This window comes from Oncorhynchus tshawytscha, linkage group LG06 (assembly GCF_018296145.1).
Source record: "Oncorhynchus tshawytscha isolate Ot180627B linkage group LG06, Otsh_v2.0, whole genome shotgun sequence".
In the NCBI taxonomy this organism is placed as follows: domain Eukaryota; kingdom Metazoa; phylum Chordata; class Actinopteri; order Salmoniformes; family Salmonidae; genus Oncorhynchus; species Oncorhynchus tshawytscha.
The window spans coordinates 21457326-21579221 of NC_056434.1; the positions used below are offsets into that span (position 1 = coordinate 21457326).

The 121896-nt window shown below is 42.7% G+C and overlaps 1 protein-coding gene across 2 annotated transcripts; it reads left to right on the plus strand.

Moving 5' to 3' along the window:
* Window positions 1-15070: 15070 nt before the first annotated feature.
* Window positions 15071-116106, plus strand: LOC112252235 (protein kinase C-binding protein NELL2). 2 transcript variants are annotated; one of them, XM_024423297.2, is made up of 20 exons: window positions 15072-15437; window positions 15743-15871; window positions 26002-26152; window positions 27934-28107; window positions 29787-29883; window positions 31916-31988; window positions 32202-32284; window positions 36285-36413; window positions 49007-49109; window positions 51903-51994; window positions 57769-57874; window positions 58270-58398; window positions 66082-66207; window positions 80305-80427; window positions 80733-80828; window positions 108310-108450; window positions 109413-109606; window positions 110376-110552; window positions 115176-115400; window positions 115609-116106. In XM_024423297.2, the coding sequence occupies exons 1-20, from the start codon at window positions 15389-15391 to the stop codon at window positions 115648-115650; spliced, it is 2439 nt and encodes an 812-aa protein (XP_024279065.2). In that variant the 5' UTR covers window positions 15072-15388; the 3' UTR covers window positions 115651-116106. The 2 variants fall into 2 exon arrangements, with proteins under 2 accessions (XP_024279066.2, XP_024279065.2); XM_024423298.2 differs by lacking the exon at window positions 108310-108450 and having other exon boundaries at window positions 15071-15437.
* Window positions 116107-121896: the final 5790 nt, after the last annotated feature.

The following is a 121896-nucleotide window of genomic DNA, read 5'->3' on the forward strand; positions in this document are numbered from 1 at the left end:
TGAACACACCAGATGACAGACAGGCCTTGGATGGATATATAAGGAGGTCATGCATAATTTCTCATTTCTAAGTCTCTAAAATACCAGATCATTCTAGGATATTTCCACATGGCATAGAAATACAAAAGTGAGCAGCACCTACTTTCTTGGCCCAGACTCTTATCATGATGTTGTAGAAACCTATGTGGCGCAGCTTGCGCCGGCTGATGCGGTGGTGGCCGAACAGGAAGCAATGGGCTCGGTCGATGTTCTCACACCACACACAGACCTCTAGGTAGCAGCGCACACTACGCTGGACATCCCCATACACACTGGCCTTGCTGTTGTCCTGTACATGCTCAGAGTTGGCCAACACAGCCCACTGGTTGAGCTTTGTCTCTAGCTCCTCCGCCTCAGCAAGCTCCCGGGCCTTGGCCTCGACCTTCCTCTCCCACTCATTCAGCTCAGCCAGCTCCCGGGCCTTGGCCTCGACCTTCCTCTCCCACTCATTCAGCTCAGCCAGCTCCCGGGCCTCGGCCTTCCTCTCCCACTCATTCAGCTCAGCCAGCTCCCGGGCCTCGGCCTTCCTCTCCCACTCCTTCTGCTCAGCCAGCTCCTGGCCTCGGCCTCTTACAACTCAGGAGCCGGCTCCTTCGAGGCGTTCCCCTTCCCTTTGGCGTTTTTTTTATAGGCACAGGAGCAGCATCCGGTGCAGCTGGGATAGTGTGCTTTTTGTTTGCAGCTGCCAAAGTTGGTGCTTGGTTTTTCAGAGTTTTGTTCTTTTTAGCCATTGATCCTTTATTTCTTCCTGCTTTTGTCAATATGGTTTTATGTGAGGTACCTGGTAGCTTCAGTTTGCTGGTTTTCTGCTACAGTGTATTTTTTTAAGTTTTCTTCTCCTGACTCAGCGTCTCCATCCAGCGGGATTTGGAAGCTGAAGCATCTTTGCCCCTTCCCTTACCAGTCTGTCCTGCCCCCTTACTAATAGTCTGTCCCACCTTGGGCACCTCAGCCCTCTCTTCTTTTAGTGGTCTTAAAGATAGCAGGCCTAACAGTGTCATGAGGAGGCCGCAGCGAGCATGCCCGTCAGTCGTTGAAACGCTCGTACTTTCACCAACACGTTCAACTGGAATTGTTGCAGAAGATGAAGAACGCTGTCCATGCGCCGAGGGGTTATATACACCCTCATGGTGCAGGAGTTTCAGAGTCATGTCAATAAAGGTGACCTTTTGGCATGATGTAAAGTTGCTCTTTTCGTTTGTTAAGGTATGAAAGTGATGTGGGTCAGTGTCAGTGCTGTGCTCTCGGCCACACTCTCGCGAGAGGGGGCCCAGATGAACCAGTCATTGAGGTAAGGAAGGATCTTGATCCCCTGTAGGTGGAGGATGCTCAGGGCTGCACTCACGCATCTTGTGAAGACACGAGGAGCCAGGGAGAGGCCGAAGGGTAATACCACCAACTGGTATGCCTGGCCTTGGAAGGGGAACTGTAGAAAACGCCTGTGTTCCGGTAAGACAGGAACGTGAAGGACAATAACCACCCAAGTCACTACCTGTTCACCCCGCTACCATCAAGGTCCGTACAGGTGCATCAGAGCTGGGAAAGAGAGATAGAAGCTGTTTTTCAATCTCAAGGCCATCAGATTGTTAAACAGCCACGACTAGCACAGAGAGGCAGCTGCCTACCTACAGCCTTGATATCACTGGCCACTTTAATAAATGGAACACTAGTCACTTTAATAGTGCCACTTTAAAAATATTTACATATCTCGCATTACTCATCTCATATGTATATACTGTATACTATATCCTTCACTATCTATTCTTTACTATCAGTTGATGAAAATAATGTAATTTATAAATCTAGACATTATTTAACTCTTGTAACTACCCATCCCGGATCCGGAAGAATTGTCATCAACTGACACTAATTAGCATAACGCAACGGAGAAAAAATATTACTAGAAAATATTCATATTCATGAAATCACAAGTGAAATATATTGAAACACAGCTTAGCCTTTTGTTAATCACCCTGTCATCTCAGATTTTGAAATTATGCTTTAGATGAGACGAAGTGAATGGAAGGCACATCACTGTAAGTGCACAGCTCAGCTTCTGAAATGCAAACTCAGTTAGGGAACAGATATTCATATACAGAAGAGATTGCTAAAATTGTTATGTTCTGTTACAGATTGCTGTGCGCCCACTATGTCTTCCCCCAGCTCCCAACACCTTGTGCATACGGCGGTATGCTGCACCTTACACACTAGTGCTCAATAAACAATTAAATAGTACCTTGTAATTCGTGATCATTTCTAATAAATGGTGACATCAATGAGAACCGTCACACTGCTTAGTTCTCCTTAATTTTAGAAGAAATGAATTTGTTCAAAACTGTTGTCTTTTTCTTTGAGTCAACTGATCACCACATTTTATGCACTGCAGTGCTAGCTAGCTGTAGCTTTTGCTTTCAGTACTAGATTCATTCTCTGATCCTTTGATTGGATGGACAACATGTCAGTTCATGCTGCAAGAGCTCTGATAAGTTGGAGGAAGTCCTCCGGAAGTCGTCATAATTACTGTGTAAGTCCTTGGAAGGGGGTGAGAATCTTGAACATCCTAGATTTTGTGTTGAAGTAAATGTACCCAGAGGTGCTAACTATGTATACTATGGTGCTAACCTACAGAGTGCTGTTAAGGCTGTTTTAATCCGTTTTTTGGTCACATGAATATATTTAGATTTATCTAAACTTTAATAATGTTTCACTAACCTGCTTGTGACTCCGTAGGAGAATTAGCTAAAGTTATTTTTGACATTCAATTTGTTCCTCTGTATCTGTGTCAATTCCAAGCTGTGCTGTTCATCAAACTATTCATATACACTTAATATATCAAATATTATGAACACCTTCCGAATATTGAGTTGCACCCCCCCTCTACGAGGTGTCGAAAGTGTTCCATGGAGATGCTGGCCCATGTTGACTCCAATGCTTCCCACAGTTATGTCAAGTTGGCTGTATGTCCTTTGGGTGGTGGATAATTATGTTGAGCGTGAAAAACCCAAAAGCGTTGCAGTTCTTAACACAAACTGTTGCACCTGGCACCTACTACCATACCCTGTTCAAAGGCACTTAAATCTTTTGTCTTGCCCATTCACCCTCTGAATGGCACACATACACAATCCATGCCTTAATTGTCTCAAAGCTTAAAAATCATTCTTTAACCTGTCTCCTCCCCTTCATCTACGTTGATTGAAGTGAATTTAACAAGTGACATCAATAAGGGATCATAGCTTTCACCCAGTGGTGGAAAATTGACCCAATTCAATTATCATACTTAAGTAAAATTAAAGATACCTTAATTTTAAATCACTCAAATAAAAACGAAAGGCCCCAGTAAAATAGTTATTGAGTAAAAGTCAAAGTATTTTGTTTTAAATATACTTACATTTCAAAAGTAAATGTAATTGCTAAAATATACTTAAGTATCAAAAGTAAAAGTATGAATCATTTCAAATTTCTTATTTTAAGAGTAGGCAGGGGGACACTCCAACACTCAGACATAATTTACAAACGAAGCATTTGTGTTTAGTCAGTCCGCCAGATCAGAGGCAGTAGGGATGACCAGGGATGTTCTCTTGATAAGTGTTTGAATTGAACCATTTTCTGTCCTGCTAAGCATTCAAAATGTAACGAGTATTTTTGGTGTCAGGGAAAATGTATGGGGTGAAAAGTAAATCATTTTCTTTAGGAATGTAGTAAAGTTAAAGTAGAAGTTTAAATAGCAAAGTACAGATACAGAAAAAAACTACTTAAGTAGTTATTTAAAGTATTTTTAGTTAAGTACTTTACACCACTGCTTTCACCTGGATTCACCTGGTCAGTCAGGTGTTCTTAATGTTTTGTATACGTAGTGTACAATTTAACAATTAATCATATTTTCACCCATCAGACTATTGTCAATTTAATCTGGATGTTAGACTAACTCTATTATTATATGTGTGAAATGATCCTGAACAAAACTACAAACCTAACATGCACAACAATTTCAACATATTTACTGAGTTACAGTTCATAGAAGGAAGTCAGTCAATTGAAATAAATTAATTAGGCCCTAATCTGTGGATTTCACATGACTGGGCAGGGCCACAGGCCCACCCACATGGGAGCCAGGTCCACCCACTGGGGAGCCAGGCCCAGCCACCCCCCCTGTCCCCTCCTCAGACAATCCCACAGTTGAAGAAGCCAGATGTGAAGGTCCTAGGCTGGCGTGATTACTCATGGTCTGAGGTTATAAGCCCAGTTAGATGTACTGCCACATTCTCTAAAACGACGTTGGAGGCGGATTATGGTTGAGAAATTAACATTCAATTCTCTGGCATCAGCTCTGTTGGACATCCCTGGAATCAGCATGCCAATTGCACGCTCCCTCAAAGGCATCTGTGGCATTGTGTTGTGTGGCAAAACTGCACATTTTAGTGGCCTTTTATTGTCCCCAGCACAATGTGCACATGTGTAATGATCATGCTGTTTAATCAGCTTCTTGATAAGCCATACTTGTCAGGTGGATGGTTTATCAAGGCAAAGGAGAAATGCTCACTAACAGGGATGTAAACAAATATGTACACAAAATTTGAGAGAAGTAAGCTTTTTGTTTGTACTGAAATATTTTTCTGGGATAATTTATTTCAGCTCATGAACACTTTACATGTTGCGTTTATAATTTTGTTCAGTATAGTTTCGATATAGTTTGGGTGAGGTTTAGATGGGCCATCATCAGCAGCGCAAGCGGCGGCATGGGGACAAAATGACTACATTTAGAAATGGCAGAGTAATTTAAAAAGTAAATTCATTTTGAGTCAATATGACTCTCTCGGCTCACCTAGTGTTATGGTTACATTTGTGGCCGCCTAGCCTACTATCTCCTGGTCGTTGAGCCAGTGATCTGAGAGGTTGACAAGCCTATTGTTTCAAATGTCAAGTTTTAATGTCACGTGCACATGTACAGTGAAATGCCTTTCTTGCAGCTCCAAACCCAACAATGCAGTAGTTAATATCAATGTAGCACTAAAAATAACATAAGATGGAACAAAAACACATGAAATAAAAATAAGAAATAAGAAGAACACGAGAAAGTAAGAGGCTATTGTATATACAGGGTCATTTACAATGTGCAGGGATGCTGGAGTGATAGAGGTAGATGTGTATAGGGGTAAGGTAAACAGGTGTCAGGACATGTGAGAAATAGAGTATCAACAGCATAAATTATGACTGTATGTGAGTGTGTGTGCATGTGTGTAGAGTCAGTATAAATGTGTGTGCATGTTATCTGCTGATCTGCGTATACTCTGAGAACACACCCTGGAATACCGTCTGGCCCCGCGGTCTTGTGAGTGTTGATCTGAATAAAGATCTTTTACACATCTTATGACTTCGAGTATGTGGACAACTACAAATACCTAGGTGTCTGGTTAGACTGTAAACTCTCCTTCCAGACTCACATTAAGCATCTCCAATCCAAAATGAAATCTAGAATCAGCTTCCTACTTATCATCAAAGCATCCTTCCCTCGTGCTGCCAAACATACCCTCGTAAAACTGACTATCCTACTGATCCTTGACTTCGGTGATGCCTTTCCTTCTACTGCCTTTCCTTCTACTTCTCTGCTGCCAATGACTGGAATGAATTACAAAAATCACTGAAGCTGGAGTCTTATCTCCCTCTCTAACTTTAAGCATCAGCTGTCAGAGCAGCTTACCGATCATTATACCTGTACACAGCCCATCTGTAAATAGCCCACCCAACTACCTCATCCCAATATTGTTTTGTTTTTTTGCTCCTTTGCACCCCAGTATCTCTGCTTGCACATTCATCTTCTGCACATCTACCACCCCAGAGTTAGACAATAACAATAACAAATTATGGCTGTAGAACAGTTTTAGCTTAAAAGTTGGACAGAGTTCCAACACTTCAGAGATGAAGGTTTCCTTCCATCTCGCCATGAAGATTACACTGATCTATTGCTAAATTGTAATTATTTCGCCACTATGGCCTATTTACTGCCTTATCTAAAATCTTACTACATTTGCACACACTGTATATAGATTTTTCTATTGTGTTATTGACTGTACGTTTGTTTATCCCATATGTAACTCTGTGCTGTTTGAGTTGCACTGCTTTGCTTTATCTTGGCCAGGTCACAGTTGTAAATGGTAACTTGTTCTCAACTGGCCTACCTAGTTAAACAAAGGTTAAATAAAACAAATGTTAAAAACGTCGGCCTCAGAGAGCCAGATCACCCAGTGCTCTGGGTCTGTGAGGGCCCTCACACATGGTACGGTGTTGTTATTGTCAAAGCGTTGAGTTTGTCTGGAGAGAGGCATCGTTGGGTCGATAACGGCTGGATCTTCCTTTGTATTCAGTAATGGACAGTAGCCCCTGCCATATGCAGCAGGCAGTTGAGCCTGTGTAAGCTGATTGCATCTTATTCCGATGTTGTCCTTTTGCTCATTTGATGACTGTGGAGGTCGTACTCAGCTGTAGCCTGAGGGTTGTCTGCGACAGCCCTGTGTGCGGTAGTCCTTTAGCTGAGTGCCGCCGTCAACATTGTTAATCCAGGGCCTTTGATTGGAGAAGTTACGAACCTTCACTATTGGGACAACGTTCCGATGCATTTCCTTGTGAAGCCAGTGACAGAGGTGGTTAACTCGTTGATGTTATCGGCGGAGTCAGCGCTAGCAAAGCAGTCCGGTATTGTGATTAATACTTTCGTATCAGGGCATTATGTTCTAGTCTCATAGTCTATTAATTAAGATACACTAAGTGTACAAAACATTAGGAACACCTGCTCTTTCCATGACATAGAATGACCAGGTCAATCCAGGTGAAAGCTATGATCCCTTATTGATGTCACCTGTTAAATCCACTTCAATCAGTAAAGATGAAAGGGAAGAGACAGGTTAAATAAGGATTTTTAAGCCTTGAGACAATTGAGACATAGCTTGTTGATGTGTGCCATTAGGGTGAATGGGCAAGACAAAATATTTAAATGCCTTTGAGGTGCCAGGCACACCGGTTTGAAAGTGTCAAGAACTGCAACGCTGCTGGGTTTTTCACACTCAACAGTTTCCCCTCTCTACCAAATGGTCCAACACTCAAAAGACATCCAGCCACAACCATGAGAAACATGGGAGTCAACATGGGCCGTGTTTTGTACACGGTGTATATCGGCCTATGGTTTATGTATAGGTCTATATGAGTCACATGTTAAATGCAATAGTAATGGATTAATTAACGTAGGCTTACGACTATTTTGGTCTTTAATGCGAAATCACATGAGATGGTTTGTTGTGTTCAATCGATAACAGTATGGTTTAGGGTAGGTTATGTTCTTTTGATAATTTAATGATAATTTAAGTGTCTAAATTTTGTCCCACATAAATCTTTGCTGGCCATGCCATCAATGGATTTCTGCCTACGCCACTTCTACATACCCTAAATTAGCCAAACTAGCAGAAGAAGGCCACCTTTGGTCTGGCTGTGTTCTCCGTCTTCAGCTCCTCAATCTCTCTCACAGGCTGTGACTCTGGCTTTCAGGGCTGCATTCTCTCTCTCCAGCTCATCCACTTTGTTATTTTGGAACTGCAGTTCAATCACTTTGGCCCCCATGCCTGTTAATTCAGCTCCTTTGGCTGTATTCTCGGTCTTCAGCTCCTCCTTCTCCTTCTTGGTCAACCTAAGCTCAAACCGTTGCTCGTCTGCCTGGTCAAAAAGTTGCTTGTCACTGTCTTTCAGTCTGGCCTCCATGTTGGTCAGCTCTATTTTCTATTCCACCACCATGTCTCTAAGTTCCTGACGCTGCAAAAAGCTGTGGGAGAACTCAACTTTTTATTTATTTGATGTTCTCTTTTTATATCTCTATAAAGCTTCTACATGTTAGCCCTGGGCTTAGTGCAGTGTGAAAACAGCTTTTGTGGATCAGACAAATCAACATTTTCAAAATACTGTCTTGAGTGAGGTTTATGAATCGAACACTTTTATTCTTAGGTTTATAATCTCTCTAAACTGAAAAACTAGCTGTCATGAAAAAATATATTGCTGAATGTAGAAATATACTTATACTGATAGTAGTGTCAACTGTCTCCCCAGCCTCCATACAGTGGAACCACAGCTACACCACTTGTTCTGATTTAGTACTGCTACTAATATATTGGTCAAATCATTGTAATTCCCAACCGTGCTCACTAGATGGCACCAAGAAAAATAAATCTAATCAATATCAAGTGCTTGCCATTTCAAAAGCAGGATGTGTTACCATTAAGCTGTGGGTAAAAAGTCCATAAACTTATCAATAATTCACCATACTATTAATTACCAGTAGGTACATTGTCTGTGAAATTTGGATCATGACAGACCGGGAATGCTTCATTCTTGAAATCACAAGTCATATCCCAATGATTAAAATACAGTCAATTGTCATGGCTCCTGCAAAGGAAAAATGAAGATTGTATAATGACAACAAGTCTGTTATTTCAAGTGACTTATTTGACACTCAAGGAGAACTGTCACTATGAGGCTCGTACAGCATTATGTCACAGTATTTTATACGGGTGGGTCTAATCCTGAATACTGATTGGTTAAAAAGGCATTCCAGCCAGTGTCTATTCCATAAGTTACCACCAGCTAAATCTATGACATTAAAATTCCTATTTACTCTGTTCCATCTGACTGTGCAATCCACTGTCTCATCAGCCCAGCCAGGCAATTTATGAACTTGATCTCCACTATAAAAAGCATCTAGACATTATCTCATTTCTTTTAGACTAAAATTTAGTTTTCAACAGTGGAGATTTGTATAAATCTTGCGCTCTGTCTCTCATTTGCTACATTGTTTCAATATTCAAATTTGATCTCCAGCTGTCCCGTAATAATGAATGTGTCGGGAATTAGGACGAGACAGACAGACAGCTTTTCTCAGCTAGTTGAAATCATGAATCAGCATAACTTTGAAGGATGTATACAAAACTATCGAGAGAAAACAAGTCAAACGAAACGAAGTGCAGCTAGTTTGCTGTCTTTCCAGCTTCAGTTTGAAGTGATTGTGTTTGTTGTGTTGTTGGCTAGCTCCTCTGAACAAGTGTCCTGACAAGAGAGAACATTTTCTGTGCCAGGCAAAATTGTGCATCAAATCAAATTTGATTTGTCGAATACAACCGGTGTAGACCTTACAGTGAAATGCTTACAAGCCCTTAACCAACAGTGCAGTTTTAAGAAAAAACGTGTTAAGAAAGTATTTACTAAAAGAAACCTAAGTTAAAAAAAATATTAAATTAAAAATTAATAAGAAAAATAGAAAATAAGAAATAATTAATGAGCAACAATAAAATAACAGCAGCAAGGCAGCAAGGTAATTGTGGTAATATGTACATGTCATTAACTCATTGTTATTTGGATGTATCCAAATAAATGTCACTAGAAAACAGAGTAAACAAAAGCAAATGCAGCTACTTTGCTATTATTCTGGCTGCACTTTTGACGTAAGTTAGCCGTAGTAGGCTAGCTAGCAAGCAAGAGATAAAAACATTGCCATATAGATTGTCGTGGAAATTTCCTCTATTTACCAAATCATGAGAGCAAACCACACACAAGTCAGAGTTAGTTATCACAAAGTCCATCTTTAATTATATGAGCTCTATCACAACCCTGTGACTCTCAGATCAATTCAGTGTCTATCAATGAATTCTCTGAGAGTCCCTTACACATTGCAACAGAGATCCTTTAAAGCAGAGACACACATATCCAGACAGCATAGGCATAATTTATCGTTCAGCTTTGTCTCCTAAACTATGTTATTTTCTCAAACTCAGAACCATAAACAAATCCTCCATATCAACAGCCATATATCAAAACCATCCTATCTTGACAAGATCACAAAGACACACTGACTGGCACACAGACATTGTGGAGCCAAGAGATACACGCTTGACCTCTCCCCTCTCTCCGGCCCAAGCAACTTAGTCTTGACATAGAACAGATACTGCAACCCCGCCACAGTATTAAACAACAACAACATTCTGATGAGAAGTAACTTACAAACATATGATGAATATAAAACATCTTACCTATGTTACCAACTAATTCTGATTATTCCCCAACAAGATACAGAAGAAAAAGACTGAACGACTCGGTCGCGTCTCTGGCAACCAAACCGATAGAACGAATGACCAGCCAGCTTGGGTAGCAACCGTAGAAATGTGTCGGGGCTATATTTTGTGGAAGGATTATATTGTATGAATAAATTAATCAAAATAATGTTTTTAATGAAAATACGTCAATCATTATTTGAGTATGTTGGTAACCCATTATATAAAAGGGATAATGCCATCAAAGCCGGTGTTTGGAGGAGATATTAGCACAGTTTGCCGGCCCTCGACTTTCTTCTCGGGCCTAACAACACCCGTGCCAATATATCCTCCAAACACCGGCTTCTCTGGCGTTATCACTTAAATATCCCAGAGAAACTGAGAGGAGCTTTGGGGACAGAGAATAGCCATTTTCTTCAGCTAGTTTCCAATTTGACACAAATACTGCGAGGTAGCTACCAACACTGACTATGACTGCTTAATGCTGTAGCCTCTTTGATATTAGTATTGTTAGTTTCCAACATTATAGCGAGGGGTGAATTCCAAAGAGCATGGTTAGGCTATATATGCATCCTCCATCTGTCTACTTGGGAGAATATCATGTTTGAATGACTTTATTTTCCTAATGGCACTTTAGGAAATTATGACTTGTGGGCAATACAAAGTAATTACATTTCTTGTGCCTCGGCCCAGATAAGATTCAGCATTAATAATGAATTGAGAGTTGGAGGCTCTCTCAGCAGATGTGCTTCCTTGGAACAGTAGCAACAGATGTGCTTCCTTGGAACAGTAGTCGTACAGGAAACAACAACTTGGTTTTATTGACAATGGCTGCCCAGGGCTAGATTGAAGAGTAGATATATCCGTTGAAGATACACAACAAGAAGTTGGGGTATGTAGAATATTTGTCATAGCTTCACAACAGAGCTTAGAATCTAATAATTGAGTGATATTTTTTACAACCAGGAAATTATTAAACTAAGATATAACCTAAAATGCATTTATTGCAATTGCACTAAACTAAATTGTTTGTTTTTAAATAATAATTTTCCCGCAACTCAATTCAACCAAATAAGGATGCCACTATGTTGGGAAGAGCTGGATCAAGTTTTAATTTTCAATGTTTATTTGTTGTCACATTCTGACCCTAGTTCCTTTATTTTGTCTTTGTGTTATTATGGTCAGGGCGTGAGTTGGGGTGGGCAGTCTATGTTCCTTTTTCTAGGTTGTGTTTATGTGTTTGGCCTGGTATGGTTCTCAATCAGAGGCAGGTGTCATTCGTTGTCTCTGATTGAGAATCATACTTAGGTAGCCTTTTCCCACCTGTGTTTTGTGGGTGAATGTTTCCTGTTTTGTTGTTTGTGTCACCATTCAGGACTGGTTCGGTTTTCATTTCCATTCTCTTTGTCATTTTTGTCTTCTGTTACCACCGTTACCTTGTCACAACACAACTGTCACAACACAACTGATTGGCTCAAACACATGTTGAAGGAAATAAATTCCACATATTAATATTTAACAAGGCACACCTGTTAATTGAAATGCAATCCAGGTGACTACCTTATGAAGCTGGTTGAGAGAATGCCAAGAGTGTGCAAAGCTGTCATCAAGGCAAAGAGTTGCTACTTTGAATAATCTCAAATAAAAAATATATTTTGATTTGTTTAACACTTTTTTGGTAAAGCTGTAACGTAACAAAATGTGTAAAAATTCAAGGGGTCTGAATACTTTCTCTCTGTACTTTGCTCCATTCATTTTTGCCTCGATCCTGACTAGTCTCCCAGTCCCTACCGCTGAACAACATCCACACAGCATGATGCTGCCACCACCCTGCTTCACCGTAGGGGTGGTGCCAGGTTTCCTCCAGACGTGACACTTGGCATTCTGGCCAAACAGTTCAATCTTGATTTCATCAGACCAGAGAATCTTGTTTCTCATGGTCTGAGTTTCCTTCAGGTACCTTTTGGCAAACTCCAAGCGGGCTGTCGTGTGCCTCTTACTGAGGCACACGAAGGCCTGATTGATGGAGTGCTGCAGAGATGGTTCTCTTTCTGGAACATTCTCCCATCTTCACAGAGGAACTCTGGAGCTCTGTCACCTCCCTGACTAAATCAAATCAAATCAAATCAAATTTATTTATATAGCCCTTCGTACATCAGCTGATATCTCAAAGTGCTGTACAGAAACCCAGCCTAAAACCCCAAACAGCAAGCAATGCAGGTGTAGAAGCACGGTGGCTAGGAAAAACTCATTAGAAACATTAGAAAAGGCTATTCCATGTGAGAAATTGCAAAGAAACTGAAGATCTGGTACAACACTGTGCACTACTCACTTCACAGAACAGCGCAACCTGGCTCTAACCAGAATATAAAGAGGAGGGGGAGGCCCCGGTGGCCAACTGAGCAAGAGGACAAGTACATTAGAGTGTCTAGTTTGAGAAACAGATGCCTCACAAGTCCTCAACTGGCAGCTTCATTAAATAGTACCCGCAAAACACCAGTCTCACCGTTAACAGTGAAGAGGCGACTCCGGGATGCTGGCCTTCTAGACAGAGTTGCAAAGAAAAAGCCATATCTCAGACTGGTCAATAAAAAGAAAAGATGAAGATGGGCAAAAGAACACAAACACTGGACAGAGGAACTACCTAGAAGGCCAGCATCCCGGAGTCACCTCTTCCTTGTTGACAGAAGAGAAAGTTGGACCTGTAGCTAACTCTAGGGCTGGGTATGTTCCTAGCGTTTTGAACATTCTGCAAACACTAGGTGGATGATGGTGGACAAGAAAAAAAGAAGGAAAGTGGAAGAGAGTATGAGTAAATATGGAGTGTGGGATTGCACAAGCCTTTTGGAAGATCTAATGAAGGAGAAGATGGTGGACAAGGTAAAAAAAGAAGTGAGTTTTGAATGAATATGGAATGGAGGATCACACAGAATGTTTGGAAGAGCTAGAGAAAGAACTTAAACATGACGAGTATGAGGATGAATTAAATGCAGTGGCAGGTGCAGTGATGACCACCTGGAAGGGGCTAAGTGTATAGGGAAGTGGTGTGGTGAGGAAGGTTCGTGTCAAGTACAAAAAGAGGGATACGTGCTCCAGTAGCTCAGAGATTGAACCTGACGAGAGTAAGGAAGAAGTACCTGCGTTGAGGATCGCCGAGTTCAAGCCTCATCCCAATGATAAGAAGGATTTTGGCACAGTGCAGGTGAGCTTTGGGGAGAGAATGGATCCTTGTATTCTGGCTGATTCATATGTGATGTCAGGTTGAGTGGAGAAGAGTTTGGGAACTTTTGAGTTGTTTAAAGTAATGCGAAGTGGACTTTTGGTGATTTATTCTGTGTCTTCCATCCAGAGTGCTCCGAAACCACGGGACTAGGGACAAGAATTTACTTGCTTTGCTCACCAGAGAAGGGCACCTTTGACAGGAGTGATAACGGGAGTAGCATTAAATGTTGAGGAGGATCAGCTGAAATGGAAGATTCCTGGTGTCTGTGATGCCCGCAGTTTGGTGGTGAAACGGAGAAGACATTGTCTGTCTTGCTTTGTTTTGATGCAAGTTGTGAGTCTTTGCCCGACAAGGTCAAGTTAGGCTTTGCCAGTTATGCCGTGGGAGCTTTTGTTCCAATAATACTACAGTATTTTAGATGCCAAGCTTATGGTCATGTTGCAGCAGTGTGTAGGAGGTGGATTCGTAGATGTGAAAAGTGTACAGTAGGGAATGAAACAAAGGAATGTGTAGTATTGGTGGAGAAAGTTGTGTGTTAGCTGTGGGAGTGCCCATGGGGCTGGAGATCGGAGGTGTCCTATGAGAGAAAGGCAGGTTGTGGCTACCAGGGTCAGAGTCGTACAGAAAGGGTTGAATGCTGAAGGAGTGAAGAGAGGGGTAGAGAAAGATGGGGTGAGGGATCCTGAGAGGAGAGAGACCAATATAGAGGGATGGGAATAATATGTGCTTCAGCAAGGTGGGTGTCTTAGCATTCATAGTCATGTTTGTCAATTGAATGCAGAAATGGAACGTAAGTCACAGAAAACAGAGGTTGCAGTAGTAGCTGCAGAGAGTACTTGGGATTGCAAGGTTTTACTGCAGAACAGTTGCAGGGGGTGTTGAGGGGCAGTGTTCTGTCCTCCCAGACCATTGGCCTAGAGTAGGATTATACAGAGTTAAATAGTGGAGTGGGTGGTGGGTTTTTTAGTGAGGGCTATTAGTTGGAAGGTTCATTTTCCTTTACCATTTTTTCTATTTTCTATTACTGAAATTGAATGTAGGTAGGCCATGACTGGCCTCACACTCCAGCACAGTAGGTGAGGGTGAATGCACCTAAAATTAGGATGCGATCCCCAAACCAGATCATAAAGAATGAGAAATAGATAATGTATGTGTCATTTTTTACATTTTACTAGTCAAGTCAGTTAAGAACAAATTCTTATTTTCAATGACGGCCTAGGAACAGTGAGTTAACTGCCTGTTCAGGGGCAGAACGACAGATTTTTACCTCGTCAGCTCGGGGATTCAATCGTGCAACCTTTCGGTTGCTAGTCCAACATTATAACGACTAGGCTATTTGCCACCCCATGTGTGACATTCAGAGGGTAACTGGGCAATACTACAATACTGCCTTTGAATGGGGTATGGTAGTACTGTAGGTGCCATGCACACTGGTTTGAGTGTGGGAACTGTGGGAAGCATTGACGTCAACATGGGCCAGCATCCCTGTGGAAAGCTTTCATCACCTAATAGAGTCCATGCCCAACGAATTGAGGCTGTTCTGATGGCAAAATGGAATGCAACTCAATATTAGGAAGGTGCTCCTAATGTTTTGTATACCTTAATGCGCGTTTTGGATTAAGGCCAGTTCAAGGCATTTTCAGCAGAAGACCACAAGGGGGCTTATTGGTCCTATTTCATTGGCTATATTCGCCTTTCCTTCCCACCTTGAAAGCGGGTACCCTCGCTCTCCTCCGACGCGCTCGTGCATACTGCTGAACAGAGCGTCTCGGGGACTGGTAAAACTTGTTTTGTTACAACCTCTAGTCTATTGCCTACCCACATGTGTTACCGACGGACCGATGCCTGTGTAACAGACCTGTAACGGAGTTTGTACTGAATGGAATAATATCTCTGGCGTCCAAGTTCTGAATCTGATGCGGTTTTCACAAGTGTGGGATTTGTAACACTGCGCTGGTGTGACATCGTTCGCATGTAAACCGATTGAGCAGGATTGACTCTTGGAAGTGATCAAAAGATGGACTACTGTTAATTTTTATTCACAATGGGATTAAAGCTATTTATTTTCCTCGGTTTATTCTGCGTCACCTCAGGTAGGACACACATTTGCCATTGACCATAATGTATTGTAGATAAAAATGTAAATGACTTGAGACACCCATTTTACAACAAAGTATGGTATAGGCTTTCATAAAACGGTATTGTTATTGTCCTGTAGATTAGTGTTTATCCTATCAATATTCACTTATTATTCCAAATTGCCGGTTTAAATATCAGCTGGAATTCTGTACACTTTGATGCGCATCTACATAGCACCTTATAGCCGTTCGGAAACAGGTCACCGAATTGATGCTATGAATTGTGTCCATGCGTACTGTGTTTGTTTCTGTCACTTAAGTTTTAGGTTTCGGGGTTGATCCTGCTCTATGCATCAATGTTTTCGATGAATTGACACTTGGAGAGGGTTTTGATGGAGTTACTCAAGTCCAGGGCTTCCACAGCGAGTCTCGGGCGTTCCACTTTCAAGGTAAGACGCTCCCATAAAGAAACCTAATAGGCTATGCTATGTGTTATGTTGAAGGCGAGAGGGCAAGAATGGTTAGTTGCAGTTTTTTCCTCATCAGAATGAGACAACAAAACAGCAGGCATTATGAGTTCAAAAACTCATGGCAAGGGAAAAAACGTGTTTCTTTCCATGTAATATTAGATTGACTGTCATGCATGGTGAATGGGTGTTGATGCTTTTGGAAGCTCTCACATAAAAGGAAAACATTCCATTTATACATATTGTCCACAATATAACCTGTTTGTTTGCACAACCATTTATTTTGACATACTTATCCTAGTGTTGTCATTTTCTCTCTGCCCTGGGATGCCACCTGCCCAAAGCGAAGAACAGTGTTCCCATAAGAGAGGGGGACACAGACATGCACAGAATTATGGATTATTATTATTATGAATTATTAAAGATTGGGCATAATGAGAAGTCAGCAAACAAAACCCCAGGCTCATGGCGATGTATGGAGTGTGGTTGATGTTGAATGAGCCACTCTACAGGCCCCAGCCAGACTGGACCTTTAATGACCCCCCTAGGTCTGAGGTCTATGGGTTGTCTAGCCTGAACCTGTTGTTGGCGATTCCAACAGAGGACCTGTATGAAAATGTATGCACTCACTACTGTAAATTGCTCTGGATGAGAGAGTCTAGTAAAATGTAATTCTATGCTCTAGTTGTACATCCTACTGCTCTGCCCTTGGACAAGCACCTCTCAGAATATCACTACATGATACATAGTGTTTCCATGGATGAATTCTCTGGAGAATAATTTCAACCTGGACAAATTGGCACCTGAAGCAGTAAGCCTCCAGATCAATGTATACAAAATAATGAGTTATGGCTTCAAAAGGAACATTTGCCATCTTAAAGCACATCATCCTATATACAAGTAAATAACATTGTTATAGGAATAATTCATTTCCAAATTCTTCTACGTGTACCTGGTATCTTCTCCTGCCTATCCTCACACATACTCCTCTGTAGCGACACCAGCACAGTTACTGTATGTATAGTGCAGCTGGAGTCCCTCTTCCTCTTTGAAGATAGGGGGACATGATGTCCCGTCCTCTACTCCAAAGCTTATGCATTCCACCTAGGCAGGGTTCCACCCGCCCTCTCTCCTTCAGTTTGCCATTAATGTCACACAATGGAAACATGACTCAGACATCCCCATACATTCTTCAGCGTTACCCCTTATTTCATTTAGGATGTCTCTGTTAAAACCTCTTGGGGAGGCTGCGAATTTTCGCAGCTTTTTGTTAAAAATCGCGCAACATTTCAGCGCCCTGCTACTCATTCCAGGAATATAGTATATGCATATGATTAGTATGTGTGGATAGAAAACACTCAGACGTTTCTAAAACTGTTTAAATCACGGCTGTGACTATAACAGAACGTCTGTTTCATCGAAAAGCGCAGGAAAATCTGATCACTGGAGATGGAAAAAAATATCCATGCGCCACTTCCATGAATTGTTAAAGGTGAACCGTAATATATGAGGCCGAGCTTGCAGTACCTACAGCTTCCACAGGATGTATAGAGTCTCCTCATTTGATTCTGATTTGATTCTTGGTAGATCCGACCAAAGGGAACCGATTCCCTCCGACCACCGACCTGAGGCATTGTCTCTGTGTTTTTCCGGACATTTTTTCCACACGCCAACTATCGAATTTACATCGCCTCCTGATGATTTTTATAGCTTATTAACGTGTAGTAATACCTAAAGTTGCATTAGAAAGGTATTTCGAAGTGTTTTGTGAAAGTTTATCGTCGACTTTTTAACTTTTAAAAAATGACGTTATGTTATGAAACGCTATTTTTTTCCGTTTATCACACAGTCTTCATAGATCGATATCTAGGCTATATATGGACCGATTTAATCCAAAAAAAGACCCAGTATTGATTATGGGACATCAAGGAGTGCCAAGAAAGAAGATGGTCAAAGGTAATGAATGTTTTATATTTTATTGTGCGGTTTGTGTAGCGCCGACTACGCTAATTATTTTTGTTTACATCCTCTACGGGTCTTTTGGGGTGTTACATGCTATCAGATAATAGCTTCTCATGCTTTCGCCGAAAAGCATTTTACAAATCTGACTCGGTGGCTAGATTCACAACGAGTGTAGCTTTAATTCAATACCTTGCATGTGTGTTTTAATGAAAGTTTGAATTTTAACGAAAAACGATCAGTGACGCTCTAAAATATCCGCTGACTACCCGCTGATTTGATCCCCCCGAGGGAACATCCTCCCTAAGAAGTTTTAAGTAAGTCATGCTGGGTGGAGGCGAGGAGCGGAGCGGCAGTCAAACCTGCTGGCCTCTGTGTAGTGTAGTCACTGAGCAGGCTGTCTAGAGCGAGGGGAGCTGTCTGAGTCAGGAGAACATTCCCTAAATGTCAAACAGAAATGACCCAGAACGTGGTTGCCATGTTCTCAGAATATAAGATATTAATGTTCTAGACACGTTTCATGGGAACATTGCAAGAACATTCCTGTGTTCAGTTTTCTGAGGGTTAGGAGAATATTCCATCAACATCCCACCAAACATACACAGACCACAGTTGCCATGTTCTCAAAACATAAGATATGAATGGTCTAGACACATTTCAAGAGAATGTTGCAAGAACATTTCTGTGTATCAGTTGTCAGAACATCACCTGATGGTTCCAAAGAAACATTCTCCCCAAAGTTTTGTTTCATTACACATTGTTACTGTTGCCAAGCACATCAACGACCTGATTAATTTACCTCTGATCTATTCACAGCTCTTTGTCAGTTGGCAATGTTAGAGACACACATGGTGCTTTTAACAGTGCATTCTGTTGACATACATAATTACATTGCTCATGTTCATTTAAAGTCATTATTTTTCAGCATGTCCTCAATTGGGATTTGAACTCAGAACCTCTTGGTTCAGAGCATTCTAAGCTTTCTGCTACGCCACCATGTCTGTCAGTTATCAGTTAATCTGACTATTTTCTCATTGATTTGATTTTCTTATTTCAGCTATTTTAGTGTTGGTGGGGCATTTTACCCTGTTTTAATCTTACTCCTGATTCCCTATGAACAATGAAATAGTTGTTATTGTGTATACTTTTAAACAGAGCTGAGATTTACTTCAAAGTGTGTTTCAAGAAGATGACAGAGAGATGCTCAGCTATATATAATTAATAAATACTCATAAATTATGAGAGGTAGTGGAAATGTAATTTGTGCTCAAGGGGTAATCTTACAGATTCACTTATTTTAAAGATAAACTGATTTTAATTATATCAGTTATGGGTGTTGTATATGTTACCAAATAATGACATTAACATACATTGCTTAGAAAGTGAGAGTAGTGTGACTCCCCATGTGGGTCTCAAACCCAGGCCACCAGCACCAATGAAGAACACCTTAGCCACTCTCCCAATAAGGGATGTCCCTAGAGTGTACAGTATGTGCTTATTGGGCCAAAATAGTTAGGTCCTGTCCTGAAGCCAACCCTAACTCCTTCTCCCTAGACACTTGTGTAGATATGAAACTGGGTAGATATAAGCAATAGGGCAAATTAACTTTGAAGTAAATCTCAGCTCTGTTAAAAGTACACAAGAAAACCGATTTTATTGATCATAGTGATTCAGGAGTAATATTTAAACAGGGTTATGCCCCACTAACATTATACAACTCTACAAAAAGCCCTAAAATTGCTGAAATAAGTCAGTCAAATCAATGATGAGAAACTGTTCATTAACTGATACAGACATGGTGGGTTAGCCGGATGATCAAACTGCGGTGAACCTAAAGGTTGAGAGTTCAAATCCCAGGGCTGGATATTTTTAATAATAATTGTACTAATGAAGATGCACAATATAATAATTGATGTCAAATGTAAGTTGAAAACACTGTTAAAAGCATTGTTTGAGTGTATCTAAACTTGCCAACAAATAAAGAGCGGTTGTTCACCAATCAGCCTTGATGGGCTTGGCAACAGTAACAAGGGATGATCAGGCAACATACTGATACACAGGAATGTTGATGCAACATTCCCATGAAACGTGTCTAGAACATTAATATTGAATATTCTGAGAACATGATAACCAATTCCGGGTAAGTTATGTTTGACATTAAGGGAATGGTCTCTTGGAAACAGTCCTTGCATGTCACTGGAACATTCCTATGAAAACATTAAGTAATGACCTAATGAGACTCTTAAGAGAACGTTCTCTAAAGTTGTTTAATTCTTAAAGTTGTGTGAACGTTTGTTGCTAGCTGGGTGCCTGATTGCCCATGGGGATTGCTGGTATCTCTAGGAGGGGGAGAAGAAGGATACGTTTCTGTACACTGGCTTGTATGAACTATGTGTGTGTGTGTTTGTGAGAGAGCTGGGAAGGTGGGGATTACATTTTAGAACTTCTCACCTGCTGCAGATTGCCTTTGAAATTACCTGTCAGCCGTACAGTGAGTGGCAGTACTGTAGATATACAGAGGTAGGCCTCGGACTGATATGATAAAGCTGGAGGAAGGAATGTCCCTGTGCTACATATGAAACAGACGGCCACAACCAGAGCACTGAACTAGGACCAGACTCTGTCCTAACTGATCCTGGAAGAGGAGCCTACCATGGTCACGACAGCAAGCAGCCAATGAGCAGTATCCTATCTACACAGCTGCATGCATGTGAGCCCAGAGACCCACGTGCTGATTTTATGTCATCACCACTGTCAGAAAGGCATTCGTTCTTGTTGAGTGTTTGAGCACTGAGCAGCACTGCCGGTGAAGTGTTTCTGTGTATCTGGTGGTGGTTATGCTCCTAACTGCAACTGCCCTGGAGGGTAGAGGGATGGAAGAGACTCATTTGTTATACAGCAGCGCTCCCTGTGTGTGTGTCAACCAAATAGGAGGCAACTAATGGACTAACCTCTGGGGCTACAGCCACCAATGCCAGCTACCAAAGCTATTCTGGCAAAAACACTGCATTCCTTTCTGAGGTCCTTTTTTTTTACTAGGCAAGTCAGTTAAGAAGAAATTCTCATTTTCTTATTCTTATTTTCTTATTAACAGTGGGTTAACTGCCTGTCAGCTCAGGGATTTGACCTTGCAACCTTTCGGTTACTAGTCCAATGCTCTAACCACTAGGCTACCCTGCCGACTTATAACAGTGACTTGGAATCCAGGTGTTAGCCCTCTTAGTCCAACCAGATCCTTTATTCCAGAATTGCTTATGGTGGTTGAGTGATATTTGTGTCATCTCCGGGCCACCATAAATAGTGTCTACGCTTAACCTTTTATTTAACTAGGAAATTCAGTTAAGTGCAAATTCTTATTTACAATGATTGCCTAGGAACAGTGGGTTAACTGCCTTGTTCAGAGGCAGAACAACAGATTTTTACCATGTCAGCTCAGTGATTCAATCTAGCAACCTTTCGGTTACTAGCCCAACGCTCTAACCACCAGGCTACCTGCCGCCACCATAGATTTAGGACTAGTGGCTGACACCAGCTCAAAGACTCTGAATGTCAGACAGCCAGTGGCTGAGTCGATCAGAGAATTTGGGAGAGAGTGCTGCCCCAGCAGTCCTGGAGGTGCCCTTGGCTCGGTTTAGTATTTGTTCCAGTAGAGCGGACACACAGTGGAGGGAGAGACCATCCTCCGAATGCAGATTTCCTGAGCCAGCCGGAGCAGGAGCTGGAGCTGGTATTGGAATATTCAGGGTGTAGGCTAGCCAAAAGGGGGCTACGTGAGGGTTTCGAGTTGCTGTTGAGTTTATTATTAATGTAATCCCCCTAGAGAGAGGTTCTCAAGCCCAACCCTCCCACGCAGATGCCTCAGCCTCAGCACCAATGTTTAAAGCAGAGTGTTTTGAAAAAATGCTATGTCATTTTCTAACTGCCAGTGTTACGCAATGTTGAGTAAGTCATGAATATTTTTATCGTCTACCTGTGGTAGAGCTCTGCTACCCGAGCCGAGCCTGATAGGCCCCAACATTATACATTGGGTAGGGCCTGTTTTCTTCCACCAAAGGCAATGCTACCAAATACTAATTGAGTGTATGTAAACTTCTGAACCACTGGGAATGTGATGAAAGTAATAAAAACTGAAATAAAAAATTCTCTCTACTTTTATTCTGACATTTCAAATTCTTAAAATAAAGTGGTGATCCTAACTGACCTAAGACAGGGAATTTTTACTAGGATTAAATATTTGGCTAAGGTGTATGTAAACTTCCTACTTCAACTGTATATATGTATTCTATTCTACTGTATTTTAGTCAATGCTACTCCGACATTGTTCAACCTAATATTTATATATTTCTTAATTCCATTATTTTACTTTTAGATTTGTGTATATTGTTGCGAATTGTTAGATACTGCTGCTGGAGCTTGGGACGCAAGCATTTCGCTACACCCGCAATAACATCTGCTAAAAATGTGTATGTGAGCAATGAAATTAGATTTGATTTACTCTTCGAGTTCCTTCCCTGACTGCGATCAGAGACTGATCTACCTTACAGCTACTCGTATGCATTAAAGATGTTTTCTATTATCCAATTAAATAGTCTCTGCCTTAATCTTTGGATCTAGTTTTCCACAATAATAACAAAGAAATAAATGTACAAATAGAATAAACTGCTATTAAAATGTAGCTTTGGCCCGCTAACGTGGCGCTAAATCAATAGCTTCATTAATGAAAATAAAACTCATCAAGTAAATGGTCCACAAATGCATTCAACCACTTCAAGATGTTGCAATGAATAGAGCATCAATTATCAGCATCATTATTTTTGCTTTAGAGCATAGGAGAGAATGTGCTATAAATGACGCTTCCTCTACATGGCTTGCTCGACATTGCAACGATTGAACTGTCAAAGGTGGGACCTAAAGGATTTGCGCACTTCTGATTGGGTGATAATCTAATTGGGTTGTTTGTTCACATATACATAAATATTTCATCCATTGTTTTGACCTGGGTTACACACAGTTGCATTTTGAGAGAGATGACATGAAATGTTGGAGAGGAGTGCTATAAACCTGACCAGTGTTATTTCTATCAGAACACCGCTGTGATCTTTTACTTGCTGTTGTTGCTTTGTTATGGGTAAAGTCAGGCATCTTCATAATTGGAAACCAGGGCCAAAATGAATTCAAATGTTTCCCAGTGAATTCATATCGTCCTTGAAAGGATGTTTACATCTCAATAAACTAAGTTCTTCCCTGTACAGTATACAGTAAAGAAGTCACTCTGAAAAGAGAGGACGATATGGGAGCAGAAAAGATTGTGATAGTTAGGTTAACGTACTGTAGGGCAGCTTTTCAAAGGGAGCTTTTAAAGGCACCTGATCTAAATACTAAACATATGAACCATTGATTAGATTGGCAGTATTTATTTTGCAATGGTAGGGAAGCATTCACCGTTGTGCACGGACTTAGAGTTCAGACCGACAAAATAAGGTATTATTACTCAGTGACAGATTAGAGTCAATCCCTATGATGGAGACTATCGCCTGGTATGAAACCATTTAAAGCTGTTTATACTGGATCCTGCAGATAAGATTAGCGTGCCGGCAAGGCTAACACAAGGCTGTGCTTCCCAGGAACACTCTCTGAGACTTTGGACTTCTCACTCTGTCAATGCATTTCTTGATTCCTGAAAATGTAAATGTTTTCTTATTTTTTTCAGTAATTATCTGTGTGCATTAGTTTTAATGAAACATTGAAAGCGCTGCCGATGTAAGATAAGGTATGCAGATGTGAATTGATTGGTATTGATTTGGTGGGGGGGGGCTCTTATCAGAGCAGAGTCTCATCCACTCCTTTTTCATGTGGAGGGTTTTTGGGAGGTTTACTGGTAGGGTACTACTGTCTGGTGGTAATCTTATGCCATGAGTGAGCAGCACTGATGCAGGGGTCCTATCTCTGTGCTTTAAATGCAGGCTTCTCCAAGGACAGCCGTGCTTATCAGTAAGTCCTAGAAAGGGGTCCGGTGAGCCCCACCCTGCCCCTCCTCCCACTTGGGCGTCTCCCCATCCACTGTGGGGAGGCAGGCTGTGTCCTGGAGAAGAGAAGCTACTAACAGATCAAAGGCTGATGACTTTCTGTGGAGCCCTGTGGTGGGGCTTAGTCCCAAGTTCCCTCGGCCCAAACTGCCCCCTAACCATTGTGTCTGGGATTGAGGTATCACTGTGGTCCTCCGCTTTCCTTGCCCAGTCACACTCGCCATGCTTAGGTCTGGCACATGACTGACCAGCACTGCACTCTACCATCTTCGGGATGAAGTCTTTTGCTTGAGTTTAGTTTTGTTTCAAGTCTGACAAATGGCTTATTGTATTTCTGTTGTAGAAAATTCCACGGGATCTGACTGCAATTGTATAATTTTTCCAAAGGGAAAAAATGCACCAAACCCTTTATGGGTCAGTCTATTTGATCTGTAATTGTGATTTAATGAGGCGGTCTACTAAGACACTTCAAAACATTAATCATTTCCACCAATGTCCTACATTTATTATGAAAAGTGGTCACTTATATTTAATTATTCATTCAGAGGCTTTCTGTTGCTACCATCATAACTGCAAAAAGTGAATCTAGACAAGCCTAAATATATTTTGAGTGATAATTCACTTTTTAAAATAAATCCTCACCAAACTAAAATGATCTAATCTCATTGGCAAAAATGGGGGTAAAATAAGCACAAGTATCTACCAATGACGTTAGGTAATTTAGTATGGTAATAGACACTAAGTGAATTATCACAATATAAGATATTTAGGCTTGCTTATGTTTCCCTTTTTGCAGTGCAGGTTATTGCTTTAGCAGACTACTCTGGTACATGTCATCACACCATCTGACCTACCTCAGCCAATAACACTTTAATGATAGTAGCTCTGTTGAGGATGTACTCAAGCACTGTATCTGTCTAGTTGACCTAAATAACAGACAACCTTTTTGTTCTGACAGAAATGACTCAAAACATGGCCTCCCCATGGAGTAGCCTAGCCAGGATCAGACAGATGCTAATGCTAGCAGCACACGCTACACTCCTTCTCTGAAGACTGTATAACGTGCTTCTCTCCAGTCACATGCATTGCACATGTCTCTACTCTGTGTGCTCACCCTGCACAGTGCCAGGCTTCATCATAGCCTTTTTAGCATTTTCATATTACATTGTGTTAATTGGCTACTCCCACCAGCTGGAAGTCAAATGTTTATGCGCTGATGAAAAGAGAGGCAGCGATGCTAGCTCAGCTTCCTGTAGCTCTAAAGTGTGCCATGGCATCATGCATGCATCCCCTGGCTGGGAGTGAACCCTTTGATGTGATTTGCTACTGAGAAACATCATCATTTATTGATGCTTCCATTAAAGTAGCATAGATGTCTGGGTGGAGTTAGGGGGAGAAGGTGGCACACTAGTGGGACTGGAGAACAAAAGACTAGCTACAGAAGACTAGCTGCAGAACAGTAGCTACAGACTAGCCAGGCTACACAGAGATCTAAATTTCCACTGCACTTATTCCTTGTTTTTTTTCTTCTTCTTCAATCTTTCTTATTATTATTATTTCTTCCTTCCATTTTCTTTCTTCTTCTTCAAGTTGAGCTCAAAAGGTGCAGCTCTGAAGCTGCTTGTCGGAGATTGTTCAGCTTCATAGGAGCTGACGTCTTTTGTTTGTATTCTCTATAACAGCCAGATGTGTTCTGCTGTAATTTGGATAGTTTCAAGCTGTGTTGAAATACTTATTTTAACTGTCTGTACCAACAACTGAGGCATTTGTGAATCACGCTAACGGGGGTTTGTTTCTCTGTTCTGGCTCTGTTTGGCTTCAGTTGAGACACATTTACATTTTAGTAATTTACTAGACACTCTTATCCAGAGCCACGGTGTAACACTGATCTCCCTGTTATTAATCTAAACACATTATACCGGTTGAAATCATCCTTAATTTCTAATATGGCACCATGGTTGAACAATCATGAATATCCTTTGTATTTTGCAACAATGATAACCTGTAATGAATAAAAACACATGGAAATGAAATGCCTACGTAAATAATGCTAATGTATTTGAATGCTCAAGTGCTACTACAATATTGCCTTTTTAATGACCAAACTGCCAACCATCCTTTCCCCAGGTTCATCCAGGGAGGTGAAGGCTCCTGAGGATGTGTCTGAGCGGATGCTCCAGAAGCTGAGGGGCCGGAGGGAGTTCACCATTGTGGTAACCCTGAAACAGGAGCACTTCAACTCTGGGGTCATCCTATCCATCCACCACTCTGAACAGAGGTATGGCCAGAGCCATTACAAATACGTACTGAATACAACGCTTTAGTCCTCACAATACCCACTGACCACAATGCCAGAGTCCACATAAAACACACTGGTCAGAGAATGAATGGCTCACCTTTGCAGTGAAGTCCATAAAAAAAATATGGGATTGTCATCTGTGCGTAAAATGTGTTGAGGGTACATACAGTATTTTTGTAAATCTGTTAGTGCTGCAGGAATCAGATGACAAAACAGACTAAACAATGCTGTACAGAAAAAGCAAATTACACCAACAGTTAGTTAGCTAGTATGCTGATCTGTTTTCCAGTCAGGATGCCACATAATGTGTTGATTGAACTGTGTATATTAAAGTCAGCGCAGAGTAAAGACTTCATAGCGACGTTAATGACTTTCTCCAGCTCTGATTAGCTGAGCCAGACTGTGTGCAGGATGTGTGTTCACGCTACAGAACCATTGTTTCATTTGGTTTAGAAATGGGTTGTTGGGGGATCTCGGCAGGCAGTGTTACTGGATTTGTGCATCTGGTATATTGTGCATGGCTGGAGGACAATAACTCATTAGATTCGGTTTGTAGATAAATCCACTCCACCGCTACAGTTCTTCTAAATGGCTGTTTTTCTTTTGAATAATGCTTTGAAGTGAGTAGAAGTCTTTAAAGCCAGAGCTGATGAATCTGTATTGGCAACTCTGTCAGCTCTTTCCATTAGTGTCGCTACTTCACATGGGGAATCTCAACGGACTAGACAGAAGGAAGGCAGGGGTTTCCTGGAATACCAATGTACCAATGAGTTTACTCCTCTCACTCACATTACACATATGCATTAGTGTTGTCTCGCTGAAGCTGTCCTTGACAGCCGTTGTGTGGCATTAAGCTTGCACTTCAAGTGATTGGATCTTGAAAGGGTTTGCAGATCTACAGAGGAATGTGTCATGATTCTTTTAAACAGGGTGAAGCACTTATAATTTACCATGGGGTGAGTGTCGTGCACAATCCACTTTACTGGAAGGATTCTGATTCAGGGAATGAACAGGAAATGTTCAGCTATCTGTAGAGTTATGGGTGTGGTCTGTCCTCAGTTTTACTGCCTTTTTACCTCTGTTAGTGATGTTGTGGTTGAATTGGGTAGTGTGCACGTGCACTACATGGCCGAAAGTATGTGGACACCCCTTCAAATTGGTGGATTCGGCTACTTCAGCCACAGCCGTTACTGACAGTGACAGGTGTATAATATCGAGCACACAGCCATGCAATCGGCATAAACCAACATTGGCAGTAGAATGGCCTGTACTGAAGACCTCAGTGACTTTCAACGTGGCACCGTCATAGGATGCCACCTTTCCAACAAGTCAGTTCGTCAAATTTCTGTCCTGCTAGAGCTGCCCCGGTCAACTGTAAGTGCCTTTATTGTGAAGTGGAAATGTCTAGGAACAACAACGGCTCAGACGCGAATAGGTAGGCCACACAAGCTCACAGAAGGGGTCTGGCGAGTGCTGAAGCACGTAATACGTAAAAATGTTCTATCTAATGGAAAATCTTCCCAGAAGAGTGGAGGCTGTTATATCAGCAAAGGGGGGACCAACTCCATATTAAAGCCCATGATTTTGGAATGAGATGTTCGACGAACAGTTGTCCACATACTTTTAGCCATGTAGTGTATGTGTGTAGCATTTTCTCTCTCCATATTCCATCTGCTCATTATTTCAGGATCCACTTTAGACAAACTTGTGTCCATATCAATTCCTCTCTCCATCCATATTCTGTCTGCTCGTCCCTTCAGGTTCCTGGAGTTGGAGAGCAGTGGGCAGCGCAATGAGGTGCGTCTCCACTACCGCACCAAGGGTCAGAAGGCCCACACCGAGGTGTTTCCCTACAGCCTGGCAGACGGACAGTGGCACAAGGTTTCTGTGGCTGTCAGTGCCTCCCACATCATACTGCACGTTGACTGCAACAGGTAGGCTAAATGTACTGAGATATAAACATGTTTCATTTAATCCAGTATTATTCCCAGTATAAACAACCTACAATAAGTAGGGAATAGGATGACCGAAGAGGGTGTATTTTAGTGTTAGAGGCATTATTACCAATCAATTTAATCAAATATGTGACTCACCACCTGGATTTGGTCTTGTTTTTTTTACATTGGATAAAAGTAGAGACTCAGAGCTACAAAATGGTATATCATACACTGCATTTCTGAGTAACAATGGGAAAGTAATTATGCTTTGGAAGTTGATGAACTTGTAAACTCACTTTTTAGAATGTTTTCTGAATGTTTTGGTATCTAGTGAAGAGCTCTTCTTTGTCTACACCCATTCAGCATCGTTGACACCCTCTTAAGCTTGAGCCCCACCCATCTCGTTTCGCTCTCGGAGCGTTCAAAGTGCACACTTGACGCTCTGGATGATTTGTTTACCTCTGGATAGCATGAAAACAGCCTAACCAGCTCTGCTGGCAACAATTTCATGACTCTTTTTTTTGCCGGCGTTTACTGACACGGGCCATATTCAATGGGTGTTTTACACTTTAGCTTAAGACATGTAGCTAGCTAGCTAGGTAAACAATGAACCTAGCTAGGTAAAGAACGTATAAGATCACACACGTCACGTAACGTTAGCTAACGAGCCAGCCAGCTAACGTTAGCTAGTTAAACAACAATGAGCATCATGCTAAATCATGTCGCTAGTACCCTGCATGAATCTGCTGGGAGCTAACCAACCAGGTTCAATGTTAACTAGCTAACATTAGGCTCTAACTTGCAAAGCAAACGACTCTGGGATACGAATAATAACATTATACACGTAACGTTAGCTAGGGAGCCAGCCAGCTAACGTTAGCTAGCTAGCTAACAGTACACTTTAGCTTGAAATGAAAACACTCTGACAAAATCAGAAACTTGTAATATCTGAAAATGTAGCTAGCTAGACTATCGTACCCGTATACATCATCATGCATGATGGATGGGTCTCCCTGTCACGGATGCCATGCCACGGTTGCCCTTAGTTTGAAGATGTAATCCGGTGTTTTCTCCATCTCTTTAGCTATCACACTCCAATTCCACTGATTTCAAAACTCGATCCTCCAGAAAGTGGTGAGCAACACTTACGCAGCTCCACTACACAATACATTTTTTTTTAAAGCCTCGTTCAACAGGATTACCAACACAGACTGACCAACTCAAATAGACAGAAGCCCTCTGTATGGCAGACCAATCCGAACTCCTCTTTCGGCATGTCTAGCCCACTCATTATCTCAGCCAATCATGGCTAGTGGAAAGGTTGCTGACTTTTTCTGTGGCTTAACCAACAAGGCTCATAACTGTAAAGTTTTATTCGTATTTACAGATGGCATATATGTTTCTTATTAAGGGACATGAAAGTTCACATGTTCCAGAAGGCATTTCTACCAAAAAAACACATTTTGATAAAACATTTTTTCTAAAGAATGGCTCTCCTGTGAAGTCATGACTTGCGACATATGCGTAGTTTCCTGAAACGGGTCACATATTATTACTGTTACAAGCTTTAGTGGTAGTAGTATTAGAAGGTGTGGTGTGGTTGGCAAATACAGTATGTTGTATGATGAGCAGTAATCATGTTTTGTGGACCCCTTCCTGTCTTTCTGTCTCTGTAGGATCTATGAGAGGGTGGTAGAGATCCCATTCATGGACATCCCTGAGGACACAACCTTCTGGTTAGGGCAGCGGAGCAGCGCCCATGGCTTTTTCAAGGTAAATATTACGTTTTGTAAAGCTGAAGACTCTTCATGGTGGCTTAGGTTTGACGGTGTGGCATAAACGGTGCTGATGCTGCTTAATAAATTATTCAAATAATTGAAGAGGAAATGAAGCGCGTTGGCTCATGGACGTTGTTTTCCCACATGCCACCCTGGTACGTACCCCGCACCCCACTTCCCATCCTCGGTTGTTGAGCCCTGGACTTGTTTTATTTATTATGGCTGGGAATTTAATTGCTCGCATTTTCTCAAGACTGCCAATGTAATTTGTGCATTCTTTCTCGTTTCTCTCCCTCACTGCTAAGAATACATTTACAATTTTGTCCCATAAATTGTTTCCCCACTAGTCTGCTGCTCTATGCATTGCTGCCGTAATTATCCCACTAACACTGATTTGGGAGAAATCATTCAACTCTCTGGACCGTGCTCATTAAACATGGTCCATTGTTTATCAGACATGAAGACATGTATCACCCCTCACAGCGGTTTAATCCACATGGGAACATCCTTCCCATATTGATAACTTAGTGAGTATAATGTCAGCTTTAATGTCGGATTTTACCTATTTTAACCACACTGGTACTACTTTTTGTTTGCTGTTGGGCAGAACGTGTATGTGTGTCTGTGTGTTGAACTGCATGTGTATAATTTTGTGTGACGCTCCTGGCTGTTGCATTTACTCTGCGTTAATTGGCAGATGAAAGAAGACTTGGAGGTCACCCAGTAATCTTGACGTGTGCCCACCACACCTCCCCCTTTTGTGCCTCTGAAGCCCTGATTAGTGCTGGGAAAGGAAAGCCACATCTCATCTAAAGGAAAACCCCTTCATTAACAATCAGACATTCTTTCTCTCGGTTTGGATGGGGGTTTAGAGGAAGCAAAAATGGCATCCCCAGCAGTATAGTGGCAAACACTTTTATCACAGAGATGGGATGATACCCATTCAGCAGTTCGATATTATAGCATCCTACATGTATAATATATCTTGATGTGTGTGAAGTAGAAGTCCATAAGATGATTTATTCACAATTGATTACCAATTTAGTTGCATTTAGATCTTCATCTTTCATTAAAATACACTGTGTGTGGTTTACAGCTGTAGTCTACATCTGGAAAGTAGCTAGTTTGTAATCATACACTCAATAACCTTTCACACTAAATGCACACATTCATCAGTGATACATACATGCATTATCGTCCCTAGTCTAATGGTTTTTCAGCCTTCCACTGAGTTAGTCTAAATTACCAGGAGATGGAAACATGTTTAACAAAACATGACTCATGCCTGCTTCCATCTCGCATGATGTTGCCATGAGAAATCAGCTAATTGGTTTCTTTGGATTTGAATTCATGGCCAGTAAATTAAAGTGGCAAGACAAAAAAATATATAAAAAATATCATAAGTTGCGTGGCTCCACTTCTGTAAGAGAAGTACATGCACTCAAGGAATGAGATGGGCCAGGTTTCCATGGTTACTGAGTGTCTGGATGTGTGCTTCGACCACATGATCATAGGCTATACAATGAGGATACCTATGAATCAAATTTAATGTGTATCTCATAGCTATGCTTATCAAAGGGAATTGAGATTACATTCATTATTGGTTCAATTTACATCCCATTTCAGTCCAATTAACTCAACGGACATCAGGCTGTACCAATCCAGAGAACACATTAACTCAGAGTAAACTTGTCAGACTCCCTCCCTTCTATCGAAACATACATTTCCAGTAACAGTTTTCACTAAATATTTAATACAGTTGTTTACTTATAGCACAGTATTTATTGGGCTTTGTGTGTGTGTGTGTGAAGAATATTAGACCATCTCTCTTTTCTATTTTCTACCTATTGCACATGTAGTTGTCCTAGCTTCTCTTTATATAACACCATCCACGGCACTGTGATGACGGCTATCCTCTCATTTAGGGGTGCTATCTGTGATCAAGTAGGACACATTTAGTCAGACGAGACAGTACGCTCTGTGCTGGCTGTAACTAAGCCAGTGTTTTTTTCTATGTGTGTCTGCAGGGTGTAATGCAGGACGTTCAGATATTAGTCATGCCTCAGGGATTCATCTCCCAATGCCCAGATCTCAACCGGAGTAAGTCCACACCGTAGGAGGATGCTGAGGAGAGAACAGCTCATAATAATTGCCGGAATGGAGCAAATGGAATGGTATCAAACACCTGGAAATCATTTGTTTGATCTATTTGATACCATTCCACTACTTATTGGTGCAGTCATATAAAAATGTTATTCATCTGTAACAAAGTTATGTGTAAACATGTTGTCTCTGTGGTCTGTTCTTTTCTAGCTTGCCCAACCTGCAATGACTTCCACGGACTGGTGCAGAAGATCATGGAACTGCAGGATATCTTAGCCAAAACATCCAGCAAGGTACTGTAATGTATCCTGATCATAAACCTTTGTTGTCAAGGCTGATACCTCAGGCTATTAATTTCTGTTTCAACAAGTTTCATTCACCATCAAAGGGCATCTATGGTCTACCTACAGTCCCTTTGGAAAGTATTCAATATTTGGATACGTTACAGCCTTATTCTAAAATGGATTTAAAAAAAAAATTATCCTCAGCAATGTGTCATGTCTTTACTATCATTAACTGAAGACTGATAGTTTTTATCAAAGATTCTGTAATTAGTTACTATGCGATCAACTGATTAATCACATAACTAATTAACTAGGAAGTCGGAGCACCAAGGAAAAATATTCAGATTACAAAGTTATTTTCTAAAATAACTTTGCAGATATTTTATCTGATCAATTAGTCTTTGAATTAATGAATTATTTACTGTACCACACGTTAGTCTCATTCCAAACGTCTCATTCCAAATTGTTGGTTATCTGCACGAACCCAGTCTTCACTGAGTCATCCATGCATCAATTGTCTTAAATCATGTATTTATTACTAACTAAGTAATTCACAGAAATGCATAAACAAACATGGTAAGTGTGGTTACATGAAATGACAGGAGAATGTGCCCTAGTGGGCTGAACCGGCATGGCGGCTTGTTTGACAAGAGGGGGTCGACTAAGAAGTCACTACAGTTAATGATTATAACAATTGAAATGCTAGTCCTGTACACATGAACGCTCACTCATTCGGGAACAATTGCAATCAATATATATATTTACACTCAGTGTGTCGTCTTGATCGCTGGAGACAAGTTTGTCTTTCGTAGAATTGTCCGTCTCTCTCCCTCTCTCTCTCTGTCTTGGTTAGAGGGGATAGTTCAAAGTGACATTCGTTATAGAATGGATTCTTCGGCGGTTGTCGTTCTTCGCGTTCAATGATACCGAATTCCTAGCTGTAGACTAGTAATTGATATCAAAGACTTGTTCTCATTCTGTCGGTATCGATAGTCTAAGAGTTTAACCACTTGGTATGGTTAAAAGATTCTGCAACCTTTAGCCATCTCGTAATTGATGTAAGCTCGGTCTGGTGATAATTTCTCAAAGTTGGGTTTTATTTGGAATGTTCCAGAATGTCTGACCCTAACTTGGCTCAAGAGCGGTCCTCTGATTTAGTTCAAATCCAATTCCCTTTTTGAGTTTTCCTTCATTAAACAGTCCAAAATCACATTGTAAAATTGTGTAAACAGTATCATACTCACTCATTCATCTTATACAACAATTAGATGTAAACCTTATATCTGGGGCTTTTATATAAACAGCGTTATGGTGATATGGCCACACCGTCTCCCATGAGCTTCCCAAGTTGTGACAAACGGACCAGTTCGTAGCTGGATTCTTCACAGATCTTTTACACTTTCTCTGGAACATGAAATTTGTTCGTACCTCAAGTTCTGTGAGGTGGAAGGATTTCCTTTGTCTCCATGAAAAACTACTCTCTATAACTGTGTGTCCATGAGGTCTTCTCAGGAATTCACGACTGCTGACCACAGAAGCCTAGTTGAAGGAGGCAAGGGGGAGGCAGGGAGAGGGGTTTGTTATACCCAAAGAGGCCAACGTCATGACAAATGTACACACAATACTCCACAATGAAACTTTAGAAACTCCACTTTAGAAACAGAAATACCTTATTTACATAAGTATTCAGACCCTTTGGTATAAGACTCAAAATTGTTTCCATTGATCATCCTTGAAATGTTTCTTCAACTTGATTGGAGTCCTCCTGTGGTAAATTCAATTGATTGGACATGATTTGGAAAGGCATACACCTGTCTATATAAGGTCCCACAGTTGACAGTGCATGTCAGAGCAAAAACCAAGAATTGTCCGTAGAGCTTCGAGACAGGATTGTGTTGAGGCACAGATCTGGGGAAGGGGACCAAAATATTTCTCAAGCATTGAAGGCCCCCAAGAACACAGTGGCCTACATCATTCTTAAATGGAAGAAGTTTGGAACTCCAAGAGTCTTCCTAGAGCTGGCCGCCCAGCCAAACTGAGCAATCGGGGGATAAGGGCCTTGGTCAGGGAGGTAACCAAGAATCCGATGTTCACTCTGAAAGAGCACTAGAGTTTCTCTGTGGAGATGGGAGAACCTTCCAGAAGGACAACCATCTCTGCAGCACTCCAGCAATCAGGCCTTTATGGTAGAGTGACCAGACAGAAGCCACTCCTCAGTAAGAGGCACATGACAGCCCACTTGGAGTTTTCCAAAAGGCACCTAAAGACTCAGCATGGTGGTGGCAGCATCATGCTGTAGGGATGTTTTTCAGCAGCAGGGACTGGGAGATTAGTCAGAATCGAGGCAAAGATGAACAGCGCAAAGTACAGAGATCCTTAATGAAAACCCGTTCTACTCAGGACTTCCGACTGGGGTGAATGTTCACCTTCCAACAGGTCAACAACCCTAAGCACACAGCCAAGACAACACAGGAGTGGCTTCGGGACAAGTCTTTGAATGTCCTTGAGTGGCCCAGCCAGAGCCTGGACTTCAGAGCCTGGACTTGAAACAGAAGAAACATCTCTGGAGAGACCCTGAAAATAGCTGTGCAGCAACTCTCCCATCCAACCTGACAGAGCTTGAGAGAATCTGCAGAGAAAAATGGGAGAAACTCCCAGTACAGGTGTGCCAAGCTTGTAGCGTCATACCCAAGAAGACTCGAGGCTGTAATCGCTGCCAAAGGTGCTTCAACAAATTACTGAGTAAAGGGTCTGAATACTTATGTAAATGTGATATTTCAGTTTGGTATTTTAAATAAATTAGCAAAAATTCCTAATAACCTGTTTTTGCTTTGTCATTATGGGGTATTGTGTGTTGATTGATACACTTTTTTTGGGGGGGGTCAGTTTTAGAACAAGGCTGTAACCTAAAAAAATGTGGAAAAAGTCAAGGGATCTGAATACTTTCCAAGGGCAATGTATATGAATCTACTTTGATGATGTCATACACTGTAGATCTCCTTTAGTGCATGGTTAACTGTAGCAAGTCTTGTAGTAGAATGCGTTTCATGTGTATATAGATCAGTGGTCACCAACCTTTTCTGAGTCAAGATCGCTTTCTGAGCAAGCTGAGATCTACCGCTCAGATTTTTTTTTAATGACTTAAAAAATGTAAGCCTATGCAACATTAACCAATCAAAAACAGTTCTGTAGCAATGACATTTGTGCAGTAGGCTATAGGCCCAATACATTATCATTGCATATTGGCTAATCTTGAATTGCCTTGCCATTGTTGTTCTTCTCAGATCATTTTGAAATTATATTTACAAAATGTAGGTGTATGATCACACTGGTAATAGATAATTTGTTGTATTACTTATGAGGCACAGCTGAGAGAGCATTAATAATAACAACGCAAGCTTATCGGAAATAATTTTCTATACTCATTCATTGCAGGGCTGGTTGTATTGTGAGTGGAAGTAGTGAGAACGTGCATTTTATGCGTAATAAAAGTGATGAACAAAGTGTTGACAGTGCTGAATAACAATTTAAACATGAACATACTTTTAAAACAGCAGCCGTTTGCTGTATGTTGTCTCTCTCTAGTCATGGTTTTAAGTTTTGCTGTGCGTTCAAGATGTATTTTTACAGTCTATGGCCCAAGGAAACTGTGCAGACACAGTGGTCTGAGCTATCTGATTGGCCAGCGGTAAGCCTATAGATTCACTTGATCTTCTCTGGGCCTGCCCGGTAGGCGGAGTTCTACCTTCAGACACATGAAATGGTTAAGAATGGGAACACTTTGCCTTTCCAGGGCTAGGGCTGCTGAATCAAGTGCACCTCCAGCCAACAGCATGAAACAAATGAAAAACATAGGAAAGCAAGGCTTTATCGTTGGGTTTTTACAGAAATGTTTGGAGATCAACAGGTTGGTGACCACTGATATAGATGGATTATATGCACCGATCTGAGACCCTCTCCCTCCCTCCATCCCCATCCCTCCCTTTGTATCTGGGCCTGGCTTGGCCAGCTGTCCAGAGCAGAGGAGATGATGAATAGTCTGGATGGATGCTACTGTGAGAGGACCTGCAGCGTCAAGGGGGTCGTCTACAGAGAGGACGAATCATTGACAGATGGCTGCAGGAACTGCACATGCACGGTGGGCTATATCAGTGTGTGTGTACTGTGTGTGTGTACAGTACGTGTACACTGACTGTACAAAATATTATGAACACCTGCTCTTTCCATGAAATAGACTGACCAGGGGAGTCCAGGTGAAAGCTTGGATTATTGATGTCACTTGTTAAATCCACTTCAATCAATGTAGATGAAGGGAAGCAGACCGGTTAAAGAAGGATTTTTAAGCCTTTAGACAATAGAGACATGGATTGTGTATGTGTGCCATTCAGAGGGTAAATGGGCAAGTCAAAAGTTTTCCGTGTGTATCAAGAATGGTTCACCAACCAAAAGACATCCAGCCAAGTTGACACATCTGTGGGAAGCATTAGAGTCAACATGGATTAGTATCCCTGTGGAATGCTTTTGCCACATTGTAAAGTCCCTGCCCCAATAAATTGAGGCTGTTCGGAGGGCAAAAGGGGCGGGGGTACGCTCAATATTAGGAAGGTGTTCTTAATGTTTTGTACACTCATTGTATATAACTGGTGTGTGTATGTGTGCGCACGCGTGTCTGCGTGCGTGCATTTGGTTTTACTATCCTTGTGGGCTTCAGAAGCCCTCAAGGAATATCTGTACAGGTGCCGACATTTCACCGGTCCCCATAAGGAAAAAGGCTATTTTAGTGATTGTGGTTATGGTTAGGGAAAATAGTATTTTGAATGGGAATCTATTGTTTGGTCCCCACAAAGATAGTAAAACAAACGTGTATGTGTGAGTGATTAAATCCCATTGTTGACCCTGCCTATGTTTTTGTCTTCTGTTAATCAATTGTTGGGGGGGGGGGGCAGTACTCCATTGTTGATGGCTTATGTTCTCATTACTTCATTGGTTTGAGAGGAGAGTTGCCCTAGATATTTAAAGAAAACAGGACATAAACACTGAGGAATAATAGAAAACATACACAGTAGCTAGGATTAAACAGAGCACCAGGACTCAGCTATGCTGGACAGACCCTCTCAAGGGTCTACTTTCCTCTTCAACAAGTATGTCAAAGGAGCGTAAATACTTATGAGAGTGCTGGGGTTATTTACCACAACAAAAGAGATTTCACCTCTGTCACTCTCCCAGCTATAGGTCATGCATTACTTTCTATGCCACTGGACTCCTGAAATGAGCCAATGGGGTGGATCTGTGGTTTAGCACCTGCAGCTGAGATTAACTGAGGAGATCACATATTTCTCAGTACATTACATTGGTATAATGTGAGTAAATCACATCTCTCACTATATTGCACCTAATTACTCTCGACAGATGATAATTATCGTCTGTGATTCGTTCCGCCCCGTTTGTCTAATGAATCATCGGTGCTCATTGACGTGTCACTTCTCTGATGCAGACTGCAATTACGCCATTAGATAGACGTGTTCGTTACCTTATGTGTGGCAATTAGCCGCAACCTTTGAAACTCAAAGGTCACAGCATTAAGATGTTATCAATTATGGTGGATCAGTCACATACAGTGGTTCTTACTTTAAAAGTTGCATCATACTGCAGCACAGCTTGCAGGGTGCTGCATAATGGTATGGCACGTTGGAGTGCATGACGTCATAGTATTTTACTCTCAGCCATTGTCTCCATTAATGCTAGTTCATTTTAGTTTGACCACCAGAGAGCATCTTTGGGAAGTTAAGTTATTGAAATGACATGGAGCTGTAGACCTAAGTGTCCTGTTTACTGTAGCTGTTTTAGCGTAACTTACTTATTGGCATACAGGCCTACTTCAATATAAAGTATATCAATCAATCATTCATTTGTGCGTGTCATCACACAGCATACTGCAATGGTCTGGGTGTAGCTGGTGCAGAGGAGTCAGGCGCAGGACAGCAGAGATGAGTAACACAAATAACCTTACTCAAATATTCCAATAACATGTTGTAAATACCGAGCCCACAATAACGAGAGACACATGGAAGGAGGGGTTAATACGGTAATTGGGGGGAAGCTGTAAACTGTAGCAAACCTCGTTCAGTCTCCTCAGGACTTTGAATGGCCCCACAAACCGCGGGCCCAGCTTCCGGCAGGGCAGGTGGAGGGGCAGGTGGAGGGGCAGGTTTCGGGTCGAGAGCCAGACCCGGTCCCCAGGTGCGAACACCGGGGCCTCACTGCAGTGGCGGTGAGCGGCGTCCCAGGTCGCCTCTGAGCGCTTAAACCATTCGTCCACCGCAGGAGCCTTGATCTGGCTCTGATGCCAAGTGCCAGAACTGGCAGATACCCCAGTACGCACTGGAAGGGGGAGAGGTTAGTGGAGGAGTGGCGGAGAGAGTTTTGGGCCATCTCTGCCCAGGGGATGAACGCCGCCCACTCCCCCGGCCGGTCCTGGCAATAAGACCGCAGAAACATACCTATATCCTGGTTTACTCTCTCCACCTGCCCGTTACCCTCGGGGTGAAAACCCCAGACGTTCCATGAACGCCCTCCAGACCCTTGACGTGAACTGGGGACCTCAATCAGACACTATATCCTCAGACACCCCGTAGTGCCGGAAGACGTGTGTAAACAGGGCCTCCGCAGTCTGTAGGGCCATAGGGAGACCGAGCAAAGGAAGTAGACGGCAGGACAACGTCCAGGATCGTGGTGTTATCCTGTGAGGGAGGAAGATCCGGGAGGAAGTCCACCAATAGGTGCCACCACGGCCGTTGTGGAATGGGTAAGGGCTGTAACTTGCCTCCCTAATTAGCCCTGACCCTAATGGTCAACTATCTAGGGTGTGCAGAGGGAAGGGCATATCTACATGAACAATGGGGATCCCTAAACTATGGGCAAATGCTCTGTCAATAAAATTCCCAGCTGCGCCTGAATCTACGAGCGCCTTATGCTGGAAATGTGGGGAAAACTCAGGAAAATGTATAAACAAAAACATGTGAGCAACGGGGGCCTCTGAGTGAGCCTGTTGCCGACTCACCTGGGGTGGCACGAGAGTGCCGTGCCTGCTGCCTCGACTCCCAGAGGAACATCCCCAGCAGCAACCAGCAGTGTACCCTCTGCGTACACATATGGTACAGGGAACGGAAGTCCAAGGCGAACTCCTGTGTGCTCCTCGTCCCCTGCCTCAGGTGGAACAGACGTTCACCCGCCGCTCTACCGTCAGGCGGGTGGTCGAAAACTGCCCGAAAACGGTGGGTGAACTCCGCGTAATGGTCCAACACCGATTCTCCTTCCCCCCATACGGCGTTGTCCCACTCCAGGGCTTTCCCTGAGAGTCAGGAGAAGAGGGCGGACACGCTCTCACGTCGCGAAGGAGCCGGGTGGACGGTCGCCAGGAAGAGTTCCAGCTGGAGGAGGAATCCCTGGCATCCGGCAGCTGTCCCATCATTCTCCCTAGGGAGTGCTAGCCGAATCCCACTGGGACCGGGTAAAGGAGGGGTGAACAGTGGTGCCTGTTGTAGTGCTGCCGGTGGAGGCGCTGGAAGAACTCCTCCTGTCTCCGATCGATCCATCGTCTGCAGCACGCGATCCATGGCGATGCCGAGACGTTGCAACATGGTCGCATGCTGCTGGACGTGCTCCTCGATCGCCAAAGGGCGGTTGTCTGCTCCTGCTGACTGAGGTGCGTGATTCTGTAATGGTCTGGGTGTAGCTGGTGCAGAGGAGTCAGGCGCAGGACAGCAGAGATGAGTAACACAAGTAACTTTACTCAAATATTCCAATAACATGTCGTAAATACCAAGCCAACAATAACGGACCGAACATACATAAAACAATCACGCACAAAAACCATGGGGAAAACAGAAGGTTAAATAATGAACAATAATGAACAAAAGTGGATCTGCGATGGCTAGAAGGCCGGTGACGTCGACCGCCGAACGCCGCTCGAACAAGGAGAGGGACCGACTTCGGCGGAAGTCGTGACAAATACAAGTCATCCGTGTCTTTAAATACAGCATTTTAGTTCTAAAACGAAATAACAAACTGAGCCTTGAATAATTAAACAATGAATAAACCGCAACACGACGGCTAAAGCAATTGAATACTTTAAAACCTTTTTTGTTAACAGACTATATGGGATTGATTATAATTTGTTTGTAAATTATTCATGTGTATTTCTTATGCTGTTTATACTGTTAGAAATGTTGCTTAATTAAATTGTTTAATATCATGGTGTTTCTATTCCAAGAAAAACGAAAATGCAATTTACGGTAACCTATGTAGGCCTCAGGTTTTCCGTTAGGAAGATAATGTGACCGGTTGGGAGTAGACCTAAGCTACTAAACAACTGTGAGTGAAGAGCAAAATAATCCTAACATTTCCACACCGTAATTGTAGACTAACCAATACCCACACGGAGATTCAGTGAAAATAAAAAACTGATTTATCAAGACCAGTCCCCATACTTGTGTCAAAGCAGCACGAAACGGTGCTGAAATAGTTGACCACATGCTGGTAGGCTATTGCTTCAAATCCTATTATCACAATTGGATGACTTTGGGTGTTTCATTAAGCAACCATTTGTTGCCTTCAATTCTATTAGCCTACTTTATTCCAATATTTTTGTCATTCAGTGATATTTATTCCCATAGTAATTCGTTATGGATCCATCCAGACCTGATTGGATAACAATGCATGTGGTGGGCTATACAAAGAGATGGGTGAAATAACGTACCTCGCAAACATACATTAATAAATTTAAAGTCCCTCAACTCGTAGCCCATCATGGGTGGTAGCCCATCAAGGGTGGTAGCCCATCAAGGGTGGATGGCTTCTTTTGTATCCCAATTTATTGGAAAGGCTGCTGAACCACACTTGGACCACAGCGTTGTTGCATACTTACTGTACAGTGCACTTTCACTCCATTCTCCGCCTGTCCCTCTACCAATGCCACCAGATTATTATTGTTGTTATTGGTAACATTCTACAAGTAAATGTGTAAATGTAATAAATAAAAGACGTAGAATAAATAACTCAGGTCTTGAAAATATGTGAAAACTTTTTTTTGTTTTTTTGCTTAGTAGCGGAGTTTTATGGCTTTGCCATCAACTTGCGTATATTCAGTCAACACATATATTTTAAGAATATAATGGAATATAACAGACCATTTTTGTTTCTCTTACAATGAAAACCTTATAGTGTAACAACAGTTTTAGTAAGTAATAACCTACGGTCCAGTTACAGCTTCTTCTGACAAAGTAGGAACAAAAAAATATATATTTTTGAGTGTGCTCGCGGGACAGATGAAGAGCAATTCTTACACTATTGTTCTAAATTCAATCACTCTCTTCTTCTTCATCCTCCATCATTCAGTTCATTCAAATTCAATTGTAATACATTTTGTCACTCCCGTTGAACAAGTCCAAATCCCCTTTGCATGTGCTCCAAAGGGATAACTTTAAAAAAACATGATATAGGTACATTTAAATCATCTAAAGGAAAAATGTTATTATTTATGCCTACTGTAGTGGATATAAGTATTTTAGGCATATCATGTGAATTAGGCCTCATGTAAAATCATTGTCAAAAGTGCAAGAGATTCTGTTGCATGACAAACAGGTGCCGTTAGATTACAATATAATTTATGTCAGCTTGGAACAAACAATAATAAATAAAGTAAAAGTAATATCAGTCTGTTCTAATGTGACAAAAATGTAAAGCCTTTAATACAGCATAGCAAAGTTTAAAAACTGCCAGATTTGTGAAATTGCTTTATCCGATATTTTGCGGTTGCATGAGGCTTGGTGATCACAGAATCAGTAGGATCTTAAACAAACACTCACATAGGCAACAGAAGCAGGAACAGCGGCAGGTAGCCTAGTGTTTAGAGCGTTGGACTAGTAACTGAAAGATTGCAAGATTGAATCACCGAGCTGACAAGGTAAAAATCTGTTGTTCTGCCACTGAACAAGACAGTTAACCCACTGCTCCTAGGAAATCATTGAAAATAAGAATTTGTTCTTAATGGACTGCCTGATTAAATAAATAGGGCTGAGTGACTCAGTCATTTCTGACTTCCGTTCAAAATAAGTTATATTAATACTGCAAGGTTAAAGACATTCTTTCTGATTGTCTTTAGCATGCAGTCTCTCCTCTCGCTACAGCTAATTTGGTTTTAATTACTATGTGGATTATAATAAATATATATATTTGTAGGGATTGATGCATTTTTTTTGTAAGGTTAAATCTGGTCTGTGATATTGAGTACTTTGGGGTACTTAAGCATCAAATACATTGCAAGTTTGCCCTTTTTTGGCCATTAGGCTACACTTCACAATAGGACTCAACTATAACTGACCACAGTATCTATCGGTAGTCCAAACTGTGGCACAAATTGGGGGCTTTTTCACACCTAGGCGAGCTATTAGACTATCCTTTTGTAAATTGATGGAGGTGTAAATGTTTCAGTCAGTCTTTCTCCTATCACACTAGAGTCCTGCATCAGGCTTAACAAAATCAGCTGGTGGGTGGTCCTGGAGTTGAGAGAACTTTGGTAAATAAAATGGCGCAATTACACTTGACATGTGGAATGACAATTTTAGAAAAATAGGATACTTGTGCTACAGCCCATTACATAAATGAAGAGTGGAAGTTATCCACCACGGAGTAGGGCAGAGCAGCTCAAAAATGCAGATAACATAAGGCCAGCTATTGTGAAAGAGTACTTGTGGATCTTGTTGATTTCCTCTATCGCTTCAAGAGGCATACTGTCCACCTGGTAATTGTGTGGTTCCAGAGGATAAAGGGTCACCTTCAGATGGGCGACATGAATAACATACAGCTGGCGTTATACAGTGCCTTGCGAGAGTATTCACCCTCTTGGCATTGTTCCTATTTTGTTGCCTTACAACTTGGAGTTAAAATTGATTTTTGGGGGGTTTGCATCATTTGATTTACACAACATGTCTACCACTTTGAAGATGCAAAATATTTTTTATTGTGAAATAAACAAGAAATAAGACCAAAAAAACAGAACTTGAGTGTGCATAACTGTTCACCCCCCCCCCAAAAGTCAATACTTTGTATAGACACCTTTTGCAGCAATTACAGCTGCAAGTCTCTTGGGGTATGACTCTATAAGCTTGGCACATCTAGATTTTTGCCCATTCTTCAAGGCAAAACTGCTCCAGCTCCTTCAAGTTGGATGGGTTCTGCTTGTGTACAGCAATCTTTAAGTCATACCACAGATTCTCAATTGGATTGAGGTCTGGGCTTTGACTAGGCCATGCCAAGACATTTAAATGTTTCCCCTTCAACCACTCAAGTGTTGCTATAGCAGAATGCTTTAGGGTCATTCTCCTGCTGGAAGGTGAACCTCCGTCCTAGTCTCAAATCTCTGGAAGACTTAAACGGGTTTCCCTCGAATTTCCCTGTATTTAGCGCCATCCATCATCCCTTCAATTCTGACCAGTTTCCCAGTCCCTGCCGATGAAAAATATCCCCACAGCATGATGCTGCCACCACCATGCTTCACTGTGGGGATGGTGTTCTCGAGGTGATGAGAGGTGTTGGGTTTGCACCAGACATGGCATTTTCCATGATGGCCATAAAGCTCAATTTTAGTCTCATCTGACCAGAGTACCTTCTTCCATATGTTTGGGAAGTCTCCCACATGCCTTTTGGCGAACACCAAACATGTTTGCTTATTTGTTTCTTTAAGCATTGGCTTTTTTATGGTCACTCTTACGTAAAGCCCATCTCTAAGGAGTGTACGTCTTAAAGTGGTCCTATGGACAAATCACCAATCTCCGCTGTGGAGATTTGCAGCTCCTTCAGGGTTATCTTTAGTCTCTTTGTTGCCTCTCTGATTAATGATTGCCTGGTCCGTGAATTTTGGTGGCCGGCCCTCTTTTGGCAGGTTTGTTGTGGTGCCATATTCTTTCAAATTGATATTAATGGATTTAATGGTGCTCTGTGGCATGTTCAAAGTTTCTGATATTTTTTTATAACCCAACAGTGATCTGTACTTCTCCACGACTTTGTCCCTGACCTGTAGAGCTCCTTGACCTGAGAGCTCCTTGTTCTTCATGGTTTCACTTGCTTGGTGGTGCCCCTTGCTTAGTGGTGTTGCAGACTTTCAGAACAGGTGTATATATACTGAGATCATGTGACAGATCATGTGACACTTAGTGCACACAGGTGGACTTTCTTTAATTAATTATGTGACTTCTGAAGGTAATTGGTTGCACCAGATCTTATTTAGGGGCTTCATAGCAAAGGGGATGAATACATATGCAAGCACCATTTTTCAGGTTTTTTTTTTTTTAATTAAAAACTTTTTTTTAAATTTCACTTCACCAATTTGTATGTATGTCCATTACAAGATATCCAAATAAAATCAATTTAAATTGAACGTTGTAACGCAACAAAATAGGAAAAATGCCAAGGAGGGTGAATACCTTTGCAAGGCACTGTACACGGTACACTGTATCGGCAGGATAGAACAGCAGCCTCTGGTAAGACAAGGGATGACGGTCTATGTATATTTGTAAACAGCTGGTGCACGATATCTAAGGAAGTCTCGAGGTTTTGCTTGCCTGAGGTAGAGTGTCTCATGATAAGCTGTAGACCACACTATCTACCTAGAGAGTTTTCATCTCTATTCTTCGTAGCTGTCTGTTTACCACCACAAACCGATGCTTGACTAAGACCGCACTCAAACTGTATACTGCCATAATATGGAAGTGAAACCCTCATCCAGTGGCGGCGCTCCTAGTGGCCAGGCACTTTAATGCAGGGAAACTTAAATCCGTTTAACCTCATTTTTACCAGCATGTTAAATGTGCAACTAGAGGGATAACATCTCTAGACTACCTTTACTCCACACACAGAGACACGTACAAAGCTCTCCCTCACCCTCCATTTGGCAAATCTGACCCTTCTATCCACCTGATTTCTGCTTAGAAGCTAAAATTATAGCAGGAAGCACCAGTGACTCGGTCAGTAAAAAAGTGGTCAGATGAAGCAGATGCTAAGCTACAGGACTGTTTTGCTAGCACAGACTGGAATATGTCCTGGGATTCTTCCGATGGCATTGAGGAGTACACCACATCAGTCAATGGCTTCATGTACGTACAGTGACTGTATGTACATACCCCAACCAGAAGCCATGAATTACAGGCAACATCCGCACCGAACTAAAGGGTAGAGCTGCCGCTTTCAAGGAGTGAGACTCTAAACCGGAAGCTTATAAGAAATCCCACTATGCCCTCCGATGAACCATCAAACAGGCAAAGTGTCAATATAGGACTAAGATTGTACTACACCGGCTCCGACGCTCATTGGATGTGGCAGGGCTTGCAAACTATTACAGACTACAAAGTGAAGCACAGCAGTGAGCTGCCCAGTGACACGAGCCTACCAGACGAGGTAAATTACTTATTTGCTTGCTTCAAGGCAAATAACACTGAAACATGCATGAGAGCATCACCTGTTCCGGACGACTGTGTTATCACGCTCTCCGCAGCCGCTGTGAGTAAGACCTTTTAAACAGGTCAACATTCAAATGGATTACCAGGATGTGCACTCCGAGCATGGACTGACCAACTGGAAAGTGTCTTCACTGACATTTCCAATCTCTCCCTGTCTGAGTCTGTAATGCCAACTTGTTTCAAGTAGACCACCATAGTCCCCGTGCCCAAGAACACCAAGGTAACCTGCCTAAAAGACTACTAACCCGTAGCACTCACATCTGTAGCCATGAAGTGCTTTGAAAGGCTGGTCATGGCTGACATAAATCAAATCAAATTTTATTTGTCACATACACATGGTTAGCAGATGTTAATGCGAGTGTAGCGAAATGCTTGTGCTTCTAGTTCCGACAATGCAGTAATAACCAACAAGTAATCTAGATAACAATTCCAAAACTACTACCTTATAGACACAAGTGTAAGGGGATAAAGAATATGTACATAAAGATATATGAGTGAGTGATGGTACAGAGCGGCATAGGCAAGAGACAGTAGATGGTATTGAGTGCAGTATATACATATGAGATGAGTATGTAAACAAAGTGGCATAGTTAAAGTGGCTAGTGATACATAAACACCATTATCCCAGAAACCCTAGACCCACTCCAATTTGCATACCGTCCTAACAGATCCACAGATGATGCAATCTCTATTGCACTCCACACTGCCCTTTCCCACCTGGACAAAAGGAACACTTATGTGAGAATCTTATTTATTGACTACAGTTCAGCGTCCAACAGTATAGGGCCCTCAAAGCTCATCACTAAGCTAAGGACCCTGGGACTAAACACCTCCCTCTGCACCTGAATCCTGGACTTTATGACGGGCCGCCACCAGCTGGTAAGGGTAGGTAACAACACATCTGCCACGCTGATCCACAACACAGGGGCCCCTCAGGGGTGTGTGCTCAGTCCCCTTCTGTAGTCTCTGTTCACTCATGGCTGCATGGCCAGGCACTACTCCAACACCATCATTAAGTTTGCCGATGACACAACAGTGATAGGCCTGACCACCGACAACAACGAGACAGCCTATAGAGTGGAGGTCAGAGGCCTGACAGTGTGGTGCAAGGACAGCAACCTCTCCCTCAACGTGATCAAGACTAAGGAGATGATTGTGTACTACAGGAAAAAGAGGACCGATCACGCCTCCATTCTCATCGACGGGACTGTAGTGGAGCAGATTGAGAGCTTCATGTTCCTTGGTGTCCACATCACCAACAAACTAACTTGATCCAAGCACACCAAAACAGTCGTGAAGAGGGCACAACAAAACCTATTCCCCCTAAGGAGACAGAAAAGATTTGTCATGGGTCCTCAGATCCTCAAAAGGTTCTACAGCTGCACAGTTGAGAATATCCTGGCGGGTTGCATCACTGCCTGGTATGGCAACTGCTCAGCCTACAACCACAAGGCACTACAGAAAGTAGTGTGTACGGCCCAGTACATCACTGGGGCCAAGCTTCCTGCCATCCAGGACCTCTATACCAATCGGTGACTGTTCTCTCTGCTACCGCACTGCAAGCGATACCGGAGCGCCATGTCTTGGTCCAAGAGGCTTCTAAACAGCTTGTACCCCCAAGCCATAAGACTCTTGAACATGTAATCAAATGGCTACCCAGAATATTTCCATTGCCCCCCTCTTTTAAGCTGCTGCTACTCTCTGCTATTATCTATTGATAGTCACTTTAATAACTCTACCTACATGTACATATTACCTTAATTACCTCGACTAACCAGTGCCCCTGCACATTGACTCCCCCTGTATATAGGCTCGCTATTGTTATTTTACTGCTGCACTTTAATTATTTGTTACTTTTATATTTTCTGTTTCGAAAACCGAAACAGTCCTGAATGGTGACACAATCAACAAAACAGGAAACTAACGACACCTGCCTCTGATTGAGAACCATACCAGGCCAAACACAAAACACAACATAGAAAAACGAACATAGACAACCCACTCAACTCTCGCCCTGACCATACTAAAACAAAGACATAACAAAAGAACTAAGGTCAGAACGTGACAGTACTCCCTCCCCCTCCAAAGGTGGACTCCGGGCCGCAAAACCTGAACCTATAGGGGAGGGTCTGGGTGGGTGTCTGTACGCGATGGCAGCTCTGGCAGCTCTGGCACGGGACGTGGACCCCACTCCATCAGTTTTTACCCGCTTCTTAACCCGCCTCAGTGGTGCCTTTCGAGCGGCGACACTCGCTGCCGACCTCGGACTGGGGACCCTAGCAACAGGCCCCGAATGGACAGGAGAAAAACAAACATAGACAACCCCACCCAACTCACGCCCTGACCATACTTAAACAAAGACATAACAAAAGAACTAAGGTCAGAACGTGACGGCAAGGTCTACACCTGTTGCATTCGGCGCATGTGACAAGTACAATTTGATTTGATGTGTGGTTTCAGAGCGAAGCCAGCTGCGAGCCTGCGACCAGGCACGGTGGATGACATGTTTTTCCTGCACAGCAATTTGAAGAAATCCAGTGATGAATGGACTGTTTTTGTTTTAGTATTATTATTTGTTTTCTAATATTAGAAGATTATTTAAAGCAATTTGAGTTGTCTATGTGCCGTATTGCATTATGAAAAAAAAGAAATATCTGTTCTTAATTTATGAAAAGGTTTCTTATTAGTCAAATGTTGAACAGAAATGCAGACAAATTAATTAATGCAGGAAAATAAGAATAATAACATACTGTCTGCAATACTGTCTGTCATACTGAACTCATTAAGAGATGGCTTCTACCTTCAATATAATCATTCATTCAGAAGGTTAAACCCATAGGTCTTAGGCCTGCATAAATACAATTAGATTGCCAAATTCATTTTTCGTTAGGTTATAATAATCCATGCCTTCGGAGAATGTTATGAAGTCCGAAAGTTAAACGACGAGTTAGAAATGTGGCTGTCAGAAGTATTACAATGAAAATGAACTTTTAATCCGTCTGTCTGCATATTTCAAGACATGGCATGTAAGGGTGCAGTGAGATGGGTTGGACGATACTTTTCTCATCAACCATCTTGAAAAAACGCATATTTAAACTGAAAATCAACCATTGTCAGCCTTAAAATGTTTTATTATCCAAATGTTGAACTCCGGGACCACCCGCAAGCAATTATTTTGGGGTTGCCTGTGACCTCCAGTCTTTTCTCTCTCCTACAGAACGGCACGGTGCAGTGTGAGACTATATCCTGCCCTCCCCCTCAGTGCCCAGCGGACACCACGCCTGCCTACGTGAAGGGTGCCTGCTGCATGGAGTGCCAACGTGAGTGAAGTGTTTTAACATAAACACGCACAGATGGACACACGTATGCACACACATACACACTCCTCTTCTCACACACTCAACACAGAAACACCAGAGACACACATAGAACGCCTCCACAACGGCTGCCTGGCAACTGACCTGCGTTGCTAAGCTGCTCCCCAACACACCTCTTGAGATGCTCCATACTTTTGCATATACATGGACCAATCAATTATTCAACAGCCAGCTTCTCAACAGGGGTGGCCACATTGACACAAATGGGAAATAGAATTCAGGGGTCGCAGGATGTGCGATGAACTAGTTCCTGTTTATAATAGACAGGATGATGCTATGAGCCGGGAACTCGTCCAAGGACTTTCATTGAGTTTTCTTTCTAAGAAAAAATGTAAAATAATGAAATTGAAGTTGGAAGCTGTTGGAGTATCTTTGTGTCTGGCTGAGTGGACTATGAAACATTAAGATACATGTCTGTGTGTTTTGTATTTGATCAATAGCCGTTTGCTATATACGCTAAAACTTGTTGTGTATTTGAGGTTTAAAACTGCTTGTCACGCCCTGACCTTAGAGAGCCGTTTTATTTCTCTATTTGGTTCGGTCAGGGTGTGATTTGGGGTGGCATTCTATGTTGTCTATTTCTTTGTTTTTGGCCGAGTTCCCAATCAGATGCAGCTGTCTATCTTTGTCTCTAATTGGGAGTCATACTTTGGCAGCCCTTTTTCCCACTTTCTTGTTTTTGCACAGTTGCTGTTAGCCCAGCAGAATTTGACATTTGTTTATATTTTGTTGTTTTTTGGTGTCATTTTTAATAAAGTAAAAATGCATGCCTACCACGTTGCACCTTGGTCCATTCATTCAGACGAAAGTAACACTGCTTCTGAAGTTTGTAATTTCCACTTGATTTTCCCTGACAAAATGTATCAACCCCTACAAAAATGTTCATTAATTATAATCCACATAATAATTCACATTTCCTTCTACTGCGGGATTATTTTCCTGCTGTAGCAAACTGGCTCAAATTAGGATCCTATATCTGTACATGCTGTATGTCACATATTCAAAGGTTCTCTCAACTTTGTTTGCTCTCAATAAGACATGGCTCTTGTTTTTGTCTCTTTTGTGGCTACCTATACCTTATATATACAGTACCAGTCAAAAGTGGGTTAGTACCCACAAAATACCAGTCTCAACATCAACAGTGAAGAGGCGACTCCACTCCTTCTAGGCAAGAGTTGCAAAGAAAAAGCCATATCTCAGACTGGCCAATCAAAAGAAAAGATTGAGATGGGCAAAAGAACACAGACACTGGACAGAAGAACTCTGACTAGAAGGCCAGCATCCCGGAGTCGCCTCTTCACTGTTCACTTCACTCTTCACGGACGTTGAGACTGGTGTTTTGCGGGTACTATTTAAGGAAGCTGCCAGTTGAGAACTTGTGAGGCATCTGTTTCTTTCATTTCTCAGAACAAGAATAGACTGACGAGTTTCCGATGAAAGTTCTTTGTTTCTGGCCATTTGAGCCTGTAATCGAACCCACAAATGCTGATGCTCCAGATACTCAACTAGTCTAAAGAAGGCCAGTTTTATTGCTTCTTTAATCAGAACAACAGTTTTCAGCTGTGCTAACATAATTGCAAAAGGGTTTTCTAATAATCAATTAGCCTTTTTAAAATGATAAAATTGGATTAGCTAACACAACGTGCCATTGGAACACAGGAGTGATGGTTGCTGATAATGGGCCTCTGTACGCCTATGTAGATATTCCATAAAAGAAATCAGCCGTTTCCAGCTACAATAGTCATTCACAACATTAACAATGTTTAGACTGTATTTCTGATCAATTTGATATTATTTTAATGGACAAAAAAATAGCTTTTCTTTAAAAAACAAGGACATTTCTAAGTGACCACAAACTTTTGAATGGTAGTGTATATGAGGCCTGGGTGGGTTAAACAGTACATACATACTCTCACATGTAAATTGAATTCACTTCAAACTCACACTCTACAAAACCTCCATTAGCTTAGCTAGCTAATCAGGCTGTGTTGATGTAAACACTCTCACTCCATACCCACTTCATACCCAACTGCACTGCGTTGGGGGAGTGGGTCATAAGGCCTGTAAACATCCTAATCTGACATCAACACACTGGTATTAATCCTCCTGCTAGTGTGTCTCTGTGTACAGCGCTTATCTCACTTAGGTAGACAAACATAGGGTTTATTGAGCTCGCTTTGGTGTTAGACACAAAGACACAGCTCCCTCTCCAAATTAAAACCTTATCTGTTGACATATTGTACAGTATCCTCCTACATGGAGCGGGAGGCAAGGAGCTAGGTTCTCGTTCTGATGACTTGTCAAACACAATGTTTAATTGCGTTGTCAAAAGTTCATCATTGATTTGACTTGTAATCACCATTCTAACATACTGGATGTGATGTATCAGTTATTCAGTTTTACTACTGTAGTTCTTGTGCAGATGTAGAAATTAACAGTTTGATTGAAGTGTGAAGTGGCTTAGTGCTAGTCCTATATAGTGCTTTCCTCCAATAATTCTGATAACCAGGTAGCCTATCCACTCAAACCTTCACATCAAACTGACACATTTAATATGATGTTCTGCCCAAGTAAGAGTGACATTGAAGTCCAATGCTCCAATTCTATTTTCTGATAATAAAGATTGCCATGCCTGATCCCAGTGTGTCTCCACACCACCACAGGTTGTCACAGACTGCCATACTGAAAAGTGTGTGTGTGTGTGTGTGTGTGTGCATGGCGTGTGTATATTTTCAGCTGTATGCCATTTCGGAGAAGAAGAGTTGGTGGAGGGAGATCAGAAAGCGGTGCATTATAACTCTGGCAGATGCCAGCTGTCTGAGTGCAGGGTAAGTAACACGACAGCCCTAATAAAAACATACAACTGTTTTTCTGCAGTACTGCTTGCTTAAAACTCCTTCAACTCTTCTGAAAAAATACAATAATTCAAGCAAACAAGCGCTAAAAGTGTATTTCAGTGTTTTCATTTTCATCTTGAAGTGTATGACAGCCTCATTAAATACTGATTCCTGCTGCGCTCCTCAGGCCAGGGGCTAAATCAGGCCTGAATGAGAGACTGTGGTGGGCCGTCAACATCAGCTAAATGTATTGATCCGTTGGTTGTCAACTCTCCATTTTTATCTATTGCTCTCTAAGGGGAAAGTAAATGGGCAGAACTGACTAATTGAGTTTCCATAAGGGTACCAAACTGTCACAGCATGTCAATCACTCCAGGGTTTTGATCCATCCTCATCAAATATATCTCCTATGGATTCATGCATGGCCCTATAGATTTTATTAAAAAATACATATATTCTGCATTGTTGGGAAGTGCACGTAAGTAAACATTTCACTGTTAGTCTACACCTGTTGTTTACGAAGCATGTGACAATTAAGATTTGATTTGAGACTGATGGATGTACACTCTTAGAAAAAAGTGCTAAGTACTGTACAACCATGCAGGGTTCTTCGGGTTGTCCCCATAGGGGAACCCTTTTTGGTTCTGTGTAGAACCCTTTGCATAGGGTTCTATCTAGATCCCTCTATATAGGGTTTTTCAAAGAACCACCTGTATATAGTTCTACCTAGAACCCTCTATGAAGGGTTTTGCCTAGAACCCTCTGAAGGGTTTTTACCAAGAACCAGTTTATCATCTAAAGGTTCTTCCTAATACCGTCTATGAAGGGTTCTACCGAGAACCCTTTTATCTTTGGTGGGTTCTTCCTAGAACCCTCTATGAACGGTTCCACCAACGTTATTAGCTTTTAACATGTATAATTTAAGATGATACATTACATATCTCATGAGGCCTTTTTTAAGGCCTAGTTATTGTCACGTCCCGACCTTAGTTCCTTTTTTATGTCTCTATTTTAGTTTGCTCACCCCAACTCACGCCCTGACCATTCTGTTTTGTTCTGTGTGTTAGATTTCTATGTGTTTGGCCTGGTATGGTTCCCAATCAGAGCCAGCTGTCAATCTTTGCTCTGATTGAGAACCATACTTAGGCAGCCTGTTTTCACACTATGGGTTGTGGGTAGTTGTTTTCTGTGTCTGTGTTTCACCATACAGAACTGTTTCGATTTTCATTGTTTCACTTATTTATTATTTTATTATTTTGTTATTTTGTGTTCAGTTATATTTCATTAAAATGGACACTTACCACGCTGCGTTTTGGTCCGATCTTTCATACTCCTCATCAGATGAAGAAGATCGTTACAGTTATACCCTAACACGGCAGTGTTAGGAATCTCTTGGTTGACAGGCCACATCAGGCCTGCAAGTCACATTATGCTGGCTTGCAAATGTGACGTGTAATTCTATTGAAATCGAGCCAGAGTTAGGACATCCAAGAAGTGCAATTGTTAATCACCCTTGACCTGCATTCAGGGTGACTGCCAGGGTAGGAAAGATTAACTACTGAGACGACCTACAATCATCTAAACTGGAATAGCCATCTCAGTAACGGGTGTAATAAATCCAACAGATTGGATTAGTTAAGAAAACCGTATGTTATTAATCATTGTGTAGCATAAAATGTATGAACCAATCAATGTACATGCACAAACAGATATTACAGTAAAACAAGCAGTTCTGAAAATCTTCCTGCAATAGAGCATGCTGGGAAATATTATATATGGTTCAATGTAGAACCCTTCTTGCCTTTCAAATAACCATTTTTTCCCAAAAAGTTTATTATGATGTTAAAGGTTCTAGGTAGAACCTTTTGCCTTACAAAAAGAACCCTTGTCTTCCAGAAAGTTTTTTCTGATCAAAACAATTCTTGGTAGAACCCTATCCCTCCACGAAGAACCCTTTTAGAACCTCTGAGTGTATGGTGAGGTCACTCACCTGGCCCACTGATGGCCCCTACATTCTGACAGCACAGATACAGACATGGATAAAGATACAACTACAGACAGACAGACTCCGAGAGAGACATAGATAAAGACAGTTACAGACACAGATGTAGACATACAATAGATAAAGATACAGACTCAGACAGACACAGACATAAACACAAGCTACAGACAGAAGCTGCAGATGAAAGGACTGGGTGATGGCAATAGTCATCCTGGTCCTCCAGTCTCAGACAGGTGGCCATCTGACTACTGGTGACAGCTGCCTGGCATGTCTTGTGTCTCTGATCTCATGTCTGACTGCTGCTGGTTGAAGGAGGTTTCTGGGGAGAGAGTGACTAACATAGAGAGACAACTATTAGATGTATCTCTATTTTGGCATCAGTCAGGTAGACAGAGTGGAGAGGAGCGGAGCTGTTGAAGAGATGGTGGGAGAGGGAGCCCCCTTATAACGTTACTGTCTAATCATACAATTGGGGACATACAATTGGGGACAAATACATTGGTTTCGTTGATGTCGTTCCCATTGATGTCGTTCCCATAGCAACGATTAAAACATTCCCTAACCAGAAACCGTGGATTGATGGCAGCATTCGCGTGAAACTGAAAGCGCGAACCACTGCTTTTAATCAGGGCAAGGTGTCTGGTAACATGACTGAATACAAACAGTGCAGCTATTCCCTCCGCAAGGCTATCAAACAAGCTAAGCGCCAGTACAGAGACAAAGTAGAATCTCAATTCAACGGCTCAGACACAAGAGGCATGTGGCAGGGTCTACAGTCAATCACGGACTACAGGAAGAAACCCAGCCCAGTCACGGACCAGGATGTCTTGCTCCCAAGCAGACTAAATAACTTTTTTGCCGGCTTTGAGGACAATACAGTGCCACTGACTCGGCCTGCAACGATAACATGCGGTCTCTCCTTCACTGCAGCCGAAGTGTGTAAGACATTTAAACGTGTTAACCCTCGCAAGGCTGCAGGCCCAGACGGCATCCCCAGCCGCGCCCTCAGAGCATGCGCAGACCAGCTGGCCGGTGTGTTTACGGACATATTCAATCAATCCCTATACCAGTCTGCTGTTCCCACATGCTTCAAGAGGGCCACCATTGTTCCTGTTCCCAAGAAAGCTAAGGTAACTGAGCTAAACGACTACCGCCCCGTAGCACTCACATCCGTCATCATGAAGTGCTTTGAGAGACTAGTCAAGGACCATATCACCTCCACCCTACCTGACACCCTAGACCCACTCCAATTTGCTTACCGCCCAAATAGGTCCACAGACGATGCAATCTCAACCACACTGCACACTGCCCTAACCCATCTGGACAAGAGGAATACCTATGTGAGAATGCTGTTCATCGACTACAGCTCAGCATTCAACACCATAGTACCCTCCCTCATCAAGCTCGAGACCCTGGGTCTCGACCCCGCCCTGCGCAACTGGGTACTGGACTTCCTGATGGGCCGCCCCCAGGTGGTGAGGGTAGGCAACAACATCTCCTCCCCGCTGATCCTCAACACTGGGGCCCCACAAGGGTGCGTTCTGAGCCCTCTCCTGTACTCCCTGTTCACCCACGACTGCGTGGCCACGCACGCCTCCAACTCAATCATCAAGTTTGCGGACGACACAACAGTGGTAGGCTTGATTACCAACAACGACGAGGCGGCCTACAGGGAGGAGGTGAGGGCCCTCGGAGTGTGGTGTCAGGAAAATAACCTCACACTCAACGTCAACAAAACTAAGGAGATGATTGTGGACTTCAGGAAACAGCAGAGGGAACACCCCCATCCACATCGATGGAACAGTAGTGGAGAGGGTAGCAAGTTTTAAGTTCCTCGGCATACACATCACAGACAAACTGAATTGGTCCACTCACACAGACAGCATCATGAGGAAGGCGCAGCAGCGCCTCTTCAACCTCAGGAGGCTGAAGAAATTCGGCTTGTCACCAAAAGCACTCACAAACTTCTACAGATGCACAATCGAGAGCATCCTGGCGGGCTGTATCACCGCCTGGTATGGCAACTGCACCGCCCTCAACCGTAAGGCTCTCCAGAGGGTAGTGAGGTCTGCACAACGCATCACCGGGGCAAACTACCTGCCCTCCAGGACACCTACACCACCCGATGCTACAGGAAGGCCATAAAGATCATCAAGGACATCAACCACCCGAGCCACTGCCTGTTCACCCCGCTGTCATCCAGAAGGCGAGGTCAGTACAGGTGCATCAAAGCTGGGACCGAGAGACTGAAAAACAGCTTCTATCTCAAGGCCATCAGACTGTTAAACAGCCACCACTAACATTGAGTGGCTACTGCCAACACACTGTCAATGACACTGACTCTACTCCAGCCACTTTAATAATGGGAATTGATGGGAAATGATGTAAATATATCACTAGCCACTTTAAACAATGCTACCTTATATAATGTTACTTACCCTACATTATTCATCTCATATGCATACGTAGATACTGTACTCTATATCATCGACTGCATCCTTATGTAATACATGTATCACTAGCCACTTTAACTATGCCACTTGGTTTACATACTCATCTCATATGTATATACTGTACTCGATATCATCTACTGTATCTTGCCTATGCTGCTCTGTACCATCACTCATTCATATATCCTTATGTATATATTCTTTATCCCCTTACACTGTGTATAAGACAGTAGTTTTTTGGAATTGTTAGTTAGATTACTTGTTCGTTATTACTGCATTGTCGGAACTAGAAGCACAAGCATTTCGCTACACTCGCATTAACATCTGCTAACCATGTGTATGTGACAAATAAAATTTGATTTGATTTGATCCAATGAGCTCTGTTCAATTGGATATCATGCTCATACTCATCATGAATCTTAAAAGTCAGGTTGGTTGTTTAGCATCAAAACCGACTCGTGCACAACTATGGAGTAAAACAGAAAGGTTTGGCTTATAAGCTATATTTCCTCTCCAAATGTTGATTAAAGACATAAATACTTTTGCACAATGAGCACTTGTTGCTCAAATGCATAGTTACAGTTGTTGGTTAGCTAGCTAGGGAATATTTTGCCTTATTAGCATAGACATGACATGAGTCAAAACATGACATCAATAACAAGCTACAACGAGCTGAAACGATACACCTACAATTGAAGTAAACATTTCACCGTTAGACTCCCCGGTAGTGAGTGTTGCAACAGAGGACTCCCCTTTTTTTCTACTGTTTTATTGACTTGTTAATTGTTTACTCCATGTGTAACTCTGTGTTGTCTGTTCACACTGCTATGCTTTATCTTGGCCAGGTCGCAGTTGCAAATGAGAACTTGTTCTCAACTAGCCTACCTGGTTAAATAAAGGTGAAATAAAATAAAATAAAATAAAAATTCTCCACATGGCAGCTTCTTGTCATTGTCTCTAGCTATCTGACCATTCAGAATCATAACGTCACACGGCCTTCTACCTCATCGATGCGAGTGCATAATTTTTGTGATGTTGTCAGCCAATCCATCTATAGGTAAGAGAATCGACGTGCAGAGTTTACTACATCGCTAAACACTAACATGAAATATGTAGACCTTACTGCTATTGACCCATTATGTCACTTTAGTTGGGAAGATGTGCACAGTGAGGAAGGAGGCACACAATGGATGGTTAATTGCCTCTAATTAAATTCAAGCCTTATTAAATCTGTGGGAAACTAGCAGCTGAGCTAATCTAACCCTCCATTGGGTTGTGTCTCATATTGTTTCTCATTGGTTCCCTGTTACTAGGAGAGGACCATGCATCGGGTCGTCATGACTAGCCCCTGTCCTGAACTTAACTGTCCAGAGTCCGAGCAGGTCACCCTCACCAACAGGTGCTGCAAAGTCTGCAGAGGTATTGGAAAATACATTCACCTACCTATATTCTACAGATGTAAACCTTAAAATAATCTGCAAATCATGACTGGAATCATTGCAAGAAACCCACCTGGACTGTTAGACCCAGTCTGAGAGGAGTGACCTGTGTGTAACCTCCATAGAGATGGATAGAGGATTAATCTTTGCATCTGTATCGTTAGAGCATCTTTTACAGCATGGGCAGCGCCATTGAGGCTATCTCCATTTTAAAGTAGTCCATTTTCTTTTTCTTCATTGGCTGATTGCTCCCAAGTCATAGGAATCCCCACCCAGTTGATTGCTTTAAAATGGTGGAAGCTATCAATGGCAATGTCCATGCTAAAACGGCTTACATCCATGAGTCCTCTATCTATAGTAACCTCTGTGCCCTAGGTCACGACTTCTGTGCGGAGGGCCACGGCTGTGTGGAGCACTCTGACTGTATCAACCTGGAGGCTGGGGCCTGCTGCAGCTGCAAGGACGGCTTCCGCCCGCTCCGAGATGACAACGCATACTGTGAAGGTGCATAAAGGATTATCATAAAATAATAATAGAATTGATAACAAACACCTTCCATTGATCTACTGTTTTCCTACAGGTTAATTTATTTTGTAGATCCAGTTTGCTTTTCCTTTTGTGCACTTTGGTTGAACTGTGAGGTACTTGTAACAGCATAATTCCTATTTTGCAACATAACTACATCTTTCAACACTTTGAAACAGACTGTCTGCTGGGATTTGTGTGGAGGTATTAGACATACGTACAGTGTCCGATTCAAGGACTTAATTTCACTGACATTCTCACACCACTCTTGTCCCTTTGTCTGCTTGTGGTCAGTCTCTACTGTCTATTGGTGTGAAAATACAGAACGCTCCCTAGCTTTGTTTATTGTATCACTGTCAAGAATGCATCAGTGATATTTTATGAGCAGAGATGCTCATAAGTAATGCTGTCATGTAAGTAGTGTTACTCTATATATACAAAAGTATATGGACACCACTTCAAATGAGTGTATTCGGCTATTTCAGCCACAACCGTTGCTAACAGGTGTATAAAATCGAGCACACAGCCATGCAATCTCCATAGACAAACATTGACAGTAGAATAGCCTGTACTGAAGAGCTCAGTGACTTTCAACGTGGCACTGTCATAGGATGCCACCTTTCCAACAAGTCAGTTCGTCAAATATCTGCCCTGTTAGAGTTGCCCCGATCAGCTGTAAGTGCTGTTATTGTGAAGTGGAAACATCTAGGAACAACAACTGCTCAGCCGCGAAGTGGTAGGCCACACCAGCTCACAGAATGGGACCACCGAGTGCTGTAGCGCGTATAAATTGTCTGTCCTCTGTTGCAACACTCACTACCGAGTTCCAAACTGCCTCTGGAAGCAACGTCAGCTCAAGAACTGTTAGTTGGAAGCTCCATGAAATGGGTTTCCATGGCTGAGCAGCCGCACACAAGCCTAAGATCATAATGCCAAGCATCGGCTGGAGTGGTGTAAAGCTCACCGCCACTGGATTCTAGAGCAGTGGAAACGTGTTCTCTGGAGTGATGAATCACGCTTCACCATCTGGCAGTACAATGGACAAATCTGGGTTTGGCAGATGCCTGGAGAATGCTACCTGCCCCAATGCATAGTGCAAACTGTAAGGTTTGGTGGATGAGGAATAATGGTCTGGTTATTCATGGTCCGGGCTAGGCGCCTTAGTTCTAGTGAAGGGAAATTCTAGACAATTCTGTACTTCCAACATTTGGCAACAGTTTTGGGAATTCCCTTTCCTGTTTCAGCATGACAATGCCCCTGTGCACAAGGCAAGGTGATTTGGCCTTCCCCTTTTGAAGATTGGAAAACGTGTCAATACATCAATGGCATTATAATTTCACATGGGTTGCCTGCTAAAATACATGCTCGTAAATGCTATATAACATACACTGTGAATATAGATGTCTTCGCCCCTCCTCTCCTCCCTCTGTGGAACTTCCCACATACAGTACATGTATGCTTCTTACTATACAGAATCTTCCTGGGATGATCAAAGACGAGATGACTGCTTCATCTGCAGTGATGTCATGCTATAACATCTACAGTGTTTACCCCAACTCATATTAATACATGTGGGATTCCGGGAGCTAAATCGAAACATGACGTTGATGACTAGTGCAAATAAGCCATTAAATCTTGGCTCCATATCGCTTTCTTCCTCACTGCTTCACTCCGTGCCTGTGTGCATACTTGCCCTACTTTTAGCAAGCTGAAAAATTCCCTCCAACTTCTCTCTTCTGTCACCTTCACCAAGATCAGTGGGATGTCTTTGGCTACAAGTTCGTTGGCGCTGACAGAGATAACCAAGGAGGGAAAGGCATGTGTGTGAGAAAGAGAACAGTTATTCCTGACCTCATGTCAGTCTGTTTTAATATGCTGAATATGACCAGTTGGTCATATTCTCTGCATCTCTGGGAATCTGCATAATTGAAGATGACATCAGCTCCCGGTCTCAAATTAATGGAGTGTATGGTCTCTGGGCTTCAGGTTAAGCTCTTGCCACACGGCACCACCTCCACACACTGAAATAGACTGTGACCTCCCTCCGCTGTGTACATGCAGCACTACAGGCAGCTTAACCCACTATATGTTGGAGGGAAGAGATTTGCTAAAGGCTTTGCAAAATCTGTGAGGAAGACGTGTCCAATGTTTTTGCACACCTATTGTGTTATGAACGTGAAGGTTCAAATTAGGTGTGCATATTTCAATTTAGAATTGAGACATATTTTTTTGTTGGTGTGTTTATTTAGCTTTATCTTGGTGTTGTAGTATGTTTGAAAATTGACCATATTCATGACTGTATTCAGTTGTTCACTGAATGACTCAGAACAGCCATTCCATTAAAGGGGCAATCAGCAGTTAAAACGACAACAAAGCATTTTCCCCGCCACTGTTTCGGTAAAAAGCTGAGGGATGCGGCTGGAAGAATGTAATCACTCTTACATTCATAGACTTAGCTATTGATGCATGGACCGGCCCACTCACCTCGAGAGTGACCCAGGTCTCTGTATGAAATTGGATAGAGGTGTGATCTGAAAACTGCATTTGCATCCGAAATTGCGTAGGAACCAAATTGACTATTGTAACTCTCACAAAATAAATGTATTTTTGGGGGTGCTTCTGGAAGTCACTTACATTTTGAGTAATGTGCCCTGCTAAAATAAGTGGACCTGTCAACTTACACTGTAGTTGTTTTGAGTGAGTGTATGAGAGAGTGTTGTTCAGATAATAGTCTGGACAAAGGTAATTATGCCATTTTGCTGTTGAGGGTTGGTATATGTCAGTAGACAGATACACACAGACATTGAAATTGGCAGGTTCCAAATGTTTGAGAGCTTCATTATCAGATCGCAGAAGAGATGAGATGGACTCTGATAGACTTGCTTGCACACAATGTACATACAGTACACAATACATAAAGTACATACAAAATACCCCAATACAGTTCCCTGCACCCATCAGGCAGGAGTCAGATAGGACTAGGTATATCTCTGTCTGGAGGATAAGACAGCTCTTTAAAACAGTCCTAGGTCACTGATGTGCTGAAAATAGCATATGAGATCACTCCTGTGTAAATGTTTCATAGAAGCAATGGTAGCAGAGACAAAGGGAGAGATACACTCCTCTCCCAGCCTCTCTCTGCTCTGTGAGATAAAGTGCTGTTCTCTCTGACAGAAAAGCACCAGAACCCATCTCTAAGTTTGCGTCCCAAATGGCACCGTGTTCCCTATATAGTGCACTACTTTTTGACCAGAGCCCCATGGTACCTGTTCAAAAGTAGTGCACTACATAGGGAATAGGGTACCATTTGGGATGCAGACTCAGTCCCTCAGAAGGCAAAGGCAGCCATTAATTTTACCCCCAAGCCATAAGACTGCTGAACAGTTAATCAAATTGCCACCCAGACTATTGACATTGACCCCTTTTATTATTATTATTTTTATTTTATTTTTTGTTTGCACTGGCTGTATGAACACTGTAGACTCTACCCACACACTCACACATACTACACTGAACCTCCAACACACACATACAGTACATACACACTACATATGCTCACAAACACATATACACACACACACATGCATTTTGACGCCACACACACCTACACTCGCTCGCACATAGACACACTTTCACACTCCTTCACACTCTTCACATATGTTGCTGCTACTCTGTTTATCTATCCTGATTGCCTAGCCACTTTTACCCTTACTTACATGTACATATTACCTCAACTACCTCGTACCCCTGCACATTGACTCGTTACCAGTACTCCTTGTATCGCATTGTTATTTTATTGTTGCTTTTTCCTTTTATTACATTTTTTTTATTTTGCAAATATTTTTCAACTCTACATTGTTGGGAATGGGCTCATAAGTAAGCATTTCAAGGTAAAGTGAGATTTGGCGCATATGACCTATTTTGATTTGTATTTTCCAGCACAGCTTCATGTGTTGGGGTGTATTAAACATCAATGTTAGCCACAGCAGCTTGGCTCTTACTCTATGTGATGGACTGTGTGATTGGCTCTAAATTGAGGCATCAGTAAAGCGCTCTAAAGGTTGAAGCTAGTCTCATTATTAGTATTCTTACCACAGGAGAAAAGACAAGGGGCAGATCGTGTAGGTTTTTCTCATACGGAAATCATTATTTTCTGGGTCTCTGAAAATTACTGTAGTATCACTTTTCTTTTTATACCTCAAAAGGACCATTTGAAATGCGTCTCTATTTTGAAGTACACAGTAATTTAGTCAACTATCGGCATTTGCACATTGCAAACCTTCACAAGATTTATCTAGTGTATTATTACCATTCAGAGCGACTGTGTGTGTACAGAAGGATAGCGGCTGTGTACCATCCAGTGCATTGTGACCTGGCCGGTGTATTTTGCAGTGTGTTTTAATGTCACAAGGTGGAGGGAGGCTAATTGGTGTTGACTGAGGGGCACAGCTCACTCCCCAACGCAATCACTGCTGGGATGAGCCTGACCCACACAGCGTGCAAACGCCAAGACTGCTGACAAACACCCTGCGGTGCTGAAAACCAGGCCAGTCTGTAAATAGCAACAGCATATGACAGCAACCGCACTCCTACTGTATCCTTCATCACCAGAGACACTTCCCCTGTGTTTGTCAGGCAGCATTAGAGACAGCTACAACTACTAGCACTTGTTATTCAGAGAGAAGGATGATAGATGATGGTGATTCATTCAAAGAGGCAAGATTCCTCAAGATTAATGAGTGTCGTGAAGGAGCGTAAGCCCACTCACTCCCTCAGACAAATCCCTCATCATTTCCTTACATGCTTGATAGCATAGCAAGGAGTTTATTCCGTGAAATACTTTAGCATTCATATACAGTAGCTTGTCATGACACACATGCATGTGCACACACACGCACACACACACACACACACACACTGCATTCCTCAGTGTCTGCGGAGTTCATTCATACCAGTCCATTATTCTAAACTCAGGTACTGTAGTGGTATGATTCCTCTCACTTCATTCTCGCTATGATTTATCACTTCTGGTTGTTGCCTTGAAAAGACACAATGAAAAGACACAATGACTGTACTGCTTTTTAAACAGAATTGAAACAAAATTGTTGTTGCTTCTTTTCACTCCATTGTGTTAATTGTTTCGCTTTCCAAAACAGTTTGAGATGCTTTTCCATGTTTGTTTTGGTCTTTTTAAAGATTACTCATTGACTGGTTTTTGAAAGAGATGAAAAGATGTTGAGCATTGTCTCTCGCCCATTAAAACACAATCAACAAAGAATATAATCTCCCCACCAATGTTTAGGCAATTGTTCTGAAGAGATACTAATGGCTTACTAGTTGTTTTACTGAGAGACCTGTTTGCGTAGAGTGATTATAACATGTAGCTTGAAAATAATCGGAGACCCTTGGGATTTTAACATAAAGGAGCCAGCTATTTCTCCTCTATCAATTACAGCTGCAGACTCTGCTGAATGAAGGAAATGGAGTTGCATTTATTCTCCCTCCTAATATACCATGCTCTGCCTCCTTCAACCTAAGCAATATATTGTGGAAATTCTTACACAGAGACACTCAGTCAATCTTAAATTAATCATTGTTTATTGTCAGCATGCTTGAGAGGTTCCAACAAAGTTAATTCCCTATAGTGAACGTCTGTCAGAAACTCGAACGGGGCAGTCCCGTTAGTTCCCTTTTATACTGACAAGTCATACTTGCATGATTTAGCTTATTCACTGTTCCCCGAGCGCCGAAGACGTGGATGTCGATTAAGGCAGCCCCCCGCATCTCTCTGATTCAGAGGGGTTGGGTTAAATGCTGAAGACACATTTCAGTTAAAGGCATTCAGTTGCACAACTGACTAGGTATCCCCTTTCCCTTTCATAATTCATTAATCATTGTTTGCTTCATTCATGTGACCGACCAATACTGGGTCATGCATGTGACAGACCAATACCTCACAAGGCTTCTTCTCTCTGAGCGGAGACCTTAAAACGGAGATATCTCTAAACAAGGCTCTGTGTGTGAGGACTCGTTAAATCAGTCACTTGCATGAACACAGAAATTGGTTTATAGAAAAGCACAAACATAGAACATAGAAATTGGTAAATAGAAAAGCACCAACATAGCATTTTCCATCACAAATACATAGACAATTAACATGTAGCATCACAGTAAGTGGAGTGCTGCCTAGAGAGAAACCTATTGAGGAACTCTTTTTTTTATTGTAATATGTAGAATCATTTAAAAACATATAATTCATACGGAAAGCAGTGGCACCTACTGAATTGTCTGAAAGACAGAAATGTCTGAAAACTCTCCAAACAGAATAGCCTATCTATATACTCTTGCTCCGTTCACCGAAGGTGCTTCAACAAAGTACTGAGTAAATGTTCTGAATGATTATGTAAATGTGAAATTTGTTTTTGCTTTATCATTATAGGTTATTGTGTGTAGATTGATGAGGGGGAAAAAAATATTTTATACATTTTAGAATAAGGCTGTAATGTAACAATTTTCTACACACAATAACCTAAAATGACAAAGCAAAAACAAATTTCACATTTACATAATCATTCAGACCATTTACTCAGTACTTTGTTGAATGTGGAAAAAGTGAAGGGGGCTGAGTACTTTTCGAATTCACTGTATACAGTAGATCGCTGGTTGTTGGTTGAGCTCTGTTTGCATTGCACTGCGTTGAATCACAATATGAGCATTTTATTTACCCCAACAGTTTTTTGAGATTCTGCATGTTGTGTATAATTCTTTTGACAGTTTTTTTTGTTTGTGTACTTCACAAAGAGTTGCTGTGACCACTCTCAAAGGGTCTCTCAGGGGGATGCAAACCCATTTCACACCTCACACCTGTACAGGTTACCCACTTAAACATACTTTGAAACAGGACTATATAAGCACCCCCTAATTATTATTTATTATATGAGCTAATGGGGTTAGGAATACATTTATAAAAGATTGAATCTACTGCCTTGTGGTGAGTCGTTACGCATAAAGAAAATATATAGACAGTTCTGTGAAGTTGACTACATGACCACTTGGCTTTTCCAGTACAACAGCAGGGATGGGCAACTGGCCCTCCTTTTGAAGGCCCTGAATCAAAAATATATCTCACTCAGTTATCATATTAAAACCTGCAAACATTTCTCTCCACCCTATTGGAAAATATGTAGAATTGCAGGAAATTAGCTGTTTAAACAGCAACATTTTCTCTTCGCCCCATGGCACGAAATTAACTCTAAAATGTAAAAAATGTATCTTCTGTCAAAAGTGGGCTGCTAAAATGTTTTGCTTGTAATGTGGTGGTGGGGGAGAGGTACGCACATGTGGGTATGCAGACCTGCGAGCAACTGTCGCCCTTCAAGATTTTTGATGGCCCCCACCCCCATCAAGTTGCCCATCCCTAACCTAAAGTATGAGTAAAGGATGTTGTTCTTTGAGTACATGGAAGACCTAGACGCACAGCCTCCAGTGTTCCCCTCCATCTCCTCAGGGTCTCCACTGATGAAGAAAAACTACACTTGAGCTCTCCCTCCTTCCCTAGCTTTGTATGAGGACTTAAAGCTAATCTGGGGCCCTTGTCTTTAGTAGAGGATCCTAGGGTTGGCCATGCATGACCAGCTGTCCTGTCTTTACACCTCTCCCCAGATATGGATGAGTGTGCAGAGGGGAAACACTACTGCAGGGAGAACACCATGTGTGTCAACACCCCTGGCTCCTTCATGTGTGTCTGCCACACGGGTTACATCAGGATCGATGACTACTGCTGCACAGGTGAGTCCTTTCTTCTGGCAGACTCTTATAGCTGCTAACAGGAGAGACCCATAATGCCCTACCAAGCAAAAAGGCAGTAACTGCTAATTTGGTTGAAAAAGAGTTGATGTCATTTTTGCTACATTAAATACATGCTTAATAATGTGGACAAGTGTCCTTCTACTATTTTTTCTTGGAGAAAATGAGGGTCATGTCATAAAGTTATTGTGAAACCACGTTAATAAAAGCCATTTTTCTTAGTTCCATGCTATGAGCAGTTATTGCCTTTTTGCTTGGTAGGGCAGCATACTGTACTTGTTTCATGTTTATGACTTTGGACTAAACCGTTGAAAGCTTAGGACTTGCCTTTTCAACAGAAGTTATTGGAAGGGATATTATTTAATAAGGTAACTTAGCTGTGCTCAGTGTGTGCGTCAGCGTTTGTGTGTGTGTCAGTGTGTGCCCACAATTGTGACTCATGCTTGTGAGCCTTTTTAAAACATTTCCAGAACTATCATCATGTGATGAAAACACTTCAAACACTGCATAGCCATGTACAGTTTTATTTCTTTCATCACATTCCCAGTGGGTCAGAAGTTTACAAACACTCAATTTAGTATTTGGTAGCATTGCCTTTCAATCGTTTAACTTGGGTCAAACGTTTTGGGTAGCCAGTTCTTCCATCATCTTGAATATGCGCCTCGGAATTCAATTAGGACAATGTGTTTGTCTTCACTTCTAACTTGTGAGAGGACCCGAGATGGCTATGAGAAGGACCCGATCGCGTGACGGGCATTGGCTAATAAGAATTGAGATATTTGAGAGAGCCATGTGAGTGAGAGGTGCTTCGGAGCACGCAGCTGGGAGAAGGGAATTATAATTATTATATTCAGCCCAAGGGTACAACGGACACTGGCTGCAAAAGGCATGCATTTTTTTTAGAGGGCATTACGGCCACACAAAGGGGATGCCACCTCGAAATTCAAGGGATTATCAAGTGCTTGTCAAATTTTTAATGAGAGACAGAGGAAATGTGTGCAGCCTCCACAAAAACAAAGCAGAGCTCATGCCTTCCATGCAAATGTAAAAAAAATCATCATTAGGTCACAAGATGCAGCCTTAGAATGTATAAAAAAATCTAAACATATAGCCCAATTCTATCCATATAATTTTCCAAGTTGTATAAATAACTCTAAATGAAGCGTATAGGTGGACCTGTTTCTTTGTTAACCACTCAACACAGAATAGCCACATGTGTGTACTCCCAGAAATCTTTTGGAGAAAATATCCTTTCTATTTTATTCAGCTACAGTTGAAATCAGAAGTTTACATACACCTTAGCCAAATACATTTAAACTCAGTTTTTCACAATTCCTGACATTCAATCCTAGTAAAAATTCCCTGTCTTAGGTCAGTTAGGATCACCACTTTTTTTTAAGAATTTCAGCTTTTATTTCTTTCATCACATTCCCAGTGGGTCATAAGTTTACATACACTCAATTAGTATTTGGTAGTATTGCCTTTAAATTGTATGACTTGGGTTAAATGTTTCGGGAGACTTCATCAAGCTTCCCACAATAAGTTGGGTGAATTTTGGCCTATTCTTCCTGACAGAGCTGGTGTAACTGAGTCAGGTTTGTAGGCCTCCTTGCTCGCACACACTTTTTTCAGTTCTGCCCACAAATGTTCTATAGGCTTGAGGTCAGGGCTTTGTGATGGCCACTCCAATACCTTGACTTATTTGTCCTTAAGCCATTTTGCCACAACTTTGGAAGTGTGCTTGGGGTCAATATCCATTTGGAAGACCAGGCTTTAACTTCTTGACTGATGTCTTGAGATGTTGCTTCAATATATCCATATAATTTTCCAGCCTCATGATGCCATCTATTTTGTGAAGTGCACCAGTCCCTCCTGCAGCAAAGCACCCCCACAACATTATGCTGCCACCCACGTGCTTCACGGTTGGGATGGTGTTCTTCGGCTTGCAAGCCTCCCCCTTTTTCCTCCAAACATAACGATGGTCATTATGGCCAAACAGTTCTATTTTTGTTTCATCAGACCAGAGGACATTTCTCCAAATAGTAGTCTCCTTCCTGAGCGATATGACTGCTGCGTGGTCCCATGGTTTTTATACTTGCGTACTATTGTTTGTACAGATGAACGTGGTACCTTCAGGTGTTTGGAAATTGCTCCCTAGGATGAACCAGACTTGTGGAGGTCAAAACATTTTTTATGAGGTCTTGGTTGATTTCTTTTGATTTTCCCATGATGTTAAGCAAAGAGGCACTGAGTTTGAAGGTAGACAATGCACAAAGTAGATGTCCTAACCGACTTGCCAAAACTATAGTTTGTTAACAAGAAAAACTAGTTTTAATGACTCCAACCTAAGTGTTTGTAAACTTCCAACTTGTACATTCAACCTCAAATAACCAGTGCACCCGCACATTGACTCTGTATCAGTACACCCCTGTATATAGTCTCGCTATTGTTATTTCACTGCTGCTATTTAATTACTTGTTACTGTTCTCTTATTCTTATCTGTATTTTTTTAACTGCATTGGTGGTTAGGGGCTCGTAAGTAAGCATTTCATTGTAAGGTTTACACCTGTTGTATTCGGAGCATGTGACTTGGCGCATGTGACTTGAATCGCTTTGAGATTCTTTGAAAGCGCTATATCAGTTGAACAAATTAGGGCAGGCAGGGCATGCATGTGACAGAGTGGGGAGGGAGAAGCGGCAGCCAAGTAAATCTATACTGAACAACAATATAAACGCAACATGCAACAATTTCCACGATTTTACTGAGTTACAGTTCATGTAAGGAAATCAGTCAATTCAAATAAATAAATTAGGCCGTAATCTATGGATGTCACAGGATTGGGCAGGGGCACAGCCATGGGTTGGCTTGGGAAGGTATAGGCTCACCCACTTGGGAGCCAGGCCCACCCATTGGGGAGCAAGGCCCAGCCAATCAGAATGAGTTTTTCCCCACAAAAGGGCTTTAATACTCCTCATTTCCATCAGTGGTCCAGGTGGCTGGTCTTAGATGATCCCACAGGTGAAGAAGCCGGATGTGGTCCTGGGCTGGCGTGGTTGCAAGTGGTCTGCAGTTGTGAGGCCAGTTGGACATACTCTACGCCAAATTCTCTAAAACGACATTGGAGGTGGCTTATGGTAGAGAAATTAACATTAAATTCTCTGGCATCTCTGGTGGACATTCCTGCAGACAGCATGCCAATTGCATGCTCCCTCAACTTGTGACATCTGTGGCATTGTGTTGTGTGACAAAACTGTGTGACCTGTGCCATACCTGTCAAGTGGATGGATTATCTTGGCAAAGGGGAAATGCTCACCAACACGGATGTAAACTAATTTGTGCACAAGATTTGAGATAAATAAGCGTTTTGTGAGTATGGAACATTTCTGGGATCTTTTATTTCAGCTCATGACAGATGGAACCAACACTTTTAATATATTTATAGCCTCCAATAGCCTCCAATACCCTACTCAATACATTGGCGATGCAGTCTATCACAGTGCCATCCGTTTTGTCACCAAAGCCCCATATACTACCCACCACTGCGACCTGTACGCTCTTGTTGGCTGGCCCTCGCTTCATACTCGTCGCCAAACCCACTGGCTCCAGGTCATCTACAAGACCCTGCTAGTTAAAGTCCCCCCTTATCTCAGCTCACTGGTCACCATAGCAGCACCCACCTGTAGCACGCGCTCCAGCAGGTATATCTCTCTGGTCACCCCAGAAACCAATTCTTCCTTTGGCCGCCTCTCCTTCCAGTTCTCTGCTGCCAATGACTGGAACGAACTACAAAAATCTCTGAAACTGGAAACACTTATCTCCCTCACTAGCTTTAATCACCAGCTGTCAGAGCAGCTCAAAGATTACTGCACCTGTACATAGCCCATCTATAACTTAGCCCAAACAAATCAAAAATCAAATCTAATTTTATTTGTCACATACACATGGTTAGCAGATGTTAATGCGAGTGTAGCGAAATGCTTGTGCTTCTAGTTCTGACAATGCAGTAATAACCAACGAGTAATCTAGCTAACAATTCCAAAACTACTACCTTATACACATAAGTGTAAAGGGATAAAGAATATGTACATAAAGATATATGAATGAGTGATGGTACAGAGCGGCATAGGCAAGATGCAGTAGATGGTATCGAGTACAGAATATACATATGAAATGAGTATGTAAACAAAGAGACATAGTTTAAAGTGGCTAGTGATACATGTATTACATAAAGATGCAGTAGATGATAGAGTACAGTATATACGTATACATATGAGATAAATAATGTAGGGTATGTAAACATTATATTAACCTCTTGATCCTACTTGAGACGCAGACGTCCCACCTAGAGCTCTGGAAATGCAAATGCGCTACGCTACACGCTAATAGTATTAGTTAAAACGCAAACGTTCATTAAAATACACATGCTTGGTATTGAAATAAAGCTAGAGTCGTTGTGAATCTAGCCACCGAGTCAGATTTTTAAAATGCTTTTCGGCGAAAGCATGAGAAGCTATTATCTGATAGCATGCAACACCCCAAAAGACCCGTAGGGGATGTAAACAAAAGAATTAGCATAGTCGGCGCTACACAAACCGCACAATAAAATATAAAACATTAATTACCTTTGACCATCTTCTTTCTTGGCACACCTTGATGTCCCATAATCAATACTGGGTCTTTTTTTGGATTAAATCGGTCCATATATAGCCTAGATATCGATCTATGAAGACTGTGTGATAAACAGAAAAAAATAGCGTTTCATAACGTAACGTCATTTTTTAAAAGTTAAAAAGTCGACGATAAACTTTCACAAAACACTTCGAAATACCTTTCTAATGCAACTTTAGGTATTACTACACGTTAATAAGCTATAAAAATCATCAGGAGGCGATGTAAATTCGATAGTTGGTCGTGTGGAAAAAATGTCCGGAAAAACACAGAGACAATGCCTCAGGTTGGTGGTCGGAGGGAATCGGTTCCCTTTGGTCGGATCTACCAAGAATCAAATCAGAATCAAATGAGGAGACTGTACATCCTGTGGAAGCTGTAGGTACTGCAAGCTCGGCCTCATTTAATACGGTTCACCTTTAACAATGGGTTGAAGTGGCGCATGGATATTTTTTTCCATCTCCAGTGATCAGATTTTCCTGCGCTTTTCGATGAAACAGACGTTCTGTTATAGTCACAGCCGTGATTTAAACAGTTTTGGAAACGTCTGAGTGTGTTCTATCCACACATACTAATCATATGCATATACTATATTCCTGGCCTGAGTAGCAGGACGCCAAAATGTTGCGCGATTTTTAACAGAATTTCCGAAAAAGTAGGGGGGAGGCTTAACAGGTTTTAAGTAGCATTGTTTAAAGTGGCTAGTGATATATTTTACATCAATTCCCATCAATTCCCATTATTAAAGTGGCTGGAGTTGAGTCAGTGTGTTGGCAGCAGCCAATCAATGTTAGTGGTGGGCGTTTAACAGTCTGATGGCCTTGAGATAGAAGCTGTTTTTCAGTCTCTCGGTCCCAGCTTTGATACACCTGTACTGACCTCGCCTTCTGGACGATAGCGGGGTGAACAGGCAGTGGCTCGGGTGGTTGTTGTCCTTGATGATCTTTATGGCCTTCCTGTGACATCGGGTGGTGTAGGTGTCCTGGAGGGCAGGTAGTTTGCCCCCGGTGATGCGTTGTGCAGACCTCACTACCCTCTGGAGAGCCTTATGGTTGTGGGCGGAGCAGTTGCCGTACCAGGCGGTGATACAGCCCGACAGGATGCTCTCGATTGTGCATCTGTAGAAGTTTGTGAGTGCTTTTGGTGACAAGCCAAATTTCTTCAGCCTCCTGAGGTTGAAGAGGCGCTGCTGCGCCTTCTTCACAATGCTGTCTGTGTGGGTGGACCAATTCAGTTTGTCTGTGATGTGTACGCCGAGGAACTTAAAACTTACCACCCTCTCCACTACTGTTCCATCGATGTGGATAGGGGGGTGTTCCCTTTGCTGTTTCCTGAAGTCCACAATCATCTCCTTAGTTTTGTTGACGTTGAGTGTGAGGATATTTTCCAGACACCACACTCCGAGGGCCCTCACCTCCTCCTTGTAGGCCGTCTCGTCGTTGTTGGTAATCAAGCCTACCACTGTTGTGTCGTCCGCAAACTTGATGATTGAGTTGGAGGCGTGCGTGGCCATGCAGTCGTGGGTGAACAGGGAGAACAGGAGAGGGCTCAGAACGCACCCATGTGGGGCCCCAGTGTTCAGGATCAGCGGGGTGGAGATGTTGTTACCTACCCTCATTACCTCGGGGCGGCCCGTCTGGAAGTCCAGTACCCAGTTGCACAGGGCGGGGTCGAGACCCAGGGTCTCGAGCTTGATGACGAGCTTGGAGGGCACTATGGTGTTAAATGCCGAGCTGTAGTCGATGAACAGCATTCTCACATAGGTATTCCTCTTGTCCAGATGGGTTAGGGCAGTGTGGTTGAGATTGCATCGTCTGTGGACCTATTTGGGCGGTAAGCAAATTGGAGTGGGTCTAGGGTGTCAGGTAGGGTGGAGGTGATATGGTCCTTGACTAGTCTCTCAAAGCACTTCATGATGACGGAAGTGAGTGCTACGCGGCGGTAGTCGTTTAGCTCAGTTACCTTAGCTTTCTTGGGAACAGGAACAATGGTGGCCCTCTTGAAGCATGTGGGAACAACAGACTGGGATAGGGATTGATTGAATATGTCCGTAAACACACCAGCCAGCTGGTCTGCGCATGCTCTGAGGGCGCGCCTGGGGATGCCGTCTGGGCCTGCAGCCTTGCGAGGGTTAACACGTTTAAAGGTTTTACTCACCTCGGCTGCAGTGAAGGAGAGTCCGCAAGTTTTGGTTGCGGGCCGTGTCAGTGGCACTGTATTGTCCTCAAAGCGGGCAAAAAAGTTATTTAGTCTGCCTGGGAGCAAGGCATCCTGGTCCGTGACTGGGCTGGTTTTCTTTTTGTAATCCGTGATTGACTGTAGACCCTGCCACATACCTCTTGTGTCTGAGCTGTTGAATTGCGATTCTACTTTGTCTCTAGTTTGATTGCCTTGCGGAGGGAATAGCTACACTGTTTGTATTCGGTCATGTTTCCGGTCACCTTGCCCTGATTAAAAGCAGTGGTTCGCGCTTTCAGTTTCATACGAATGCTGCCATCAATCCACGGTTTCTGGTTTGGGAATGTTTTAATCGTTGCTATGGGAACGACATCTTCAACGCACGTTCTAATGAACTCGCTCACCGAATCAGCGTATTCATCAATGTTGTTGTTTGACGCAATACGAAACATATCCCAGTCCACGTGATGGAAGCAGTCTTGAAGCGTGGAATTAGATTGGTCGGACCAGCGTTGAACAGACCTCAGCGTGGGAGCTTCTTGTTTTAGCTTTTGTCTGTAGGCAGGGAGCAACAAAATGGAGTCGTGGTCAGCTTTTCCGAAAGGAGGGCGGGGCAGGGCCTTATATGCATCGCGGAAGTTAGAATAGCAATGATCCAAGGTTTTACCAGCCCTGGTTGCGCAATCGATATGCTGATACAATTTAGGCAGTCTTGTTTTCAGATTAGCCTTGTTAAAATCCCCAGCTACAATGAATTCAGCCTCAGGATATGTGGATTCCAGTTTGCAAAGAGTCAAATAAAGTTAGTTCAGAGCCATCGATGTGTTTGCTTGGGGGGATATATATACGGCTGTGATTATAATCGAAGAGAATTCCCTTGGTAGATAATGCCGTCGACATTTGATTGTGAGGAATTCTAAATCAGGTGAACAGAAGGACTTGAGTTCCTGTATGTTGTTGTGACCACACCACGTCTCGTTAACCATAAAGCATACGCCCCCGCCCCTCTTCTTACCAGAAAGATGTTTGTTTCTGTCGGCGCGATGCGTGGAGAAACCAGCTGGCTGCACCGACTCCGATAGCGTCACTCCAGTGAGCCATGTTTCCGTGAAGCAAAGAACGTTATAGTCCCTGATGTCCCTCTGGAATGCTACCCTTGCTCGGATTTCATCAACCTTGTTGTCAAGAGACTGGACATTGGCGAGTAGAATGCTAGGGAGTGGCGCGCGATGTGCCCGTCTCCGGAGCCTGACCAGAAGACCGCTTAGCTTGCCTCTTTTACGACGTTGTTGTTTTGGGTCGCAGGCTGGGCTCCATTCCGTTGTCCTGGGTGGAAGGCAGAACACAGGATCCGCTCCGGGAAAGTCATATTCTTGGTCGTACTGATGGTGAGTTGTAGAGGAAACTGCAGAGTTTCCTCGGAACGCGAAGCGAGGCGGCCATCTCTGTCGGCGCCGGAAGTAACAAACAACTACCTCTTTCCCTACTGTATTTATTTATTTTGCTCCTTTGCACCCATTATTTATATCTCTACTCTGCACATTCTTCCACTGCAAATCAACCATTCCAGTGTTTTACTTGCTATATTGTATTTACTTCTCCACCATGGCCTTTGTTTTGCCTTTACCTCCCTTCTCTCACCTCACTTGCTCACATTGTATATAGACTTATTTTTCTACTGTATTATTGACTGTATGTTTGTTTTACTCCATGTGTAACTCTGTGTCGAACTGCTTTGCTTTACCTTGGCCAGGTAGCAATTGTAAATGAGAACTTGTTCTCAACTTGCCTACCTGGTAAATAAAGGTGAAATAAATAAAAATAAAAATGTATATATATTTTTGTTCAATATAAAAAGACTGCAAGCAAGATTCCTCGTCTTTCTTCTCCTCTGTTTTTCTCTGTTCTCCCCTGTCTGTTTCTCTGTCAGCAGTACTGTAGCCCTCCATGTTCAGGTCAACCAGTTCTCCTCACACCAGATTGAAATGCCACATAGTGACACAGTTACTACTGACACAAACACTCTTTTTCTGTAGAGCTACCCTTAGAGTTGTGTTCCCTTAGAAGGTATAGGCTCACCCACTTGGGAGGCAGAGTTGTGTTCCCTTAGAAGGTATAGGCTCACCCACTTGGGAGGCAGAGTTGTGTTCCCTTAGATTGTTTTAGGTAGTGAGTTGAAGAAACAGACTTCGGGAAAGATTTACTAAGTTTGCATCAATAAAGTTTGTGGTTATAAGAAGAGAATGATACTGCAGCTAAAAAGCTTACAGTTTCTTCTATAGTCCATGTTTTTACCGTGGATGTCATATGTAGGTGCAGACCTTGAATAGATAAATAGCAAATACACTACTTGAACTTGAGTAGACCTTTGTGACTACACTCAGGCTTTAATGAAGATCATTTGATTATGGCCCTGACTTCTTGATGACCCACAAACTGTTGACGAACAACCATTGTTCCATTAGTCATTTTAATCAGTCTTACTCTTCACAATAAACAATATCACAAAGATAAAGAAAGAAATCAAATATTTTAATTAACATCATGACTAATATTGTTACTGAACAGCAAGCCCATGTCTCCTTCCAGTTGTAAAGATGACTCAATGGTATACTCATAGATACAGTATGTAGCATGGTCGTCATGTTTGCTGTGAGTGCATTACAGTGCGAGTTATGAGGCTAAGTAGATCCCTGTGTGTGTCGTCTCTGATGGGGACACAAAACATTTCCTCTTCTTCTGTAATTAAAAAAGCAATTACCACTAATTCAAACTAACTCAGCACGGAGGAGAGGAGACAGAGAGGAGAGGAGGTAGAATGCAGAGTAAAGGAGCAGCCTGCCTGGCTGAGACGTGCCAGAAAGAGGGGTTGCATCCCAAATGGCACACTATTCTCTTTATAGTGCACTACTTTTGACCATGGCCCGTAGGGAGGGCCCATAGGGCTCTGGCCAAAAGTAGTGCACTATATAGGGAATATGGTGCATTTAGGACATAGCCAGAGAAAGGATTCAGGCCTGCTGCAACGCTGCTTTCCTCCCCCCTCCCTCCCTCCCCTCTGAGCTTCTGGTTTGAATTAAAGCAGTAAGAGTCTGTAAGACCCACCAAGACAATGCAACAACACAGCAGATTTTTTACATTTCCTGACTGCCACAACTATGCCCATGGTGGGTTTCCCCTTGTTGATGGGAACAGGAAACAAAAGAGGATATGGGAATGGAGGTGGTGAGGCTGTCAGTAGGTATTTTAGGAATGTTTCAGAAGGAATAATCATGAGAATTCTCATTCATCTCTCACTTTTTGTTTTCTTATTTATTCAGTGAAGAAAAGACACCTTGCGTACTCAGTCTTTTTCTCTAGTGTTAGTTCTCCTTAGACACACCCTGAATTACATTCCACTCAGTTATATTTCTATGCATCTTAGAGCCGGATGCAGTCTCCTATTCATTTGTCTCCTATCCTGCAACCCATTAGTTTCACCGATTTACAATGAAGATTAATACTGCAGCCCAGTGGATTAAGTTGTGTCTCTGTATTTTACATAGAATCTTCTATGCCTTCAAATGCCTTCAAGTCAGAGCCATGCACACCTCTGTTATGCATCCTGATTAAACCGAGGCGTATTCAGGGGGCCTGATGTAATGACTTTCTGCCTGCTACAGTACAGTCAAATTACTGTCGTAATCTCTCTCTGAGTTATTGGACTATCAGTGTATATTCACAATCATTGCCTCAGCGCATGATATAGAATCGCTCATATAGAGCCACACTCCACCTCTTATCTGATATTAAAAATATCAATTATGGTTAAATTGTAATTCAAAACTTGTCCGATGGACCCATATGTGGCTAAATCAAATCAAACCGACACAATCTTATTAGAGCACATACACAAGGCACTGCCTCCGACAAGATTCAATGTTTATTTCCAGAGTATGCCATCTCACCCATTCCTGTTGCACTGTGATATGTTAGCGATAGGGGCCCTGTGCTAAGCTAGCCATGGGGTTCTATTCATTATTAATAGCAATCAAACATCTGTTTCTGTTTGAACAGGGTCCAGAGGGAATGGGCTATTCCCCAAGTGGCTTAGATAGGAAATATAGCACCAGCTCAACAAAACACAAAATATAATATCTCCCATGTCCATTAGAATAACTCATTCAATATGAGGATCTTTATTATTCTCCGTGGATTCGAGCAATTACTAGATTGCAAACCTCAGCAGAAATAATGCACAGGTAGCCTAATTATATTGCTTTTCCATAAGTGCATGTATCTGTACTAGTCCACATAGTGATTTAAGATAGAATACACTTATTTAATTGAGTAATTCTGGATTAAAAGGCTAAACCCAGAGAGATTTTCTATAGTAACATCATGAGGTTCTGGGTTCAAGTGAACATTGTATTTACATAAAACACCCCTCAGTGAAAGGGGTCACTATTTAACATCCCAGCTGGTCAATGTCGAATAGAGTCAGGACAGAAAGGAGCAACCCAACTTTCCCCTGCTCTCTGACTATCATTTTAGCCTTGATCTTGAAGGAAAGTGCCTGGGGTGTGCTCCTCACTCCTAGAGATGGGTTGCCTTTGAATGTTATTAGTGGGCTGCTGTCCTGAGGTGTGTGTGGTGAGATGTGAGGTGTGTGACCCCGCTCTTATCCGATGATAACCAATCCGGCCTTGGTCTCAGAGGCAGTAGGAAAGGAGGGAGGGAAGGTGAAAGGGAGGGCGGAGGTGGTGATGAAGGGAGGGCGGAGGTGGTGATGAAGGGAGGGCGGAGGTGGTGATGAAGGGAGGGCGGAGGTGATGATGAAGGGAGGGCGGAGGTGGATTTGAAGGGAGGGCGGAGGTGGATTTGAAGGGAGGGCGGAGGTGGATTTGAAGGGAGGGCGGAGGTGGATTTGAAGGGAGGGCGGAGGTGGTGATGAAGGGAGGGCGGAGGTGGTGATGAAGGGAGGGCGGAGGTGGATTTGAAGGGAGGGCGGAGGTGGTGATGAAGGGAGGGCGGAGGTGGTGATGAAGGGAGGGCGGAGGTGGTGATGAAGGGAGGGCGGAGGTGGTGATGAAGGGAGGGCGGAGGTGGATTTGAAGGGAGGGCGGAGGTGGGGCAGTGGGGATTAGAAAGGATAACTTCCACTGTGTGAAGTCAAAGGGCCTGGCAGATATAGAGGATTATGGGAAAACAGTGGGCCTTGACCCCCGTCTCCTCCCCATCCTTTCATGCTTTGTTCCCACTCTATTATATCTCCCTTTATCTCAGATATTGCATCTTATGATGACGTTGATATTCTCCCAAAGATGGAAAACAGACACTGCTATTTCAACACAGCCTTCACATTTAGAACTGTTATTATGATATGCCTGTGAAGACCCAGAATGTCTCCATTTTGCATAAAGATCAGTGCGTTCTCCATGAGTTTATAAGTAGTTCTAGATGCAGTGACTGTATTAACTGATACAGTGACTGTATTACCATGGCCTAATGCAGTTTTAGTTATAGTGTGTCGGTCAAATTGTTGGACAAAGGCGGAGTTGGCTCCAGGCTGGGCTGAGGCTCCAGTCAGTCAGTCTGCTGTAGCACGCTACAGAGGGCTCCCTAGTGACAGCCTGTACATAATTGATTGTTTATCTGTCTGCAGCATGAGCAGCACTAGTCAAGAAGAAAAACCCCTACACAGGACGCAAAGGCACACACATACACATATGGACGCACGCAGACACATGTACTGTACGCGCACGCACACACACACACACACAAAGGATAACCTCTTTGCAGACACACACACACGCACCTAGTCTGCCAATTTCTCCATCCTGTCGATTCAGAGTGATGGCATACAACTCCCCTGCCCGGCAGACATAGACAGATGTGACCTTGGGCAAATCTCCTCTCTCTCTTTCTCCCCTTCCGTTAGCATATAAAACTATCTGAATCTCATACGACACCCTGTTCCCTATAAAGTGCACTACTTTTGACCAGGTCCCATAGGGTTCTGGTCAAAAGTAGTGCACTTTGTAGGGAAAGGGGTGCCATTTGGGACACATCCTATATGCTGCCTCAGTGGGGACACAGAGCAGGTTTTAATGCAGGACATCAGCAGGTGTGATAGAGCAGCAGGACCGGTGTTCCTCAATGTTCTTGACTCTGTCATATAGACATCATACCCTCAAAGGAGAAGCTCAACACCACATCACTTTCAATTTGTTTGAGCCTGATACTGTTCAGGAAATGTAATGGATGGGATGATTACAATGAAATGGATGTAGCTTAGGTCTCTCCCGTGGCACGCATTCTCATTCAGATACATCCTTGTTCTCAGATAGTAAGATGTTCAGTTTGAGGGACGTTTGATTTTTGCTGTATTAAACAATAGAAGTCCAACAACTACAGAAAAAATACTTCCACTAATTAGGAGAAAAGCACAATATATTAATACTATACTTTATTGTTATTGTTTAGTAAGACTCCTGAGAGCTAGTCAGTTGGTGTATGAACATGTGTGAGCACAGCAAAGAGGACTTGATGCCAGGCTTAGGATGGCCCAGAAATCCACTAACACAAATGGTAGAAGTGTTACCCAGAGATAAGCAATACAATGTTATGCACCATAGGACTAGAATTATTCTCTCTGCCAAAAGGAGTTGGATAGTTTGATAACCAATGGCAGGTTTGGGTCCTTTGGGACCTGACTTTTTGTGTCATTCTAGATACTGAGTCATAACTGAAGTTTTGTTTTGCTTCTATAAAAAGGTACACAGGAAGTTTCCAGTCATTTTTGGAAGGTCACAACGCAACACCAAAAGTTTAGTAAAAAACTTCCTTAAGTTGTACACAGTAAGCAAATACTTATCACAAAGTAGTAGTTCGCTACACCCACAATAACATTGCTAAATATGTGTATGCGACCAATAAAATTGAACCCTCTGGAACGGTCCACACAGAATAGATTTATTCCTGTGTGTCTGGGATAAAGAGTGTTCTGCTTGGTACTGATGATAGTGTGTGTCTGCCTCTCTCTGCTAAGGTGTGATTGACCTGTGTAAGGTGAAGTTTAGTTCAGGTCTTAAAGGTGCTGTTATGGTATGATTGACCTGTGTAAGGTGAAGTTTAGTTCAGGTCTTAAAGGTGCTGTTATGGTATGATTGACCTGTGTAAGGTGAAGTTTAGTTCAGGTCTTAAAGGTGCAGTTATGGTATGATTGATCTGTGTTTGTTTTGCTGTTCCAGAGCATGATGAGTGTGTGAGCGGACTGCACAGCTGCGCCCAGAATGCCCTCTGTTTCAATACGGTGGGGGGACACAGCTGCTCTTGTAAGCCGGGATACACTGGCAACGGTACCATCTGCAAAGGTGAGATCCTACTGACCAGACCCACACAGATACAGTACAGATAGGGTCATTTTTCATTCTAGTACCTTAAAGGTTTCTTCAGCTGTCCCCATAGGAGAACCCTTTTTGGTTCCAGGTAGAATTCTTTCTACAGAGGGTTCTACATGGAACCCAAAATGGTTTTACCTGGAACCAAAAATGGTTCTCCTATGGGGACAGCTGAAGAAACCTTTTTGTAACCCTTTTTTTCTAGGCCTAAATAAAATGTTAATCAAGCTAAATTCATGTTGAATAGTGACTTTGTGGTACCTGTGTTCTTCCTCTAGCGATGTGTGATGGCCTGTGCCAGAATGGAGGAACCTGCATCTCCCCTAATAACTGCATCTGCCAGCTAGGCTTCACAGGGAAGAGGTGTGAGACAGGTAAGACTTCCTTTGTCCAGTCGGCAGTCCTCTGATTTAAACACTGCATCAAGACTACAGAATAGAAAGTATGAGGGAAGAGTTGAAGTGTGGAGTTGTTTACTTTGATTTGCATTTCAAAGGATCAAATATGATTTTTAAAATCAAATCAAATCAAACCAAATCAAATGTTAGTCACATGCGTCGAATACAACAGGTGTAGACCTTGCAGTGAAATGCTTACTTTACAAGCCCTTAACCAACAATGCTTTAAGAAGTTAAGAAAAATAAGTGTTAAAGTAGTCACTCAAGACTACTTTAAAGTAGTCACTCTTGCTGAAAATAAAATCTTAAGAGGATACTTTCAGTGTTATCATCGCTTTGGTGCCAGAGTTTATTTAATTCTCTAGACATACCAGAAAGAGCCCATTAAGTCATCTGCATCCTTGTTTAAAATAAAACCAATGAGTTGTGTTCAATTGGAATGCATTTGACTGAGACAATCAAATGAGACTGTTGTTCATTTTAAGTGTTCACCTGGCCCTGACTGTACTTAGTGACTGTCTTTATTTACTCTGACAGTAAAAATGGCATGTGGTATTTTCACTATACCCCAGCTGAGGTATTTGGAGATTGCAAGAAAGGCATTTCACTGTACTTGTGACATTAAAACTTGAAACTATTCACAAAAAGCACTCGTCTTCCGTTTCTCCAGAACCGTTATCCATAAATACATGGCTCTTAGTTTCCCCATTTCCCCTGTTCATCCTCCTTCATTACCTATGTATTCTGTTCTGTGGTGACTAATAAGATAGTCATCTGTTATTAATATCACCAGATATTCAGTATGGCATTTTCTTTTACAGGGCTTTAAACTTTCTCACTTTCAAATGACAATAGCACACAAACACTGATTCACTGTGCATTATAGTGCATCAAGCATTATACTGTAGATTTACCACTATGCATCAAACTCATCCTATATTGATGTCTATCTTTTGTAATCTGTTTTTTGTATATATTTCCATCTGTGGTGGTGTATATGTAAGCATCATGGGGAGAGGTTGAAACAGCGTTGACATGCTCATGTAGCAGCTTAACACTCCTTCTCCCTGATCTATACAACAGATGCTTTGCTCTCAGCCTATTGTACATAGAGAATAGCTGTCAGGACAAGGCAACATGGAAAGCTAATAAAAAAATAGGGCCCTTACAGTTTGAGACTGTCTTTAGGCTCGCAGACAGGGCAGACAGAACAGAAACCGAGATCTGCTGAGCTGAGCCGCTGCCTACTCATTGGTGCAGGTATTGATTGCACATAAAGGACCTTTATGAGGCGTACCCTTTTACTGCCTGTCTTAAAGCAAATTACTTTTCTCAAGGTGCTGTTCTGTCCTGTTTTGTGATGCTGAGGACAGCTGAAGGGAAGGCTAGAAAGCAGGCTGGTGTTATGAGCATAATAACCACGATCTCTTATCACTCCACCTGCTCTCTGCAGTAGACCAGCTCTGATGACCATGTACCCTAGTAAAGATATGGCCAGAGCCCTCTACCATTTCATTACCTTCACTAGTCTGGGCTTTGCCTTCACTAGGTTTTCTCTGTAGAATCTGCAATTTTCTGTTCTGTAGATCTAGCAATAGTGAGTAGCAGGGGACATGGAATTGTGAGAATGTATTTTCTGTTTAATAGAACAGTTTAGAACAGAATGCTTAAAGCCTAATTAGTGACAAACAAATAGTTGTGGTGCAGAGTGACTTTGTCAATCTAATCACAGAATGAGGGAAAACAGTAATGATGATGATGTGGAGCTCAGGCCTCTGTTCATTTTGGGCTCCTTCCTTCCCAACAGTTAATCATCAACGTTGATTTTAATTCACACACACACACACTCAAACAGATTCCCAGAGAGGGTGCCTCAGGTGACAAGGCTTTTGTCACCACCTCTGCATCTGTTTCTCTCCTCCTTTCCCCTCTGAGAGTCTTCTCCTCCTTTCCACTCTGTCTCCAGCCCCATCAGCCTTGTGACAGCTCCTGTCCTCACGTGCCCATTGTGCCCTCAACAAATAGCTGGAGCCACCTCTGGAGTTGCCTGACGACTCAAACTGAATTCTTCCGCTGCTCTAAGTACACTACATACTTCAGTCTGAGACGCCATAGTTGAAGTCATTTGTGGTGACGTCAAAATTAGGGATGTTGCACAAAACATCAGCGATTGGATCATCTCTAACCAATCAGAGCATCAAAGCCAATGGCGCATTCTTTTTTACACCCTTTTTTGTGGTATCCAATTGGTGGTTACAGTCTTGTCCCATCGCTGCAACTCTCGTACGGACTCGGTGGAGGCAAAGGTCGAGAGCCATGCGTCCTCCAAAACGACACTGCCAAGCCGCAGCAATGTGTCGGAGGAAACACCGTACAACTGGCGACCGAAGTCGGCGTGCATGCGCCCGGCCCGCCACAAGGAGTGGCTAGAGTGCGATGTGACAAGGACATCCCGGCCGGCCAAACTCTCCCCTAACCCGGATGATGCTGGGCCAATTGTGCGCCGCCTCATGGGGTTCCCAGTCGCGGCCGGCTGCGACACAGTCTGTGATTAAACCCGGGTCTATAGTTACGCGCCACTCGGGGAGGCCCCACCAATGACACATTTTCTAAACGTTGCTTTACCCACGTATGAAACCCATCGGGTTCTGGAAATAGTCTGGTGGTACTCAGATCCAGACTCATTGAGGAGAAGAAACTAACGTCCATGGGCGTGACGCAGCGTTTGGCTAGAGCAAGGAGTTTGGGCAACCAGGCAACCTTTGGAGGCCTCTGCAGAGACCTCACCAGGCAGTCAGTGGATGGACTGGAGGAGTCAGTGCTCATGTGCTTATGAGCAGAGAGAAAGAGAGAGAGAGAGACAGAGAGAGAGAGAGAGAGCTCCATCCATCCAACATGGAAAAGCTTTCACAGCGGCCCACTCCCCCAACCAACCCACCGTGCTGCTTTTAGAACCCCCCGCACCCCCCACACACACTGCCTCCAGAACAGTGGCAAGCTACCTGCCTGTGACAGCTGAGAGTGAGGTCCTAAAACACAGAGCGAAGATACGCACACACACACACACTACATATTTATTGTGTTTTTAGCTCATTACCGTCTCCCTTTATATTCAAAGCCATTCCAAGCTTGTTATGCTTTATTGTTTTTTTCCCTCCACTCTGATAGCCCACTGTGCCTTCAGTCGCTAATGGCAACCCGTTGTTGCCCTTGGCGGCAGTTATCTGTGGTTACAATAAGACAATGAAAGCAGCCAAAACAAGAGTGATCTTGGTGTTGTCTCACTCCCTATGTTTGACTCATCTTTACACTAAAATTGTTCTTCGAGGACCAAGATAAAGTAAAGAAAGGGGCTTGTGTTAGATGTTATTGATGTGCTTTAGAAACATCTCTGCTTGAAATATGGAGAACAACCTGGTGGAAAGCTTTGAAAAGCTTGTAACTATTCAAGGCTTGTTATTTTTGTACTATTACAGTAGTTACATACTCAGATTTACATACTCGCCTTTCTACATTTAAGAAAGGTCCGGAAGGTCTTAAACATGCTTGATGAACCTTTCAAAATCCTCAGGTCTCTCATATATATGCGGCCCAGTTGATCTAGTGGTTTTTTAATCACAATGATTATTACTTCACTTCGCCATACTTCTCCTGTTTCCAAGTGACTCACTGTTCATTCTCTACCATGTTGTATTGTTACTGTACATGCTAATGTTCATTTAATGTGTACAGAGTATTTTAACACACTCCTCTATTCCCCAGACACACCCCCAGGATCAGTAATCTGTCATAAATCCACTTAATGCCAAAGCATGTATACAGGAGAGGACACCAGAATCATATTTGAAATAGGATTAGGAAGTGTTATAAATAAGAGGAGCAGATCAGGATTATAGTTAATTTTCCTGTGAAAATGGAAATACTGTATTCATATTGTACTGTATGTAAGATCTCACTGTCCAGGCCCTGATGTTCTGCGGTCGAGAGGGAGAGACTCTCTCTGGGGTCCAAACAGGAATAAAACAATAGTCTACATCATAAATAAAACAGTACATCAAACTACAAATTGGGCATTATACATATTGGCATTGCTCCATTACTACAAATTTACAGTATAAAATGTGTGTAGAGTGTATGTGTTAGAGTGCGTGTGTGTCTCTTCACTGTCCACTTTGTGCCGTGAGGTGTTCCATGTACTCATGGCTCTATGTAGTACTGTGTTTCCCAGAGTCTGTTCTGGACTTGGGGACTGTGAAGAGACCCCTGGTTACAAGTCTTGTGGTGAATGTATGTCTCAGCTGTGTGCTAGCTGTTTGAACAGACAGTTCAGCGCTTTCAACACGTTGATACCTCTCAAAAAGACAAAAAGTGATGAAGTCCTCTACTTTGAGCCAGGAGAGATTGACATGCATGTTATTGAAATTAGCCCTGTGTACACTGCTCTGTCCTGGGCCAACTGTAATTTGTCTATGTCCTTCTTTGTGGCACTTGGCCATTTAACTGTGCAGTAGTCCAGGTGTGTTAAAACTAAGGCCTGTAGGACATGTTTTGTTGATTGTGATGTCAAGAAAGCAGAGCAACTCTTTATCACGGACAGACCACTTCCCATCTTAGTTACTGTTACATCAAAAATGTTTTGACTCTGTCAGTTTACAATCTTGTGTTACACTAAGCAGTTTAGTCTCCTCAACAGGTGAGACTAACGACTGACTAATGAGGCGACAGGTGCAACACATCCTGACCAATGAGAATGATTCCAATCAGTGTGTGTCCACACCTGAATAGAACCAACCTTGAAAACCAAAGCCGGTAACAATGAGGATTAGGGTTTAGCGAATCATTTGTCCCAAATACTATGCTTTTAGTTTTTGATATATTTAGGACTACCGTAAAACTAGCCACCCATTCTGAAACTGACTACAGCTCTTTGTTAAGTGTTGCAGTGATTTTACTTGCTGTGGTAGCTGATGTGTATAATGTCTATTCATCAGTGTACATAGACACACAGGCTTTACTCAACGCTAGTGGTAGGTCATTAGTAAAAAATGAAAAAAGTAAGGGGCCAAGACTCTACCTGGTTTACATTAGGAATTCCTGATTCTACCTGGATTATGTTGGAGAGGCTTCTATTAAAGAACACTCTCTGTGTTCTGTTAGATAGGTAACTCTCGTTCCACAATATGGCAGAGGATGTGAAGCCATAACAAGGTCTTTTCTAAGATCGAAAATGTCAAAAGCTCCACTGAAGTTTAGCATAACTGCTTCCACAATCTTCTTATTTTAGCCAATTCTTTCAGCCAATCCATCAGTCATTTGCATCAGTGGCGTACATGTTGAGTTAGCTGACAATGTCATGAAAACGATGTGCACGCTTCAAAGTGGCCAGATAGTTAGCAACAATGACAAGAAACTTCCATGTGGGGAATCGTAAGTGGCTCATTTCAGCTCATTTGATCTGGTTCTTGATACCATGTCTCGTTTTGAGATGTTTTGACTGATGTCGCGTCTATGCAAATATGACTAACATCTGCTAGCTAGCTAGTTAACCAACAGCTGTAAATATGTATTTGAGTGCTCATTGTGGAACTTTAGTTCTGTTTTTTGAAAACATTGTAGACTAAATATAGTTTACATTTGAAAAACAATCTGAACCATCCCCGTCTGTTTTTCCCCGTAGTTGCGCACGCATCAGTTTTGTTGCTAATCAACCAACCCATTTATATTTTGTATTTATTTAACGTTTATTTAACTAGGCATGTCAGTTAAACAACCTGTTGATCCTACCCCCTACTTTTTCGAACATTCTGTTAAAAATCGCGCAACATTTCGGCGTCCTGCTACTCATGCCAGGAATATAGTATATGCATATGATTAATATGTGTGGATAGAAAACACTCTCACGTTTCTAAAACTGGTTAAATCACCGCTGTGACTATAACAGAGCATCTGTTTCATCGAAAAGCGCAAGAAAAACTGATCACTGAAAACTGAAATAAATATCCATGCGCCACTTGCATGTATTGTTCAAGGGGCACGAAATTAAATGGGGCGGAGATTGCAAGTCCTACAGCTTCCACACGATGTCACCACTCTTGTCAATTGCCTGGGAGTTGTTCCTTGGTCAAACGAGTTAGAGAGACCACTTTCCATCCGGTCTCCGACAGGACGTTATGGAAGTGAGTTTTCAGAAGATGATTTGAAAGAGTGGAGCTATTGAATACACATCGCCTCGTGATCAATTTGATAGATTATTAACGTTTACTAATACCTAAAGTTGGATTACAAAAGTATTTCGAAGTGTTTTGTGAAAGTTTATCGTCAACTTTTTTAATTTTAAAAAATGAAGTAGTGCTTCGAAACTGTGTTTTTTTCTGAATCACACAGTTTCCATAGATGGATATTTTGGGTATATATGGACCGATTTAATCGAAAAAAATACCCAATAGTGATGTTTATGGGACATATAGGAGTGCCAACAAAGAAGCTCGTCAAAGGTAATGAAAGTTTTATATTTTATTTCTGCTATTTGTGTAGCGCCGGCTACGCTAATTCTTTTGTTTACGTCGCCTTCAGGTAATTCGGGGTGTTGCATGCTATCAGATAATAGCTTCTCATGCTTTCGCCGAAAAGCATTTTAATAATCTGGCTAGATTCACAACGAGTGTAGCTTTAATTCAATGCCCTGCATGTGTGTTTTGATGAACGTTTGAGTTTTAACGAGTGCTATTAGCATTTGGCGTAGCGCATTTGCATTTCCAGACGCATAAATGGGACGTCTGCGTCCCAGGTAGAGGCAAGAGGTAAGAACAAATTCTTATTTACAATGACGGCCTAGGAACAGTGCCTTGTTCATGGGCAGAATGACAGATTTTTACCTTGTCAGTTAACACATTTACTGTAAAATAGTATTGTATCTGGTTAAAAGGTTTAGTGAAGGTCGGTAGCAGGCTGCTTTGGTCGGCTGTTTGAACGAGTAAAGGGCTCTTTGGTATTTTTTGGTTGTATAATTACTTTTCACTGGGCTCAAAATGGTCTTATCAGGGGATATATTTAATAACATGTTAGATATCCAGAAATATATAGATAGACAGGCTCCAGATACTCATGTCCTTTCATATTCAGAGCTAGGATATTCTCCTTAATGGGACAGTTTCTACATGCGTCCACTCTGGACTTCAGAAATCTCCCTGCTACCGTATGAGTCCAGAGAGATATCTGAGGTGAGATATGTTCAAGACACACACCTGATGTGCGTGCACCCGCTTACATATTTTCAGAAATGTATCATATCTTTAGTCATTACCTGATCATTTATGTATATGTTTTTTTAATACTGAATTTCTTCAATAGATATCCTTAAATGATATGTAATATTCATCCTCACATGTCTGATTGAAAAGGGGCTAAATCCAACTCATTAAATGTCCAGTGACCAAATGATTTTACCTGTTCAGGTGCCGAAAATCATCATGCTTCTTCACATATGATGGTGACATATCTGAGCATACATTTGCACCATATTCAGTAGTAGGTTTTACACAGAAAGGTGAACATCATATTTAATCCAAGTTGCTATTTCCAAAGCACATCTTTGTTATTTCTGTTTAAAATATGCAGCACAGCAAATCCAGAGCTCCCATCACAAAATTGCAAATGTAGGCAAATATTTGCTAAAAATAAATGTTTATGTAGCCCTCTCCTGCAGTCGAATGACCAAAGAGCCCTCTAGTGGCCTCATGGGTGGAATGTTATTCATATTTATCACAATTTCATAATTAATGAACATACAAAAAATAATTACTAGGGTGTTTCTATGTCTAACATTTTTTTTAAATTGAAGTCTTCTGTGATGTATATGAAGTGTAATATTGAATACATTTAAACTCTATATTTGACATGGTACAGGTGTCTTTTTTAAGCCCATAACCATATGTGTGAGGTGTATACTTTTGTTTCAAAGTTGATTTGTTTAAGACTACAAAGAAACACTGTGTGACATTGATTTAGCCCACTGCAGTTAAAGGTTTGACATGTCCAACCGGCCTCACAACCTGCAGACCACGTGTTTGGCGTCGTGTGGGCAAGTGGTTTGCTGATGTCAACGTTGTGAACAGAGTGCCCTGTGGTGGTGGGTTTATAGTATGGGAATGCATAAGCTACGGACAACAAACACAATAGTATTTTATCAATGGCAATTTGAATGCACAGAGATACTGTGATGAGATCCTTTCCATATTTTGTTATGTTACAGCCTTATTATAAATTGATTAAATAAAATGTTTTCCTCATCAATCTACACACAATACTCCATAATGATGAAGCGAAAAAAGGTTTTTTTGAAATGTTTGCAAATTCGTAAATAATAAAAACAGAAATACCTTATTTACATAAGTATTTAGACCCTTTGCTATGAGACACAAAATTGTGCTCAGGTGCATCCTGTTTCCATTGATCATCCTTGACATGTTTCTACAACTTGGAGTCCACCTGTGGTAAATTCAATTGATTGGACATGATTTGGATAGGCTCACACCTGTCTATATAAGGTCCCACAGTTGACAGTGCATGTCTGAGCAAAAACCAAGCCATAAGGTCGAAGAAATTGTCCGTAGAGCCGAGACGGGATTGTGTCGAGGCACAGATCTGGGGAAGGGTAGCAAAACATTTCTGCATCATTGAAGGTCCAAGAACACAGTGGCCTCTATCATTCTTAAATGGAATACGTTTGGAACCACCAAGACTCCCAGCCAAACTGAGCAATCGGGGGAAGAGGGGCCTTGGTCAGGGAGGTGACCAAGAACCCGATGGTCACTCTGACAGAGCTCCAGAGTTCCTCTGTGGAGATGGGAGAACCTTCCAGAAGTACAACCATCTTTGCAGCACACCATCAATCAGGTCTTTATGGTAGAGTGGCCAGATGGAAGCCACCCCTCAGTAAACGACACATGACAACACTCTTGGAGTTTGCCAAAAGGCACCTAAAAGACTCTCAAATCAAATCAAATCGTTATTGGTCACATACACATAGTTAGCAGATGTTATTGCAAGTGTAGAGAAATGCTCGTGCTTCTAGTTCCGACAGTGCAGCCATATCTAACAAGTAATATCTAACAATTCCACAACAAATACCTAATACACACATCTAAGTAAGGAATGGAATAAGAATTTATACATATAAATATATGGATGAGCAATGTCAGAGCGGCATAGGCTAAGATGCAATCGATGGTTTAGAATACAGTGTATATACACTACCGTTCAAAAGTTTGGGGTCACTTAGAAATGTATTTTTATTAAAGAAAAGCAAATTTTTGCCCATTAAAATAACATCAACTTGATCAGAAATACAGTGTAAACATTGTTAATGTTGTGAATGACTATTGCAGCTGGAAACAGCAGATTTTTTAAATGGAATATCTACATAGGCGTACGGAGGCCCATTATCAGCAACCCACACTCCTGTTTTCCAATGGCACGTTGTGTTAGCTAATCCAAGTGTATCATTTAAAAGGCTAATTGATCATTAGAAAACCCTTTTGCAATTATGTTAGCACAGCTGAAAACTGTTGTTCTGATTAAAGAATAAATAAAACTGGCCTTCTTTAGCCTAGTTGTGTATCTGGAGCATCAGCATTTGTGGGTTCGATTACAGGCTCAAATGGCCAGAAACAAAGAACTTTCTTCGGAAACTCGTCAGTCTATTCTTGTTCTGAAAAATGAATGATATTCCATGCGAGAAATTGACAAGAAACTAAAGATCTGGTACAATGCTGTGTACTACTGCCTTCACAGAATGCGCAAACTGGCTCTATTCAGAATAGAAAGAGGAGTGGGAGGCCCTGGCGCACAACTGAGCAAGAGGACAAGTACATTAGAGTGTCTAGTTTGAGAAACAGACGCCTCACAAGTCCTCAACTGGCAGCTTCATTAAATAGTACCTGCAAAACACCAGTCTCAACGTCAACAGTGAAGAGGCGACTCCGGGTTGCTGGCCTACTCGTCAGAGTTAGTCTGTCCAGTGTCTGTGTTCTTTTGCCCATCTTAATCTTTTATTTTCATTGGCCAGTCTGAGAAATGGCCTTTTCCATTAAAAATCAGACGTTTCCAGCTACAATAGTAATTTACAACATTAACAATGTCTACACTGCATTTCTGATCAATTTTATGTTTTTTTAAATCGACAAAGAATGTGCTTTTCTTCAAAAAACAAGGAAATGTGTAAGTGACCCCAAACTTTTGAACAGTAGTGTACATATGAGATGAGAAATGAAAGCTATGTAAACATTATTAAAGTGATGTTATTAAAGTGACTAGTGTTCCATTTATTAAAGTGGGCAGAGATTACAGGTCTGTATGTCGACAGCAGCCTCACTGTGCTAGTGATGGCTGTTTAACAGTTTGATGGCCTTGAGATAGACGCTGTTTTTCAGTCTCTTGGTCCCAGCTTTGATGCACCTGTATTGACCTCACCTTCTGGATAGTAGCGGGGTGAACAGGAAGTGGCTCAGCTGGTTGTTGTCCCTGATGATCTTTTTGGCCTTTCTGGTGACATCGGGTGTTGTAGGTGTCCTGGAGGGCAGGTAGTTTGCCCCCATTGTACAGACCGCAAACCCTCTGGAGAGCCATGCGGTTGCGGGCGGTGCAGTTGCCATACCAGTCCGTGATACAGCCCGACAGGATGCTCTCAATTGTGCATCTGTAAAAGTTTGTGAGGGGTTTAGTTGACAAGCCAAATTTCTTCATCCTCTTAAGGTTGAAGAGGCGCTACTGTGCCTTCTTCACCACACTGTCTGTGTGAGGTGGACCATTGAAGTTTGTCAGTGATATGTACTCCGAGGAACTTTCCACCTTCTCCACTACTGTCCCGTCAATGTGTATAGGGGGCTGCTCCCTCTGCTGTTTCCTGAAGTCCACGATCATCTCCGTTCTTTTATTAACGTTTAGTGAGAGGTTATATTCCTGACACCACACTCAGAGCCCTCACCACCTCCTTGAAGGCTGTCTCGTCATTGTTGGTAATCAAGCCTACTACTGTTGTGTCGTCTGCAAACTTGAGGATTGAGTTGTAGGCGAACATGGAGTACAGGAGGGGGCTGAGTGCGCACCCTTGTGGGGCCCCAGGGTTGAGGATCAGCAAAGAGGAGATGTTGTTTACTACCTTCACCATCTGGTGGCGGCCCGTCAGGAAGTCTAGGACCCAATTGCACAGGGCATGGTTGAGACCCAGGGCCTCAAACTTAATGATGAGCTTGGAGGGTACTATGGTGTTGAATGCTGAGCTATAGTCAATGAACAGCATTCTTACATAGGTATTCCTCTTGTCCAGATGTGCAGTGCGATGCAATTGGGGCGGTAAGAAAATTGAAGTGGATCTAGGGTGACAGGTAAGGTGGAGGTGATATTATCCTTGACTAGTTTCTCAAAACACTTCATGATGACAGAAGTGAGTGCTACGGGCGATGGTCATTTAGTTCAAATACCTTTGCATTCTTGTGTACAGGAACAATGGTCATCTTGAACCATGTGGTTCAACAGACTGGGATAGGGAGAGATTGAATATGTCCGTAAACACACCAGCCAGCTGGTCTGCGCATGCGGCTAGGGGTGCCGTCTGGGTCGGCAGCCTTGTGGGAGTTAACACGTTTAAATGTCTTACTTATGTCAGCCACGAAGAAGGAGAGCCCACAGTCCTTAGTAGCGGGCCACGTCGGTGGCACTGTATTATCCTCAAATCGGCCAAAGAAGGTGTTTAGTTTGTCTGGAAGCAAGACGTCGGCGTCTGCGACGTGGCTTGTTTTCCTGTTGTAGTCCGTGATTGTCTGTAGACCCTACCACATACGTCTCGTGTCTGAGTCTTTGACTTGCGACTACTTTGTCTGTATACTGACATTTTGCTTGTTTAATTGCCTTGGAGGGAATTTTTTATTTTTACCTTTATTTAACTAGGCAAGTCAGTTAAGAACAAGTTCTTATTTTCAATGATGGCCTAGGAACAGTGGGTTAACTGCCTTGTTCAGGGGCAGAACGACAGATTTGTATCTTATTGCAAATTCAAGTCCCAGAGCTGACCTTTCGGTTACTAGTCCAACGCTCTAACCACTATAAGCTACCCTGCCGCCCCATGACTCCTCTGTTTGTATTCTGCCATATTCCCAGTCACCTTGCCATGGTTAAATAAGGTGGTACGCGCTTTCAGTTTTGCGCGAATGCTGCCATCTATCCACGGTTTCTGGTTAGGGTAGATTTTAATAGTCGCAGTGGGTACAACCTCTTCTATACACTTCCTTATAAACTCACTCACAAAATCAGCATGTACGTCGATATTAGGCTACCCAGAACATATGATCAAAACAATCTTGAAGCATGGATTATGATTGGTCAGACCAGTGTTGAATAGTCTTTAGCACGGGTACTTCCTGTTTGAGTTTCTGCCTATAGGAAGGGAGAAGCAAAATGGAGTCGGTCAGATTTGCTGAAAGGAGGGCAGGGGAGAGCCTTGTATGCATCGCGAAAGTTAGAGTAACAATGGTCCAGTGTTTTTCCAGCGCGAGTGCTACAGTCGATATGCTGATATAATTTACCTAGTCTTTTCCTCAAATTAGCTTTGCTAAAATCCCCAGCTACAATAAATGCAGCCTCAGGACATATGGTTTCCAGTTTGCATAAAATCCAGTGAAGTTCCTTGTGGGCAGTTGTGGTATCGGCTTGAGGGGGGATATACATGGCTGTGACAATAACCGAAGAGAATTCCCTTGGGAGATAATACGGTTGGCGTTTGATTTTCAGGAATTCTAGGTCAGGTGAATTAAAGGACTTGAGTTCCTGTATGTTGTTACAATTACACCATGAGTCGTTAATCATGAAACATACATCCCCGCCCTTCTTCTTCCTGGAGAGATGTTTACTCCTGTCGGCGCGATGCACTAAGAATCCCGATGGCTGTACTGACTCAACAACATATCCCGAGAGAGACATGTTTCTGTGAGAGTATGTTACAATCTCCGATGTCTCTCTGGAAAGCAACCCTTACTCTGATTTTGTCAACTTTGTTATCTAGGGACTGGACATTAGCGAGTAATATACTCGGAATCAGTGGGTGGTGTGCGCCGCCGAAGTTTGACTAGAAGACCGTTCCGACTCCCTCTCCTCCGGCGGCGTTGTTTTGCGTCAGCCTCAGGAATCAGTTCTTCCCGGCTGTATGTAATAACACTTAAGATTTTCTGGGATGACAATGTAAGAAATAATACAAAATAAAAAACAAATACCGCAAAGTTTCCTAAGGATTAGACCATGAGTAACAATATACTCTGGTCTGATGAAATCAAGATTGAACTCTTTGGCCTGAATACCAAGCTTCACGTATAGAGGGAACCTAGCACCATCCCTACAGTGAAGCATGGTGGTTGCAGCATCATGCTGTGGGGATTTTTATCAGCGGCAAGGACTGGTAAACTAGTTATGACTGAGGGAAAGATGAACAGAGCAAAGTACAGAGAGATTCTTGATGAAACCCTGCTCCAGAGCGCTCTGGATATCAGACTGGGGTTGAAGGTTCACTTTCCAACAAAACTTGTCCTGTAAAGATATATGGACCCTTTACGCCCAGTGTTTGCTTTCCTCCCGGCCTGAAGGCACACACTTTCCCGTAGGCTTAGAATTCATGGGAAATAGGAGTGACAATATAGTCCGCTACCATCCTCAGTAATTGTCCATCCGGTTGAGAAGGAGGAAGTGCCAGTGTAACAAATAGGAGGAAAGGTAAGAGAAAACATCAACCAAGTAGTTGAGTGCCTTTGGAGTGCTGTTTAAATAGAGACTTTGTTTCAAGCCTGTCGCTCACCATAACGAGAGAAATAACCATGTCTATCCCATCAGCTCTCTCCCTCCACCTCCCTCCCTCCATCCATCGTTGTTCCATCGTTTGTTCTTTCTTTCCTTCTTTGTTTATCCCTTTCTCTCCCCCTGTTTCTGTCTCCATCGCTATCGCTCTCTCTTTCGGTAGCCATTGTTTTTCACTGAAAATAAAATATTATACCATTTATGGCCAAGATGTAATAAAATATGATTCACAGACTTGAGTCAGGCACTGCCACTGCTTATAGTGATTCACAGTCATTCTACCTCATGCATTCATATACTATATATATATACATTTCATTTCCTTCCTCTCACCAGGAATAGGTCAGTTTCACATGAAATGCCCATATTGTTATTGCTCTTGATGGTAAATTAAGAATTGTAGAATGTAAGGGGGAATTTACGCATGTGCCGTGCATTCGTGATAAGTCTAATTCAGACGTGACAGGAAGCAGTCGTTTGAGAAGGTATATTTAGACCCAACATCAATTTTATAAAAGGCCTCGGAAGTGCTTTGTTGTAATTGTGATCGACAGCTGTGGTGTCACATAAAGGAAGTAGAGGGTGAAACGTTTTAATTGAAAACGTGACCTCCTGTCACCATTGCAGGGCATTTAGGCATAGCAACAGAACAGTTTGAATGAATATACGCTGAAAATAGTTCAATTTGTGTATATTTAGAACTGCATTCCCTCTAGGTTGGTTATAAATAGTAACTCCATCTTTCTTTGAACAATTTCATACAGTTAGATTGGAGAAAATATCATTTCAATAGATTATTTTTTCCCCCCTTCCCCATCCTGGCTTGAGACCACATGCCGCTTCTCTATTTCAAAGCATGCCAAGCTCTGTCAACGGAAATTCACTGGCAGCAAAGATCATGAGAGATTTCACTTTATGACTGAGAGACGAGAGAATATGATTAATTTCAAGGCTGGTTATTATTTTAGGTGACAAGGTGGCTGTAAGGGTCTGCATTTATTTTCTTAGTCAACCGTGTGTTCTGTTTTGTTGTGTTCTTGAACGTAGCCCTGTCTTTCATTTTTGTTCATTGATGTCACCTGTGTTTAGTTACTCATCTGGTCTCATCAGCTCCTTATTTAGTTCAGTTCATTCTGTTTGTGCCTTTGTGAGGTATTGTTCATTTTAACTCTGCGAAGCCTTTTCCTAGCTCGTTTGTGAGAACCAGTTATAGCCTTCAGTCCTAGTTCTGATTCACCTGCCTGTTTGCCTACCTGTGTATGACCATTGCCTGCCTGTGACCAAGAGTCTTGCCTTCTGCAAAGGTGAAATAACCACCTGCCGCGCTCTGCGTGTGAATCTCCACTTTTTTTCTCCCTGAGTATTCATTATAGTGGCAAGGTGCTGTAGTTAGCTTTTTTTGTGTTATTTCTTAATACTTAACATTCTGAGCAAATAATTTATGTCCTACAACCAAAAATAATGTTTGGACATTAGTTTGGAGGTCACTCAAGAAATTCGACCAGAAATTTTACTTCCCTGATCTGGATCCTTTGTTTGGACTTCCCGAGGCAGCCCCATTCATCCTGGGTGCTACACCCAAATGTTGACGCCAGAGAAAAGGGAGGAGAAGTGTGGCTCTAGTCAGGCAGCGAGCAAACAACCCACCACTTCCAAGTATAGTACTCGCAAACATTCAGTCCCTGGACAATAATGTAGACAAGCTCAGGGCAAGGATCTCCTTTCATTGAGACATAAGGGACTGTAGCATACTCTGTTTTACGGAATCATTACACTGTACTTCAACATCAGCAAGACAAAGGGGCTGATTATGGACTACAGGAAACGGAGGGCCGAGCACACCCCCATCCACATTGATGGGGCCCGTATTGGAGCGTGTCAAGAGATCCAAGTTCCATGGTGTCCACATCACTAAGGAATTAACATGGTGCACACAAACCCACATTGCTGTGAAGAGGGTACAACAGTGCCTCTTCCCACTCAGGAGGCTGAAAAGATTTGGCATGGGCCCTCAGATCCTCAAAGTTCTACAGCTGCACCATTGAGAGCATCTTGACTGCTTGCATCACCGCTTGGTACGGCAACTGCAAGGCAAGGCGCTACGGTGGTGAGTACCACCTAGTACATCACAGGGGCCGAGCTTCCTACCATCCAGGAGCACCATACCAAGTGCTGTCAGAGGAAGGCACTGACTCTATGCACACACACTGGACTCTACCCACAAACTTACACACACACACTACATACTCGTAACACATGCATACTAATGCCACACACACACACTTTCACACTCACCACATACGCTGCTACTATTGTCTATTATCTATCATGTTGCCTAGTCACTTTACTCCTACCTATATGTACAAAGCAACCTCAATTACCTCGTACCCCTTCGCATCGATTCGGTTCTGGTACTCCCTGTATATAACCATTTTAATTTAGTGATCGTTATTTGTTTTTCACTGTATATTTATTCATTTTATATACAGAACCAATCAAACGGTTGGACAAATCTACTGATTCAATGGTTTCTTTTTTTAAAAACTATTTTCTACATTGTAGAATAATAGTGAAGACATCAAAACTATGAAATAACACACATGAAATCATGTAATAACCAAAAAAAGTGTCAAACAAATCAAATTATATATTTTATATTTGAGATTCTTCAAAGTAGCCACCCTTTGCCTTGACAGCTTTGCACACTCATTCTCTCAACCAGCTTCATCTGGAATGCTTTTCCAACAGTCTTGAAGGAGTTCCACATATCCTGAGCACTTGTTGGATGCTTTTCCTTCACTCTGCAGTCCAACTCATCCCAAACCATCTCAATTGAGTTTAGGTCAGGTGATTGTAGAGGCCAGGTCATCTGACGCAGCACTCCATCGCTCTCCTTCTTGGTCAAATAGCACTTACACAGCCTGGAGGTGTTTTGGGTTATTGTCCTGTTGAAAAACAAATGATAGTCCCACTAAGCACACACCAGATGGAATGGCGTATCGCTGCAGAATGCTGTGGTAGCCATGCTGATTAAGTGTGCCTTGAATTCTAAATAAATCACTGAGAGTGTCACCAGCAAAGCACCCCCCCTAGACATGGTGCTCCGGTACCGCTTGTCGTGCGGTAGCAGAGAGAACAGTCTATGTCCAGGGTGGTTGGAGTCTTTGACAATTTTTGGGCCTTCCTCTGACACCGCCTGGTGTAGAGGTCCTGGACAGCAGGAAGCTTGGCCCCAGTGATGTACTGGGCCGTACGCACTACCTTCTGTAGTGCCTTGCGGTCGGGGGATGAGCAGTTGCCATACCAGACACTAACCAAGATGGCGCCGACAGAGAGTGCCGCCTCGCTATGAGTTCATAGCGAATTTTGCAGTTTTAGCACACCACCCAAAGCTTCCGAGTACATTACTCGCTAATGTCCAGTCTCTAGATAACAAGATAGACAAAATTAGAGCTAGGGTTGCTTTCCAGAGGGACATCAGGGATTGTAACATACTATGTTTCACAGAAACATGGCTCTATCGTGATATGTTGTCGGAGTCAGTACAGCCACCGGGATTCTCAGTGCATCGTGCCGACAGGAGTAAACATCTCTCCAGGAAGAAGAAGGGCGGGATGTATGTTTCATGATTAACGAGTCATGGTGTAATTGTAACAACATACAGGAACTCAAGTCCTTTTGTTCACCAGACCTAGAATCCCTGAAAATCAAATGCTGACCGTATTAGCTCACGAGAATTATCTTCGGTTATTGTCACATCTGTGTATATACCACCCTCAAGCCGATACCACGACGGCCCTCAAGGAACTTCAATGGACTTTATGCAAACTGGAAACCATATGTCCTGAGGCTGCATTTATTGTAGCTGGGGATTTTAACAAACCACATTTGAGAACAAGACTACCTAAATTCTATCAGCATATTGATTGTAGCGCTGGCATAAAACTGGATCCCTGCTACTTCCATGATGCATAAAAGGCCCTCCCCCGCACTCCTTTTGGCAAATCTGACCAAGACTCCATTTTGCTCCTCCCTTCCTATTGGCAGAAACTCAAACAAGACGTACCCGTGCTAAGGACTATGCTACACAGGTCTGACCAATCGGAATCCACATTTCAAGATTGTTTTGATCACACGGACTGGGACATGCCCGGAAGTAGCCTCAGAGAATAATATTGATTTATACGCTGATTCGGTGAGTGAGTTTAAGGAAGTGCATAGGAGATGTTGTACCCACTGTGACTATTAAAACCTACCCTAACCAGAAACCGTGGACAGATGGCGGCATTTGCGCAAAACTGAAAGCGCGAACCACCACATTTAACCATGGAAAGGTGACTGGGAATATGGACGAATACAAACGGTGTACTTATTCCCTCCGCAAGGCAATCAAATAAGCGAAATGTCAGTATAGAGAAAGTGGAGTCGCAATTCAATAGCTCAGACACGAGACGTGTATGGCAGAGTCTACAGAAAATCGCAGACTACAAAAAGAAAACCAGCCACGTCACAGACACCCATGTCTTGCTTCCAGAAAAACTAAACACATTTTCCCGCTTTGAGGAGAATACAGTGCCACTAATGCGGCCCGCTAACACGGACTGTGGGCTCTTCTTCTCCCTGGCCGAAGTAAGACATTTTAAACATGTTAACCCTTGCAAGTCTGCCTGCCCGCACGGCATCCCTAGCCACGTTCTCAGAGCATGCGCAAACCAGCTGGCTGTTTTGTTTACGGACATATTCAATCTCTCCCTATCCCAGTCTGCTGTCCCCACAAGCTTCAATATGGCCACCATTGTTCCTGTACCCAAGAAGGCAAAGGTAACTAGTCAAGGATAATATCACCTCCACCTTACCTATCATCCTAGACCCACTTCAATTTGCGTACTGCCCCCGATAGGTCCACAGATTATGCAATTGCCAAAACACTGCACACTGCCTTATCCCATCTGGACAAGAGGAATATCTATGTAAGAATGCTTTTCATTGACTACAGCTCAGCATTCAACACCATAGTACCCGCCAAGCTTATCATTAAGCTTGAGGCCATGGGTCTCAACCCCGCCCTGTGCAATTGGGTCCTGGACTTCCTGATGGGCCGCCCCCAGGTGGTGAAGGTAGGAAACAACATCTCCACCTTGCTGATCCTCAAGCTACTTTTATGTCTGTTATAGATTGTGGGGATATTATCTACACGCATGCTACGGCATCCACACTGAAACTGCTGGATGCTACTTATCATTTTGGAGCGGTAGGGTAGCCTAGTGGTTAGAGCGTTGGACTAGTAACTGGAAGGTTGCAAGTTCAAACCCCCAAGCTGACAAGGTACAAATCTGTCATTCTGCCGTTCTGCCCCTGAACAGACAGTTTAACCCACTAGGCTGTCATTGAAAATAAGAATTTGTTCTTAACTGACTTACCTAGTAAAATAAACTTGCGCGCTTAGGTTTATTATGGGTGCTAGCTACAGAACTCACCACGGAATCCACACTTCAAGATTGTTTTGATCACACGGACTGGGACATGTGGGTTGGACTTCGCTGTCCATGAGAGGAGAACAACATGCTCTCCTTTTTGTCTATAAAGCACTTCTGAATAAACTACCTTCTTATTTACCTAGCTCCACTCCTATTCCCCAGGTGCTCTCTTTTGACGACTTCTGTAACCGTAATAGCCTTGGTTTTATGCATGTTAACATTAGAAGCCTCCTCCCTAAGTTCGTTCTATTCACTGCTTTAGCACACTCTGACAACCCGGATGTTCTAGCTGTGTCTGAATCCTGGCTTAGGAAGACCACCAAAAATTCTGAAATTTTAATCCCAAACTACAACATTTTCAGACAAGATAGAACTGCCAAAGGCGGCTGTGTTGCAATCTACTGCAAAGATATCCTGCAGAGTTCTGTCCTACTATCCAGGTCTGTACCCAAACAATTTGAACTTCTACTTTTAAAAATCCACCTCTAAAAACAAGTCTCTCACCGTTGCCGCCTGCTATAGACCACCCTCTGCCCCCAGCTGTGCTCTGGACACCATATGTGAACTGATTGCCCCCATCTATCTTCAGAGCTTGTGTTGCTAGGCGACCTAAACTGGAACATGCTTAACACCCCAGCCATCCTACAATCTAAACTTGATGCCCTCAATCTCACACAAATTATCAATGAACCTACCAGGTACCTCCCCAAAGCCTTAAACACGGGCACCCTCATAGATATCATCCTAACCAACTTGCCCTCTAAATACACCTCTGCTGTCTTCAACCAAGATCTCAGCGATCACTGCCTCATTGCCTGCATCCGTAATGGGTCAGCGGTTAAACGACCTCCACTCATCACTGTCAAACGCTCCCTGAAACACTTCAGCGAGCAGGCCTTTCTAATCGACCTGGCCGGGGTATCCTGGAAGGATATTGATCTCATCCCGTCAGTAGAGGATGCCTGGATATTTTTTTTAAATGCCTTCCTAACCATCTTAAATAAACATGCACCATTCAAGAAATTTAGAACCAGGAACAGATATAGCCCTTGGTTCTCCCCAGACCTGACTGCCCTTAACCAACACAAAAACATCCTATGGTGTTCTGCATTAGCATCGAACAGCCCCCGTGATATGCAGCTGTTCAGGGAAGCTAGAAACCATTATACACAGGCAGTTAGAAAAGCCAAGGCTAGCTTTTTCAAGCAGAAATTCGCTTCCTGCAACACTAACTCAAAAAGGTTCCGGGACACTGTAAAGTCCATGGAGAATAAGAACACCTCCTCCCAGCTGCCCACTGCACTGAAGATAGGAAACACTGTCACAACTGATAAATCCACCATAATTGAGAATTTCAATAAGCATTTTTCTACAGCTGGCCTTGCTTTCCACCTGGCTACTCCTACCCCGGTCAACAGCACTGCACCCCCCACAACAACTCGCCCAAGCCTTCCCCATTTCTCCTTCTCCCAAATCCGTTCAGCTGATGTTCTGAAAGAGCTGCAAAATCTGGACCCCTACAAATCAGCCGGGCTAGACAATCTGGACCCTTTCTTTCTAAAATTATCTGCCGAAATTGTTGCCACCCCTATTACTAGCCTGTTCAACCTCTCTTTTGTATCGTCTGAGATTCCCAAAGATTGGAAAGCAGCTGCGGTCATCCCCCTCTTCAAAGGGGGGGACACTCTTGACCCAAACTGCTACAGACCTATATCTATCCTACCATGCCTTTCTAAGGTCTTCGAAAGCCAAGTCAACAAACAGATTACCGACCATTTCGAATCTCACCATACCTTCTCTGCTATGCAATCTGGTTTCAGAGCTGGTCATGGGTGCACCTCAGCCACGCTCAAGGTCCTAAATGATATCTTAACCGCCATCGATAAGAAACATTACTGTGCAGCCGTATTCATTGATCTGGCCAAGGCTTTCGACTCTGTCAATCACCACATCCTCATTGGCAGACTCGACAGCCTTGGTTTCTCAAATGATTGCCTCGCCTGGTTCACCAACTACTTCTCTGATAGAGTTCAGTGTGTCAAATCGAAGGGTCTGCTGTCCGGACCTTTGGCAGTCTCTATGGGGGTGCCACAGGGTTCAATTCTTGGACCGACTCTCTTCTCTGTATACATCAATGAGGTCGCTCTTGCTGCTGGTGAGTCTCTGATCCACCTCTACGCAGACGACACCATTATCTATACTTCTGGCCCTTCTTTGGACACTGTGTTAACAACCCTCCAGGCAAGCTTCAATGCCATACAACTCTCCTTCCGTGGCCTCCAATTGCTCTTAAATACAAGTAAAACTAAATGCATGCTCTTCAACCGATCGCTACCTGCACCTGCCCGCCTGTCCAACATCACTACTCTGGACGGCTCTGACTTAGAATACGTGGACAACTACAAATACCTAGGTGTCTGGTTAGACTGTAAACTCTCCTTCCAGACCCATATCAAACATCTCCAATCCAAAGTTAAATCTAGAATTGGCTTCCTATTTCGCAACAAAGCATCCTTCTCTCATGCTGCCAAACATACTCTTGTAAAACTGACCATCCTACCAATCCTCGACTTTGGCGATGTCATTTACAAAATAGCCTCCAATACCCTACTCAACAAATTGGATGCAGTCTATCACAGTGCAATCCGTTTTGTCACCAAAGCCCCATATACTACCCACCATTCCGACCTGTACGCTCTCGTTGGCTGGCCCTCGCTTCATACTCATCGCCAAACCCACTGGCTCCATGTCATCTACAAGACCCTGCTAGGTAAAGTCCCCCCTTATCTCAGCTCGCTGGTCACCATAGCATCTCCCACCTGTAGCACACGCTCCAGCAGGTATATCTCTCTAGTCACCCCCAAAACCAATTCTTTCTTTGGCCTCCTCTCCTTCGAGTTCACTGCTGCCAATGACTGGAACGAACTACAAAAACCTCTGAAACTGGAAACAGCTTTAAGCACCAACTGTCAGAGCAGCTCACAGATTACTGCACCTGTACATAGCCCACCTATAATTTAGCCCAAACAACTACCTCTTTCCCTACTGTATTTAATTAATGTATTTATTTTGCTCCTTTGCACCCCATTATTTTTATTTCTACTTTGCACATTCTTCCATTGCAAATCTACCATTCCAGTGTTTTACTTGCTATTGTTACGGTTTTCTTCCGTCGAAGGAGAGTCGGACCAAAATGCAGCGTGGTAAGTTAGATACATGTTTAATAACGAAGAAAAAACGAACAATACAAAAACAACAAACGGAACGTGAAAACCGAAACAGCCTAAACTGGTGCAAACTAACACAGAGACAGGAACAATCACCCACGAAACACTCAAAGAATATGGCTGCCTAAATATGGTTCCCAATCAGAGACAACGAGAATCACCTGCCTCTGATTGAGAACCGCCTCAGGCAACCATAGACTTTGCTAGAACACCCCACTAAGCCACAATCCCAAAACCTACGAAAAACCCCCATACATAAACACACCATAAACCCATGTCACACCCTGGCCTGACCAAATAAATATAGAAAACACAAAATACTAAGACCAGGGCGTGACAGCTATATTGTATTTACTTTGCCACCATGGCCTTTTTTTGCCTTTACCTCCCTTATCTCACCTCATTTGCTCACATCGTATATAGGCTTGTTTATACTGTATTATTGACTGTGTTTTGTTTTACTCCATGTGTAACTCTGTGTTGTTGTATGTGTCGAACTGCTTTGCTTTATCTTGGCCAGGTCGCAATTGTAAATGAGAACTTGTTCTCAACTTGCCAACCTGGTTAAATAAAGGTGAAATAAAAAATAAATAAAAAATATCATCACTCATCAACATTATAATTATAATTCATAAAACCAGGTCTCAAGCATGGATTACACTTGAGGCCCCTGCGATCTCCACAGTTGGCTGCCTTTTCCTGTTACACTCCTTGCTTATGGAATAGCTTGCAGACCAAATTTAAAGTTGAGACTCTTGTCCCCCTTGCCCATTTTAAACATTTATTAGAAGAGTTTTATTTTTGTATTGTAACTTCTTTGGGGAATACAAGTTCTTAGGTTATTCTCCTAATAGCAAATGTAACATTCTGTCAGGCTGTATCATGGCCTGGTACGGCAACTGCACTGTCCGCAACTGCAGGGCTCCCCTGAGGGTAGTGTGGTCCGCCCAACGCATCACCAGGGGCACACTCCCTGCCCTACAGGACATCTACAGCACCCGGTGTCAAAGAAAGCCCAAGAAGATCATCAAGGACTTCAGCTACCCGAGCCATGGCCTGTTCACCCTGCTACCATGTAGCAGGCGGAGACAGTACAGGTGCATCAAAGCTGGGACAGAGAGAAGGAAAACAGCTTCTATCTCCAGGCCATCAGACTGTTAAACAGTCATCACTATCCAGAGCCCTGCACCTTAGAGACTCTTACCCTATGTACAGAGTCATTGAACACTGGTCACTTTAATAATGTTTACGTAATGTTTATTTTTCTGAAATCGTTTCTGTAGTTAGGAACAGATGAGATTTGCATTCCTGCATCATTATTCTGTTAAAATGTAATTGATCTCTGAAAAATAACTAATTGATTATTTACTTTATACACTGCTCAAAAAAATAAAGGGAACACTTAAACAATACAATGTAACTCCAAGTCAATCACACTTCTGTGAAATCAAACTGTCCGCTGGGCAACAACCCAGCAGCAGGACCGCTACCTCCGCCTTTGTGCAAGGAGGAGCAGGAGGAGCACTGCCAGAGCCCTGCAAAATGACCTCCAGCAGGCCACAAATGTGCATGTGTCTACTCAAACGGTCAGAAACAGACTCCATGAGGGTGGTATGAGGGCCCGACGTCCACAGGTGGGGGTTGTGCTTACAGCCCAACACTGTGCAGGACGTTTGGCATTTACCAGAGAACAACAAGATTGGCAAATTCGAAACTGGCGCCCTGTGCTCTTCACAGATGAAAGCAGGTTCACACTGAGCACATGTGACAGAGTCTGGAGACGCCGTGGAGAACGTTCTGCTGCCTGCAACATCCTCCAGCATGACCGGTTTGGCGGTGGGTCAGTCATGGTGTGGGGTGGCATTTCTTTGGGGGGCCGCACATGTGCTCGCCAGAGGTAGCCTGACTGCCATTAGGTACCGAGATGAGATCCTCAGACCCCTTGTGAGACCATATGCTGGTGCGGTTGGCCCTGGGTTCCTCCTAATGCAAGACAATGCTAGACCTCATGTGGCTGGAGTGTGTCAGCAGTTCCTGCAAGAGGAAGGCATTGATGCTATAGACTGGCCCGCCCGTTCCCCAGACCTGAATCCAATTGAGCACATCTGGGACATCATGTCTCGCTCCATCCACCAACGCCACGTTGCACCACAGACTGTCCAGGAGTTGACGGATGCTTTAGTCCAGGTCTGGGACGAGATCCCTCAGGAGACCATCCGCCACCTCATCAGGAGCATTGCCCAGGCGTTGTAGGGAGGTCATACAGGCACATGGAGGCCACACACACTCCTGAGCCTCATTTTGACTTGTTTTAAGGACATTACATCAAAGTTGGATCAGCCTGTAGTGTGGTTTTCCACTTTAATTTTGAGTGTGACTTCAAATCCAGACCTCCATGGGTTGATACATTTGATTTCCATTGATAATTTTTGTGTGATTTTGTTGTCAGCACATTCAACTATGTAAAGAAAAAAGTGTTTAATAAGAATATTTCATTCATTCAGATCTAGATTGTGTTATTTTAGTGTTTCCTTTATTTTTTTGAGCAGTGTATATACTGTATTCTCAACATAGTTAATCTTACTGTACATATCTTTTTCCTACATTGTGTCACAAATCCAATTCATGGTACCGATATTAGCATTTTTCGCACACACAGATCAAATCATCTATACAGTGCAATCGGAAAGTATTCAGACCCCTTGACTTTTTCCACCTTTTTGTTACGTTAGACTTTTTTCAAAAATTGATCAAATATTGTTTGCAAATATGTTTGCAAATGTATAAAAAAAAGATACCTTATTTACATAAGTATTCAGACCCTTTGCTATGAGACTCGGGTGCATCCTGTTTCCATTATCCTTGAGATGTTTCTACAACTTGATTGGAGTCATCCTGTGGTAAATTCAATTGATTGGACATGATTTGGAAAGGCACGCACCTGTCTATATAACCAAGCCATGAGGTCGAAGGAATTGTCTGTAAAGCATCCGAGACAGCATTGTGTCGAGGCACAGAGCATTTCTGCAGCATTGAAGGCCCCCAAGAACACAGTGGCCTCCATCATTCTTAAAATGGAAGAAGTTTGGAACAACCAAGACTCTTCCTAGAGCTGGCCGCCCGGCCAAAGTGAGCAATCGGGAGAGAGGGGTCATTCTGACAGAGCTCCAGACCTCCTCTGTGGGGATGGGAGAAACTTCCAGAAGCACCACCATCTCTGCAGCACTCCACCAACCAGGCCTTTATTGTAGAGTGGCCAGACGAAAGCCACTCCTCAGTAAAAGGCACATGACAGTCCGCTTGGAGTTTTCCAAAAGGCACCTAAAGGACTCTCAGACCATGAGAAACAAGATTATCTGGTCTGGTGAAACCAAGATTGAATTCTTTGGCCTGAATGCCAAGTGTCACGTCTGGAGGAAACCTGGCACCATCCCTACGGTGAAGCATGGTGGTGGCAGCATCATCATGCTGTGGGGATGTTTTTCAGCCACAGGGTCTGGGAGACTAGTCATGATCGAGGCAAAGATGAACAGAGCAAAGTACAGAGAGATCCTTGATTAAAACCTGCTCCAGAGCCCTTTGGACCTCAGACTGGGGTGAAGGTTCACCTTCCAACAGGACAACGGCCCTAATCACACAGCCAAGACAATGCGGGAGTGGCTCCGGGACAGGTCTCTGTCCTTGAGTGGCCCAGCCAGAGCCTAGACCTGAACCCACCCGAACATCTCTGGAGAGACCTGATAATAGCTGTGCCGTGACGCTCCTCAACCAACCTGACAGAACTTGAGAGGATCTGCAGAGAAGAATGGAAGAAACTCCCCAAATACAGGTGTATCAAGCTTGAAGTGTCATACCCAAGAAGACCCGAGGCTATAATAGCTGCCAAAAGGTGCTTCAAAAAATTACTGAGTAAATAGTCGGAATACTTATGTAAATGTGATATTAAAGCTTTTTATTCGTTATACATTTGCTTAAATGTCTAAACCTGTTTTTGCTTTGTTATTATGGGGTATTGTCTGTAGAGGAATATAATACATTTTAGAATAAATCTGTAATGTAACAAAATATGGAAAGAGTCAAGGGGTCAGAATACTATCCAAATGCACTGTAAGTGACTGAGTTTCACAATCAATTTTAGATACTTTTTGAAGATTTGGACACGATAACCAAGACCAAGACTTGGATGAGATGTTTGCCACAAATCCTAAAACATTAGCATTTGGAAACAAAGTAAACAAAAATCCTGGATTGCTGTCAAACCTTGTCCATAGACTGCTTACAGTGTAAGGAAACCAATATGTAATTTGGGTGAATTATCCTTGATAAGTGCCTAATATCCACAACATTTCTGCTGGATAAATTATTTTAAACGGGTGAATGCTCATTAGCCAATAGATCTTAATCCTATTACTGCTGTAGCAGAGGGAGAGGACAAGAGGAGAGGAAGGGAGAAGAGATGAAAGGGGAGGGGAGTAAGGGGAAGAGCAGAGAGGAAAGGAAAGGAGAATGGAGGGAAGGAGTAGAGGAGTGGATGAGGGGACGAGGAGGCCTGACCTGGGCCCTCCAGGGGATCCTGATGTGTTCTATTCTGTCTGGACTCTGGGGGAATTGAATGGGAAGGTCACTGATAGTACAGGGCAATTATCATAATGAGGGACTCTGATAATGCATCACACACAATCATAAAAAATCCATCCGTGCCTACACAGACACATTTAATCGCTCTTCAATCTGGGCCCTTACATTTAGCCCCAATCCTGTAATCACTAGCTAAGCTTCTCTCATCTGGCCAAGCCAGTCTAATTAAATATTTGTTGAAATATTCGGGCATCTTCCTTTTCAGTACTCACATAAATCCAGTTGATTTGAGATGTTTAATTTATTTGCACCTCGTTCCCGCTCCCCCTCTGACAGACATCGATGAGTGTTTTCATGGTTTTGTGGAGTGTGATGACAAAGCCATCTGTGTCAACTTGCCCGGGTGGTACCACTGCGAGTGTCTGGATGGCTACCACGACAACGGCTTGTTCTCTACTAATGGGGAGTCGTGCATAGGTGAGTTGATTCGCTCCTTTCATCACAAGACCAAAAGAAACATTGCGGTTGTAGGCAATCTTTATTCACCTAGTCACATATGATAATTTATATTGATATCACATAGAGTATACCTACAAACGAGTTTGTTTTTCCATGATTCTAGTCTAGTGTACTCTAACATTGGGGCGGCAGGGTAGCCTAGTGGTTAGAGCATTGGACTAGTAACCGAAAGGTTGCAAGTTCGAATCCCTGAGCTGACAAGGTACAAATCTTTCATTCTGCCCCTGAACAGGCAGTTAACCCACTGTTTCTAGGCTGTCATTGAAAATAAGAATTTGTTCTTAACTGACTTGCCTAGTAAAAAATGTTTTAAAACATCATAGCAGCGTCTAACCATTGCAGAACTAGAAATGTCCTTGGTCTTCTTTTGACCAGTCGTTTTTGCTGTCGGGTGTGGGTAACAATATTTTGGGACTGGACATACCATTACTAGTGCATTTTCCTCAAAATCCCTGTCTGCTTTTTACTGCTCATTCAATCTTTCTGGAACATTCTCTGAAGCTGCCTGCCAAGAGCTTGTCACATGTCAAAATGGAGGGAAACCCTTATGCAGTTACGCCTCAGTAGTGACAGTACTACAGCTCTGTGTCTGTCTGCGCTATAGACAAATGTTACCTGTCAAGTCTAGCCGATCCACACAGAGCACATCAGAGACTGTCAGAGAGGTGAACATACTGGGAAGAACAAAGCCAACTGCAGTTATAATTTGATGAAAAATGGTCTCTGGGGGGACGAAATTACGAAGTGTTTTGACAAGAAAGCGCACTTTAGTTTACTGAGGCTGAGAGCTGTTAGAATATAATACATGTGCTTCCTTTGTATTTTTTAAAGCAGTAAGATGCATGTGAATTTAAGCATGACCTACAGCATTTGACCTCTATTGAGCATATGCCTGAAGTCATCTCTCTGGCTCCCTACAGATATCAATGAATGCAAGACGGGGAGGAACACCTGTGCCAATGACACGGTGTGCTTCAACTTAGAGGGGGGCTATGACTGCAGGTGCCCCCACGGGAGGAACTGCACCGGAGACTGTATTCATGACAACAAAGTCAAACACAATGGACAGATCTGGGTGCTGGACAATGATAGGTGCTCAGTCTGCTCTTGTCAGGTGAGACAGAGAGGATGATGGGTGAAAAAAACTATGATCAGGTCAGGGGCGTTCTATTGGTTGATGTAAAGCATTATGATGACTTTATTAATTCAGTTAGTTATATGATTAATACAGGTCTGAAGAATTTAGATGTGTCTAGAACCAGTTATTTGGAAAACTTAGTTTTTAATTAAGCAAAAAACCTAACATTTATCTAATCATTATTAGGCTACAGTCTTGTCATGTTTAGTCATTTAGCGTTTACTTCTGGATAATGTCTGGTGTATGGGAATGCTTGCAGGTGATTATAGAGGATCAGGATGGGTATTTAACAATCAAGCATTATATTATTCATTTGATTAAAGAGGAGGGCAGAAATTAAGCTGTAATGAAATTAGTCATTTTAATTGATTGGAGAAATTGAGAACCTGCCTATCAGAATTAGTAGTATTGAACAGCTGAGCAAACAGTTAAATGAGTAAACATGTTATTGTTTTGTAATGTTCACGGTCAGCTAGTAGAGAGCAATGGTAATATTGAGTGTGTGTAATCAACCAATAACCAAGGTCAACAACTAGTAAATATTGAGTTTGGGTTATGGAGACTGTACTTTACAATAGTTGTTCAAATCAAATTGTATTTGTCACATGCGCTGAATACAACAGGTGTAGACCTTAACAAGAAATGCTTACTTACGAGCCCTTAACCAACAATGCAGAGTTTTTAAAAAGTAAGTTACTGACAGTTGATTGACAGACAGTGTATCGCCCCCCTCCCCTCTGTGCAGACTGGCCGGGTGATGTGCAGGAGGATGGTGTGTGACTGTGAGAACCCGACAGCTGATCTGTTCTGCTGTCCAGAGTGTGACCCTCGCCTCAGCAGCCAGTGTCTGCACCAGAACGGCCTGCTGACCTATGCCAGTGGAGACACCTGGGTGGAGAACTGCCAGCAGTGCCAGTGTCTGGTGAGTACCAATAATACACACCCTATAAATAGATAGAACACACTGTACTGGACTCTGCTTTAAATCAAATCAAATTGTATTTATCACATGCGCTGAATACCACTGGTGTAGACTTTACAGTGAAATTCTTGCTTACGAACTTTTCCAAACAATGCAGAGTTTTAAAAAAATGAATAATAAATAGTATCTAACACAAGAGGAATAAAATAAAATACGCAAGAATGGAGCTACATATACAGGGACATACATGTATATACAGGGAATACCAGTACTAGTACTTTCCTGATTAATGTATGGGAGATAGTGTGTGTGTGTGTGTGTGTGTGTGTGTGTGTGTGTGTGTGTGTGTGTGTGTGTGTGTGTGTGTGTGTGTGTGTGTGTGTGCTGTATACAGGTTTCTATGTCCACAGGTCTCTATGCCCTGCAATATATATTACTGAATTACGATGTGTCAAGAGCGTTCTCTATTGAATCTACTCAGAGAAATGCGCACTGTTTGCATTGACTCTCCACTGTTGACCTTTTCCTAGGTCCCCGCATCCCTGCTGTTCAAACAACAGGAAGGCTTTTTTACGAGGATTTCATACTAAATCTGACAGAATATCACATCCTACCGCCTTCAATAAGCCTTTCAGACGCTCTTCACCACCAGCCATATGTTTATTAAATGCAAATGTCACACTTGGCATTCACCCTGGCCATTCCACTCCCAGATAAAAGTAACACTTAGCTGCATTTGTGTCAATCTGCCTTTGCGTCGACCCATAAATCATCTTTAGCTTTGTTGTTCTGCCAGCTCTCTCCCGCCCGCCCGTTCCCTCGGAGGAGTGGCATTACCGTTGGTTCTTTTTTCCCTCAGATCAAACAGAATGTTGTAGCCACACATACAGCCTTCCCACCTCACTCTCCTTCTGTGATTAACATATGCATGCACACACATACATCATGTTGCACACACACACACACACACACACACACACACACGAAGACAGCTACCAGCCAAAATGGTATAAACAGCAGCACGCGAAAGAGAGGAGTGGAGGAGAATGGTGAGAGATACGTGTGGGATCTAGAAGCGTGACCGCGACGTGAAATTAACCTTGAATGCCTACACAGTTAGCAGAGCCAGAACCATACTGGCCCTGCTCTGCTCAGCAGGGAAACGGACAAGCAATTCTCTAAGACAAAGATACAAATTCCCTTTTAAATTACATGTATTTTTGTGAATATTTGAATGACAGAATATGGCTCTTTGACGTATGTATCTCTGAGTTGCTACTATAGGTATTAGACGTAATGGGTATAGGATACTATTTTAGCCTTAGATTTGGAGGCTTGAAACATGGTTGTTGTTCGCCACGCTGTTGTCTAACCAAGGAACATTTCTGGCAAAGCTCCCTAAACCAAATGTAATTCACCGGTAAATGTAATTCTCCTGAAACACGCTGAAACATTTATGCCTTTTTATAGGACCATCTTCTGTAAAGCGCACTGAGATCTAAAAACATGATTTTTTTTAAAGAGAAAGAGTGGCCTATTTAGAAACTTATCAGTGACTTACCCAACTGCCAGGGCTCATGTGAAGGTGATTGAAGGACATCACATACTCTTATCACAGGGTTCTTCAACCCTGTTCCTGGAGAGCTACCCTCCTGTGGGTTTTTGCTCCAACCCCAGTTTTGACTGATGTCATTCAGTTTATCAACCAGCTAATTATTAGAATCAGGTGCGCTAGATTAGTGTTAGAGTGAAAATCTACAGGACGGGAGCTCCTGCTCTATCATGTTACACAGACTGCAGTTCGGCATCGGAGCCGACTTCAGTGGGAAAATTCTCACCTTTGATCGTCACTGGCACGCTGATTCGCGGATTAATCCGGGTTTCAACTGTACCAGGGAGATGGCAGACCGTGTGTAAGGCGTTGTGTGGGCGAGCGGTTTGCTGATTTCCTACATTGTGAACAGAGTACCCTATGGTGTCGGTGGGGTTATGGTATGGGCAGGCATAAGCTATGGACAATGAACACAATTGCATTTTATCGATGGCAATTTTAATGCACGGAGATACCGTGACGCGATCCTGAGGCCCATTGTTATGCCATTTATCCGCCATCACCTCATGTTTCAGCATGATTATCTGTACAGAATTCCTGGAAGCTGAAAATGTCCCAGTTCTTCCATGGCCTGCATACTCATGGCACATTTTACCCATCGAGCATGTTTGGGATGTTATGGATCAATGTGAACAACAGCGTGTTCCAGTTCCCGCCAATATCCAGCAACTTAGCACGCCATTGAAGAGAAGTGGGACAACATTCAACAGGCCACCATCAACAGCCTGATCAACTGATCAAGATATGCTGTGCTGCATGAAGCAAATGGTGCTCACACCAGATACTGACTTGTTTTATGATCCACGTCTCTACCTCTTTTTTTTTAAGGTGTTTGTGACCAACAGATGCATATCTCTATTCCCAGTCATGTGAAATCCATAGATTAGGGCCTAATGAATTTATTTCAGTTGCCTGATTTCCTTATATGAACTGTAACTCAGTAAAATCATTGAAATTGTTGAATGTTGAGTTTATATTTTTGTTCAGTGTAAATTGAAGGTCTTTATATCAAAAAGAAGAGCGATTTTGGTTTGTAACCCTGGAAAAATGGTCTTTGAACTCGCTAAATTGACCCCCTTTTCAATTGATCCCTCTGAGAATAACTGCTCCAAAAGCGAGATGCGCATCTGGAAAAATATTCTGTCATATTTTATTCTGTTATATTACGTCATGTTTTGTACTATAAAATAGGTGAGTCTTGACTGTGAACTGGGCGCATGAAATAAGTATCTTGTCTGATAAATTAACAAAACAAAGCTGTGCCATTGCGCAGCCATTGGCTTCCACAAGCAAGGGCCATTGCTGAGGTTACTGCCTTTTTGAAGATTGTGTCCCACGATAATATAACCAGTTGATATTATGGTTTCATCAAATCAAATCGTCGGCATGGGCTCTACAAGGTGTCAAAAGCGTTCCACAGAGATGCTGGCCCTGTTGACTCCAATGCTTCCAACAGTTGTGAAGTTGGCTGGATGTCCTTTTGGGGGTGGACCATTCTTGATACACATGGGAAACTGTTGAGTGTGAAAAACCCAGCAGCGTTGCAGTTCTGGACACAAACTGGTGCACCTGTCACCTAATACGACACCCCGTTCAAAGGCAGTTAAGCCTTTTGTCTTGCCCATTCACCCTCTGAATGGCACACATACACAATCTATGTCTCAATTGTCTCAAGGTTTAAAAATCCTTCTTTAACCTGTCTCCTCCCTTTCATCTACACTAATTGAAGTGGATTTAACAAGTGACATCAATAAGGGATCATAGCTTTCACCTGGATTCACCTGGTCAGTCTATGTCATGGAAAGAGCATAATGTTTTGTACACTCAGTGTATATGGGCAATTTAGCAATTAGGATTTGTTATCTGTAATGGCTATGATATATTAGGCATTGTTGGCCTACAGATAAATGAGCAAAAACATTTCTGGCCATGTGTTCTAAAAATATATTTTTTATTTGAGTACTTGAGTTCAATATAATTTATTATGGAAAAACCTAATAAAAATTGTTGTTCTGTTCATCACATTTAATTTTTTCAAACATTTTTGGGGAACCCCGAATTTCAGTCTGCCACCCATGGAGGGACCTACCTGCATTTGTCCAATAGAAGCTCTTGTTTTCATTGCAAAACGTTTTCCGTTTTGAGTGAACACTTTCCTTTGCAAAAGGTTTTGCAACAGATGAAATGTTTTGCAATGGAATCCGACTAATGAATACTGTGTGTGTGTGTGTGTGTGTGTGTGTGTGTGTGTGTGTGTGTGTGTGTGTGTGTGTGTGTGTGTGTGTGTGTGTGTGTGTGTGTGTGTGTGTGTGTGTGTGTGTGTGTGTGTGCTCTCTTTTTCCAAGTAGGTGTAAACCACAAAAGCTCAGGGATGAAAATGTTAACAGAACTAGGTCATGCAGAATCATAGCTTAACCAGAATCTATAAAGTTGGCCAGAATATATGTCATGTATTCACTGGCTTATTGAAACGACTGCTGGAGAAATCCAATAAGGCGTTCTCTACTGCAACTGTGTAGTGATTAATATAAGAGGGAGAATGAACGGGTGACCAAAACAACTCCATTAGGAAACACAGAACATTTAGACCAGTGTCTGAAAATGTCTTTCTTCTGATACTGCTACTCCTACACAACAACATTCTTAGCCTCATGTACTGTACATCTATGATGTATCTGGACAAAATGTCTATGTTTACATGATAATGACTGCGTCAGGGTGGTATAGAAGTATGCCTAAACATTTGGCAAGGGACAGGATCTATTCAATACAATTGTAGGGGTGATGGGCTGCACATACCAGTGGAGGCTACTAAGGTGAGGACAGCTCTTAATAATGTCTGGAATGGAGTCAATGGAATGGTATCAAACACATGGTTAATACCATTCCATTGGCTCCATTCCAGCCATTATTATGAGCCGTCCTCCCCTCAGCAGCCTCCATGGGTATGTATCATTGTATTATCCCAGTGATATGACTCCAGTCTGTCTTTCTGTCTCGCCCATCCACAGCAGGGACAGGTGGACTGCTGGCCCCTGTTGTGCCCCCATGTGGACTGTGAATTCACGGTGGTGCCCGAGGGCGAATGCTGTGCCCGCTGCGTCACTGATCCCTGCCAGGCCGACACCATACGCAACAACATCACCAAGACGTGCATGGACGAGCACGGCATCCAGCGCTTCAGCGGGTCCTCATGGGTCAAACACAGCACCGAGTGCACCCTCTGCCAGTGCAAGGTAACAGCCATGGATTTTCATTATATCTATGCAGACTTAAGCCAACCATACCCCATGTTGGCGCTAAACACTCCATGACTATCGAAATTCTAAATGTCAAACCAAGTTAGCCTTTCAGTGAGAAATAACAGAACATAATAACAGAACCTCATTCTGGTTTGTCTAACAGTGACCCACTCTAAAGTCTCTCTCTCCTCCTCTCTTTCAGAATGGACATATCTGTTGCTCAGTGAACCCCATGTGCCTTTAGTTCCTGAAGCTCTGAAGGCACCTCCCTGTACAGTGTTATCCATGTAAAAACAACCAGCGTTTTCCACCCTCCAGCCCAACTTCTTTATACCAAATACAAAACATGTATCATAGAACACAGATGGACTACAGTACCCACAAGCCCCCTCTGTGTTCAGCCTCACCAATCAGGGTGACCTGTGTGCATTGAGGAACACCCCCAAATCATCTGCAACATGACGCTGTAAAATACTATTATACTGGCATGAATGTGCTCGATGTAGAAACATTTTGCTAATTTCTAAACTCTTTAAATGTCAATGATATCCTAGATAGTGGTTGTTTTAGTGTAAGTTTCATTTGCTACACTATTAAAGTTGTCGATATTTTGTGGTCCTCTAGCATTATTTTCTATTCATCTTTTACATTTATTTCCAGGCTTGTTAATGTGTAATGGTGAATAAAGTATTTCAATTTACATGAATTGTTTGAGCTTGTCTTTATTAAGATGTTGTGTATTAGTCATTGGAAACCATCGATCTCTGTATTCATATGAAGTCAAAAACTCATCCTCTCAGGTCTCGTGTACCTGAAAATTCAATCAACACAGATGACAAATAACTTGAGCTGTGCCTTCCCAGACCTCCCCACTTCCTGTGAAGAGGATAGCGAGGTGAGAGTTAGTTCATGTCAGAACACATGTTTGTGTGACAGTGTGTTAGAGCAGAAAAGAGGAGAGGAAACTCAGCCTGACACCAGCAATCACAGCCTATCAGTGGTACCGACACATCATCACGCCTGACCTTTCACATCAAATATTCATTGAGCAGGTGGACTTCCTCTGTCTGCACTGCTGCCGGTGTACATGGTGCTGGTGTTGATTACATTGTACAGTGCAGGATCAAGAACCATCAGTCTGATTTTGAATGGATTTTTAAATTTTTTTATTTCACCTTTATTTAACCAGGTAGGCTAGTTGAGAACAAGTTCTCATTTGCAACTGCGACCTGGCCAAGATAAAGCATAGCAGTGTGAACAGACAACACAGAGTTACACATGGAGTAAACAATTAACAAGTCAATAACACAGTAGAAAAAAAGAGAGTCTATATACATTGTGTGCAAAATGCATGAGGTGGTAGGCGAATAATTACAATTTTGCAGATTAACACTGGAGTGATAAATGATCAGATGGTCATGTACAGGTAGAGATATTGGTGTGCAAAAGAGCAGAAAAGTAAATAAATATAAACAGTATGGGGATGAGGTAGGTAAAATTGGGTGGGCTATTTACCGATAGACTATGTACAGCTGCAGCGATCGGTTAGCTGCTCAGATAGCAGATGTTTGAAGTTGGTGAGGGAGATAAAAGTCTCCAACTTCAGCAATTTTTGCAATTCGTTCCAGTCACAGGCAGCCAAATGAGGTGTTGGCTTTAGGGATGATCAGTGAGATACACCTGCTGGAGCGCGTGCTACGGGTGGGTGTTGCCATCGTGACCAGTGAACTGAGATAAGGCGGAGCTTTACCTAGCATGGACTTGTAGATGACCCAGTGGGTCTGGCGACGAATATGTAGCGAGGGCCAGCCGACTAGAGCATACAGGTCGCAGTGGTGGGTGGTATGAGGTGCTTTAGTAACAAAATGGATGGCACTGATAAACTGCATCCAGTTTGCTGAGTAGAGTGTTGGAAGCTATTTTGTAGATGACATCGCCGAAGTCGAGGATCGGTAGGATAGTCAGTTTTACTAGGGTAAGTTTGGCGGCGTGAGTGAAGGAGGCTTTGTTGCGGAATAGAAAGCCGACTCTAGATTTGATTTTAGATTGGAGATGTTTGATATGAGTCTGGAAGGAGAGTTTACAGTCTATCCAGACACCTAGGTACTTATAGATGTCCACATATTCTAGGTCAGAACCATCCAGGGTGGTGATGCTAGTCGTGCGTGCGGGTGCAGGCAGCGAATGGTTGAAAAGCATGCATTTGGTTTTACTAGCATTTAAGAGCAGTTGGAGGCCATGGAAGGAGTGTTGTATGGCATTGAAGCTCGTTTGGAGGTTAGATAGCACCATGTCCAAGGACGGGCCGGAAGTATACAGAATGGTGTCGTCTGCGTAGAGGTGGATCAGGGAATCGCCCGCAGCAAGAGCAACATCATTGATATATACAGAGAAAAGAGTCGGCCTGAGAATTGAACCCTGTGGTACCCCCATAGAGACTGCCAGAGGACCGGACAGCATGCCCTCCGATTTGACACACTGAACTCTGTCTGCAAAGTAGTTGGTGAACCAGGCAAGGCAGTCATCAGAAAAACCGAGGCTACTGAGTCTGCCGATAAGAATATGGTGATTGACAGAGTCGAAAGCCTTGGCAAGGTCGATGAGGACGGCTGCACAGTACTGTCTTTTATCGATAGCGGTTATGATATCGTTTAGTACCTTGAGTGTGGCTGAGGTGCACCCGTGACCGGCTCGGAAACCAGATTGCACAGCGGAGAAGGTACGGTGGGATTCGAGATGGTCAGTGAACTGTTTGTTGACTTTGCTTTCAAAGACCTTAGATAGGCAGGGCAGGATGGATATAGGTCTGTAACAGTTTGGGTCCAGGGTGTCTCCCCCTTTGAAGAGGGGGATAACTGCGGCAGCTTTCCAATCCTTGGGGATCTCAGACGATATGAAAGAGAGGTTGAACAGGCTGGTAATAGGGGTTGCGACAATGGCGGCGGATAGTTTCAGAAATAGAGGGTCCAGATTGTCAAGCCCAGCTGATTTGTACAGGTCCAGGTTTTGCAGCTCTTTCAGAACATCTGCTATCTGGATTTGGGTAAAGGAGAACCTGGAGAGGCTTGGGCGAGTAGCTGTGGGGGGGGGGCGGAGCTGTTGGCCGAGGTTGGAGTAGCCAGGAGGAAGGCATGGCCAGCCGTTGAGAAATGCTTGTTGAAGTTTTCGATAATCATGGATTTATCGTGGTGACCGTGTTACCTAGCCTCAGTGCAGTGGGCAGCTGGGAGGAGGTGCTCTTGTTCTGCATGGACTTCACAGTGTCCCAGAGCTTTTTGGAGTTAGAGCTACAGGATGCAAATTTCTGCCTGAAGAAGCTGGCCTTTGCTTTCCTGACTGACTGTGTGTATTGCTTCCTGACGTCCCTGAACAGTTGCATATCGCGGGGACTATTCGATGCTATTGCAGTCCGCCACAGGATGTTTTTGTGCTGGTCGAGGGCAGTCAGGTCTGGAGTGAACCAAGGGCTATATCTGTTCTTAGTTCTGCATTTTTTGAACGGAGCATGCTTATATAAAATGGTGAGGAAGTTACTTTTAATGAATGACCAGGCATCCTCAACTGACGGGATGAGGTCAATGTCCTTCCAGGATACCCGGGCCAGGTCAATTAGAAAGGCCTGCTCACAGAAGTGTTTTAGGGATGTGTTTGAAAGTGATGAGGGGTGGTCGTTTGACTGCGGATCCGTAGCGGATAGAGGCAATGAGGCAGTGATCGCTGAGATCCTGGTTGAAGACAGCGGAGGTGTATTTGGAGGGCCAGTTGGTCAGGATGACGTCTATGAGGGTGCCCTTGTTTACAGATTTAGGGTTGTACCTGGTGGGTTCCTTGATGATTTGTGTGAGATTGAGGGCATCTAGCTTAGATTGTAGGACTGCCGGGGTGTTAATCATATCCCAGGTTAGGTCACCTAACAGAACAAACTCTGAAGCTAGATGGGGGGCAATCAATTCACAAATGGTGTCCAGGGCACAGCTGGGAGCTGAAGGGGGTCGGTAGCAGGCGGCAACAGTGAGAGACTTATTTCTGCGGAGAGTAATTTTTAAAATTAGTAGTTTGAACTGTTTGGGTATGGACCTGGAAAGTATGACATTTACTTTGCAGGCTATCTCTGCAGTAGACTGCATCTCCTCCCCCTTTGGCAGTTCTATCTTGACGGAAAATGTTATAGTTGGGTATGAAAATCTCTGAATTTTTGGTGGCCTTCCTGAGCCAGGATTCAGACACGGCAAGGACAATCAGGGTTAGCAGAGTGTGCTAAAGCAGTGAGTAAAACAAACTTAAGGAGGAGGCTTCTGATGTTGACATGCATGAAACCAAGGCTTTTTCGATCACAGAAGTCAACAAATGAGGGTGCCTGGGGACATGCAGGGCCTGGGTTTACCTCCACATCACCCGCGGAACAGAGGAGGAGTAGTATGAGGGTGCGGCTAAAGGCTATCAAAACTGGTCGCCTAGAGCGTTGGGGACAAAGAATAAAAGGAGCAGATTTCTGGGCATGGTAGAATATATCCAGGGCATAATGCGCAGACAGGGGTATGGTGGGGTGCGGGTACAGCGGAGGTAAGCCCAGGCACTGGGTGATGATAAGAGAGGTTGTATCTCTGGACATACTGGTTGTAATGGGTGAGGTCACCGCATGTGTGGGAGGTGGGACAAAGGAGGTATCAGGGGTATGAAGAGTGGAACTAGGGGCACCATTGTAAACTAAAACAATGATAACTAACCTGAACAACAGTGTACAAGGCATATTGACATTTGAGAGAGACATACAGCGAGGCATACAGTAATCACAGGTGTTGATTGGGAGACTGTATACTGTGATACAGTATACACAATGTCCCAATTGGTTTGCTTTGCTTCCTTCCACTGGTTCAAGAGGTAATGGTAATACTAGTATGATTCAGAGTACAGTGCTTAAAACTCCTAAAATAATTAGCATATCAATATACAGGCTGGCTGGGAGGAATAAGTTGTGCCTGAAGAAGACAAACCAACTAATTCCCTGGGTCTCCCTAGCAGCAGCTTCTTACATGAACAAAAACAAAGCGGAACCGAATCATGGAGCACATTGGTATTCTACCATTTCCTCCTCCCTCAGTGGAACATTTGCCATCTCTCTCTCCTTCGAAACGTGTTATACCTGTCAAATGATGAATATAGGCTACTGTGAACGTGTGCCTGACTGCAATGAAAGTGTGCATGTGTGCGCATACGAGCGTGTCTGGTTTATGTGTGTGTATATGTGCGTCCGCAGTGGCTGGAAGCACACTGGCAAGGGCACCATCTGGCAGGCTTTGGTCCAGTGACTGCAAGCCGGTGGTGGCTCGTAGCTGGTGGTGGCTCCTTGCCAGGGGCACAGGGGTAGTGGCCCGGCGGGGCAGAGTGGTTGTCCAGCTGGCTCCTAAATGTCCAATTTTCCATGGTGGGGTAAGTTGAACTCACCGCAACAGATGTCTCCACCCACATTACTGCCTGTCCTGTGTTCATTACTAATGGACACTCTTATTATTGGGTTTGGCATTGGCAGGAGGACTAAGGCTGTGGAGCAGCGCAATAGTTTTACGTGGAGATCTGTAAACACTGTAGCCTTCATAAACCATTAGTTTACAATATGCGTGTTAGTTGACATTGACAACTCTCAAGGCATCAGAAGAGTAATGTATTGGAGGTCAGTCATCAGACATTATTGAACCCTTTCATAGATCTTGGATGTACAGTGTAGAATGCTACAGTAGCTTGATTCCTCTGTAGGGGACCTGGTTCATATTCTCTGTGTGTCAGAGGGAGCAGCAGAGACTCAACCTCAACTCTTTATTAATTGGCAAATTTGTTCATATGTAAATCCAAGACAGTGCTGACTCTATGTATAGCAAAGCCTCCAATTATCACTATATGTCTGGATTTAGCCTACATTTAACTAGATATTACATGCAGTATGTGCTTATTTGGCAAAATAGTTGGTTGGTTGAATGCACTAAAGCTGCAGTCACTTATTTTTGATTCTCCCAACAAGTGTTGTGTATTGCATCAGTAAGTAAATTAAGGGAGGTGTCAACACTCAAGGCTATACTAGCTGAGAAACCACCTCCTATGCATAGCCATACAGTATATGTGCAGGTATTAGTTCCACAGTGTGCAACCACCATTGCTTAACTCAAAGCACTTCATCCTCGCTGATAAAAATGAACTCTCGCCACCTCTCTATTCCAAAGAAAAGGAAGCAGAAGAAAATCAATCGGAGTAATACTTTTTTTTGTCCGTCAATCTCTCTTCCAAGCGAGTGACTGGATATAGGCTACCCAGGGACTAATCTGAGCCCCCTGTCTCACAGTAGGAATCATGGAAGGGATAACATCATCATCCACAGCGCCAGACACAGCTGACAGACACACTGTCTTCAGACCAGACCAGCCTGCCTCTGTCCTGACTGATGGATTCACAGGAGACTCACAGTTCACAGACATGAAGTTGAACTAAAATTTGTTTG

What these genes read in the sequence shown, in the direction of transcription:
- LOC112252235 (XM_024423297.2), top strand. Translation starts at nt 15,389, where the DNA reads ATGGGATTAAAGCTATTTATTTTCCTCGGTTTATTCTGCGTCACCTCA. An exon ending in GCAGGAACTGCACATGCACG is followed by an intron (nt 36,414 to 49,006) that starts GTGGGCTATATC and finishes TCTCTCCTACAG; the next exon opens with AACGGCACGGTGCAGTGTGA. An exon ending in GCCAGCAGTGCCAGTGTCTG is followed by an intron (nt 110,553 to 115,175) that starts GTGAGTACCAAT and finishes GCCCATCCACAG; the next exon opens with CAGGGACAGGTGGACTGCTG.